Below are 144,179 nucleotides of genomic sequence, written 5' to 3' on the forward strand. Positions count from 1 at the left end.
GCAAGCAAACATTGGTTCAAGCGGCGTTCACTATTGTACTAGTTTTTGAGTCGGCGACCGAGAAAAGAGTAACTAAAAAAAGGAATATCGGAAGTACCTCCAGCGGGAGTCTCTGAAGCAAAGGAGTTGTTTGGAGGGGAGAACCTCTGTTGCTCGAAGTGCTCGGCTTGGCGGCACTTCAGAGTGAGTTTCTTGCTCGAGATTTTGGGGCAGAAAGCGGTGCGTTTAGTAGAGGGTGGCAAGGATGAGAACGAGGGTTTAAGGTGGAGTTTAGGGCTTTCGTTAGTAGTGAGTGGGGAAGATAGGGACTGTCGTCGCAGCATTCTGGCTCTTCTGCTGCTGCACTCTCTTCCCGGTTATGCTTTCTTTTTCAATTTTGCTTGTAAAAGTAAAACAACAGTTATATTGTGCAAGTTCAATCACTTTACTCTCTTGAAGGGAATATTCCTGAATTAATATTATTTTTAAATTTTATTAAAAAATAAAAAAATAAAAATTTAATGATTGATTGATAATTTGAATTTTTTTTTATAACATTGATAACTTGATATTAATACGATGCTATAAGAGTAGGATATTAACGAAATGAAATCTAATATTTTTTTTATTTAAATATCACGTAAAAGTAACAAATTATCATAAACGATTCTAATTCTTGACCTTTTTAGTGCTTTGTTTAGAATTCACAATTAGTATTTTTGAGTCGTGTTTATATTGTGTCAAGTCATGAATATTTGATTATACGAGTCAATTTAAACTCGATCCATTAAACTAAACGTGTCAAACTTTTATATCATAAACCAACTCATTTAAATAATGCATTGTGTCATATTACCCGATTCGATCCATTTAATAATTATTAAAAATTGTTCAACACGATTTAATTTATTTAAACCCGTTTCATGTAAATGAGTTGAATTAACACCTGTTCATTTGATTTAATTAACATAATTTTACATTAAAGTTAAAATCTATATTTATTAGTAGTTACAATATCTTCAAAAAATAAGACTACATATTAACAAAAAATGTCAATGTTTTTTTAATTTTAACATATAATAAAATCAATATTACAAACCCTACAATAACAAATATAAACATAGGTCCATAATTACAATACCAACAATTAAAACATAAGTATAGTATGAAATACCACAATTATAACTCAACAATAATAAAATTATAATTTTAAAATAAAATTAAAATAGGTCAAAACAAATTCATTTCGAGTTAAGCAGGTTGACCTATTATTAATTCATTTATAAATTGTGAGTAACAGGTCAACCCATTTTGATCAGAATCAGATAATATTAAATCAAAACTTGCTAATTTTGTATGCGTGTTGGATTCACGTGCGAGGACCCAAGTTTGTCTTGTGTGTGTTTTTGTTTAGTGGGGTTGGAACCCAAATCGTGATAAGTGGGTTCTTTTATTTTATATGTTGTTGGGTTGACTTTTAGTGTGATTTGGGTGCAAAGGAGGGCCCATTGTGTGTGCGTGAAAGCCCAACCCCTCCCTCAATTGAAACAGCGTTATTTTAAGGCATAAGCTGAATTCAGTCTTCTTCCCCTTAAATGACGCATGTTGATGTCATATTTTGTACGCTATTGGGCCGGACCTTCGGCAACTCGATTCTAACAACTTGGGCCTACAAACATAAAAGTAACTCCAGAGTCCAACGTCCGAGGAAACCTCCGATCTCTAAGTTAGTAGAGTTTGAGACAAAGGGTTCAAGGGAAATTGTAGTAAACAGAGTCTAAGGAGCCCAACCCCTATTTTGGTGTCTTGGAGTTGCTTTTATACTACATTCGGGGTCAAAGGCCCATGACCTGCAGCTGGGTGGAGGAGTGTCCCCCTGGAATCCCTTCTGCCAAGTCTCATTTAATGCGGTGCAGCCTTCTGAGTGAGGTAATTAATGCAGCGTAATCCTCTGGTGTTTCCTTAGAGTTCAGTCCCATCGAGATGGCGTGTTCCTCCCATTTTTCATCAGAGTAGTCTCCAGTGCCCCGGGGTAACATCCCACGACCCAAAACCTCGTGCCCCTCTTATATGGGTCGAGAGCCCCTGATCGGCTCACCTAGCAGCTTGGTAGGTATAGGCCTTTGGGTACTAGGCCCTCTAGGGTTTGGTAAAAATCCCTTCCAATGCCTGGTCTAGGCCTGTGCTCTTGGTCCTCCTGAGGCCCTAGGGAAAAATCTCCCTAACAGTTACCCCGCAAATTCCTATTGAACCAGTTTAGTGGAAATTTCTTCAGACTTTCATTCTCTCTCTCTTTCACTTGATCAACTGCTATCACTCTTATCCTTTAGCATTTCTAGTATACCTATTCAATGGTTCCCTTGTGTGTCTTGTTGCAATTGGTTTTTGTTTATTGTTGATGCGGCACGATAATTCCCACTCTTGTTGTAATGACATGTTATGACGGTTTTCCTCAAGTACTTAATGGCGCACGTTTTATCCTATCTGTATTGATGGTCTCAGGTGGCTCCTATCACGTCCTCTCCTTATGCTCCAGATTCGCCATTTTAATGCGGCATGAGGGCTCCTACAATCCCAGAATTTGAATCGTTTCTCCTGGTGCATATATAATCCCTAGGGGTAGACCATTTTGTGCTACCTTCCTATATTCTACTATGCCTTGTAGAAGCCTTTTCGTTTCGTGCACTCATTTTCTTCCTTCTTTCCCTTTAATGGCACCCAAGAACCCCTCCCCTTACTTGGTTAACCACCACTTGGGAGTCAACCCAAACCTCCACCTCTTTAGCACCTAAAGACCTTGTGATTGTCATGCCGAAAAAAAAAACATCTTGTACGTTGCCTCGTTGTTTATAGTTTTGAACATCAAATTGATGGCATAATTGTGACGCCCCTAAATTTCGTTTGGGATCGGACGGACATTTGAAGCGTCGAGACATGCAACAAAAGGTTACCTGCCCCCGTTCATGACATATAAGATGGAATATTCCTAACATGCATCTAACAATATGCAATATTCGCAGCGGATAAATTTTTTCTTTAGCAATACTATGCACCAAATTGAAAATATCTCAAATGCTTAAAACATATTTCATACATAAAAATCCATTGAACAACTAAGATCACAACACTAGTCCAAAATGGTTATGATCCAAAAAGTACTAGAAATGCAACTCAATCGTACAAGTAGTAATTTACGTTAATTACTATATTAACATTTATGTCGCACCGTCGCTTAGTCAACTGTGTCTAGTTGATCAGCTCCTGATTCTCCTTCAGGTCCTGTAACAAGATCTACCATTCGGGGGGAATGGTAGTTGGGACTACCAAAGTGAGATTTGATTACAAATCTCAGTAAGTTAACAAAAAAAAACTTCCACACAAACTAATAATGCATGGATGACAGTAAAAGCATAAATGCATAATCAAATTCATAAGTAATTAAAGCATAACTTGGCGTACAACATAACATAATTGACATAACTTAAATTGAAATATGAACTGAACTTGACTTGACATGAACTTGATCTGAAACTTGACTTAACATGAACTTGTTTTGAAACTTGAATTAACATGAAAAATACATACTCCACGGTTGTTGTGGCTCCATGTATTCTACGTGTAAATGCATACTCCACAGTTGTTGTGGCCCCATGTATTCTACACAAACTTGACTTAACATGAAAAATATATACTCCACAGTTGTTGTGGCCCCATGTATTCTACGGAAACTTATTCTTTAACTGCTTAAATACATACTCCACAGTTGTTGTGGCCCCATGTATTCTATGTGTCACAATTGTTGTGTCTCACGTAGTGTATGCGCCACAATTACTGTGACCCCATACATAAGTAATCAAGATGAAACGTGACTGGAATACGAAATGACTGAAGCCCTGACGTAACATAACGTGACTTGAACATAAATTGAAATACATGACCAACTTGAGATAGAAACATTTCGTAACATGGCCTAACATATAATAGACAACATATTTAACATGACATACTTGCAACAGTGAATATTACATGACTTGACATACATGTAATAAATGGCATACTTAGCATGACGTACTTGTAAGGTACAGTAATACATGACAGAATATATTATGTAACAGATAAAAAATTGATGACAGAATAAATTCTGTATAATAGACAATTACGTGATAACTTGGCATGGCATGACATATATGATAACACACATACATACATTGTAGTTCCTTTACTTAGCACACATACACAGTAGACTGCTAGTAAGTTAAAAGCTAACTTACCTCGATCTTCGCATTTCTTATAAAACTTCAAGTGCGATCACGAGGAACTGTAATTAGTGATTCTAAAAGTTAGAACTAAATCACTAATAATTTGAAATATGGAAAATACTAACTTAAAGAGTAAAATTTTCATTTTACTCTCTACATGTGGGAAAATGACCGTTTTACCCATAACTTAAGGATTTTGCATACTAACTCCAAAAGTTTCCAAAATTTACATTCCTCATGTAAATTTTGTCTTAAACTTAAATATCAACTCAGAAAAATTTAAAACAAAACACAACTATGAAGAACACACTATGGTCGAAACATCCATAGGCTATTTCCCTTTATTTGTGTTGCAATTCCTTCCAACTTCAAAACTCATGCTTAAACCAAAATTTTGCAACAAACATCTTCCAATTCTAAGTTCAAAACCATACTTAAAACATTCATTTAGAAAAAGCTAATAATTAACACCAAACTTTTTTGTAAAAAGATCCAAGCACTTGAATCACAAGTTTTGACCTTAAATCAAAACATCTCCAAGAATTTCAAAAATCAAATCTTACTTCTAACATATTCATAATATTATCCTAACATCAACCATGCTTTAAATCATCAAACTAAAGTCACCAAAATCACAAAATAACATTTGGAGTTTTTGGTTTTACACTTAGTCCAAAAACAGAAACTTTTTCCTCAACTAGTTTGATAAATCTCTTGATCTATGACTTATAAATATATGATTTTCAAACCAAACCATCACATGGTTTAAAAAGATGTCCTAAAATATATATAAGCTTCTAATTCAAGATCACATGATTAGAAATTAACCAAAACATAAATTTAGCCAAGAATATCCACACTTTGGCTTATCTGAATATCTCTTTACATAAAATTTCATATCTTTGAAACTAACATCAAATATCTTCAAAATAATAATATAACATGTATATAAGATGCTTAGGATCCTCCAATAAAATTATTAAAGTCATTAGAATAGGTTTAGACCATCAAAGAGTTAAACTTTCTCAAAACAGAAACTGTTTTTCTTCTTCCAGTTTCTAAGTTTCTAAATCTAAGAAAATCTTTCATCAAAACCTTTAATCATGCAAAACTCCTCAACCAATAGTCACATATACATGTTAACAATACTCCATAAAAATTTCGGACCAATATCTATCCATTAGCTTGGTCAAAAACTCCAAACTATAACATATTCTTCAGTTTATCTCCTAGAATGACCTTTCTATAGTTTATATAATATTTGACTAATCAAATTATCTTCAAATGGGGTAAATAATATATCCATGTAAACTAGACTAAAAAAAAAACAACTTATATGAAGGAGACTTTATGATAAAACACTTACAAAAGCTTCGAAATGGGCATGCAAAAGAACTCCTAAAAGCTGTCCGAGAGAAAGTATTTGATATTCTTTTAAAGGAACATGTAAATGAAGATAAGTTTATAGGTGATGGCTGGAGCTACTTATGGATGAGATAAGGAAGATGATAAGGCTGGAGTTGAGAGTTGAGTGTAGTTTTCTCCTACCCAAAATATCTATAAAAGATTATCTCATAATATTCTATCCAATAATATCTACAAAAAATCAACTTAAGATATTTTTATCTAATAATATCTATAAAAATCAACTCAAAATATTTTTACCCAATAATATTCACGAAAATTACCTCAAGATATTTCTTTTTATCCAATAATATATACAGTTTTGAACAGACGTTTTGTCCGAAAATATGAAAAAATGTTATTGCACCATAAGACTTTAAATAACCTTCCGAGTCTAATGGTACAAACCATAATACATTTTGACACTTCTAACTATCTCCAATAATCAAAAACACACTTCTGATACCATAGTAAATAATAACACTAACTATATAGTTAGACAAAAACCTATACGATTAATGGATTCGTGAAAACTTATGGGGTTTTCACGAGATTCCTAAAGTTAATAGAAATTTCACAATTGAATTTCTAGTGGGCTGTTACAATAATCATGCTCTTCACCTTTATCTGTGATGATATGCACTTCCACTCCTCCTCCAGCCCCTACAAGACAAGCCATCGACAAAGACTTGTCAAAGCTTCATGAGTTGTGCATATTCAATTTCTTCAGGAAAACTTGTGAACTCCGCAATGAAATCCACTAGTATCTGCCCTTTCATGAAGGTGCAAGGATAGGGTAGAAGTTTTCGAGTGGTTACTACCAAGGCAAATGCAAGTTGTTCGATGCAGGGGTATCCAACTTCAGCCCCTATAAGCTCGACTAACATAGTATACTGGTCATTGAACCCCACCATTGTCTCGTACTAGGGCTAAAGAGGCCGCCTACAAGGAGACAAACAGGTACAAAATCAGGACCTCTCTGGGTTGGCTAAGCAGCAATGGGCTAGTTAGATATTTCTTGTGTGGTGAATGCTTCGTCACACTCTACATCCCAATCCTGGGCCTTTCGTAGCACTTTGAAGAAAGGAAGACACTTGTCAGTTTATCGTCACACAAAGCGGTTGAGGGCTGCCACTTGACTATCGAGTTGCTACACGTCGTTAATGCTTTGTGAGGGAGGCATGTCGAGGATAGCCTCCACTTTCTCAGGGTTGGCTTTGATTCCCCATTCTAACACCATGAATCCTAGGAATTTCCCCCAACACGCACTTTGCCAGAATCAGCTTCATCTTAAACCGTCTTAACACCGCAAAAGCTTCTCGAAGGTCATCCATATGTTGCGTGGGGTCTCCACTCTTGACTAGCAAGTCGTCCAAGTAAACTTCTATAATTCTCCTGATTTGATCATTGAATATACTATTGACCAACTACTGGTATGTGGCCCCTACGTTCTTCAATCCAAACGGTATAGCTAAGTAACAGTAAAGTCCCTGGTTCATGATGAAGGATGTTTTCTTCGCATCGTCTAGGTTCATATAGATTTGATTGTACCCAGAGTAAACATCCATGAAGTTTAGCATGCGGTGACCTGTCGTCGAGTCCACAATGAGGTAGATGTGAAGAAGCGAGAAGCTGTCCTTAAGGTAAACCTTGTTCAGGTCAGTGAAATCCACACACATTCTTTACTTGTTGTTCAATTTCTTTACAAGCACCACATTGGACAGCCAGTCCGGGTAGTGTGCTTCTTGTATGAATCCTACCACAAGTAATCAATCGACCTCGACAACAATGGTGGTAGGGGTGTCAAATCGTGTTAACAGGTCGTGTTCATGTCATGATAAGACATGTATATTATACCATATGAGTAAACCAGAACCCGACTCGTTAAATTTATCTTGTCAAAATATCAAATCTTAACATAACTTATTAACATAACGAGTCGTGTTGTGTCAACCCGTTTATGTAAATGGATTGAATAGATCCGAAATTAACTGGTTTGACCTGGTTAAATTTAATATAATTTTATATAAATGTTAAAATCACAATATTTATAAAAAATTATAAAACTAACTACAAGTCTAAAATTACAAAATTAAACAATAAAAATATCCAAATTAAAATTCTAAAAATGTTACTTTTAGGTAAATTGGCATAGTTGAAACGTTAAGTTTCTTAACTAGTTATAACGGGTCAAAACAAATTGACCCGTTATCAACCCGTTAAACAATTATGTTTTAACATGTCAACCCATTTTGACATGAACCCGTTAAGATTAAACCCAAACCGTTATTATCATGTTGGGTTAACGGGTCGTGTCACATATTGCTACCCTTAGATGGTTGTGTTCTTCTCTGCACTGAAGCTCCATCATCTTTGCCTTACTCATTTGGCCTTAGGGTCCACGCTCAAGTGATGTTGCATGATTGTTGGGTCGATCCTTGGCATGTCTTTGTGGCTCCAAGCGAAGATGTCGCGATGCTCCACAAGGAGATGTTGTAGGGTGTCCCTCATTTCGATGGTCATTCCAGTGTCGATCTTGGCAGTGGCTTCTGGTTGGTTTGGGTCCAACAGGATGAGCTCCAGCAACTCATTTGTCTTTGCTTTCTTAAGAGCATACTCATCCCTTGTTTCGTCTTCTACTGGGTGCACTTCGGGGCAGGTGGGAGGATGGTTGGCATCTCCTCCTCTACTTGAGTGGTGTGGGCTCCCTCTCTAGTGCACTTTAATTTATCGATCGTGTCATCATGCATCTCTCCTATCTTCTTTTTTGGTTGTGTCGCTTCCATGGTCGCTATCTCCATATTTGTCTATACTACCATTTTGTCGCACTCCCAAGCTGTCCGAGAGCGGGTTCTCGCGAGTGTATTAAGAACACATGAAATGTTTTCAACATCCTATAGATGACGCCATTGTTGATGTTGTGTTTCGTATGCTGTTAGGTCGGGCTCTCGGCAACTCGGGTCTTCCAGCTTGGGCTTGTAAATACAAAGGTAGCTTTGGAGTTTGGCGGTTGGGGTAGCAGTCGTGAGGAGCCTTCGATGCCTAGGTTAGTAGAGTTTAAGATAAAGGATTCAAGGGCAGTTGTAGTAAGTAGAGTCTAGAGAGTCTAATCCCCGTTTTGGTATTTGGGAGTTGCTTTTATACCTGCATTCGAGGTTAGAGGCTCATACCCTGCGGTTGGGTGGAGGGGTGTCCTCTTGGAGCCCCTTCCGCCATGCCTCATTTAATGTAGTGCGACCCTCTGAGTGAGGTAATTAATATGATGTGATCCTCTGGTGAGTGCATTTAATGCGACGTGATCATTTTGTGTTGCCTTAGAGTTCAGTTTCATCGAGATGGCGTGTTCCTCCCCTCTTTTGTCGGAGTAGCCTCTCGTATCCCAGGATGGCGACCCATCCCCTTACTTGAAACCTTGTGCCCCACTTATAAGGGTCGAGAGCCCCCAATTGGGTCGCCTAGCAGCTTGACGGGTACAGGCCTTCAGGTATTGGGCCCTTTGGGGTTTGGGAAAAATTCCGAGAAAAAATCCCCCTAACAACACCATTTTAATCAATGGATAAAAACCCTAAGACCTTTTCTCCTTTGTGCCGCACTCCCCTCTCTTCCTTTTTTTTTTTTTTTTACTTTTCCCTTTTCTTCTTCCCTCCTCTTCCCTTAACTCGTGACCTGTAACACCTCCTCTCGTTGCCAGGCAGCAACCCCTCTCTTCCATCTGCCTCCACTGCGTGCCTTGCCCAATCCGCACACCTCCTCATCTATCAACCCATGAAGCCTCAACCATGGCAACTACTCATCGCCGCTGCCCACCACTTGTTGCATAAAACATGTGCGACGCTCGTGAAGCCCCCATCATCCCTAACCATCGATCGCAACCACGGCTGCGAACTCTGACCCCTAACCTTTTATAGGCTGAGGCTCTCTATCCCCAAATCATCCCTCAAACATCATTTCCTCCTCCCATGCATAGTCCCATCAGCTTCCTCACCTTCAGATCTATCTTCCCGTAGCTTGTTTAGTTTGAATAGTGAGTTGGGTTGAGATAAGCTGAGATAAAAGTTGAATAAAATATTATTAGAATATTATTTTTTAATATTATTATTATTTTAAAATTTTAAAAAGTTGAATTGTTTATTATATTTTGTGTTGGAAGTTGAAAAATTTGTAATGATTAGATGAGATGAATTGAGATTGGTTGATAAACCAAACGCAACTAGGATTAATATTAGTTTTAATATTATTATTATTTTAAAATTTAAAAAAGTTGAATTGTTTATTATATTTTGTGTTGGAAGTTGAAAAATTTGTAATGATTAGATGAGATGAATTGAGATTGGTTGATAAATCAAACGCAACTAGGATGATTTTTTCCCTAGTGTTGCTACACGTCGCTACTAGCCACTGCTTCTAGCCGTGTCCTAGCAACCGTTTGACCACTCGTGGCCTTCCCATCTCATTCCCGTCTTCTTTGTCCCTTGATATCACTAGCTAAGGCTCACTTTTGCCACTACTCCACTGTGCTCTACATACTTTGTTGCGAAAATCCCCTCCTCCACCCACTATCACGATAGATCTGTCTCTCTTTAATTTTTTTCTAGTTGTTGATCTCCCCGTTTTGACTAGATCCACCACTACCTCTATCGTGTTGCCACCTTTCGACACTCATGCATGCACACTCATGAGATCTCTTAGACAACACGCAATATCATTTAGAATTTTCATTCTGTGTTGTAAGTAAAACCCTAGACTAACCCTTGGAATAATAATTCTGAAAAATTGTGTTTTTGTTGCAATTTTGTTCTCATTGGAATTGTTGGATGAGGGCTAGGTGAAACTTTGGGAATAGCGTGTAGTTTAAAAATTATGAAATTATTAGAATTGTGACAACTGTGATGTTTGTATGATGAACTGTATGTTGTTTGGTTGTACCATGTCGTGCCATCTAATAATTGCCCGTCATGCATCTTCATTTTTATTGTTATTGAATGTCATGCTTTTAATTATTGTGCTATGCCCTGTGGTTATGCTATGAAATCGGAAAAACTGTATTTTGACATCAAAAGGTTAAAAAACATATATTTGTGGGTGTGTGCGTATCACGACCCAAGTCGAGATGGAGTATTATCTTAGTGAAATTCCTCTGGTCACTTGGGAGCATGTAAAATTGAGTGACATTAGCTCAGGCTTGGCCAAGACTGTAACGCTCTTAGTATGACTCCATGGCCCCTCTACTGTTGGGGCTAGAGGATGTCTGATTACCTATGTGCCTGGCATGAAGCTGGACATTGCTCGTTATGAAGTCACACATACGATCGTTATCAATGGTATGACGAAGGGAGCCAGAGTGTGCATATGATCCCTAGGGGAGACCATTGTGCACATTGTAATAAATGAATGTCACTTGTGTGTAAATGTGATTTTTGGTGTAAGTGGCTTTAATTGAAGAAATTTTTGGGTAAATGTTACAAAAAAAGGTATTTTGGATAATATCTTATTATTGTTGTTCATGTTTGTTGTATGCATCCATGTTTGAAATTCTTGGTTGTTGATCTGTGGTTTTACTTAAAAAGATTGCGAAATCTCATTGTGGTGTTCCCATTATGGAACCGTAGACTTTGATGCAGAAGACGGGTTTGAGCATGAGGGACTGACTCCACCTGAGGAGTGATGACTTGGGGATCTATTTCCATTCGGGGTGAAAACCAACCCCTTGGTATGGTTTTTAGGCAAAATCGATGCTGACTGATGCAAGAAAATGGGGAGGAGCAACCGATCGTATTAGTCAATGGGGAGGAGAAACACCGGCCATATTGACTCCAGCAGTTCAAGGTCCCCCTAGCAGCGATGGTTGTTTGAGAGATTAGAGAGAGAGTGTGTGTGTGTGTAAGGATGCGAGAAACTGAGAAATGAATTGGGAAAGAAGAAGGGAAGGAAGAAAACGATCTAATTTCGAAACAACGCGTTTGGTTTCTACTTTTTTTTTTTCCAATGCATTATGAATAAAATGATGAGACGTCATTTCATTTGTGTTTAAAAAACAACTATAGGCATAAAACGACGTCGTTCTAGTGGAAGGGCGTCATTTTGAGTACAGTATATGTAAAAATATTTTCTTTAATTGACCGGTTCTACAGTTTGAATTAGGTTCAAATCGGAACCGAAGCAGCCGATATCGATTTTCTCTAACTGGTTCTCCATTAGTTTTTGCCAGTTCCTGACTCTAGCGGCCAGTCTCCGTCTGCGTAGGTCAGTCGACCGGTTCCTATACAACCCTAATTTTCGTTGTAGTTAATGGAATTTTATTTTATTTTATTGTTAAGTAATTGGATGACTATAATAACCTTACAGAGGATTTCTTTGTTGGATTGTATTTAATTTTTCTGGTACTTAGTTTTAGATTGCCTTATTATTTTTTTGCTATATTTATAAAATGTACATATATTGCATGTTCGCACATAATTGCACTTGAAAATGGGATGTGTGACCCAAGTGGCTATCATCTCAGTATCGTGACTCCTACCAAATCACAATTCCCAGCAATAGCGCCAAAAACTTGTTGTACCTAAATTTTGACTCAAACTAGTGAACCACAAATTTAGAACAGTTTTATCTGCAAGTATACATATATTGTAATACCTAATAGTGTCGAATTAATAGGGATTAACTTATATGATAAGAAAAATAAACTCAAACAATGAAAAGAAATTAATAAAAGGAACATACAATCAAATAGAAGAGAAAATTACTGAAATGAAGATTTTTAAAGTAACAGAACAAAACGAAAATAATACAATAAATCAATATGGAAAACAACTAAGATTTCGAGAATCTGTCTAATAATTTAGAATATTATATTCGATCAATTTACTTCACTTATACTAGAATAATGATTCTAGTTTAATTGAAAAATTTAACATTTAAAATCAAGAAGACTAATCACTAATCATTAAGTATGAATAATTCATAGTTAAAACATTTACAAACTCGTTTGAATATCACATAGATTTTTCAAGTATCCAATATATTCGAAAATCACAATGAATTAAGATAAATATATAGATAATCAAAATATCCAACAATAAAATCATTCAATCGATCAAATTCACAATATAAACTCTAATGTTGATTTGAAAACAAAGTCTAAATCATTAGACTTCACCTCTAACCTTAGTATGAAAATTTAGCCAACCATATTATTACAAGAGCTATGAAAATCATATAACATTCTCTATGATAATACTAAAATAAAGAATTTTGCTACATACAAACAAAGTAACGTATTAATTTGAGTACTAATACTGATTCCTTCATACTTAAAATTTCAATTAGCACTGTTTTCTATAAAATTTACTTTTTGACCAATCACAATATATTAGTATTGTTGAACCCAAGATTTCAAATTTTGTGTAATTATATATTTACACATAGATTTTGATGATAACAAATGAATTCAAAGAATAAAGAAGTCTCAAGCTCAAGTTGTCTACACAATGGAGTCAAGCACACCAAGAAAACAAGCATGAGCAAGAAGAGAACAAGTTCACATTAAAATTATAGAGTAATATTGTAAATCTCTTCAAAATTTGAAATTAGGATTAATGTTCAAAATTAATATTTTATCATAAAACATTAAAATACATTTTTCACATGTGTATGAATATTTTTGAAAATTAAATTTGAAAATTTTGAAAGATGATTGATTGTCATTTTTTACATGTGCATGCCTTGATTAAAGGGTTGAACTTTGAAAATATTAAAGATGATTGATTGTCATCTTTCACATGTGCATGTTTTATTTGAATATTTTTAAAAATGATTGATATTTTTTTAGACTTATACAAAAGGTAGATGATTTTGTTTGAAAAATTTGCAAAGTAAAGTGTGCTCATTTTGTCATGTGCAAAAAGTAAAAGATTAGGTTTGAATTTTTTGAAAAGGAAAGTGTGCTCATTTTGTCATATGCCAAAAGTAAAAAATTAGGTTTGATTTTTTTAAAAAGTGAATGATGTTGTCTTTGACAATTGAAAAAGAAGAACCTTTTATTTGAATTTTTTGAAAAAGTGAATGATGTTGTCTTTGACATGTGAATCTTTTTAAATTTGAATATGAAGTCTCATATGCATATAAATAGATCATTTGAGAGTTTCACATTTACAACACCAAGAGCATACAACATTCATTCAAAACTTTCATTATCTTTTCTCTAAGTATTGAGCCTTAATCCTTATTCATTTTGAGAGATATAGTTTGCGCTGTATTGTTCTTATTTCACTCATTGAGGAGTGTTTTCTGATAACCTACCCACTATCAGCTTTTGTATCAGAAAAAGGGTGTGTATAACCCTTGTGCGTGTAGAAAGTATTATACATGGAGAATAGTTGAATCACCACGTGTAAGGTGATTGCAAGTGTAAAGGGTGTTCTACACGGATCCTTTATAGCGGTGTTGTTCAAGGTGTAATAGGTTTTTATCTCCACTTGAATGAGGTTGAATAGTGAATTTGGGAATCCTCAAGGGGTAGCTTGAGGCGAGGACGTAGGCAGTGGGGCCGAACCTTGTTAACATACTGAGTTTGCTTCTCTCTTACCCTTACTCTTTATATTTATTGTTATTTCATATTTTGTTTATATTTTATATTATATATTTGATTTATAATTGTTATTTTTTTTAATACAACTCAATTCACCCCCCCTCTTATGTTAGTCATCTGGGCAACAATTGGTATCAGAGCTAATAGCTCTATTATAAGATTAACTATCTTTTGAGTTAAGATCTTATGGCTAACATTGCAGCTTCATTTGGTGAAGGTCAATCTAGCAGTCGGCCTCCACTCTTTTGTGGAGATAATTACTCATTCTGGAAAGTTAGAATGAGAATATTTCTTCAAACTCAAGGTAGAGAAATCTGGAAATGTTTTGTAAATGGACCTTATATTCCAACAAAAGTGGTTGATGGAGTAAAGGTCAAAAAGGAAGAAGAATAGTTTGATCGTGAAGACGATAGACTTTATACTTTAAATTTAACTGCTATGAATTTATTATATAATACTCTTAATGGAAATGAATTTAATAGAATAATGAATTGCGTTACGGCAAAAGAAATTTGGGATAACTTGGAAGTTACTTATGAAAGAACTTCGCAAGTCAAGGAATCAAAAATTTATATTCTTACTCATGAATATGAAATGTTTAAGATGAATGATGATGAATCTATTTCTAGTATGCACACTCGTTTTACTAACATCATAAACAGGTTGACAGCTTTTGGCAAAATTTATTCCAAGGTGGAGATAGTAAGAAAAATTCTCAACTCTTTACCAAAACGTTGGGAATCAAAAGTTACAGCGATTTTTGAAGTTAGAGACCTCAAGAAGCTCGAAGTCAATGAACTCATCGGGTCACTTATCACCCATGAGTACACATTGAAAAGAGGAGAAGAAGAAGAAAAGCCAAAGAAGAGCTTAGCACTTAAAGCTGTTCTTCATGAAAGTGAAAGTGATGAAGATGAGGAAAATGACGATAAAGATGAAGAAGTTGCGATGATAACAAGAAGAATTCAGAAGTTCTTGAAGAAAAATAGAACTCATCCGAGGAAATCTTTCAAAAAATTTTCCAAAAAAAATTCAGGTAAAAATGACACTTTAATTTGTTATAAATGCAATAAACCTGGTCATATCAAGTCAGATTGTCCTCTGCTAAAGAAAGATCGAAACAAGGGCAAGAAAGCAATGAAAGCTACATGGGATGATGATTCAAGTAGCTCAGATAGTGAAGCAAGCAATGAAGAATCAGCAAATCTTTGTCTTATGGCTAAAGATGACATTGAGGTAACAAATCTTGATAGTATTGAAAATCCTTCATATGAAGAATTGCAAAATATTTTAGAAGAGATTTATGAGAAATTTGAAAAATTGGGTATCAAATATACTGCTTTGAAAAAGAAAAATTTTTCTTTAACAAATGAAATTGAAATTTTAAGAAAAGAAAGTATCATTTTGAAAGATGAAAATCTTGAATTGAATAAGAAGAAAACCGATTTAGAAAATATTGTTGAAAACTTTACAAATGGAAAAAGAAATTTTGAAAAATTTCTTGGTAGTCAAAGATGTGTTTTTGACAAGGCAGGTTTGGGATATATGCCAAAACAAAAATACAAACCTTATAAAAATTTCTTTGATAATCATTTTACATCAAAGACTAATATTCAAAATTCTTTTCATAAAAATAATTTTATCAAAAAATGATATTATTATAATCATTCAAGTTTTTCATATATGTCACATGCTATTTACAATTTTTGTAATAGAAATGGTTATAATTATCATACTTGTCCTATTAGAAGAAATCATATAATGACTATTAGGGCCATATGGGTACCTAAAAATCTTGTTTCTTCTAATACTAATAAATAAAGGATCCAAAGAACTTGGGTACCAAGAAAAATCATTTTAATTGTTTTTATAAGTATGCATGAAGTCTTCCACAAGTAAAAACAAATGGTTTTTAGATAGTAGATGTTCAAGACACAAGACGGGAGACAAAATTAAGTTCTTTGATCTTAGATCTAAAGAAAAAGGACACGTGACATTTGGAGACAACTCGAAAGGAAAGATCGTGGGAATAGGTAAAATTGGTAATGAATATTCTCTCATAATTGAAGATGTTCTACTTGTTGAAGGTCTAAAACATAATCTTTTAAGCATAAGTCAATTATGTGATAAAAGATTTACAGTTACTTTCAAAATGGATAAATGCATTATTTTGAATGATCATGATTGTAATATTTGTTTTATTGCTTTTAGAAGTAATAATGTTTATACAATCGATTTTGAAGAAATTACCCCACAAGATGCAATTTGCTTTTTAGCTCAAAATGAAACTAGTTGGTTATGGCATAGAAGACTAGGTCATGCCAATATGGAACTTATTTCCAAACTTTCAAAAAATGATCTTGTGAGAGGTTTACCAAAAACATATTTTCTTAAAGACAAAATTTGTAATGCATGTCAATTTGGTAAACAAACAAAAAACTTCTTTTAAAACTAAGAAACATATTTCCACTACTAGATCATTGCAACTGATACACATGGATATTTTTGGACCAAATAGAGTTGCAAGTCTAGGAGGAAAATATTATGCATTTGTTATTGTTGATGATTTCTCTAGATATACTTGGGTAATCTTTCTTACTCATAAAGATGAGGCACATAATGCTTTTACCAAGTTATGCAAGAGAATTCAAAATGAAAAGGGCTATACTATTTCAAGTATCCGAAGTGATAGGGGAAAAGAGTTTGTTAATAAAAATATTGAAACATTTTGTGATGAAAACGGTTTTGTGCATAATTTTTCTGCTCCTCGAACTCCTCAACAAAATGGGGTAGTAGAGAAGAAAAATAGATCTCTTCAAAAGATGGCAAGAACAATGCTCAATGAGAACAACTTGCCTAGTTATTTTTGGGCAGAAGCGGTAAGTACTGCATGTTATGTTATAAATAGAGTTATGCTAAGGTCTAAGTTAGATAAAACCCCCTATGAGCTTTGGAATGAGTAAAAGCCCAACATTGGTTACTTTCATATATTTGGATGCAAATGTTTTATTTTGAATGATAGGGATAATTTAGGCAAATTTGATGCAAAATCTGATGAAAGTATCTTTCTTGGGTATTCTACTAATAGTAAAACTTATAGAGTATTCAATAAAAAGACTTTGACTGTACAAGAATCTATACATGTAGTATTTGATGAATCTAATTCTTCACTCTCCAAGAAATCTATTGATGAAGAAACAGGAGGTATAAATAATACGGGAAGTCTCAATCTCAACAAAGAGAAAACAATAGAGGAAGTTCAACATAGAGCCATCAGGAAAGATCATCAAAATTTAATACAAGATGCAACCAAACAGTGAAAATTTGTGAAAGATCATCCAGTGGAACAAATTTTGGGAGAACCTTCACAAGGTGTAAGTACTCGATCATCTCTTAGAAATATTTGCAATCATACTACTTTTTTATCTCAAATTGAATCCAAAAATATTGATGACGCACTTCTTGATGAATCTTGGATTCTAGCTATGCAAGAAGAGTTGAATCAATTTAAAAGAAATGATGTTTGGACACTTGTTCCTAGACCCAAAAATCATACTATTATTGGAACAAAATGGGTTTTTAGAAACAAGAAAGATAAGTCCAGAGTCATTACTAGAAATAAGGCTGGACTTGTAGGCCAAGGTTTTAATCAAGAAGAAGGAATCGATTATGATGAGACATATGCACCTGTCGCAAGATTAGAAGCTATTCGAATGCTACTTGCATATGCTTGTTATAAAGATTTCAAACTTTTTCAAATGGATGTTAAAAGTGCTTTCTTAAATGGTTTTATAAATGAAGAGGTATATGTTAAGCAACATCTAGGTTTTGAAAATTATATTTCCCCAAATCATATTTTCAAACTCACAAAAGCACTATATGGACTTAAACAAGCTCCTAGAGCTTGGTACGAAAGACTTAGTGGTTTCTTGGTTGAAAAAGGTTTTTCAAGAGGAAAAATCGACACAACTCTTTTCATTAAATATGAAAATGATAATATTCTTTTGATTTAGATTTATGTTGATGATATAATATTCGGTGCTACTAATGAAAATATGTGTCAAGTTTTTACTAAGACTATGCAGGAAGAATTTGAGATGAGCATGATGGGAGAACTTACATTCTTTCTCGGATTGCAAATTAAGCAAGCAAAAAGTGGGACATTCATCAATCAATCAAGATATATTAAGGAATTACTGAAGAAGTTTGGGATGGAAAATGCTAAGGAAATTGGAATACCAATGAGCCCATTAACTAAACTTGATAAAGATGAATCCGGTAAGCCAGTTGACTCAAAAATATATCGAGGTATGATTGGTAGCTTATTATATTTAACAGCCAGTAGACCAGATATTATGTTTAGTGTGTGCTTATGTGCACGCTTTCAATCATCTCCAAAAGAATCACATTTAATTGCAGTTAAACGTATTCTTAGATATCTTAGTGGTACAATTAACCTAGGGTTATGGTACCCTAAGCACACATCTTTCGATCTAATCAGCTACACAGATGCAGATTATGCTGGCTGTAAAATAGATCGAAAAAGCACTAGCGGAGCATGCCATTTCTTAGGTCATGCACTAGTTTCCTGATTTAGTAAAAAATAAAATTCTGTTGCACTATCTACTGCTGAGGCAGAATATGTTGCTGCAGGTAGTTGTTATGCTCAAGTTCTCTACATGAAGTAACAACTTGAAGATTTTAAACTCATGTATAATCACATTCCAATCAAATGTGATAATACAAGTGCTATAAATCTTTCAAAGAACCCAATACAACATTCTAGAACTAAGCATATTGAAATAAGATATCATTTTCTTCGATATCATGTGCAGAAAGGCGATATAGTACTAGAATTCACAAACACACACGATCAATTAGCAGATATTTTCACAAAACCTTTACTAGAAGATAGATTATGTATGATCAGAAGAGAAATAGATATGATGCATGCTATGAATATCTCTTAAAAGATAGACTAGAGTCAATAAAATAGAGATAGATTTTTTAAATACTTTTACATAAACTTGAGATTCTTAGCCTCATGTTTGAGACGCTCATTCTCTTCATACAATATCATGTCATTCTTATCCATGGGAACCGGCAAGCGGAATGAAGAATCTAATAAAGATTTCAACTGTTTATTCTTCTGCCGAATGATTCCTTCCCTTGTGTGAGACTCTTGAACAATTCGTTGAGGTACAACAATTTGTTCTTTGAGCTTTTCAACTTCATGATTTTTGGCTTGTAGCCACTGAGAAAAAGCAACAATAGAGGAAGAGTAGCGAGTCCCAAGACTCACCAAGTCATAAATAGCATCAGAATCTGACTTATTAGTCAGATTATTATTTTCCTGCTGCAACATGGCACCAATGGCAGCTGCAGAAAGGACAGGAGGTTGAGATGCAGAATGCCTCATGGATGGATCTAGAGAAATGTTAGAAGAATGAGCCATTGAGAAAAGAATAGAAGGCTTAAAACGAGAATGTTGAAGGAATGCAGATGGGTTATAGAGATGAGAAGAAAACTTGATGCGGATTGGATGAACTTCAGGACTGATTTTATAAAGATAGCATAAAGAACAAGACAAGCTATCATCCAAGTCAAAGAGCAATGTATTTTTTCCCGATCGGTGAAAATGACATTTTTTTAGAAATTCGGAGCCTTCAATCTCGTTTGTCAACAATATCAGGCGATTTTTTCAAATCTCCAGCTGCACTTGTCAGGTCACGGATGGATGAAATTTATTTATTTTTTTAACTATCTACAGTGTCTACTAACGCACTGTTTTCTTCAGATCCATTTACTTGTTGTGGATCATTTTTAATGATACCAAAAGGGGGAGAAGTATTAGACTAGAACATTAACATTGTTTGAATTGCTAAACTTATTATATATGCTTGGAATTATATTTATACTTTTATTTGAAAAACTAACGCACATTCTCAGGGGGAGCTTAAGTATTAATACAGCTTTCAGGTTCTATCAAGTATTTGTCATCATCAAAAAGGGGGAGATTGTTGAATCCAATATTTCAAGTTTTGTGTAATTATATATTTACACATGAATTTTGATGATAACAAATAAATTCAAAGAATAAAGAAGTCTCAAACTCAAGTTATCTACACAATGGAGTCAAGCACATCAAGGAAACAAGCATGAGCAAGAAAGGAACAAATTCATATTAAAATTATAGAGTAATGTTGTAAATCTCTTCAAAATTCGAAATTAGGATTAATGCTCAAAATTAATATTTTATTATAAAGCATTAAAATACATTTTTCACATGTGCATGAATATTTTTGAAAATTAAATTTAAAAATTTTGAAAGATGATTAATTGTCATTTTTTACATGTGCATGCCTTCATTAAAGGGTTGAACTTTGAAAATATTAAAGATGATTGATTGTCATCTTTCACATGTGCATGTTTTATTTGAATATTTTTAAAAGTGATTGATACTTTTTTGGACTTACACAAAAGGTAGATGATTTTGTTTGAAAAATTTGAAAAGTAAAGTGTGCTCATTTTGTCATATGCAAAAAGTAAAAGATTATGTTTGAATTTTTTGAAAAGGAAAGTGTGCTCATTTTGTCATATGCTAAAAATAAAAGATTAGGTTTGATTTTTTTAAAAAGTGAATGATGTTGTCTTTGACAATTGAAAAAGAAGAACATTTTATTTGAATTTTTTGAAAAAGTGAATAATATTGTCTTTGACATGTGAATCTTTTTAAATTTGAATATGAAGTCTCATATGCATATAAATAGATCATTTGAGAGCTTCACATTTACAACACCAAGAGCATACAACATTCATTCAAAACTTTTATTCTCTTTTCTCTAAGCATTGAGCCTTAATCCTTATTCATTTTGAGAGATATAGTTTGCGCTGTATTGTTCTTATTTCACTCATTGAGGAGTGTTTTCTGATAACCTACCCACTATCAGCTTTTGTATAAGAAAAATGGTGTGTATAACCCTTGTGCGTGTATAAAGTATTCTACATAGGGAATAGTTGAATCACCACGTGTAAGGTGATTGCAAGTGTAGAGGGTGTTCTACACGGATCCTTTGTAACGGTGTTGTTCAAAGGTGTAATAGGTTTCTATCTCCACCTGAAGGAGGTTGAATAGTGAATTTGAGAATCTTCAAGGGGTAGCTTGAGGCAAGAACGTAGGCAGTGGGGCCGAATCTCGTTAATATACTGAGTTTGCTTCTCTCTTACCTTTACTCTTTATATTTATTGTTATTTCATATTTTGTTTATATTTTATATTATATATTTGATTTATAATTATTATTTTTTTTAATACAACTCAATTCACCCCCCTCTTGTGTTAGTCATCTGGGCAACAAGTACACATATTAGTGTACAATTATACTTACAACTAAATTTTTTCAAAATAAAACACTAAACTCAATATTAGATAAACAATCCTCAAAAGAGAGCAAAAATAGAAAAAAGATATAGCTCAAAAGAACTCCCTCCGTGTTGCCGTGCTGCTCTTTTTCTGTAAAATTCCAGAAGGGTCCACTTCTCCCCTTTTAGCGTTTGAGTTCCTCACCAAAAAGGAAAATTCTAGTTACAAGTACACTTATACACTAATATGTTCACTAATTTATTATGATTGATCAAAAAATAGATTTTATTGAAAACGATGCTACTTTAACTTTTAAGTATAAAATAATCAATATTGGTATATAAATTAGTATACGATTTTGCTTGTATGTAGTAAAACTCCACTAAAAAAATAAAATGAAGCTCCCCTCTAGTCCAGCCTGAAAACGAGAAGGATCGCACTCCGTTTGTTCCAAGCTGTCTAGCCTCCTTTCCACAGAGCTCTTCACCCAAAAAAGGTCCAAAAATAAATTGCCTCCGTCTGTTCCTCCGTCCGTAAGTCAGGCCCTCGGAAGCCAAGCTTTCCCCTGCTAAAGTGTCACCTCCTTCGGTCTCTCACTCTCTCCCAACCTTCCGTTTCGCCTGCTCTTTAGGGAAAAAAAAGAAAATAGAGCTTCCAATAAAAAGTGCCTAGCCTCCACTCAAAAAAAAGTCTGAGCTCCCCAATGACCATCCAGAAGCAAGACCAAAAATAAGGCCTCGCATGCATGTTTTTTTTTTTTTAGCCCCCAGAGCCCCTTGTTCCGTCCTCCACGAAAAATAATCTCCAAACTGCCCCAAAACCAGGCCCTCCTTCTCCTCACTTTTCCAGCCTCCAGTGGCCTCCCTCCGTCCTGCACCAAAAAAGGAAACAACCCTGCTTTTTGTTCCAGCCTTCAGTTTCTCCAAAAGCAAACCCCCGTCCAAAGCTTTCCAAAACCAGACGAAAAACTCCTCTCGCTCCCCACCGACACAAAAAAATAAAAATAAAATAAAACTCTCTCTCTCCGTCTACCTCCCATGCGTCTTGTCCAAACCCCCAGAAAATGGCCCCCCCCCCCGTATGATCTTTTTTTTTTTTTTTTTTTTTTTAATCCCTTGTGTATGGAAAGTCTCGCTGCAGTTTGCCCCTTTTGGTTCAGCATCTATCAAGCTCCTGCCGCTTGAGTGCAGAGTCCAAAACTGAATAGAGCTCCTTTTTATTTTTTCAAAACCCAGAGAGACCCAAACAAGCTTCTCGCGTGATGCCTTCCAAAATAAAAGAATGAAATGTGCTGGAGAAGAAAGCAGCACCTGTGTCTTGCCGTAAAAAAGGAGTAACTCCGTTCCCTCCAACCGAGTGTGCTGCTAATTTAAATAAAAAATTAAAAATAAATTAAAATGACAAATTGAATATTAAAAATATATTATAAATGTGAAGGAAAATTTTACTAATTAAATTATAAATTATAATATTAAATATAAATGATGATATTAATAAATTTAAATTATAATTTAAATTTATTTTTATTAATTATTATTTTTATTTAAAATCAAACATAATATCATAAAATAATTAAAATATATTAATTTTAAATTTATAAAATATGTAATATTTCAATTTAATCACGTCGCATCACAAGTCCTATCAGTGTTACCACTCTTAATTTTGTTCGGACCCAAAAAACCCGAGAACGTTTCATGCGCGGACATGGACTCGGCCACCACGCAGTACTCAGTAGCATGAAATAAGCCACTCGGCTGAGCATTTTCTCCGGGCCGGGTCGGTTCCACAAAAAATTAATATAATGACGTCGGTTGCAACTTTGGCCAAACGCTGTCGTTTCCGTAGTTGGATAATAGGTATGAGCGTCACCAACTAAACCAGCGTAAACGGTCTCTCGAATACGGTAACAACACATCTACAATTTATCAACCACTTGTAAAATATAATTTTTTCATATTTTATATACATCAAATCAAAATTAAAATTTTAAAAAATATTATTTTATTTAATAATAGTTTAAGAATAGTAAATTAGTTGTTAGTTTATCATTTCGGACATTTCCCCTCTCGGAAACCCTAACCTCCGTAGTCCGTACTCTCTCTCTCTCTCTCTCTCTCTCTCTCTCTCTCGTAAGGGCTTCGGGCTCATTTAGCTCAGCCATGGCTATGCAAGCGGGCATGGGATTATCCCGTATCCTGATATTAGTCGGAGCAGGTAACGTTTCTTTTCCTCATCCAAATCCAATCACATATCTCAACACACAGTATCAGTTGTGAGCTTTTGTGATTTGAGAGTGTTCTTCGTGTAGGATACACTGGCACGATCATGCTGAATAACGGTAAATTGTCGGACTTGCTTGGAGAACTTCAGGTACTCTTTTTTTGTTTTTTGGTCAAAAACTCTGCTAACTCGGCTGCTTGTTCAAATCTAGCTCCTGTGATTTTTTTTTTTCCTAAGCTGGCTCCTGTGATTTACTTGTACACGGAACCTTGTTTTCAATTTATATATCAATTGGGTATTATTAGTGTTTTATTTTGTGAAATGCTTCGATCTTTCTTTTCTCATTTTGTTTTGTTTTGTTTTTGGTTTTTTTTTTTTTTTGTTTTTTTTTTTTGTAAAATTGAACAGATTTTTGCTATCATGTCCATTTTTGGATCCTTTTTGTCAAACTTTTAAAATTGTAAGATTGAACAGATTTTTGCGATCATGTCTATTTTTGGATCCTTTTTGTCAAACTTTTAAAATTGTAAGATTGAACAGATTTTTGCGATAATCTAGTTTTGGATTGTTTTTTCCAAACTAACGAAAGCTAAACAGTGAAGCCATGTTGGGAAAGAAATGAAAATTTCCACAGACGAATAATCTTCAATTTGCATATTACGTTTGAAAATTGTTTATTTTCATTATCTTATTGGATTACCCCGCTGGATTGACAGTCATTAGTAAAGGGAACGGAAAAATCTGGGGACCACTCGGGTGGTGATGCTGAATATTCTGATGCCATTGCGACCCAGGTAATATGAACTAACAGTGAGGCAAATTTGTTTCTTAACGTTCTAATGTAAATATTTGAACTAAGATATACATTGTACTCAATTGCTACTTGAATATTTGGTAGGTGCGCCGATTGGCAATGGATGTTCGACAACTAGCCTCCGCACGGCAGGTTACTATTCTGAATGGGAATAGTGGTCAAATTGGTATCCTCCATCATTTACACTAGCAATTGCTATTTACTTATCAAACAATACATTAACAAATTCTATTTATGGTACACAGTTATTACTTTTTTATGACTTCAGTTTTTCATATATATCCACATGTTTCTCAATGCATTATGGCTTTCCTTTTTGTTCAAGTTTGCTAAAACTGATATTTCTTAATGAGCTATGGTCATTCCAATTCATATTGATTGTATTCTTGTTGGTCTTTGTTGTTCAATTGTGCCTCCTCTTTTTGTCTTGCAGGTAACTTAACATCTCTTGTAGTTCCAGCTGCTACCTTAGGGGCGTTGGGTTATGGCTACATGTGGTGGAAGGTATGTGCTCGTTAATGCTGTAGTTATTCACCTTTTTAAGTGTACAGTTTTGTCAAATTAATTTATTTTTCCTTGATATTCTTTTGGTGAATTTCTATGATCTGCATGCTGTTATAATAGGGATACTAATTTTTCCTTTTACCCCTTTCTGTTTATGAATAGGGCCTTAAATTCTCAGATCTTATGTATGTGACAAAGCGTAATATGGCCAATGCTGTTTCAAACTTGACAAAGCATTTGGAGCATGTTTCAGAGGCTCTTGCTGTAAGTTCCTGTTTTCTGATTGCAACTTCTTTGACTGATATGGTCTGAACACAAATTCTCTGGGTATAGATATGCTTTTGAAAAGAGCCTGGTAACTTAGGTAATTTGAAAAAAATTAGCATTGATTAGGCATCGTTATGCATATTTTATTTGCAATTGAGTTTATAGGTCTGAAGTTTTGGTCGGTATTTGGAAGGAAGATTTATCTGTTTGTGATCTTCCAAGGCTTTGAAGTATACTCTGTCTCAGATATTGCGTAAACCTCTTTTATTGTTCAATTATGAGCACATTGGATGCAGCAATGTTAGTGAGAGCAACAAGCTTGTGCATGCCCTTGCACAATATCTTGAATGTTTTTGAAATTTTCTACCTTGTTTTGCTTCAATACCATGTAAAAGCATATCTCTTCAAGTAACCATTTATGTTCTGGGTGAATTTCTTTCATTCTCTGATAAGTTTTTTTTTTTTTTTTTTTTTTTTTTTTTTTCGAGTTTCCTCCCCCCCTTCTCTCTCCCCTCTTCCCCCAAGTGAGCGAGAGTTTTTATATTTGTTCAGTCTCTTATTTAGATATGGTGAGGGTTTCTCCCAGCGCATGTGCATTTCTCTTCCTGTGTGTAATTTTGGGTAATCTTAAAAGAATGAGAAGTTGTGGTAATTGACTTCACCTCCAATCTTGTCAGTCAAGGTGCAAGTGCATCCTTGCTCAGAGAAAAAGGTTGAATCATTATTAGTGTAATTTAAGTTCAATGAGGGAATGTTATCTTGAGAGAATTTGCTTTGTGAATTAATTTAATTTATTTGATGATTGTCTATAAATGATGATTGTGTTTACAATTATTCTGTTGAACAGGCAACAAAGAGGCACTTGACTCAACGCATAGCAAACTTGGATGATAAAATGGAAAAGCAGAATGAGATGTCAAAGTTAATTAAGAATGATGTATGTGCTTTAAGGTTTATGAGTTTGTTATTATTCATTTCTATAGCAAAGAATACTGTCCAAGTAAAATATTAGACAATTCTTGTGTACTTGGGCTACACCTATTCTATTGGAGCTGATTATGATGATACAATATATATATATAAACAATACTGCAAGCTGATTCTGATGATACATTCAAGAATATGGGGATTAGTTTTGCCTGCTTTCTAACCTCCAAGGGTTCGCTCAAGTGGTAAAGGCCTTGGGCTTGGGGGTATGTTTTCCCTAGGTCTAAGGTTCAAGGCCCTTTGGGTGCAAACAATCTCTAGGCACCATCGGATTTGGAGATTTCTCCTTGAATTACCTGAGGTGCACTTGCAGAAAGGTCCTTGTTGAGGACCTATGCACCTTTGGGATTAGTTGGGACACTGTTGCTAGACACCTGGTGCCAACAAAAACAAAAGTTTTGCTTGCTTTCTTGTAATTTGATAATTAATCTCAATACGAGTACTAGTTAATTCTCAAACGACTTGTTAACAGGTTTCTGAAGTTCAAAAGTCACTTTCTGACATTGGCTATGACTTGAATGAGCTACAGAGATTGGTGGAAGGTTTGGTGAGTTTCTTGAAATAGTATACTTCTATTATTTTGGCAGTGTCTTGCATGGTTGAGTTTGCAGCAGCGATCTTTATGACATTTTTATTCCCCCTTTGTACCAAAGCTCACACTGTGAAGTAACTGAAATTTGTGTCTAAGAATTCTTTTTTTTTTTTTGCTGTTTGTTTCCAAGAACGAAAAAGGAGATAGTTTTCTTATAACTTTCATTTCTCATAAATTGGGGAAGAGGGAGTCACCTATATATACATATCATGCATGCCCGGTGCTTGCTTTTTTTAATTGATTCTAATTTTAATTTTTGTTTCAGGATGGCAAGATAGGTACATTGGAAGATAAGCAGGTAAGACCTTCATAATGTCTGTATGAAAAGCCTTGTCTTAACTCAAATTCTACTGCATGCTATAACATCGCCTGAAATTTTCTGTTTGCAACTCTTATGTTAGCCTGGAAAAAGTAAAAACCCCAAGTTGAAAAAGGAAAAAATGGAAAATTAGTAATGATGTTTTTTGAAAAGTTGTATGTACTGTTGGAAAGAAGATATCTGCCATAGTGGTAATCCAGTTAAAAGACATTTTTTACTGTTCCAGCTGGAAGTGTATTTCATAGTTTCTTGAGATGCAAATAATTGTGACTTTGTGCTTGCTTGTGAAGATGAATCACCACCCATATAAGAGTTGCATTGGCATTGGCTGGTAATGATTGTATATGTATCTGCTCGAGGGGATGCTGACATTATTTTATGGTGTCAGGATATTGCAAATCTAGGTGTTCTGTATCTGTGCAACTTTGTTGATGGAAAGAAAGGAGTAATGCCTGAAGTTTTCAAGGTTTGAACCAGTAGTTGTTTAAATATTATTTGTAGTTAACTATTAAGCCCAAATCGTGTTTTTTTTTTTTTTTTTTTTTTTTTTTTTTTTTTTTTTTCTGCTTCCCAAATAGCTGATTATTTGCAATATATCCATCCCGGTAATTGATCATGTTGTATTCAGAGTTAACTATCATCCTGCCCTTGTTCATTTCATGAAACTCTTTAAAGCAGCAATAATGGCATCTGATGTCATCTTGTGATCGTTTCAAGGAACATATTCTGTGCTTTGTGGTTATGGATAAACTTTTGACAGGCAAAATAACCTATGTTGAATGGGATACAGAATTTATAATACTTTGTCTTTAACATTTTCCTTTTTACAGAGTTGTTAGTGTCATCTCGAGGGGTTTTATCACATGATTACTAATCTAACTATTGTTCAACATCTTGTAGGAGCAACTTAAACTTACTGGAAAATCTCGTAGTTTACTCACATATACAGAAACTCCAAGTATGAAGGTTTGTTCCTCTGTACCCTTTTTCTTCTGTTTGCTTAATTATCAAAATGGAGATGCAATGCTCAAATCCATTACTAAGAATCCTGTTGATTATCATGTATTTCCTAGTCCGGAAATTCTGAATGGGGCAATATTACCTGGTGATCTATAACTTTCTTAAAGTTAATATTTTGCAGTTCGGCATGTGTTTTTCAATTATATGTAGTCAATGTACCTGATAATTGTCTTGATGTGGTTCTCAAGCCCACTACCTAAACCAGTTATTCTGGTTGTAATGCAAAAAGAACCCATTCTCTTTCTGGTATAACTGCAACAAATGTTCTCTCTCTTTCTCTCTCTCCCCCTCTCTCTCTCACACACACACACACGCCTGCTTTGCACTCGTGCTATATCTTCAGGTGTGAGAAGTCCTGTAAACTTTATACTGCCTAATGTTTGGCATGGGGATTCTTCTCCTTAAGTTATTGGTCATATGTATCTTTGGTAAGAGGCCAATGCTCTCTTTTTGAACCTTTTGTCACTTAATTTGTTTGCAGGCCTAAATAGGTGTAATCACATGTATTTGGCTATGCCTATCTCTATATCAATAAAATATCTTCTTTACTTATCAAACCAAAAATTTGCTTGCAGGGTCTTAAGGAGATTGCAGACAGTTTGTCTGGAGGTATGGATAGGTCAGCGTCGGATGCAATTGTGCAAGATGGTGTTGATAGGTTGGAAGAACAGCCAAGAACCCTGCTGAGGTTTTAATTTTGCATTTCATCTGCATAGATTTTTCTAGAGGAAAGTGTGCTTTCAGATGTGCATGATTGTTTGCTAGTCAATTGATACGTACTTTCTGCATATTTTTTTTTAAAAGTGTGTTTTAGTATCCTACCAGTGCATTTTAGAATAAGGATCCTATCTGTACGAGTGTGTTTTAGTATTCATAATCCCTGTACAGCATTATTCAACATAATTAAATTATTGAACTTTTAACCTCAACTTTTGTTGCTTATATTCGGTAGGTTATTTTTTAAGATCAGCATTTACATACTATTGCTGCATTCACTCCCACAGATCCCACTCCTCATCACAATGGGTCTCGTTGAAAGTCTCAAGCTTTTGGGAAGAGTCTATTGCATTTGGGTGGCGATAAATGTCTTAAGTGTTCTTAGTCTGATATAGTCATGCCGTTTCTGAAGCCCCATATTATGCTTCGTTGGCAACATCTGTGTCATTAGCCGCATTTATATTTTGAGGTTTCTCAGAGAGTTAGTTGCCAACTGCCAAGCACCAACCTTCATGTATGTATTTGTTTCTTGAGCTTAGGCGGTTGCCGCTCATAAAAGATTTATGTTTGAAACACTGGTTCATCACTGAGAAGTTACCAATAACTCTATGGCTCGAGCCTTCCTGGATTGTGAATTAACTCATTCTCCACTTCAATAAATGACAAAATTATTTAGTCATAATTCAGCATCAAGGACCAATTTCTTGTGCCAGTGTTCTACTTGATAGTTTGGACTTTGGAATCAGAAAGGCAATGAAATACGTTGGTGGATGCCCATCAGGGTGCTGCCTAGTGGCCAAACATCCTCGGCTCATTTTTCACGAGTTCCCTAGAATACCTTATAAAAGGTTCTTTTGGGTGGGTTTGTGTATACGGGGTTTACTCCTTGGGGACAGGTCTGAAGGTCCCTGCCTTAAGAGGTTCCACATAATTAAAAAATATATTTGTGGATTACTTTTCTCTGTCATGTTTGAAATAGAGATGATGTTGGTTGATTGGATGTGTCTCATGCCATAAAACATCCATGCATGTATCCCATATGGTTCTGGTTCTTTGCTTGCTCTGTCTCCTCCCTCCGGAAAATTTGACATATTTATTCTGCAACTTTTTATTAAATTGTGCTTATAACTTTGCAGGGCGTTTTCTACCAGTACCAGGTGTTGAATACAAACTTCTAGTCGAGACGGTAACTAGCCATCAGTGTGGTTCTTCGTCGATGTATTTGTGCAGCATTTAATTTGGTTTGATTTTTCGACTTTGCTGTACGCACCACCGGTCGTTACTGGGAATTTTTCTTGTATTAATTTCTACACGCATAGATAGATCCATTTTTTTGGTCCCTTTGAATGTGGCAAGAATAAGTTCTAATAGGGGATGTAAAGCTTGTTTCAATACAACGATGAACTGAATAAAGCACCCATCAGGTTGTCTAATTATCTCAGGCGAGGCCAACTCTGTGTCGACCTATATGCAAGAGATTTGACCTGTATTCTTTTGAACTTGTTAAGAAAGATGTTTCTCCATGGTTTGAATTTATATTTTTAGTGGGGCATTATTCATGTAGAAATTTGGCACAGGGAGGCCACTGTCCACCTCTTTAAAAGCTAAGCCTAGATTCTGTCATTTTAAATTTTTTTAAAAAAAGGAGCAGATTAATCGCTTTATTTTAAGAGAAAGTGTTGATAGAACCGGTTACACTTAATTTCCCAACGCACCCACAAGTCGCTTTATTCAACGAGAGGTAATCTAGGGTGCACAACCAGAAAGCACTACACATAGGCGTAGCGGTTTTTAGTGAGGGATATGATGCTAAAGGTACCATTCCCGAAGTACTGACAAAAATGCAAAATGCAACTTGCATCTGGAGACTCCAAACCACGCCAACCCATGGCCTTCAGCACAACACATTGAAGTAAGTGATTACCAGCTTCATTGCCAGAAGTTCCCCCCAACCTCATTGTCAATTCCTGTATACACAGGCAATTTTGTCCCATTCGCTTCTGTTTCTTTTTCAGTGGCATTCAAATTCCTCTCCATGAGCTCTTTAAATAGGGAAGATTTTAGGAGAAGGCCAAGTGCAGTTGGGGAAGATGAAGAGGGGCAAGAACTAATGGGATTCTCACTTTGGAAAACGTCCTGTTTTCTAGTGGTGTCCAATCCATCTCTGGTTAAGGTATTGGAGTGCTCGGATGGTCCCTTGCTTGGAGTGGGGTTATAGAAAACTCCCATAGGCTGAGACTCTATGCTTAACTTTTCTTCCTGGGAAGCAAGAGAATCGGGACTTGGTCTCAGCCATCTGATGTATGTGCTCGGGTCGAAGTTGGTTACCGCATGAATCCCTCTGTATTCTATTGCTGCTATGTCATAAGCATGAGCAGCCTCCTCTTGAGTACCTACAAAAATTATGACATCAGATATCCAATACCAGTTGCACCTCATTGTTCTGCAACTATGGAGCCATTAATTGGCTGTTTGAAATTCATGCAGCCCCATCCACAAGAAAACAAGAGATTCAGAGGGTTTCACTCACTGTAAGTGCCAAGGTAGAGAGATATTTGTTTCCAAACACCCTTCCTATCCTTGCTTCCCATCTCCCATTATGATGGTGCCTGCAGTTTGCCAGAAAAGTTCATGAATTGGCTCTTTGTTAGCCGGGTATAGTGTGTATATAAGGATCAAATGATAAACTCATAATTCTGCAAAGTTAGTTTACCTTGCAACTCCTCTGTACTTGGATACACCTCTTGAAAAACCGCTGCTTTTCCTATACACGAATATAAAGCCAATTACACTCTAGATATTATTGGAAAGTTTGTTGAGGGAAGTAGTTTTTAAAAGGAGATGAGGTACCTTCTTAAAGTGGCTAAGTATTCTTCTTTTGTTACAGTCCTCATTATCTCGATTTCCTTCTCATAATCAGATACCTGCAAAAATATCATACCAGACCACCTGAGTTGAGAAAAGAATACAAAATGGGTCCCTAATTGTTTTATTTTTAACAAAAAGAAAGAAAGGTTTTCGAAATTCACGTTGATAATTGTTACCGGGAAATTGGTAGAAGTGGATGTTCCCCAATACTTGAGGGCAGCCAAATCATATGCTCTTGCAGCACATTCTTCTTCATTATAAGCTCCTGATGAATTATCAATGCCACAAAGGTCAATGCCTAAAAATCTAGTCTCTCTAATGGGCGAAGTAATTTAAATTAGCAATAAAGCTGTGCTCACCTAGGTACACTGCTCCATGCCGGCAATTCCAATATGCAAACAGTAGAGGAAAGAGAGCGTCAGTAATCAAGACGGACATATATATGTAACATCAGAATTTATTAAAAGAAGAAGATGACAAGAAGTGATTTACCTTGCTTTCCCTTCTTCCTCTGGGTTGGATTCCAGGACCCCTTATCCCATAAATGAGCTTCAAAACGTCCAGTCCATCTAGCCTGGTGTTGCACGCAGCCATGTATTAGCTTCTATTACACACACACACATGTATGTATCTTAAGAAATAGATTTTTATATCGAACCTGCTGACTCCACGAAATCTTGAACTTCTTTTCACGACAGTACTGGTAGTAGTAGTGGATTGTTCAGCCTGTGCTTGCTTCTGTGGTTGGTCCCCTTGATTATTATTATTATTAATGCAGCTTATTGTAGCTGTTGCAGAGGGACCATCTGATCTTCGCCTCCTCTTGACGCACTTATTAGCCAAATCATGATGATCACCTTCAATCATGCACACGCAACTACGGCTTCCTAATTGGCTCATAGCTGATTTCACTGCGATCATCTCCATTTCAGATTTCTTCTCAGTTCTCTCAGCTCAGTACTTCACAAACAATGGCAGACAACCGATCTTCTGCCAAATTTGATGTTGAGGAGCTAGCTGATCAGTGAAGTCTATATATTGTCCACCCTAAGTTGTCTTCTGCTAAATTTGTTTTACTTCAAGTGAGAAAGACAGAGGCTTTCGATGATATCATTCCATTGGAGACAAAGTTGAAATGTCTGTACTCTACTAGACGGCAAAGCAGTCACTTTTGACAGTTTAAACTTTGCGATAAGGAATAACCAAAATTATCCGGTTTTGCGCCATGTCACTGTAAACAAGTTAAATGTCGGTAAAACCAAAGTTCAAAAAGTTAGTTTTTTTTCTCTTTGATTCACAATTCCATTAATCAAGATATAGACCAGATCATTAACAATGTTGGGTTAGCCGCCAAAACTGCAAGATTAATAATGTGGGTTGAGATCAGTATAATCGAAAACATAAGTTTATGGGAATTAGTAGAGAATTTAAGCATCTGTTATAAACTATATAATTTTCAAAGCATAAAAATTATATGAATGACCACAAATCATCAGTTAAAAGAATTTGAAATCTTAAAAGTATTTATATATATATATATATTAATCTTTGATAAATGCCAGTACATTTAACAAACTCCAAATTATCAAGTTATAAAGAAAATTATAAATTCATTGTGATACTCTATACATGTATGGGATCCCACATTGTTCGGGAATGAGAAGTTCTTATTTTTTATAATTAAGATTTTATTGAAATTCTAATTATATCATTGACTAATTCTTCTGGATTATAGGCCACGTGGTTAATTTAGACATTTCATTGAAACGTTACAAATGGTCTCAAAGCTCCCAACCTACGGCATAATAATTTTCCATTGCAATATTGCACATATGGTGCAGTACGACTAGTTTAATTAATTTCCACAACTTGCTATTAACATGTATATAAGAGATATGCACCGAGTGGAGGTGACGTTTTGAGTAAGATCGTACAACTCTCCAATATTAATATTCTTCGGCAGAAAACAAACAAATTAAAATAAATGAAATGACACTGTAATTTCTTTGGATTACAATTTTTGACAAATTATGATAACATGAGACAACTCAGGTTTGGCTTGTTCTAGTTCATGAATCCCAAAATTATCGTTTTCTGGGAAAAAAAAACGCAAAGCATAATTCTCGCTTGTGCAGTACTCAGGCGACAACATAATTCTTCATTATCTAATTTTGCTCTTGAATATATCGTACGTCCAATTGATCAAGCTAGCTTATATATATATATATATATATATGTGAGTGAGTTTGGCAACGCGTTATTTAGCAATAGATGCGTCGTCTTGTCCTGTACGTGTAGGCAAAATGGAGTTGATTGGTTTCCACTTCGATCTATCGGTATATCCTAAGAATTATCCACAATTAGTTGTGTTTATTCTACGTACAATTCTTATAGGATACAATGAATTACTGAAATTCTTTTTTAAAGTTATACTAAATTAAATTACTGAAATTCTTGATAGAAATTTGTGGTGCGTCTTTTAATTAGTATACATTTTTTATGATACATTTTTCAATTTAAGTAATATAATGGTTATAACATGCAGAGCTTTAGAATTAATATTTTTAAACAAAAGTTTAAATATCGTGCTGTTTAAATATTGATGAAACTAATTATGAGGGGATATATATCGCGCTGCATGATGATCATGTGGACCATGCATGCGTGGTTGATCAATAAGAATATATATAATATATATATATATATATATATATATATCTACGTACGTACAGCTGATACTCGTTGACAACTTTTTTCTCGTCTAAAATGCATTTTTGAGACGATTTTAAGACTTTTTCCGGCCAGTCTCGTTAGAAAAAATTCATTTTTCTTCTTGTGAGTGCAATTTAATTAACACATACAGATTATACGTACACAATATGTTTGCAAACGTAGAATATTCTTATGGCTTTTGATAGCAAAGTAGAATCGGTGCAGAAACCTTTTGATCGATCTTCTTAATTTCTTTCGTTCTCCATGCTAGATCTCTCATATATATATATATATATATATACCCTACAACAACATGACTTTGCTTTGGTAATTTCTCTGATTTTCTTCCCCTTGACTAGGGGTGAAAGCCGGTCAGTCCGGACCGGTAAAACCGACCGGACCGAGTGTTTCGGTCCGGACCGGACCGAACCGGCCTTAGAGCCGGTCGGTCTCGGTCCATGAAAGTTAAGATTTTCGGTTTCGGTCCCGGTCCCGGTCCATGACTTTTTTGGACCGGACCGGACCGGACCGACCGAATAGAAAAATGTGATTTTAAAATATATTATATATATTATTTTATATAATAATTGTATAATTAATTATGCAATTTTCATCTAAAATATTACCATTAAGTTTAACAATATAAAACTTTAAATTTAAATTAATGTTCTAGTAATTAACTAATGTCAATTAGTTATTAATACTTATTATCAATTGATTAAATTCACCATTAACTAATTAGTAGGTGAATTAACTAATTACTAATATAACTATTATCTATGATCTGATTAAAGTTATTAGATAAACAAGTTATACTTAAGTTGTAACTTGTAACTTTGTAAATATAAATCAATGATAAATTTTAATTAACTAATATATAATATCAATTAAGTAACCTATCACCAATTCACCATTAACTATGTTACTATTAATTATTAACATATACAAGTAACAAGACTACACTACATCTATGATCTAATTAAAGTTAGTAGATAAATTTTTTGTAAAATACCTAAGTTGTAACTTATAACTAAATATAAAGCAATTAATGTAAATTTTAATGAACTAATATATGATATCAATTAAGTTATTAACTAACCTATCACCAATTCACCATTAACTAATTATAGTTTATTAACATCTACATCTATGAATCATGATTCATGATCATATAAAAAAATTTGCATCTATAAGTTTAATATAGCTCACTAATTCATTGACATACTATAACTATAAGTCTATATCTCTAAGTTAGTAATAAAATAGTAATTAATATATTAATATAAGTTTAATTAATTATTTTTTGAGTTAATGAAATAATCCACATTATTACATCAATTAGTTTACTTAACTTTAATTATATTAATTTAAATATTTTTGCATTTAAATAACAAGAAGATAAAAGAATTTAAAAGAAAAGATTGGACGTTTAGGTCCAGTGGAGACCAAGGATTAAAACCGGGTTGCATGAAACGGCGCCGTTTCATGCAACTCAGTTTTAAAATTTAAACCCAGCCGTTTCATGCAAGTTCTAATAATGGTGCAGTTTCTTATTTGAAGAAAAAAACCAAGTATAGGAAGGATACTATTTTGGAACATGAATTTTTGCATGTTCGATGCTGTGCCCACATCTTAAACTTAATAGTTCGTGAGGGGTTGAGAGAATTTGATGAGTCTATTGCAAAGGTGAGAGGTGTTGTAAAATATGTGAAGTCATCACCTCAAAGGTGGAGTATGTTTAATAAATGTATACAGTTGGAAGAAATTACGTGTAAAAGTGGCATTTGCTTAGATGTACCAACTAGGTGGAACTCCACCTATCTTATGTTAGAGAGAGCAATAAAATTTCGAAGAGCGTTTGAACGGTTGGAAGAAGAGGATTCGGCTTTCCTTACTAGTATTGGAGATGATGATGACGATGATGAGGAAGATGTAGAGCAAGTTGTGAATAGGAGAACGTCAAAAAAGTTGGGGCCTCCCAATAATATTGATTGGGAGAAGGCAAGGTTGTTTGTAAAGTTTCTTAAACTATTTCATGATGCAACTTTACGCTTTTCGGGGGGTCTATATGCAACTTGCAACTCTTTTTTTCCGGAGTTAGCTACAATATCCGGTGCAATTGATTTGGAGTGTCAAAATCAAAACCTTGTGGTGGGATCAATGGCCACAAATATGAAGAAAAAATTTAACAAATATTGGGGCAACTTGGATAATATGAATATGTTGTTGTTTGTTGGAATTCTTCTTGATCCTCGGTACAAGATGCGATATCTTGACTTTGAGTTGGAAGTGATGTATGCCCATGATCCCACAAAAGCAGTTGATTTGAGTTGTTCAGTGAAGAATACTTTAACCCGCATGTATGAGTCATACCTTGCAAATGATGAGTATAGCAACTCTTTACAACAACAGCAGCAGTCTAGAAGTTTATCACGTGAAGATGTAAATCTTACTGATGAAGATGGCGCAAGTACAGACGTGGATGTTCGTGCACAGAGAATGGCCATATTTAAGCAACGGTTGCAGTCGGAGGACTCTCTTGAAAGTAAGTCAGAGGTTGATAGATATCTAGATGAAAAGTGTGAGACAGACAATGAAAGTTTTGACATTCTAGTTTGGTGGAAGGTTAACTCATTTAGATATCGTGTGCTTTCAAAAATTGCATGCGATGTACTTGCAATACCAGTCTCTACAGTTGCCTCTGAATCTTGCTTTAGCACAGCGGGTCGTGTTCTTGATCCTTTCCGAAGTAGTTTATCTCCAATGATGGTTGAGGGCCTCATTTGTACACAAAATTGGCTTCGTTCTCATCTACTCCAATCAGCCTTAGGACTATAATGGATGATGTGGAAGATTTTGAGAGGCAGTTGGATATGGGTATGTTTATTATTTACTTCATTTTATAACTTTTATGATTTATATATGTAGTGAAAATTTATATAAATTGTTTTTTTTTTCCTTTATTGTATAGCACTTGCTCAGGAGGGTGAAAATTCTATGGAGGCGTCAAATACAATGTCTACATCTAATGCAAATTCATGAGGTGAGAACTTAAATTGTTTTCTTTAAAATTTCAGATTATTTTCTTCAATTGTGACTTGTCCAATTTAGTTTTACTTTTGTATTGTCTCTCATTGAATTTTTGTGTCCTATTTGGCAGCATTTCGTTTGGTGGTGAAAGCTTTGACGGGATCAAGTGTTTGCCGTTTAGAGATCATATCTTAGTTATTTGTTATTTGTATTAGTTATTATTTAGTCACTTGTAATTCGTAATATCACTTTATTAGTTATTATGGCTAGAAGCCTAGATGCATGGATTGTAAATTGTAATATTTTTTATGTCCTTTGCTTAACTTTTTTTGGTTTCTTATTTTTTTTCCCTTTTATTTGGACTTTTGGATGTTTAGTTGGCATGTTTAGTTGGATGTTTAGTTGGATGTTTAGTTAAGACCTATCAAAAAAAAAAAAATGTTTAGTTAAGAATTAGATGTACTTTTTAACTTTTTTCCTTTTCTTTTGAAATATGGATGTTTAGTTGGCATAGAATTAGATGTATTAAATTTCATTTGATATAAAATATTGCTTGTATGTGAGGATTTGACATGAATTGTTGGATTTTTTATTTTTGGATGTAAAAGTGGTGCTCTTTAAGTTTTAATGAAATCATAGGTCCTTTGCAAATCATTAATTTAGACATTAAGTCATGGATTTTTTTGTAATTTATGGGTTTTTTTCAATTTTCTTTATTTTTTTTTCCTTGTAAAATCTTTTATTCAAATTTATTGTATATAGATAATTTTCTTTTTATGCTCAATTTTATTTTGCATTCAAATCTTTTATTTTTAGGTATTTTTTGACATAAAATTAGATAAAAAATTAATGTGATTTCACTGTTAGGCCGATTGGGCCCATGGGCCACATGGTCCATATTTGGACCGACGGACCGACCGGACCGGACCCCCCCCGAAAGGGACCGACCGGACCGGTCCTTAGTGCATTTCGGTCCGGTCCAGGGTGGGAAAACCCTAGACCGAATTGGTCCGGTCCGGTCCACAAATCCTCCTGCGGACCGACCGGACCGGACCGAAGTCACCCCTACCCTTGACAACCGGCCCAATTAACGTAAATATAGAAATAAAGATATGTGACTTACAAAACAAGTAGTAGTACCATAATAATCACGGGTATGTAGGCTCTATTAATACTGCATGAAAAAAATTGCATGGAAGGGCCCTAACATGGCTAATTAACAAGGTTTTCCTGGTTGGCAGTTAAGCGAACCGGAGTGGCGTGTGAGTCTCCTCACATATGTCCCTGGTTTCGATTTGATCATATCCAGCCTGGAGAATGACTTCTTTTTCAGTTTTTTCCCTGATTGAACGAAGAATGCTCCATTCATCATCAGATCTCCCTCGGATCTCCATGTCCATGAACTACACTCGCTCCCAGTTGTATATTCCCTCTTGGTCACCTTGATCATCAACATTGAAGAAAATGAACAATTTGTGAGAACTTAATTATTAGCGACTGTCAAGGATTATGATTCATGAGGCCTTAAATTACTACAAGTACAAGTTATGCCAAGTTTATTATATTGAAGCAATATTGTTAAATACTTTATTTGCATGTACATATTAGTTAAGAATTGCGAGAGTAATTCGACTGACAGTTGGAATCTGGATAAAGCCAATTAAAAGGCAAGATATATACATATATATATATATATATATATATATATATTTTTGTGTAGCTTTCTTGGAACTTTTGTAGAAGGCTTTGTAAATATACGTACCTCTTTAGCAGCCAAGTCTGGAGGAGCAATGAATCGATTACCCTGACTGATAATAGTAGGATGGCTGCTACCGCCAATGGCATACATGAGCCAGTGCGTATAGTCATTATTAACCACATGAATGAATCCCCATCGGCACCTCGGCATCCTCTGCACCAATCCCCTACCGAAGTGGTTGAAGGCGACTGTGATTTGCATTATCTCGTCTCCGGAGTAGCTGTCGCTTGCTCCGAACAACATCACCTGAATGAATCAACCCCATCAAATTATCAATCATGCACTCCATCTTTCACTTAAAGTTAGATCAACATCTTGTGATCTATATCAGATCGTTTTTCATTTATTGCATACTAATGTTGCAGAGTACTTTTATATATAGGTTAGGAATTATATTACATAGTGATAGGGTAGTACGAGTTATAGATGGTGTTTTCTTAATTTTGCTATCTAAAAGCCAAGAGTAAAGATTGAGAAAGTTACCTCATTGTGATTGGTGAAATGGCTGTTGGAGATGGTAATACCAGTTGATCCCATGATGGCATCGATGAGGCCATCTTTGCACTGGGACATGGAAACATGGTCAATCCAGACGTTGGATGAGCCAAAGATGGAGATACCATCACCATCACTAGGAGTCCTAATACCGAAATGGTCAACAGAGTCTACGATGAGTCCGCCACTACCGGCGTAAATATTATGGATATGGAGGTTATGGATGATCACATTCTTGATAAATTGTATGGTGATTCCAGCGCCATGAGCGATGCGCACATTGGCTCCTCTTGCATCAATGGTTTTGTCACTGGTCATGATCAACTCTTCATGGAGCCTAATAACCATGCTGCTTGCAAAGATGATCCAGAGGGGCCCTTTTTGGATAACGGCATGGCGGAGGGTTCCGGGTTTGGGATTCACCAGGTCATCATCTGAGGAATCAGTCACAACATAATAAGGACCATATTTTCCACCAAAGGTGTTACGGCCAAAGCCAAGGACGCAGTCAGCTAGCTTCTTTCGGTTTTTGGCCCAGTCGGGGTCACACCTCCAGCATCGGTCAATGGGGTTGGTGGCTGTGCATGGGCCTGTGTTCTTCTTCAAGTTTCTTCTTGTGCTATTGCTCCCTGTCAAAACCCTACATGCCAAATTTCGAAAGAATGACGTACAATTATTACTACGCGATTCATTACATGCATGCATGAAGGGTCAGAATTAATCTATAAAAGATTAAAAACATTTGATTTGGGTATGTAGTGATTAGAAACCCTACTTGTTGACTCGAAAGTTCAAGTCCTCGGTGATTTTCTCAGGATGTGGATCATAAGCTGCGAGGTTAGCCTTTAGGGCCTCGTCAGCACGGTGCTTCCAATAACCATCCCATTGACTGATGTTGGTGGCATGAAGGCTTGGAACAACAATAGCGAATGACACAAAAAACAAGATCTGAAAAACATTTTTGTTAGCTTCTGTCATTGCTTGATCTGCATGTAAACCTAGCAAGCAGTAGAAGTTCTAGATCTTTTGCACTCTTAATTCCCTCGAAACTACGGGACGGTGATCAAAGTCGTAGTACGTACGTACTGGAAGCTGGTCTAGGTCTCCCGATCAACAATTAATGATCCTTATATGTGCCTAGGAGGACCAAGACCTAGCTACCCAGCCAACGGATTGAGCCCACAAGCGAGCTGAGGGTTCGATTGATCAACTTGCTTAGGAAGAAACCCATATTTAAGGCAGGGGTTGTTTAATTAAATTCCACAGCTAAGAGTCTTGCGACAATTGATGAAGTGGGAGCAGCATAAGGCGGGAAGAGTGGAGAACCGCTTCCTAGTTTACGGTTTGCACGTACTGGGCGCGCATTAATATCATTTAGGCTGGCTATATATGTATTTTTAGCAACAGAGAGTAATTAACATTTGCTTTGCTGCCTTCTTGAAATATGTAATCAAATAGTCATTATAGCTAACAATTAGGAAATGGTTGAGATATCATCATGCGTAGGTGTTGGATATTTTCGATCGATGAGTACAAGAAATTCGATATTTTGAGACTATTCATCATATAATAATATTATTTTATGATGGTTTTATCAAACTACACTAAATTAATTTGGATATTATCACAACAACGTGCACACGTATATATATATATATATATATAGAAATCAGGATTTGTGTCGAGGGCCAGGCATAGGATATATAAAAGTAGTTTGCATATAACAAAAATTAAAACATTTAATTTTAAAATAAAAATAAAAACATTTAACATGTCAATTGATGATCTCAATGTTATTTTAAAAATAAAAATCATTAATTATCACATTCCTTCTCAATATAGACTAGAAAATAATTTTAAAAAATACGTCTTTTATTAATTTGTTTCGAAGCCATATGATCGATCTCAAGTACAATTTATTTTTATTTTGAAACCTAGTCATAACATTAATGTTTATGATTTAAAGTTTTTGACTTGCATGTCCATATTGTTCAACTTAAATTTCTAAAATAAAAGGCAAAGAAAATGACCCATAAAAATTTATATTATAATATTCAAAACTAATTTAAACGTACATACGGATAACATAATAAATCAAATTATAAAAGTTAGTCATACATGATGAATCAATAAACACATATGATTTATGGAGTTTTCACCATATAGCTCTATGCTATGGACTAGCTGCTCTCTTCCTTTGTTAAGAAAGAAAACCATGGCTCAAGCATCTCCAGTACGCATACAAGAAAAGACCTGTTGTCCGCTGCATAATGCTCTGCTTTGTACTCACCAGCTGGAAGAATATTCAAGAAGGAAAATACACCTCCAACAGAATAATGACGTGGCTGAATCTTATTGTAACACTTGGCTGAAATTACTCTATAAATACTTGTACACACTGTAGTGAAATATAATCAATAAAAAAAATAAAATAAAATAAAAAGGAAAGATGAGGTTTTACAAGGAAATACAAAACTGTTCTCTCTACTAGACTTTTTATCAAACACTTGTTGTGGTCACTAGAATCATTTTCAAAATCCTTTATTACAAACAATGCTGGTTATGTCTGGGTTAGGAAAATGTTTAGAATGTTTGAGAATTTTTTACAAAAGTTTTTAATGCAGTTTTTATTGAAATTTGTGAAAGTTTTTGAATAAAAATTTGTTAAGATGTAATTTGTATATATTCGGGCTATATATAAAAAGTAAATAGTTAAATTTGAAAAGTTGTTTGAATAAATTTTATTATTTTTTACTTTTATAAAAAATTGTTTTGCATTGTATTTTTTTTAATTTTCACTTAAATCATTTGAATGAAAAGTTTATGGAGAAATATGTCTTTTTTGAATCTTAAAATGTTTGGATTAATCATTTAAGTTGACATTTTTGAAAAAAAAAATATTGAAACTTTTTTACTACACAAGTCCTTTTATAAAGTCTTCCTTCTTTTTTAGGACCGTTCACCTGACCCAAATGACCAATATTCCGACCCGACCTGGCCATGTGTACAAACAAACAGTGCAGTCTCCCGAACCATTTGCTATTACCCGACCCCATTTTATTTTTTTATTAGTATTTATTTATTTATTTTATTTTTTTTCAGGTTTTCCTTATTTATTTATTTAAATAATTATGCTATAAAGGTTGTTTTGCATTAAGTTTTTTTCAGCTGGTTTGACAAATTATTATTATTTTCTTATGATAGAATTAGAGTACCATGTGTAATGGATCCCACTATAAAGACTGCATATCTTTTGGATGCAGTGTTCAAAAACAGAATTACATGAACAATTGAGTTAATTGCTGGTCTGTCACCATTCATAGTGCATAGAGATCACACTGTTATAATTAGCTAAGTAGATGTATATAATAGCTCTTAAAACCACCACAAAATGCCTAAACCTTTGCTGCAGAAAACCCCCTCTTAGGAAATCAATAAATCTATCAGAGAGCTCTAAATGCCTTCATTGACAGCTGAAGCTAAGAGCTATTACGGCCACAAGAAATTAGAACTTTTGAGCCAATGACCTGCTTCAGCAATAGACAGCCTACATAAAAAGAGAGAGAGAGACAAGCACCCGTAGGTTTAGCTCAAAGCCTACATGAAATGGTATGTTTATGTTTCTCACTCTATTATTATTTTCTTATTTTCCTGCATATCCTTTCCAAACATCTCCACGCCTGTTTTGTCTGAGAAGGCAATCATTTAAAAGCTCCTAAAAGGACCTCAAAAATCTCATCCTGGTGGCACTCTATAATGGAAAGGCAAGTTGGGGTTTCACCCAATTCATCATCAAGGAAGCAGCATGCAGGGGCCAAATCCTTCACTATGCAGCCTATGCTAACCTTCCTCAGCCCCACATCCCACCCTGCATCAGCATCAAGTGCAACAGATCCCAAACAGCATCCCAACCGTGCATTACAAGAAATAAGGGTTTTACCCAAAAAGGATTATGGTGGCTAAATGTATGGTATCCATGGGAAATACTTTGTTCCCACGAACTCGTGTCGTGGAACGTTCATGGAATAAAATTGGTGGGATAAGTTTTTTTCCCCACGACAATTTAAACTTGTGGGTAAAAGTAAGCTTTTACCACAAGAACTTTCGCGGGCAAATGTTTGGTACTCATGGCAAATAATCTTACATCTTTGTACACACTTGTAGGATTTAATACTATTTGCCATGAAATCGATTTGTGGGTGCTAGAATTTCCATGAAGATCGTTGGTGGAAATTTCCAGCAACTTATATTTCCATAAGTCCATCTCATGGGTAAAAGATGTTTCTCACAAAAGCTGTCCTCAGATAAAGGCTTTGAACAATACATATTTCCCCACGAATTAATACCATCACTATTTGAGGCATCTCATTTTTTCTCCATCCACCAATGAACATCCCATTGAGATTTTATAAATAACTTCAAATAATGCAAATCATACATATAACAAAATCCATATAACATAATGGACCATTAATTACTATGAAATTTCCAACTCTTTAACTTCATTCCAATATGTTCCAAGTCAACCATATACAAGGAAATACATCATGATAGAAATGGGAAGTACAATAGGGAATGTTACATGCATACTCATGTATTTTTCATAATATATGTTATGAAATATATACTGCAATTCTCTACAACATATTTTACCAGTAACTACTTGTATACAAAGATACAACACTAGACACAATTTTGAAGAAATCCAGCATGTTGAGACAAGGTCCAATTCATCTCCTCAAAGTTTGAAACCACATAGCCTCTTCATTCACATATATCTGGAAAAACAAAATTCATACATTAATCTTGTAGGTTTGACCAGTTTGTATAGTACTAGGACACACACACAATTCATTTAATAATAAAGATTCCCATATTAAGTCTGCCCAAAACACATGATGCTAGAATGAACAAAATGTTTGGCTGTAATGAAAACGTCCCACCGATGACTAATATTTAAGTCTCACATTTATTGCACATGCTAACTTACTTTATAAATACAGTTCTTCTAAGTACAGGCAGTGTTGCGGACCCATTGTGCACCGAAAGATGACATGGCAGGGCAATTGTGTAATTGTCAAAAAAGAAAAGAAACAAAATACGAAGAAGAAAGAATTACACTACTCTACTGCATCCTGAATAACATAAAATGAACATCTAAGTTATGAAGCCGATAGGTATAATTATCAGTAACACAAACTAAAGATTTTCTCTCAGCCCTGTGCAAGAAAAGCCAGTTCATCTGGACATTGATTGTGTGATTCTTCATTGCCATCAAAACATACACGACACCATCGAAAAATGCAGGGAAAAAAAAGCCACTTCCTCCAAAAAAGAATCAAATAGTTCCAAGAACCATGCTATTAACTTCAATAAAAATAAAAAATAAAAAAAAGCCCTTAATTTCTTTTCTTTTAAGATTTAACCAATTTAAACAATCTAAAACAGGGCAAGCAATTTGTATGATCAAAGCCGTAATGGAGGAGGAGAATCAAAATTAATTTGTTATAATTTAATGGAGCTTGATGAACTTAAGTAAATGCCTTATCACTAAAAGGGATTGACATAAAACTGACGCAAATTCCAGATCAATCAGAAAGTAGCTCATGGGCTTCAAAATATCTCATCGTACTTCAAGCTAATTAAATGTCGAACCACCAAATAGAATCCCAATATTAACTCAAACTCATCAACTGCAAGTTTGCAACATCCATCCTATTTTAATTACACATATTTTATACAAACTCATCATCACAAAATTACACAGAGTTTACACAAACTCATCAACACAAAATTACACAGATTTTACACAACTATATCATCACAATATTACACAAATTTTATACAATCATATCATCACAACATTACACAGATTTTACACAACCATATCATCACAATATTACACAGATTTTACACAACCATATCATCACAACATTACACAGATTTTACACAACCATATCATCACAAAATCAAACAAATTTTATACAAGATATCATCGCAAAATTACACAGATTCACATTTTAAACAAAGAGATCAGACGAAGGGAGAAGAGAGAGAGAGAGAGGCTTACCGTGTTGATCACGGCCTGTGAGGGTGGTTACTGGGTCAGCGTGAGGTCGTGTGGCGACTCGGCGAGAGAGAGACGAGAGTCGGGGGGACTAGATTAGGGTCAAGGGAACTGGGTCAAGCCGCTAGGGTGAGATAGGGGGGACTGTCGCAGGGTGAGATTGAGACTCGTAGGGAGGGAGAGAGAACAGAGTGACTGGGTGAGGGCCTGAGGTGGCGTGTTGTAGGGGTGCTACCCGCACCATACGTTGCGGGGTAGCCCCCCCCCCGGGCATGAGGCGAATGGGGAAAATCCCCTCCGTCCCCCACCCCCGGTGTGCGGGGGCGGGGTACCCATCCCGCATGACGGGGTACGGGGTGAGGGGGCAATCCGTCCGGCCCCCCGTACACGTCTTGTGGGATCTCGAATCTCGGCGGCCCACTCCTCGAAACTTCTTGCAATTCGACGGAGCCACCTTCAGTGGCCTCCGGCTGGCCGGACTCGATGTTGATCTCCTCGACTGCTGCCGCTGCGGCTGTTTCCCTCTGGTTGATGCCCACCGAGAGAGCAATCGGCATACAGAAGACCCACAATAAATAGCCCTTTTTTTAGGGTTAAAAATGACAAATTAAAAAGCAGAAATGGTTGGAACTTGGAACGGAACAGAGAGCCCAGGAGTTTAAAGTCGATCTTGGTGGAATCCCAGGTACCGCTTCACACGTTGCCGGACTCGATGTTGATCTCCTCGACGTACCGCTTCACACGTTGCCGGCCCAAGAAATCATCGTCCTCATCGCTGGACGAGTCCGTGGCATCAGCGTCAGGGTGAATCATGGGGATCGGAGTACGAAGCAGAGGGAACTCAGGGAAGGTAGGAGAGAGGGGCGGGGCGGGGGAAAAACGAACCGGGGGGGTCCGTCCCCGTCCCCCGCCTCCGCTGGGGAAAAACCATACGGGCCGGGGGGCCCCGCCCCGGCCCTGACGGTGCGGATGCCCCTCCCCGCCCTATGCGGGGGCGGGGCGAACGGGGCGGGGCAGCGGGTAACGGGGCCCCGCTGCTCACCCCTAGCGTGTTGGGGGGTGGGGGAGAGAAAGAACAGAGGAAATAAGGGTAAGGCCGTGGGTAGGGGCGGAGAAGACAGAAGAGAGGAAATAAGGGGAAGGCTGCATCGCCGGGGGGAGGGGGGAAGAGAGAGGAGAAGTAAAAGGGAAAATTAGGGTTTTATTTGATCCTATGTCCATTGTTATTCTAATCTAAGGGTGGAGATTAAAAATAAGTCATTGCGTCGAATATTTATTTGCTGCGACAGCAAATCACCGCAAAAGTTAGTAAATCTTGGCTTAATATTGCAAACTCATTTGCGGCGATACAAACTCACCGCAAATAGTCAATTTTACTGACAAAATCGCATCGTTAAACGTATTTCCGTGCAAAAAATTTCTTGCTTATTTGTGGCGCCATTGTTTAGCCGCAAAAGGTGGTTTTATCCACGATTTTAAAATCGTGGAATGTGAAGTGGTGACAGAAGAAAATATTTTTTTCCCATAAACAAGATTTGTAACAATAGGAAGTATTTTCCATAAGCTTATATAGTGGAAAAAGAACTCGTGGGAAAAGGACAATTAAGTGTACACTTAATTAGCAGCAAGACTAGAAGAGAACATCAACGACAAGGCTAGTTGGAAGACAGTACTGTTTCTCTCTTATGCAGGGAGATAGTACCGTTTGATTCAAAGCATAGTGACAAAATCTTAACATAATTAGATTGGAACCAGAGGAGAATTGGGTCGCGTAATGGAATCTTTGGTTAATATTTTAGTGTTGCCTTTTTGCAAATTCATGCATGCACATGAAGAAGTCCACTCCACCAGTATGAGACCTCACATGGTTAGGCACTAATTCTAGCTGCATAAAACTACAAAAAACAAGGCTGACATTTATCCAACTATATCAGAAAGCAAGCCATTTCAGACCCGAAAAACGTCTCAAATCTCAAAAGTGCTTTAAAATGATACGGACTAATAAGCTAAGACTCCTAGCCTGACATCTAAGAAGTAAGAATGATGCGAGTTTCCTACAACATATAGGAAACATCCTGCTTTAAGCATTTTTTTTTTCTAATGTATTGGACTCATTTGTTTCTTGTTTATATACAATATATTCATTTCCAAGCTGTTATACCCCCAGAAACTTTTTTTTTGCCTTTTATATGAGAGACGAGATTATTTCAATCAATGCAATGTTCCTCTATTTTCACTTGGAACTCTGACTTCTTCAGTATCAGTTTTGTTTGTCTCCCATACGAAATCGATTTCCACCAGAAAGATGAAACATGCTTTTAAAATTTAAATCTCCGACCTTAATTACTCTAAAATTATCCAGTACACAAAAAAAGTAAAAGCCTTAAGAGCAACGGAATTCACAGCAACCGAACCACGCCCAGAAAATATCAAGAAATGTCCCAATGACAACACCAACCAAAAATCGAAAACACCCACAAATTATAAACCAAAAATCACAACAAAAATACAAAATCAAAATAGGGATAGAATCCATAAAACACCAAATCCAAACACCAACTTACAAACCTTAAACCCTAGCACCTCATAAAATCAGCCCGCCAAAGATAATTGGTAACAGCAGGGGTGGAACTAGGATTTTGTGTTTGGGGAGCGATTGACAAAGTGTGGTACGTGTGAGTATAAGTAATATGTGTTTTATGCATGAAGCTATATGAAAAATAATAATCATACATCATAAAATTTTAAATAAAAAATATGTCTATAAATTATTTTATAAAATAATTTTTCTTAAGATTTCTGTAGTTTGCTAGAGACCATTACAAAAAGAAAATAAACTAAAATATCAACTTAAGATTTTCCCTTCAAATTAAGCTCGACGATAATTTTCCATGAAATAAAATTCATCTATTATCATTTCTAAAGTAAAATTCTTGATAATTTTTTTTTCTCAATATAAACTAGAAAATGATATACAAGCAATTTATCTTCCATTCGAATACATAATCTAATTTTTATAAATAAATCTAATGTTATTGATGGTGATTGTTTCAAGAGAAAATCAACCGAAAAATATGGTCCGTGCAGCTATGCTTTGGCTCTGGCCGCTGGCGTGAGTGTTGCAAACTGAAGTCTTGCAGGGAATGAAAAGAAAGCTAGACACCAAGACACGAGTTGTGTAGTAGAGAAATCTGACAAATAAATGTGATAATATAGTAATATGTGTTTTATAATCTAAAATAAAATAGGATATTAGGTATTAAGAGTGTAAGATGTCAGATAGTGATTATATTATATTAATTTAAGAAAAAAAAAACATTTTGTGGACTACGTGAGTCTTGGGGGGGGGGGGGGGGCAAAAATTTTGGACGTGAAGGCTACTGAGTAATTTGGAGGGACAATTTCAATTATATTGAAAAAAATTATAATTATTTATACAGTGCGAGGGGGAGCATAGGAAGAGAAAGTACTTGGCTATGGAGAAGATCTGTGTCGCAGTCTATGGAGAAGATCTGTTTGGGTGTTGAATCTCAACACTTCTCAACATACTCCACTACTATTTATTATTTTATTATTATTTTTTACCTACTTTTTACTACTATTCATTACTTTTTATTAATATTCAGTATTCTATTATTACTTTTCACCTATTTTTTCACTACTATTCACAACATATCTCAACACTTCTCAGCACCCAAACTCAACCTAAGCGAGACCTCCCTTATCCTCAAAACCCTCTAATGGAACATATTGGAAGGTTGAAGACAATCGCATTTCTATTCATAAGGTTCATGACACCCCTATCTCTACTCTCTCTTACGCCTTCAATACTTGTTCATCTCTCTCTCTCTCTCTCTCTCTCTCTCTCTCTCAAATATGCAAGCTCATTTGTTTGGTGTTTCTTTGGGATCTTGCAAGTTTATTTTGGGATCTTGGTGTTTCATTTTGTTTCAAATCACGTATTCAACGAAAGCAGCCTGAATGCTAGGGTTTATGAGCAAGAGGGAGAGAGCGAAAAAAATAAACAAAAATGGATATCGGGTAATTTCCGATTAAATAAGAAACGGTACGACCGTTTTAATTTCCGAAGAATACTAAAACATTTTGGGTATTTTGATCAGGCCGAGCCTAGTAAACAACTTATTCGTACACCCATTCCTTTTGCTGAGCCTAGTAAACAACTTATTCGTACACCCATTCCTTTTGCTTGCTTCAAGTAGTTTACTAGAATGTATGTCATGGCATGCCCATCGTCTCTTGTACAAGACATTATCTAAGGTGACTGGTTACGGCTTATATATCTTCATTCCATGGATGATAATACAAACATATCATACTCATTAATTATAGTGCACATCCCTTTAATGTTTAGATGAAAACTTTGCTCACACACATCTCATACAAGAAAGGTCATCAAACAATGAAAAGTTAAATATGGGAATGGTATAGATAACTTGGGCCTCACTAAATAGAAAAAATAAAAAATACCAAATTTAACAAGAGTCAGTTTAGAGAGAGAGGCTCTCACTTCTCTCTAGAACCCAAAACAGAAAAGCTAACTCGAGGGAGGTGGGAGCCTCGGCTCCTCCCTCCCTCCCACCTTCCCTGTTTTTCCTTGCTCTTTACCGGTTTTTTCTCCAGTTTTTATTTTGTTTTTGCTTTGCTTAGGTGCTTGAGAATAAGGGCTTCGGTGGTTGCAGTTATGGAGGCTTAAGGGACCTGTTTGCCTGGCTGTTGCACTGTGGCTCGTCGTCCACTTCCCCAAAGGCTTCATTTTAAAGATAACTCTACTGCTGTGCCGCCGAAATGGTGGCTGGGTGGCAGCGTTGATGGAGCTGGAGGTCCTCGAAATGAGTGGCGTGGTCCATCGATGGTGCTCTGCTTCCGCTTAGGAAAACAGAGTTTGCTGGGCTGCAGCCGAGGGTGAAGTTTACGGTTGAAAACGCTTCTCGCTGTCGGGGGTGGCAGCACTTTAGAGATAGAGGTTCTCGGCCACAGTCGAGGGTGATGGTTTACGGTTGAAAACGCTTCCTGCTGTCGGTGGTGGCAGCTTTTCAGAACTAGAGGTTCTCGGCGTGCAGGGGCTTGCGACTAAACCTAAGGTGGTGGATGCAGTTCGCTCGTGGTGGGCGCCGACAGTAGCAAACGGAAGAAACGAGATGGAGCTCAGGCGTAGACAGCAGCAAACGGAAGAAAAAAAAGGGAAAAAGAGGAAAGGGGCGGCGAGATTGATAGAGATGAAACCCTAAGAGGCCGGGCCTTCCCACTTGCAAATAGCTGAACCTTTGTCTGGGCCGGGCCCAAACAAATTTGTTTAATCAAGTCTGTTTTAGGTAGTCTGTTTTATCAAGCCCATTTTCAGTGTTTTAAGTTTTGTTTTTAATCTGTATTAGGTTTTTTAATAATAAATAGGCTGGTGTCCCACTCCATTTTGGAGGAATGTGAGTGTTTTGTCCTACTCCTCTTTTGGAGGAATGTAGGTGTTGGTACTCTTCCTCCTTGGAAGGAGAGAGTGTGGATGTACTCCTCCTCCTTGGGAGGATGAAGCGAGGGTGTACTTTTCTTCTTTGGAAGAAAGGTTGTTTTAGCTCTGTTTTGACAGAGTGCTTTCTCTTTTGACTGTTGTCAGGAGAGAAGGTGTAGAAGTTTAGACAATGTCCGTCACAAAGAAATTTGTTGACGGGGAAGCTCTTGAGCAGTTGCGTTAGTTGACTTATAGTCTGATTTTCCTATATTGATAAGTCACAGTTGTAACTTCGTTTATAAATGAATGCTATGAAGCATATTTCCATCAAAAAAAAAAAAAAAACTTGGGCCTCATTTGTTTATCCAATTCATCTCATCTCATCTCATCTTATCATTACAATTTTTCCGAATTCTCACACAAAATAAAATTAACAATTCTATTTTTTCAAATTTCAAAACAAAAAAAACAAAAATAATATTAAAAGAATATATTCTAATAATATTTTATTTAACTTTTAATTTTAATCTCAACTCAACTCATCTTATATGTGAAAACAAATGAGGCATAAACGTGATCATCTCATATCATGCATAGTTTTCTTACAGAATTATTTTTTTTGATCAAGTAGTTTTCTTACAGAATTATTATAATGATATGCATTCTTAGACATGTTTATTTAGAAAATGTTCCACGAGGCATTACAATGCAATTACGTGTAAGATGGTACCTCTATCCCACACCTAATAACATGATACCACTTCCACACTAGCTTTTTAATTTAATTGCCGTGATAGTATACTCCCCATTCAGCCCTAGGATTCAAGCTCCTCTTAATCCTCTTTAAGTCAGGAAAATCATGGTATGGTACAAGCAACTTCAATGGAGGTTTGCAACCAGACGGCCATCACAAACAAAGTGTATCATTCTTTACCTTGCTGATCTTCCAGTAACTGACTTCATACACCAAATGATCCAATCAAAATCATTGGGATGTTTCCCAGACCTTATAATCTTTTCCCTCAACAGCTAAAGACCATCTCTGGGACCCACTTGGGGGTTCATAATGTCCAGGTCCTATCTTCACTGCAACTTTTTCGTCAACAATGGCTGCATACACATCCCTTTCTGCCTTGGTAATTTGAACCTAGATTATACAGTATCACAAATGAAGTCAATAATTTTTTGTTCAATCTCTATCAACAGACAAGGCTTTTTAACTTGCCAATTTAACAACAGCAGAAATTCCTAATCTCATCAATAGAATCATAAAAAGTAATTGGCATTTGGCGGTGAGAAAAAGGAGGAAAATTCTGAGTTCAAATCAAACGTTTTTAGCTCCAAAATGTAACAGATGTTCTCAGCCAACAATGACAATGACAGTTTCATTAGAGACCCATTTAGGGTTTTCTACTTAAATTATAAGTTCAATTTCTGTTTCCCATAACAGCCCAAGATAGTTTGTTTCGAAAGAACAATCTGATTTTGACTGCTTTATTCTTCTTAGTGTGTAACAAGAAAATTAGAACAACTGTTTATTTCAAGGGAAGTTTTCTACGCACTTGCATCATGATGCCCAACATTGAAGCCTAGAATTGATACTTACTGTACTCCGACAATGGATTTCGTTCCGGTTCCTAAGAGAGATCAGAGCTGCAATCTCAGATCGATAGTGAGAAAAAATGTGGTCGTAGAACACTGTGGGTGTTCCTGGATGGGTCAGAATGTAAGCATAACCTTGCATTTCCTTTCCACCTGGGAATCTCCAATGACCCTGCAGGAAGAAAGAATATAAAAGCTTATATATGCGAGTAAAAATAACACATACCATTCCAATTCAAGACAACTGCATGGACAAAACTATCAGTGTCTTGTACTTTCCTAATGCCAGTGGGAGAAAGTTGAAAGCTATCTAAGATAAGTTTTAACGCTTCCACTAATTTACAGAGAGATGCCTACTTGTTACAAGGACATTATTTTGTAGAATTCATATAATTTCATACTAACCTGACCTGAAAACGAAGAGGACCACTTCCTTTGGAAGAACAAGTCATTGTAGAGAAAGCATATCTTCATTCTCACTCAAGTCCTATTATGCATATTGCATGGTGTGGATTTATTTCATACTTGGCTCTAGTTCAAGCTATATTATTTCTATTGTTTAATTAAAACCATTTATCAGAAGATAAATTTGGCAGATAAATTATTTTTGCTCAGTAAATTCTCTCTTTTCATAAAATTTGGTAGATAAAATGGACAGTCCAAAATGAAACGAGTTTGAACCTGAGTAGAACCAGTGTCATGATTCTCTATAAAGGGGCATTAGGAGAAAGTTGAAAGCTATCTAAGATAAGTTTTAACGCTTCCACTAATTTACAGAGAGATGCCTACTTGTTACAAGGACATTATTTTGTAGAATTCATATAATTTCATACTAACCTGACCTGAAAACGAAGAGGACCACTTCCTTTGGAAGAACAAGTCATTGTAGAGAAAGCATATCTTCATTCTCACTCAAGTCCTATTATGCATATTGCATGGTGTGGATTTATTTCATACTTGGCTCTAGTTCAAGCTATATTATTTCTATTGTTTAATTAAAACCATTTATCAGAAGATAAATTTGGCAGATAAATTATTTTTGCTCAGTAAATTCTCTCTTTTCATAAAATTTGGTAGATAAAATGGACAGTCCAAAATGAAACGAGTTTGAACCTGAGTAGAACCAGTGTCATGATTCTCTATAAAGGTAACAGCCCGCGATGGCCACCATCCGACAACCCCAGGAGGTTTTCCCTTGTGATCAGATAGTCGCCAATATTCACATCTTTCCAGTGCCTGCATAAAATAAATGTACCACGTAAAATATACCATCCACCTCATAAGAAAGTCTGTTACCAGTACTAGTCCACAAAACTGGAGTACCGGTTACAGATCCGAGCTAGGTTCTCAGATTAAGTGAAGGGTGGAGGAATGCCATCAGAAGTTCTGGCAAGCTGGTAATTTTGTTTGATAATATAAATTTGTACATATTGCGGGTCATAAGTGATACAGCTTCCATAGGAATAACCATGAAGAATTGTGGCATAACCGCAAGCTACAAAGTCTATCATATGGGAATATATCACTCAATTCATGGATTCCAAATCATTTTATGGGGGAATCAATCATTAAAAACAAAGTCGACGTTCAATTTTTAAAACCACATAAAACCATGGAACTGATACAACATCCTCTATATTCCAGACACCCCATCAAAAAATTGTCTAGTTGAATGCTTACTGAATGAAGAATTCCTTTGGTTGTGACATCAAATGCACCAGCTGTTCCATTAGTTGCATTGATCCAGTCAATAATTCTTTGCCTATGTCCGTCTTGATTGTGATCCATTTCGCCATATGTATAATTGAGGGAATCCCAATACTCGCCAACAGCAAAGAAAGGCTCACTTGCCTCCAGATAGTCCTTGACATAACCACCCCAAAATCCTCTGACAAAATCAAGCCTCCATCCATCATACCCAATTTCTTTCCTGCAGATCACATTTGAAAAGCAAAACTATTTAACCAAAGTAAATATGATCGATCTCATTTATAGAAACATAGCTTAAATATGGAGTAGGGAGAAATGGCATATCAACAGGATAAGAAGTGAAACTCCTATAAGATTCTAGATTTAATACACACCTTCAAGCCATACATTTGTGCAGCATTGTTCAGCTCATTTTAAGGTTAAGGCAGAAATCATTTTCAATACAATTATATTGAAAAAAACAGTTTGATTACTTCAAGGGACATTTATGGACAAGGCAATACTACATAGAGCACGTCTGAACTCCATAAGCAACCTTGAGTCCTCTAATGCATTCATCATCTTTGAAGAGAACATGTGCTCACACTATGAAGCTGTTACAATTAAAAATAATGTGTTGGCAAATTAGCGTCAAAACTTGGGTAAAAATAATGTCTTCAGAATCTTGCTAGACTCCGACTTGGGTAAGATTTATATTTTTTCCTTACCTATATATTCACAACTTTTAGATCCAGAGAGGCCATAATTCAGGATTTTTTTATATTTTAAAGAGAGATGAAAAAAATAACTCGAGCTTTCTTGTGCTTTAAGGCCCTATTATTTTCTTCTCCTTATACACAAATCATTCTTATGATTCCATTGCTCATTTACCAAATGGGAGATTGATGGTGAGTTTACTGTGGCTTCCGAACTTCCAATATTGATGGGAAAGTTTGTTCGGGAGGTGATAATATATATATATATATATATATATAGAAGAGAACAGAATTCTGGAATTGATGTGTTTGATGCACAACTCAAGTTTGTCACTCTTGAGGTTACATGCCATATTTAATTTTACAAAGGTTTTGTTAAGTCTCTGAATTAGATGTAACAACTTTATTCAATGGTGGATTTTTAGGTGACGGCTGAGCATCCGTAGTATTTTTTTTTCTTTTGAAGAGTTTTACAAAATTCTTCTACTTCCTCAACAATATCTGTCTGTTATTTATTTATTGTGTATTTTGATTTTGTTGATTATGGTTGCTTGGAAAAATTGTCCCTCTAGTTTTAGTTAAATCTGCTCTACATACTGCAGTACATACTGCACTCTGGGACTGTTCTGATGCTGAACTTTCCATCAGGAAATTTCAGAGATAAAATCTAATCCCTTTTCTTGGAACTTCATAAGTAGGGCTATGAGACAGGTTTCATAATTTCTCTCTCTCGGCCTCATGTCTTTTCATCTTCCATTCCCGGTGCTTCTTGCTGGGAATGATCCTCAATTCACAATCCTTTCAGTTTCTCCCTAGTTAGTTTAGTTAGAAGATGGATAGCTGTTTTCGTATAGAAAAAAAGTTGTTTCTGTTTAGAAGAAAAGTTGGCAATGTATCTCTGAGAAGAGTAGGAAGATCATGAAGTCTCTTTATCTTTCTGGAGAGATGGTTGTTGGATGGCTAAGGTGGTGGAGGATTGTCTGAAGAAAACTGGAGAAGCTAATTCTTACCAGACTAGAAGGGAGGGAGACAAGGTCTTCATAGTTCAAGGAGGCCAGAATTCGTTTGGTAGGTATGTGAAGTTGATTGAATATGGTACTGGGTTGGGAAAAGGAATTTTAGTGATTCGCGAAGGGTGGAGAGGAAGTGGAAGGGTAGAGAGGAAGCGGATGGGCTGGTGTTGTGAGAAATATGAGAAATATGGTACGTTCATCTTCCCCTGTTTTGGCTAAAGATAACAGATTTGTTTCCAGCAATGGTGAGGATTCTAAAAATTCCAGTGGTAAAGAGGTGCTTAACGCAACCCATCACGGCGGAGTTAATTCTTCTGGAGAAGCTTCTTATTTGTTGGCTTTGTTGAAGCCAGTTTCTGGGGACTCTGTGTCACTTCAGAAGAATGGCCAGGGTCATCATAGAAAGGTGAATATTGTGCCAGAAAGAAGGTTGACGAAGGGTGCTTCAATGGTAGAGTCCCGGTGGAATAATAATGATAGTGGAGTTGTTGGCTGGTCTTCTGAGGTGTTGCAGTCTCTTGGAGAAGCAGAAGGGGCGTTATGGCATATACGGTCAGAGTTAATTTCATGGAAGGAAAATTGTGATTCTCTGCTGAAGAAGGTCGATGGAGGTCTGGGCCTGCTTATGGGATTGGGACATGTTTCAGTGGATCCTAAAGTTTATAAGAAGGAATTGGGGAGGCAGTCTGGGCCGAAGGATGAGGGGAATAAAAAAGGGCTGGTCAGGGGCCCAGTATCTAGGTCTGTTCACGAAGGCCCAAGGTTTCTCGTGGGCAGTCGAGTTCTACTGGCCCGTTTGGTGTGGTGGAGGCTCAGCCCAAGCGTACGGGGGCTCTGTCGAGCCCATCATCTTCACATAATAGGTCAATGGAGGCCGGCAAGTTATATGGGGATATCCTGGCGATGGATTTCACGGCGACGACAGTCGTCGACAAAAATCTAAGAGCCCGTCATGCATAGAGCAGCAGAACAATACAAAATCGACTCAAGAGGAGGGGACTAACAGTTAGAAAGGGTCAATGGAGGGAGAAGAAGGTTCTAGGGACTCTCCGACGACAAGCCCATCTCCGACGAAAGGGAAAAAGTCTGTTTCTTCAGTTTCAGGGGTTGTGCAGGTTGCTCATTTCATAGAGAAGGATAGTTACGATTTATTGAAGCATTTTTCTTCTGTCTAGTATGATAAAGGAGGCAATGAGCAAGTGATTGGGGATGAGATGGTGGAGCAGGTAGAGGGGGGTGAGGGGATTTGGGTAAATGATCAAGGGATTGTCAGGATTTTTGAATATGGGATACCTTGCACTCAGTTTAATAATATGGATATGCATTTGGCTCTGTGTGGATGTGAAGATTCGGAGGAAAGTGATTTTGGGGAGAGGTCTGAATCTAAAGAGGATTCTGTTCTTGATCTTCTGTGTTCCTTCCCTCCAGGGATTGATTGGAACATCAAATCTTCTGATTGGGCGTTGAGGAAGGTGGATGAAATCAAGGATTTTCTTGTGATGGCTTTGAGGAACAATTTAGAGCCCTCTGGATTGCTATTGAGGTTGGTGAACCTTCTTTGGTCAGATCCACTTTAAAAAGGAGGGAATTGAAGAGATTAAGGCACACTGTTAATTTCATGGAAAGTTAGGGGGCTCAATGATTTCAGAAAACGCCTCCGGGTGAAGAAGTTGTTGCGTAAGTGGAGGGTTGATGTTATTTGTCTACAAGAAACCAAATTGAAGATTGTTAATCAATCTATTGTTAATAGTTTGTGGACTTGTAATTGTGTAGGATGGGTGGAGGTAGTTTCAAAAGGGGCATCAGGGGGGTATTATTATTATGTGGGATAAAAGGGTGGTGGACTGATTAATCAGTATGTGGGGAAATATTTGGTGGCGTGTCATTTTAAGAGTATTGATGATGGTTTTGAATGGACCTTTGCTGGTGTTTATGGTCTGAATTTGGACTGTAGTAGAAACATTTTATGGGATGAAAGGCAGGTCTTTGTTGTTGGTGGGATCTCCCTTGGTGTTTTGGAGGGGATTTTAATATTACTCGATTGCCTAGCGAACGAGTGGGGGATTCTCATTTTTTCCATGCAGTGACAGCTCTAAGATCTGATTTTTGACTTAGATTTGATTGATTTACCAATGGTGGGAGGGGTCTATACATGGTCCAATGGTAGGGGGCCAAGGCATGGTCAAGGTTGGACAGATTTTTGGTTTTGGCCTCTTGGGAAGCTCCTTTTTCAGATTTGTGTCAAAAAAGACTTCCGAGAATTGGTTCTGATCACTATCCCATTATGCTGGATTGTGGGGGTATTGTTGGAGGGCATAGGTACTTCAAATTTTAAAATATGTGGCTGGAGGATGAGGGCTTTGTGGAAAGGGTGAGGAGGCGGTGGTCTTCATACACTTTTTTGGGTACTTCGAGTTTTGTATTGGCTGGTAAACTTAAAGCGCTTAAAAAAGATTTGAATATATGGAATAAAGAGAAGTTTGGGAATATGGATAGTAAGAGGAAGATTCTACTGGATCAGTTGAGGTGTTTGGAGGATAAGAAGCTGTCGGGGGTTTTATCCAGGGAGGATTTGGAGAGAAAAAAAATGGGTTGTTTAATGGAGGAAATATCATGGAGTCAAAAATCTCAAGTGTTGTGGCTGAAAAAAGGTGACAAGTGCACAAAATGTTTTCACCAAATGGTGAACTCTCATCGAAGAAATAATTCTATAGAGGTCCTTCATGAAGGTGATAACATTCTTTCGGATCAAGAGGCTATCAAGGAACATATTGTGAATTTTTGTGAAAAGTTATTTAGCGAAGATTTCTCTTGGAGACCTAAGTTAGATAGGCTGTTTTTTTACTCCATTGACCAGGTTAGCGCAGATTGAATGGAGAGAATGTTTGAAGAAGAAGTCCTTGATGTGGTTATAGGTATGGCTAGGGACAAAGCTCCGGGTCTGGATGGTTATTCTATGGCATTCTTTCAAGCTTGTTGAGACATAGTGCGAGAAGATTTTATGAATGTTTTTCTTGAATTTCATACTTTTATGAAATTCGAGAGAAGTATCAATGCAACTTTTATTGCACTTATTCCTAAAAAGGTGGGGGCTGTGGAGATGAGAGACTTTTGGTCTATTACTTTGGCAAATGGGGTATATGAGATTATTTCTAAGGTGCTAGCCAATCGTACAAGTGTGGTCATGGAGAGGATTATTTTGAAATCTCAAAATGCATTTGTGAGGGGGAGACAAATTCTTGATTCAGTTTTAATTGCTAATGAATGTTTGGAGAGTAGAATCAAATTGGGTGAATCTGGAATTTTAGTTAAATTAGACATGGAAAAGGCTTATGACCATGTTAGTTGGGAATTTCTCTTGTATTTACTTGGGGATATGGTTTTGGTGAGAAATGGTGTTCATGGATTAGACATTGCATTTCGACATCGAGATTCTCCATTTTGGTGAACGGTTCTCCAGTTGGATTCTTTAATAGCTCTCGTGGCTTGAGACAAGGAGATCCTCTATCTCCTTTTCTTTTTGTTGCTTTGAGTGGAATGATTGAAGAGGCGGTGGAAGGAAGATTTTTGTCGGCTTTTGTGGGTGATGAGACTCAGAGATGCTTAAAAGTCTCCCATCGGCTTTCGCAGATGATACGCTGATGTTTAATGAGCCTAATCAAGATCATCTTCGAGCTATGAGAAGACTGTTGTTATGTTTTGAAGCTGTTTTGGGGCTTAGAGTCAACTTATCTAAATCTGAGATTGTTCCAGTGGGTACCATTTCCAAAATTTCAGATCTGGCCAATATTATGGGATGCAAGGTAGCTTTGTTGCCCATGAGATATCTTGGTCATCCTTTGGGGGCTTCTCATAAATCTGTCACTATTTGGGATGGGGTGATTGAGAAGATTGAAAGGAGATTAGCTGGATGGAAGAAGCATATTTGTCTAAAGGGGGAATGAGAGGAGTTTCCAAAACTTTTTGTGGGGAGGTATAGGAGAGGAAAAAAAATTCCACTTGGTTAGTTGGAATAAGGTTTGTCAACAGGTCTCTTGTGGAGGTTTGGGGGTCCGAGACTTGAGGCTTTTTAACAAAGCACTGCTTGGGAAATGACTTTGGAGATGTCACATGGAGAGAGATGCTTTATGGAAAAATGTTGTTGAAGCCAAATATGGGAGTACATTCGGAAGGGTTGGGGGGGTTTTTCTAAACACATTAAATTTAAGGTGGGGGATGGGAAAATGATTTTGTTTTGGCATGATATTTGGTGTGGGGATTCGGGCCTCAAAATCGATTTTCCTTCTTTGTTTAGGATTGCTAGGGATCAAGATGTTGTGGTTCCTGATTCTTTTTCTTGTTTGTATAATAACATTCAATGGAATGTTGATTTTGTGAGAGATGTTAACGATTGGGAGGTGAATGTAATTTCCAAGTTTTTGGAAAGACTTTATAATTCAAAGGCTGTACAGGGAAGGGAAGATAGTTTATTGTGGGTGCAGGCAGGAAATTCCAGGTTTTCAGTTGGTTCATATTATAAAGTGTTAAACTGTCATAGAGGTTTGGAATTTCCTTGGAAAAGCATATGAAGAGTAAAGGTACCTACGAAGGTGGCGTTCTTCGGTTGGTTGGTATCTCTTGGGAAAATTCTGACCATGGATAATCTAAGAAAGCGTGGCATGTGTATGGTTGATTGGTGCTTCATGTGCAAGAAAGATGGTGAATCTATAAATCATCTCTTTATTCATTGTGAGGTGTCAAAGTCTCTGTGGAATGAGATTTTTGGCTGGACAGGTATTGTTTGGGTGATGCCAAAGGAAGTGGTTGATCTTCTCGCATTTTGGAATGGTTTTGAGGGGAGAATTAGTGTGGCTGCCATATGGAAGATGATTTCTTTGTGCTTGATGTGGTGTCTTTGGTTGAGAAGGAATGGGAAATGCTTCAAAGACAAAGAATGCTCTTTGACAGACCTTAGGGAGTTTTTCTTTCGTACTTTGGGTTCGTGGGCCAAGGCTTTTGTACTGAATGACGATAATTTTCAGGATTTGCTTTAGGTTCTTTTTTGTTCTTAGTGTGATGTAAGTATTTCCTTTGTATACTTCCTGTGTACTTGGGCTTTGCCTAATCATGATAATAAAATTTTCTTATTATCAAAAAAAAAAAAAAAAAATTGTCCCTCTAGAATTTTTAAATTGAATGTAGTTAGTATAGAATACCTATTCACCCCCTTAGGTGCATTTGTTGGGTCTAATATGGGATTTTTTTTTTTACTTAACTGATCTAATCTAAGATTTTCAGAAACAAAATCAGGAAATTGGCTCAAAGGCAATCTTCAGAAATAGGTTGGGATGACCTTGTTGGTGCCACGATCAAGACTGAACTCCAGTTTTCATTGTTGAGTCACTCTAGCTTTACGAGAGATTTAACTTTTGACCTACTGAGGAATTATTTAGACACATCTTTCTCTTAAATGTGGTTTTGGACCTTATGTATACAAAACGATACTCTTCCTTGAAAAAGTTCCTCAAAAATTCAAGAAAAATACCAGTCCAGATGGCTCACCTCAGCCAACGCAACCATTCTCTGAGATCCTTCCTCACAAAATCTTGGGAATGATCAATATTTGGAGCAGCGTGGAAATTATCTCCACTACTTTTGTTTCCCCTGCCCTGCATGAAAAAAACAAGGTACTTCATATATATCTGAGAACAAACGGTTGCCATTGTGACTGGTACATATAGCATAGGCATGTCTCATAGGATAAATTGTGCATGTGTGATTCAGAAATAGGTTGGCAATCCTAAAAGATACAAGTTCACTCACTTCTTTTCCACGTTTGCAATTTTCATTGTTCCTTAGGTCTAAACTTCTAAAATCATACAAACAGCAGAACGTGTCACACATGCAAGATTTTTCGTCTTTTTTCATTATAGAAAGAAACAAGATCTACTCACTACACTAAAGCTTCTGTTGCAGAATTGACAAAGTTGTGAGTCCAGCATTAAAAGCATACACCAAAGGCTAGAGACAGATATTGTAGCATTCCTAGGTTTACACTTCGGCTTCTACCACGTAGAGCAGACATGAAGGCTATTCCAGAGAGTCAAGTCAACTTATTTTATTCATTCTAAGAAATTGCTATTGCTAGTATTACTACTATCAATGAATTAAAACTGCCATAACTGCTATTACTACTTTAGCTGCTAGCACTAGAGCTGCGATATTATAGCAATAAGAGATGTAATCAAGGAATATCTAGTCAAGCAATTTGGACCTCTACTTCTTCTGAAAACAAACTTTCTTTTGCACGTGCACAACAAATGATCATGGAGAAAGAAATTTCTTGCAATGTGTTATTCCCAAAGTGCCTTTGCTAGGCCAATGAACCCATGGGTTCCACATTTTTTTCTATCCCAAAAAGACGACACCATTAAAGTTAGGCTGTAATTCACATTTGGGCCCACATGTATGTATCTCTTCTTGCAATCTTTTATTCTCTTATAGCAAGACGAATGAAACTTTTGAGATTATTGCCCTTAATTTGCAATCGATTTGTTTTTTGAAGGGAAGTGATCTATTCTCTAATTATGTTACTGAAAGCTGGAGCAAACCAAACTAGATTGGTTAATAAGTAAAGAGATGGGCCCTGTACAAAAAGTGGGCCAGGATCTGAAGAGCATAGGTCTCAGAGGCGTAAGGCCTCATCCATGTGGCTATGAGCCTGTGGGGCGTCTGGGACTTGGGCAGAACGTTAAGGGCCCGAGCTTTGTTGATCTAGCCCAGCCCATAAAAACTAAGCTTCAGTCTCTCAGGCACAATGTGTGGAGAGCCTGAAAGGAGGGGGGGCACAGGGTCTAGCGGTGGCCCAGCAGTGAAGCAGGTGCCGGAGAACTCATCAGAAGCACCGTGTCTAGCGGCAAGTCCTGTGCCAGTGGTCTAGATAACGTTGGTGATGGTGGTAGAGCAGGTGCTACCATTGCGCGAAGGGGAGAAAGCTGTTTTTCTGCTTTCCGAAAGGTTTTTCCCTGATGTTGGTGCACAGAACACGCCAATAGGCCCCTTACAGGTTCCTCTTCCTCAGGTGGAGGCCTCAAGTGTTTCAATTGATCATATTGAAATGGTATCGGAAGATGGGATTGAGAGGGGGGTGGTCTGCGTGGAGAATAGTTTCGTGGGGCTACCTCCAAGGCTCTTAAGAGGCTGTAGAGCTGGTTCCTGACACCCAAGTGACCCCTCTCGACAACATGGGTATGGTGGTAGAATGGATGGGAGATAATCTGTCAGGGGGGAAGAGGTTTCAAGTGATGGGAATCCATTCCCATTAAACTGCATGTTGCCAAACGAGTTTGAGGTCTCTGACTAGGTGTTTCAAAAGGTAAAGAATATCCAACATGTTGTGGGTATGAAGTGTGTGGGCTATGAGACGCAGTTTATGGTTCTTCTCACGACCATTGAGGTGGGTCATTCTCAATCCAAGAAAGCTGGAGCAGAGAAGCAAAGGGCGCTCAAGAGACTTAAATAGTCTTTGAATGAGGGGAGTGCAAGCTACGAAAGGTCCAAAGGGAAGGGGATTTTATTTCCTTTATGAAGCCAAAAATCGTATCTTGGAATGTTTGCAGGTTGAATGAGGTTAATAAGCGTCTTCGGATAAAAAATTTCTTCGGGATTGGAGGGCGGACATCATTTGTCTACAAGAAACAAAGTTGAAGTTGGCATCCAGAAATCTAGTAAGTGTGTGGAGTTGCCCCTATGTAGATTGGGTTTATTTGGCTTCAAATGGGGCATCGGGTGGTATTCTTGTAATGTGGGACAAAAGGTTGGTGGAGAAGATGGAGGACTTTGTAGGGGAATACTCAGTGGCCTGTTCTTTTAAGATGGTGGAGGATAATTTTATGTGGGCTTTTGTAGGCATTTATGGTTTGAATGTGGACAGCAGCAGAAGATTATTGTGGAATGAACTTGCTGGTGTTCATAGCTAGTGGGACCTTTCATGGTTCATAGGTTGTGACTTTAATGTCACAAGGTTCCCGAGCAAAAGATCTGGAGACAGTTGTCTATGCCCAGCCATGATAGATTTTTCATATTGTATTTTTAACTTGAACTTGATGGATCTCCCGCTCATAGGTGGGCCTTTCAGGGTCTAACAGTCAAACATGGTCTAGACTGGATAGATTCCTAATCTCGTCGGATTGGGAAACTCATTATCCGGAGGTGTGTCAGAAGAGGTTGCCGCGTCTTTGCTCAAATCATTTTCCCATTATGTTGGATGGAGGTAGTATACAAGGAGGGCGCTGCTACTTTAAGTTTTAAAATATGTGGCTTAAAATCAAAGGTTTCGTGGACAGGGTAAGACAATGGTGGTCATCTTATCAGTTTCATGGAACCCCCTCACACACTTGCAGGCAAACTAAAAGCTTTAAAAAATGATTTAAAGCTTTAGAATTTCTAATCTTTTAGAGATAGAGGGGTGCAAAGAAAACCATTATGGAGGAATTACAGGATCTTGAGAGGATTGTTGAGGATAGAGTCCTCACTTTAGATGAAGTCTCACGTAAGGCAAAATTGGGTTCAAAGTTGGAAAGAATAATTTCTTTGGAGGAGATCTCTTGGAGACAGAAGTCGAGCACTTTGGTTGAAAGAATGGGATTAAAGTACAAAATTTTTCCATAGAGTGGCCAATTCTCATAGGAGAAATAATACCTTGAGATGTTGAACGTCAATGGTATAGACTGCATGGAGGCCCCCGTGATCCGGGACCATGTGGTGAATTTCTTTGAGCAGCTTTTTGCAAAACAAGAGGGGTGGAGGCCACATATAGATGGACTCGGCTTTGATACTACTTAGTCCCAAACAGCGTGTTGGTTGGAAAGAGCTTTTGAGGAAGAAGAGGTTTATGGGGTGGTAAGAAGAATGGTGAAAGACAAAGCAACAGGCCCAAATAGTTTTTCTATGGGGGTTTTTTCAAACATGTTGGGAGGTAGTGAAAGAGGACATAATGAATGTGTTCCAAGAATTGTTCTTAGCTGGGAAGTTTAAGAAAAGCTTGAATACTACTTTTATTGCTTTGATCCCAAAGAAAATCGGTGCATCGGAAGTGAAGGATTTTAAACCCATTAACCTCAAAAATGGGGTGTACAAAATCATTTCCAAGGTTCTTGCTAACAAGCTAGGGGAGGCCATGGGGAAGATAATTTCAAAACCACAAAACGCCTTTGTAAGGGGTCGTCAAATCCTAGATTCTGTTCTTATAGCTAATAAGTGCCTTGATAGTAGATTAAAGTCTACTGTTGCAGGGATTATCTGTAAGCTAGATATGGAGAAGGCTTATGATCATGTTAACTGGGACTTTCTTCTCTACTTATTGAAGAGATGTGATTTTGAGGAAAAATAATGTTCATAGATCAGATGGTGCATCTCAACGGCAAGATTCTCTGTTTTGATAAATGGCTGCCCAAAGGGTTCCTTCAGCAGCTCTCGTGAGCCAAGATAGGGAGATCCCCTATCCCCACTTCTCTTTGTTATTATCATGGAGGCCTTGAGTAGGATGATATCGGCGGTGGATAGAAATGGTTTTATGGCTGGATTTTCAGTAGGTGATTCAAGTAGGGGTCTTATCTCGACCTCTCACTTATTATTTGCAGATGACACACTAATTCTCTAATGAGGCAGAGCAAAAGCAGATTAAGGCACTGAAAGCGCTCCTACTATGCTTTGAAGCAACGTCAAGGATGAAAGTGAACTTTAATAAGTCAAAGCTAGTACCAGTTGGGAACATCAGTATCACTCGGCACTTGGCCAACACACTTGGGTGTAAGGTTGCTTCTCTCCCTATGACATATTTAGGATTGCCGTTGGGGGCTGCCTCTCGGGCCTTAACTATTTAGGACACAGTTATCAAAAAGATAAAACGAAGATTGGCAGGATGGAAAAGAGTGTACTTGTCAAAAGGAGGCCGGGTGACTCTAATCAAGAGTACTCTTTCTAACTTATCTACTTCTTTTCTGTCTTTATTTCCAATTCCAACTAGTGTGGCGGCACAGATTGAAAAACTCTATCGTGACTTCTTATGGAGTGGGATGGGGGATGAATTCAAGTTTCATTTAGTCAGCTAGAATAAGGTGTGCAGGCCAATTCCCTCTGGGGGTTTGGGGATTAAAAATCTAAAGATGTTTAATCGGGCTCTTCTTGGGAAATGGCTTTGGAGATATAATATGGAACCGGAAGCTCTTTGGAAAATGGTGGTCAATTGCAAACATGATAGTGTATGGGGGGGTTGGTGTACTAAAAAGGGGAATGGGACCTATGGAGTGGGGGTTGGAAGCATATAAGATGAGGTTGGGGGGTATTCTCTCGCCATACTAAACTTGTGGTGGGGGAGGGCACTCGTATAAATTTTGGAGGGAAATTTGGTGTGGGGAAGAGGCCCTAATTGACCTTTTTCCATCAGTTTTCTGAGTGGCATGTGACCAAGAAGCTTTAGTGGCAGATCTCATGGTTCGTTCAAGGGACCAAGTCCAATAGAATGTCACTTTTAATAGAGCAACCCAAGATTAGGAACTAGATAGCCTTGAGACTTTCTTCAGCCTTGTGTCTTCCGTAAAACTGAATGGACTGCAAGCTAACAAGTTGTGGTGGACACCTACGGGTAAGGGTATTTTCTTGGTTCGTTCCTTCTATAAGGCCATTACTTGTCTTCCAAATACGCAGTTTCCTTGGAGAAGATTGTGGAGGAATAAGGCACCTCACAAAGCTCTTTTCTTCACTTGGACAGCGGCCTTGGGTAAGATCTTGACAACTGATAATCTACGAAGCGCCAAGTAATTATTTCAAACTGGTGTTATATGTGCAAAAATGTAGGCGAGACAGTGGATCATCTCTTGCTACATTGTGAGACAGCTAGAGCCATGTGGAGTGAAGTGTTCAATCAATTAGAGTTAAGCTGGGTGATGTTGGCTACAATGGTAGAGTTATCGGCTAGCTGGACAATTCCGGGTGGTGCTCCACAAATCAAAACTGTGTGGAAGATGGTCCCTAGATGCATTATGTGGTGTATATGAAATGAACGTAATGAGAGGACATTTGAAGATAAGGAGTAATCACTAGAAGAGCTTACATCTTTATTTTTCCGTACCTTATTTCTTTGGGCCATAGCTGTAGATTTAATGGCCTAAATTTTCATGATTTTCTTGTTTCCACTATTACAACCTAGATAGGTCTTATCCTTTGTATACAATCTTGTGTACTTAGGCTATGCCTATCCTTATTAATCCTACCGTTTACTTATAAAAAAAATTATGTTCCTGAAGAAAAAAAATACAGGAGAGGATAAATATCCAAAAATCTACAAGATGAAGCAGAGTCCACATATAAAGAACATCAGTATCCATTGGAATTGGAGACTGAAATTTTTTGAAATCACATTTAAGAGTTCTGGTCAAAGGTAATGCGTTTGTACTTACAAAAATTCAATTGCATTGATCAAATTTTCAGCGACAGAAAATCTGTGGGAATCCTGGAAATGAAGTTCAGGTTGCCCGCATGCAAATTTGGTCATAAACTATATCATCACATGTTCAAGTGGTACATGAAGATTAACTAAAATATCAAGTTTTTCTGTATGTTTTATTCTTTATCAGACATTTATTTGCATGATCCTGCCACCAAACAGATAACTCCTTATAAACTCCTCAAGCTGTAGCACCCTAGGCACCATATTAGTCAAATTACGTAACCTCTTTAGCTATGGAGTATTCATTAAGATGTTCTCCATTGTGAATTGAATTTTAGAGTGCATTAAAAAGAAAATGAAAATATGGGTCCACTATGGAGATGAGATACAACTATATCGTCAAAGACAGGTAATATAGAGAAAAAATTGGGAATAAAAAATACCTGAAAATGTGGATCATCTGCAACAACTGCACGATCATCCCAATTTAAAAGGCCGCCATATATATTCCAAATGCCATTATGATTCTGATAGTGTGCACAACGATGATTCAGGACAGTATCTCCAAGAGTTTTGATACCAACTTCATGAAATATCTTCACAATCTCTTTCAGCTCATCAACATTTCCATACCTGATTTGTATCCACAACAACAACAAATATTACCCACACAATTCTCTTTCGTTCTGAACACCAACACATTTCACTTATAATCAACAAATAGTTCTAGAGCAAGTTGAGAATTATTTGCTTTTTCTTTTATAGGTAAAGTTGAGAATTATTGGCATAAAGACCACAAAATAGATTCTGAAAGAGGTGGTAACACAGATGTATCTATAGCCATAACTATAGTACCTGGAATTTAGATTATATAAATCCCTTGGCATGTATCCTTCAGGTGATATAGATTCTGTAGGTGGTGGTAGCCATATCACAGTGAAACCAATCGAAGCTAATTCTGAAGCTCTTTTTTTCAGCTCCAAGTACCATTTTCCAGATTTATGAGATTCCCAGTTAAAACCTTGGCATAATATTTCAAACCCTGTGCCTGTCCCTGAGCTAATTTTGACTGGAGATTTTGGTTTCTTCTCAAATTCAACAACAGCTTCCTCTGTGAAAGTCGGAATCGAGCTTCTGAAGATACGATAGGCCTCAGCAGCAAGCTTCTCAATTTCTTGGAGAATACTTTCTTGTGCTTCTTTAGATTTATTCTTCCGAGTCTTCTCAGAGGAAATGTCAGTTACCAAGCTCCTTATATCATTAATTATTCCATTAGTAAATGCACTAAGAGATGCTTCTTCATTTGCTTTTGCATTCTTTTCAGGTATCTGTGCACTTTCAGGGTCTTTTGCTTTTGCATTCTTTTCAGGTATCTGTGCACTTTCAGGGTCTTTTGCTTTTGCATTCTTTTCAGGTATCTGTGCACTTTCAGGTAGATCCTGTCTGGACTTAGCAAGCAAGCTGCTAGACCTTGAGAGAGGAATGTAGAAGTCATTTTCCATACATTTCAACCAAGTGCCTTTATCTAGCTTGAGCACAAAAAGAAAACCCTGAAGTCCTTCTTCTATGGTAAACAATCCCGAGCATCCATCTCCTTTCTCTTTTGGCTGCAGAATGTGTTACCCATGCAGTTTAAGTAAGAATACCAAGACAACAGCTTCAGACCAAAATCCTAAATGCATTGAGACATCCCAGTTCAAAGTTTCCATACAAGAATAGCGAAGGGGTTAATGCAAGTAAAATTCATATCTCAGATCTCTAGTCGCACTTGCAAGTATAACAATGTGTTCACATAAATCCTTATATTGGTTCCTGTCAGCATGATCAATTTACACATGTATCATAAGCATGTGAATAAAATTTTACAACATATCCTCCGATATTCTAGTCAAACGTATGCTTGCAATATGAGAGAGAGAGAGAGAGAGAGAGAGAGAGAGAGAGAGAGAGAGAGAGAGAGAGAGAAGACCTGAACATCATATTGGAGGAAAAGTTTTAACAATATGATGATGGCCTGGTGGTTATTTAAATTCACAGTATTTATTTACATAAATGCATGCCTGTCTGTTTGTGAATTAAAAAATATTTCTACAAAGAAATATGGAACGGCCTCAAGCATACAGAAGTTCTGCCCAAAATTAAACTCCAAGACTCAAAGAATCAAGGAAGTCCAGATATTGGGTGGAAAGCTACCTAAAGCAGTCAACCATTCATACAAGGAGCCTAAGGATAAAGGTAATGGATTACAGTGGAAAGATCCACGGTTAGAAGTCCAAATGTTCCTCTTGCAATGAATAATCCACAATGTTAAGCTGGAAAGAATTCAAAATCAAGCTGCTTTTACGGTGGCACATGCATACACGGGTGTGTGCACACCATTATTACACAACCGAATAGGCTCATTTCCCATGGGCACCGGGTGGGTTGCTTTTTGTTCTAATTCATTGATTTGATCTGATAAAATACTGATTTCATAAATGAACATTTTTCATAGGTAATTTTGTACATGTAATAGATTGAGTGAGCATATTATTAGCAAGAATAACACCACTAAAGATCCCAAACAAAAATGCATTTGCCAATATCTCTGTGAGGGAATATATTTCAATGTTGTACCTGTAATCGAGTCTGCAAAGCCTTGTCCCTAAAAGATACTGTTTCTGGTGGATGTGGCGCATCTGGAATTTCCCAAGTTTTGGCGTCATCTCTGCAAACTCCCCAGTGAATGAAAACATCTCCAGGTAAATCGGTTTCAACATACAGAAGATTTTTAGCTGTCTCTGGACACTTTCTGACAGAGACTGTGACTGAATTGTCAAAAGCCACTTGTTTTGCAATAGGCTGCTCTTCATAGAACCCTTCTAGGCTTCTACTTTTTTGTTCAGCCTCTCTGGATTCATTGCTGCTCTCTGAACCATTAGCACGCGACACTTCTGCCTTGATGAGCAAGTTAGATAGCGGCCCCAAAGCCCCTAGGGTTCAAGAAGAGCCAAGAAACAGCCTATCAGATCATGAATGAATGTGGAATGGAAGAAGGAGACAATTACTGGGACAACAAGTGATGATATAAACCACCCATCATGATGCTATTCATGCCAAGCCCATAATGATAGGCACAAATGATGACGTCTGCAGCTTAGCTGCAATATGTCCACTTGGCTCAAATTTCCAAGCTAGTTAATTTTGAATTATTCACTAAATTATTAAATTCACCATTTCCCATCAGTTTTAGCTTTTGTGATAAATAGTGATTTAATGGTTCTTGTATGAAATGTGTACAAAAAGAGGTATTCTGATTCATGAAACAAAACAGATTTCTATCTTCAACAGGTCAATGTAAATATAATTCTAATCCGCACAAGCTCAACTAAAAAAGATGCAAAGGAAAAAGAGAGAAAACGTGCAATGGATGCCATCTAATTCCCACTTCAATAGCACACTGCATCTAAGATCACAAGGAAGCGACAAATCAGGAACAATGATTTTATTCATTCCATTCCTCTATGATCTTTTTTATATAAGTAACAAAAATTCATTAAAAACACAAAAACAACCCACGTACACCAGATGAATACAAGAGGGGAAAAGGATCTTACTAAGAAACTACACCCATTTGACATAACTTCATGGTTTCAGATCTAAAAGAGGAGTAATTACAATTGAAAATAGTTTATGCATGCAATGGATAGACAAATTAACATAAATAAACTGAGTGAACCATAATAGTATATAATAGCTCCTAAAACCTGGCCAGACACGGAAGCTTCTTTTTGCTGCTACTAAATTGCCATCATCCAGAAGATAGTCTGCTACAGGCACCTTGAAATCTCTCCCTCTGTGCTGATACCAAGCTCCAGTTTCTTCATCCTGCACCACCAAAACCTCCCAACAGATGACGCAAAAATATCTATGAACAATAAATAGCCAGCAAATTTAACACAATGAACTGCTATTCTCAACTGCAAACTGTTCAAAATAGGACCTTCAGAACAAAATTTATAGCAGCAATTGCACTCTTTGGGATAAGATTGATCTTCACTTCATGTAAAGCATCTCCTTCTGATGACAAGGATTTCTTTAAAGGTGTCTCTATGGCATAGTCCTGAAAATGTTTTTGTTTTGTATACTCTTAGTTGCACTGCAAAAGCGGCTCTGTACACGACCTTAAGAAACCAATACATACCTTGATGGGAATTGAACCCCCGGGTCTCATTTCGTCAGGAGGTTGATCCCATTCACTGTAAGAATTTTACAGACAGGTCTTATTTGATGACATGTGACTATATACATACTTGAATTCTAGGTACGCTTCCACTGAACGCACTCCAATACCTGATCAAAGCATCTAGCATTAAAACAATGCGTACCTGCCACCATCTTCTGCACGAGAAATTCCCCAGTGAAGAATCCATTTCCCGGGAAGATTACAACCTACAGTTAGCTGCCAATTCCCATTATTCTGCCCTTGATCTAATCTGATGAAGATCTTTCCCTCCACCTACCATCCAAGTGAACCCTTTTAATTTTTTTTTTATAAGTGATCACAGGAACCCTTTTAATCAGATTCAAACCCTATAATTCTGTCAAGCTTCTGAGAAAATAGTGCAAATTTTTAAAAATAGACAATTGAGCATTTTTTTTTTTCCACACTTCTCTCTGAAAAAAGTGAAGCACTGGAAGTCTAGCAATCCAGAAAAATTTCCATTGCTTTAAATTGACATCTAACGTTCTGTTTGATTGCTGAGAAAACAGAGGAAAGAGAAAAAAAAAATCTGGGAAAATCCACCCGTGTGTGGAAGGAAGTCTCAATCAACTCTTGTACTGCAATTTCTGATTATAGAAGAAGATTTTCATTTTCTTAGAAACTATAAATATGTAGACCCAACTTTCATTTCCTCCACAACCAAAGAGGTCCGTTCCCTTTTTCCAACACTATAACGGAAACCGAACAGAAACCACACTCGCACAAAACGAAACGAAACGGAAATATTAGGGTATAAAATTCGAACCGTTTCCTTTCGTTTGAGCGGGAAAGTCTCCTTGAAGAAGACATCGGTGGATTCCAAGGTCTCGAAGATATCCGTATCGGTAGTAGTGCTAGCTCTGAGAGCGTGAACATTGGAAGACCTGAAGTTGCAGAAGCTCCGGGCATGGAAGACCAGCTTATGATTCGTGGAGCAACTCCAGGAGGAGGGCTTAAAAGTCCTGGATATGGGAGCATACCTAACGCTCTCACGAACAGAGCGGTAGAGCAGAGGCTCCATGCTAACGGTCGACATGATTCGAATCCCTGACGAAAGAACATGACACCAAGAACTTCACAATTATAGACTCTGAGAGAGAGAGAGATAGATGAAGACAAATTTTTTATTTCTTTTTCTTCCCCTTTTTTTTTTTAATTTTAAAAAAATTTTATTTCTTTTAAAATTTATTAGAAGAAAAAAAAAAAAAACCAAGAAAAGAAGGTAGGATTACTAACCTAGCCATACTTCCTGAACATGATTATAGGAACCGTTTTATACTGGAATGTTTCGTTTAAACTATAGCAGCTACTGTCCCGAAAACAAACTCGGCACCTTATAGCACTTTCAATGGATTTTTTATCTTATTTTTTAAAATATATCATTAAATTTCATTTTTTTTATTTTATATACTGATTTTTACAATATATCATACATCAACTTATCTATTTTTTCTTCATATTATTTTAATATTATACTTTTTAATATTTTATAAGAGAAAAAATATAATAAAAGAAATCAATTTTAATGAAAAAGTACAAGAAAAGATAGAAAATAATTAAAATATGTTTACATTTGTGTACAGTTACTTCTACATCTAGAGGCAACACTGTACATAAATGTAAAATAGAAAAAAAATAACGCATCCGTTTGATGCATGTTTTAGACCATTTTTCTTTATATTTTACATAAAAATGAGTTTTACAAAACTCATTATGAGTACTCTTAGGACTTTCAAAATATATAATTGGTTCAAAGCCCATCTCACGTCTTAAAGGTCAAATTTTACCATTATAAATAATTTTAACTTACGTTCTAACTTAAATTCTTAACTTTAAAATTATAGAATATAAAAATATAAAAAAAAATCGACAAACCAGTAAATCAAATCGGACCGAACTAAATCGGTGGAATCGGTCCAGTCTTGAGTTTAGTTTAGTTTAGTTCAGTCTGGTATCAATTTTATTTTATTTTTAAATCGGTCCGGTTCCAATTTTTTTTTTCTAAAACTGGATTGGACCGATTTATATATATTTTAATTTTTTATATTATATATAATATTTATATATAATATATAACAATATATAAAATAGTTTTGTATTATATGATAAATTACTAATTAATATAATATTAAATTTTAAAATCTTATATTATTTTGTTTATTGTATTAATAGTTATACTAATATTATATAGTGCATATTAATAATTATAATAATACTATATCACTATATATTATAATATACTATAATATATTATCACTATATTATATAGATATATATATATATATATATAATATAGTACATTAAAACCTGTAAAATCGGACCAAACCGGATATGAAATCGGTAAAACTAAAATACCGATTTAAGAAGATAACGGGTGCGTAATCGGTTTTGAAAATTATGAAACCGGTACATACCGATTTGGTCTTAAATTTTATCCAAAACCAAACCAGGCCGGTTATACTCTTAATAGAATATAAGTCAATACCAACTAAACTACTACCTTAGTAATTTTTTCTTCCTTTGTTGATTTTATTTATTTTTATATTTTTTTCAGCTTCCTTTGTTGATTTCGAATAAGTTCTTTCTTCAAACGATAACAATATCTAAAGATTTTTCTCGAAATCAGATCGTTACATAATTTATTAACTCTTTTTGTTTTTGGAATAATCAACATCAAAACATTTCATTCATTGAATAATTTATCAACTCTATATAAATTGATTTTAAACTTTTTTGTTTTAAATATTGCTTAATAAAATACTACAAAAAATTTATTTTTTTATTCAAATGTGCAAGTAGAGATGTTATTGAATTTCTATCTAGGTAAATAGTAAATATCTAAATTTGCTTCGATTTTGAACGCCTCATTTAGATATTAAAATTAGATAAAATATGAAAATTTTATAAATAATAAGAAAATTATTTCAATTAAGGTATTTTATAAAATTTTGAAAAATAAAAGTGAAAAGATTGAATAAAAATATTATAAATTTAAAATATTGTTATAATATTATTTTAAAATTAAAAAAAGTTAAATTATTTTTATGTTTTGTTTAAAATTTTTTAAAAAATAATAATTAATAATGATTAGATAAAAAATTTAAAATTAAATAATATTTATATTTAAATAACATTAAAATATTAAAATAATATAAAATTCTCATGAACAGTCCAAACAAATATATAAATGAAACATATTTTATGATAATTACTAATTAGGTAAGATGATTGCATTTGGATAATGAGATGTTCTCATATTTTATGAATAATAATAATAAAATATAAAATAATAAAAAATAGATAATAAAATAATAAATAATAATAAAACATTTATACAACACTCGACTTTTGAAATTAGGAAAGTATTTCTGTACGCAGCTGGAGCCGTCTCTTTTGACTTTCGCCTTTTTTAAGCCCACTTTTCTTTTCCAGAAAGAAACTACAAAAACAAGTTCACCGACTTTTTAACTTTTCCCGTCATCAAACTTTATCCATTTGGACGGCGGAGAAATGGAGTTGTATTTTTTTCTTGAGTCGGCGGAGAATGGAATTGTATTTTTTTTTATTGAGTAATGATATATACAATATACTTTTATAATAACAAATTGTTGTAAATGAGATTAAATAATTTCATTATTATAAGATATTTTATCAAAATATCCTTCATTTAACACATTGTTATAAAATATATTATAAAAAATATTGTGTGTAAATTATTTTTTTTTTTTTCTTTTTCAAGTAAATTGGTGTTGTCTTTATGTGAGCCCAAAGGGTCAAACATTTAAATCATTTTTGCAACTCTCATCCCCCTCCCGAAAAGCTTCTCCCTAAACCATACCCATCTCCAAAGATCCTCTCATCTCAGTCCACATGCAGCGAGCTTCGGCTCCACCTTTCCTGTTACTCTCAAAGTCTCTTTAGAGCTGTTCAGTAGATATTTTTCTCCAATTCTCTATTCATTAGATATTTTTCTCCAATTCTCTTTAGAGCTATTCAGCAGATATTTTTTTACTTCTTTTTCTTTTGTCTTCTGACTATGGTACGGAGATGGTCAAGCTTATTGTATTTTGGCCATCTATGACAACCACGCGTAGCGTATGATCTCCCCGCGCTTTCATGACCATTGATGATTGTACGCCGGCGTATTAAACCAATTATCGCTTGCTATTTTTCTATATTTTTATTTTTTTATCCAAAAATTACAAGAAAGATGAAGTGAAAGTTTTCTTCAACTAAACTAAACTAACAAAATGCAGTACAAGACAATCTATTATTGCTTTTGGTCCAACAAATCCACTTCAAGCTTCTCCTTATGGAAAATAGATAGGAGTGAAGTCATTGGCTTCAAATCTCTCTTCTTTTTCTTTTTGTTTTTATTTTTATTTTTTTTTTCTGGTGTTGTGTTTTGAAATGATTATTGAAGTCTCATATCCTTTTGAATATTATATCTTATAACTGTATAAATTAAACATTTTTCTTTGAAATTATTTAAAGGGTATTGTCGCGTTTAGTAACTATTAAGCACCAATAAGTTAAAAGCTCATTTGAGCTTTCAATTTGTACAGATATCTCTCATTATCATTCTTAGCATGCAGAATGATATAATAATTAGTTGATTTGAGTGAGATGAATAGTTGAGATAATTAACTTTGAAGTTATTTTTAAATTAAAAGAAAAAAAATTAATAATGACCTTTTTGTTTTTGACGAAAGACTTTGTTGATATTATTATTATGATCCTTTAAAGTGCTTTTGGATGGTAAATTGAGATGAAATGAAATGAAATGAGTTGAGATAAAAGTTGAAAGTTAAATAAAATATTATTAGAATATTATTTTTTAATATTATTATTGTTTTGAGATTTGAAAAAGTTGAATTGTTTATTATATTTTATACGAAAATTTGTAATGATGAGATGAGATAAGGTATTTTTACGATCCAAAATAGGCCTAAATGTTTTCAAGTTTAGTGGGATGTGTTTCTTATACCGTATCAAACTTTTTATATGTTGTCGTTTATCTACCATCCATTACTTTTTGAAAAATGATATTTTTAATTTTAGAATGTGTAAGTCTCGTACACTCCCTTTACACGATTTAAAATTGTATCAAACATTATTTTATGCCGACATAAGGGGCTTACATGCTGCTCAACCACCAATCTTCACGTTACTATTAGAATCACTACATATGACGAGCACAATAGGCTCACTATTTTTACAACAAACTTACATTGAATTTAAAAAGAGAATAAAAGAAGGGGGGGGGGGCTGACAAAGACTCCTTTGCAGAAATTATAGTGCATTCAATAAAAAATAAAAATAAATGGGCAATAGGACCAATAAGTTAGACCTAAGCCATTGTTTCTTAGCTTAAGATTGTTCATTTGGCCCAAATTTTTATCCGATCCGATCTTGGACCCAAATATGGGTTTTGGCCCGGACATAATTTGGGCCGAAAATCGCATCACCCTAACTAGCCCAACCCTAGCCAGTTATGGATATTATATCTTGGTACCGGATTTTAAACTGGTATCCAGATTTTGTAAAAAAAAAAAAGAAGGTAAAGATCTCTAATCGTAGTCCCCCCAATCCGTGTAATTTCTCCTCTCTAATCTCTCTCTCTCCCCCCAACGAATGTAACCCTAGCCTTCGCCTTTAAGTTTTGCCGTCGTCTGTCTCTCTCTCTCTCGTCGCCGCTACCAAACTTTTGATCAGTAGTCTCTCTCTCTCCCTCTTTCTCTTCGGTAAGTCTCTCTTCTCTCTCTCACTTCGGTAATTCTCTCTCTCTCTCTCTCTCTAGATTGATCTACCTAACAAAGAAGGTGGATCCAAATTCCAACAGTTCACACTACTTTTACATCTTAATAGACTCTTCTTCTAGTCACATCTGGTGGGTCGTAGTGTTGGTTTGAGGTCTTCCAGAGTCAACATTAATCTTCATGAATAATTGCAAGGAAACATATAAACATTAATTTCGGGCCTTCTAGATGGTATGGATTTCACATATATGAGTTATTTTGCTAGATCTGCTACTTTTTGTTAAACATGGTTTTTTTTTTTTTTTAAAAGTTTTGTAGGGTTTACGTTTTGGTTCTTCTGTTTCTCTTTTTTGTATTCTTTTATTTTATTTTCTTTTGGATCAATGGAGTGAGTGGCTATATATTTTTTTGGGATGCCCTATATATTTTTGTTTCTATCCTCTCTTCTATTTTTTGCTTTGTTTTTATTTAGTGTGTTGTGGGTTTGTTTGTGTGTTGCTCAAAGAACAGAACAAAGGAGGGGAAAAATAAAAGATTAGAAAAACAATTAATAAATTAACGGATTGAAAAATAGTTTTCTTAGTTTTTTCTATACTGATTGGCTCTATATTTTTAGGGGTGCCCTAACGTTTTCGATCGTCCTTATCCTCGACTTATGTTTCTTGCTGTGTTTGATCTGTAATGCTTGTTGTGGGTTTCTTGGTGGTTATGGTCTGCCTGTGGGTTTTATATTGTATTGCCCATATGCTAAGCAACTAGCTGCTAGGAAAATAAAAAGGGTGCATGAGAGAGGGGGGAGGGGGAGTACTCTAGAAAATAAAACAGGGTTCTCTTCTTGGTAGAGAAGAAAAAGCATAATGTGAGTACCAAAATGTTTTGTTCCTTAAGTCTTAATGATATATCTCTCTAACAATGGTGCATACAAAGCTCATAGCTGTGTTCTTATTTTTAGCCATGGAATTGGTTGCGATTCACTATCTTAACAAGGGTGCATGCTAGTGAATAGAGTGGAGGGACCAATAAAATCATGGTCTATCCAGTTTCTTCACTTTTAGTATGTACAGTTTTGAGAAGTTTTGTGCATTCTACTATATTGATTATGGTTTGGTGCCATAAAAATAATTTTCTTAGATGCAATTGATTATAACAATGTGGATAATAAAGGTATTGATCAATCAATTATTCTAAGCAAACTAGGGTTATAACAATTCATGTCCTCACCATTTCATCTTTACCAGGATGCAATCAACAAGAAAAATAGCTTGCATGGAAATTTTTCCATACCTCTCAAGCTGTGGATGGATGCATTGATTGGAAGAAGCAGACTCATTCTAAGAGTTTAAAGACGGAGTAATAGTATAAATGTTGTTAGTTTTTGTTGAACCAAGAAGAAAGTGGAAATGCATACTCTATCGGCAACTTGATCATATGCTAGCCAGCTAGCTAGTAACCAATTCTTTAACATTTATATCATGGAGTTTGTACTCATAACTTATTCAAGTCGAATGACTGCTGGTTTTTGGCTGTGAAAGTAGTTCCTTTGGTGTCAATGTAAAAATGTAACTTTACTTCTACACAATTGTTCAAGGTATCATAACTATAACTTTAAGATTTTTATTTGTCGTCATTTATCTACCATCCATTACTTTTTGAGAAACGGTATTTGTAATTTTAAAATGTGCAAGTCTTACGTACTCCCTTTACAAGCTCTAAAATTATATCAAATATTATTATATGACCAACATAAGGGGCTCACATGTTGCTCAACCACCAATCTTCATGTTACTATTAGAATCACTGCATATGATGAGCACAAGAGGCTCACTCTTTTTTCAACAAGCTTGCATTGAATTAAAAAAGAGCATAAAAGAGGAGAGAGAAGGGGGGCCTAAAAATTTATAAAATAAAAATTTAATGGGACTGTTCATCCGGGCCAAGTTTTTTCTTGGCCTGGTCCGGAACTCAGATAATCAGATTCTGATTCTAGTTCCAGCCCAGATCAAATCCGAGCCGAAACCTGGACCTATCCAGTCTGGGTCTAGTTATGAAACCCAGGTTCCAAGTTTAAAACCCGGTAACCAGGTTATATATATTAAAAAAAACCCTAGCTATTTCTCAGTCTCTCTTCCTCGTAACTTCCTAAGCCTTCACTCTCTCTCTTCTCTGTCTAACTTCTTTCTTTCTTCCTAAGCCCTAGCCAGAGCAGCACTGTTGACTCTCCTTCCACACAGCCCCCGCCACTTGATCTCACTCTAGCAGGCTCTGCTAGGGGTGTAAATTTAAACAGGGAAACCAAAAAACCATGACCAGTTCTTGTAGTGTCCAAACAGGCCAGAATCAGTCCGGTTTTAGTTTTCCAATTTCCGAGACTGAACAAGACCAAACCACCCAGGTTGATAAAAAATATATATAATTTAATATTTTATATAAATGTTTTATACAAAATTAATTTTATACAAAATATTATATATATATATAAGTTTTATATATAATTATATGTGAAATTTTTATATATAATTATATATCATATGAAATAATATGAAATAATTTCATATTATGATTTATAAATTATAACATAAAATGTTAATCTTAAATATGAATATTTATAATTTGTTTGATCATATGTTAATAATATAATTATATATAAGATAATGTTATTATAATTTATAAAATAAAAGTTTAATGTTAAGAATAAAAATTTAATTGATCATATGCTTTAAACATAATATATATATATATTAAATTATATTATATATAGTCTAATATATTATATAGCTATACTAATGTATAGTTTATAACTAATACTAATACTATTATATAGTCTAATATATTATATATCTATACTAATATATAAGTTTATAACTAATACTAATATATAACTATACTAATAATCTAATATTAATACTATTATATAGTCTAATATATTATATATCTATACTTGAGGGTGTAAAAAAAAAAACCGGTGAACCAGACCGGACTGACCAAACTGGTGGGATCAGTTCGGTCCCGAATTTGATTCGGTCTGATACCGGTTTTATTTTTTTTAAAACCGATCAAAATCGGTCTGGTTTTTTGTTCTGATTTTTCTTTTTCTAAAATCAAACCGAATCGATTTATATATAATTTAACTTCTTCTATCGTATATAATTTTTATATATAATATATAATTATATATAAAATAATTTTATATTATATAATAAATTACTATTTAATATAATATTAAATTTAAAAATCTTAAGTCATTTTGTTTATTGTATTAATAGTTATACTAATACTATATCACTATATATTATAATATACTATAATATATCACTATATAATATATTTATAGTGATATATTATATTATATAATATATAATATAGTACATTAAAATGGAAAAACTAGACTGAATCAAACCGGAAACCGGAGTATCGGTTTAGGAGGGTAACCGATGCGTAATTGGTTTTGAAAAATGCAAAACCGGTGCATATCAGTTCGATCCTAAGTTTTGTCCAAAACCGGATTGGACCGGACCGGTTACACCCATATCTATACTAATATATAAGTTTATAACTAATACTAAAAGTCTAATATAGACTATAGTTATACTTATAATTAATATAGTTATACTAAATCACTATAAGTTTATAACTAATACTAATACATAACTATACTAATAATCTAATATTAATACTATTGTTGCCCAGATGATTAACACAATAGGATGGGTGAATTGAGTTGTATTAAAAAAAATAACAATTATAAATCAAATAAAAAAATACGAAATAGTAACAAATATAAAGAGTAAGGGTAAGAGAGAAGCAAACTCAGTATGTTAACGAGGTTCAGCCCCACTGCCTACGTCCTCGCCTTAAGCTACCCCTTGAGGATTCCCAAATTCACTATTCAACTTCATTCAGGTGGACATAGAAACCTATTACACTTTGAACAATACCGCTACAAAGGATCTGTGTAGAACATCCTCTACACTTGCAATCACCTTATACGTGGTGATTCAACTATTTCCTGTGTAGAACACTTTCTACACGCACAAGGGTTATACACACCTTTTTACTGATACAAGAGCTGATAGTGGGTAAGTTATCAGAAAACACTCCTCAATGGGTGAAATAAGAACAATACAACACAAATTATATCTCTCAAAAGGAACAAAGATTAAGGCTCAATGCTTAGAGAAGAGAGAATGAAAGCTTTGAATGAATGTTGTATGCTCTTGGTGTTGTAAATGTGAAGCTCTCAAATGATCTATTTATAGGCATATGAGACTTCATATTCAAATTTAAAAAGATTCACATGTCAAAGACAACATCATTCACTTTTTTAAAAAATTCAAATAAAAGGTTCTTCTTTTTCAATTGTCAAAGACAATATCATTCATTTTTCAAAAACTTCAAACCTAATCTTTTACTTTTGACATATGACAAAAGGAGCATACTTTACTTTTCAAATATTTCAAACCTAATTTTTTTACTTTTTGCATATGACAAAAGGAGCACACTTTACTTTTCAAAATTTTCAAACAAAATCATCTACTTTTTGCATAAGTAAAAAAAAGCATCAATCACTTTTGAAAATATTCAATAAAACATGCACATGTGAAAGATGACAATCAATTATCTTTAATATTTTCAAAGTTCAACTCTTTAATCAAGGTATACACGTGAAATATGACAATCAATTATCTTTCAAAAATTTCAAAATATTCATGCACATGTGGAAAATGTACTTTAATGCTTTATGATAAAATATTAATTTTGAGCCTTAATCCTAATTTCAAATTTTTAAGAGATTTACAATATTACTCTATGACTTTAATGTGAACTTGTTCCCTTCTTGCTTATACTTGTTTCCTTGATATGTTTGACTCCATTGTGTAGACAACTTGAACTTGAGACTCCTTTCTTCTTTGAATTCATTTGTTATCATCAAAATCCATGTGCAGATATATAATTACACAAAACTTGAAACCTTGGGTTCAACAATCTCCCCCTTTTTGATGATGACAAATACTTGATAGAACCTGAAGCTTGTATTAATACTTAAGCTCCCCCTGAGAATGTGCATTAGTTTTTTAAGTAAAAGTATGAATATAATTCCAAGCATATATAACAAGTTTAGCAATTCAAACAATGTTAACGTTCTAGTCTAACACTTCTCCCCCTTTTGGCATCATTAAAAAGGATCCGCAACAAATAAATGGACTGAAGAAAATGGTGCGTTAGTAGACACTGTAGATAGTTGGAAAAATGGATCCATTCGTGACTCGACAAGTATGGCTGGAGATTTGAAAAAATCGTCTGATATCATTGATAAACGAGATTAAAGGCTTCGAGTGTAAAAAACAAAATGTCATTTTCAACAATCGGTAAAAAAAAATCACATTGCTCCTTGACTTGGATGATAGCTTGTCTTATTCTTTATGCTATCTCTATAAAATCAATCTTAAAGTTCATCCAATCCATATTAAATTTTTTTCTCATCTCTATAACTCATCTGCATTCCTTCAACTTCTCGCTTTAAACCTTCAATTATTTTCTCAATTGCTCATTCTTCTAACATTTCTCTGAATCCATCCATGAGGTATTCTGCACCTCAACCTCCTGTCCTTTCTGCAGCTGCCATTGGTGCCATGTTGTAGCAAGAAAATAATAATTTGACTAATAAGTCAGATTCCGATGCTATCTGCGACTTGGTGAGTCTTGGGACTCGCTACTCCTCCTCTATTGTTGTTTTTTTTCAGCGGCTACAAGTCAGAAATCATGAAGTTGAAAATCTTAAAGAACAAATTTTTTTACTTCAACAAATTGTTCAAGAGTCTCACACAAGGGAATGAATCATTCGGAAGAAGAATAAACAGTTGAAATCTTTATTAGATTCTTCATTCTGCTTGCCAGTTCCCATGGATAAGAATGATATGATATTGTATGAAAAGAATAAGTGTCTCAAACATGAAATTAAGAATCTCAAGTTTATATAAAAGTATTTAAAAAATCTCTCTTTATTTTTATTGACTCTGGTCTATTTTTTAAGAGATATTCATAGCATGTATCATACCTATTTCTTTTCTGATCATACATAATCTATCTTCTGGTAAAGGTTTTGTGAAAATATCTATTAACTGATCGTGTGTGTTTGTGAACTCTAGTACTATATCGCCTTTCTGCACATGATCTCGAAGAAAATGATATCTTATTTCAATATGCTTAGTTATAGAATATTGTATTGGGTTTTTTGAAAGATTTATAGCACTTGTATTATCACATTTGATTGGAATGTGATTATAGATGAGTTTAAAATTTTCAAGTTGTTGCTTTATGTAGAGAACTTGAGCACAACAACTACCTGCAACAACATATTCTGCCTCAGCAGTAGATAGTGCAACATAATTTTATTTTTTACTAAACCAGGAAACTAGTGCATGACCTAAGAAATGACATGCTCCACTAGTGCTTTTTCGATCTATTTTACAGCCAGCATAATCTGCATTTATGTATTTGATTAGATCGAAAGATGTGTGCTTAGGATACCATAACCCTAGGTTAATTGTACCACTAAAATATATAAAAATGCGCTTAACTGCAATTAAATGTTCCTTTTGGAGATGATTGAAAGCGTGCACATAAGCACACACTAAACATAATATCTAGTCTATTGGTTGTCAAATATAATAAGTTACCAATCATACCTCGATATATCTTCTAGTCAACTGGCTTACCGGATTCATTTTCCTCATCTTTATCACTTTCACTTTCATAAGGAATAGATTTAAGTGCCAAGCTCTTCTTTGGTTTTCCTTTTTCTTCTCTTCTTTTCAATGTGTACTCATGGGTGATAAGTGACTTGATGATCAGTTCATTCACTTCGAGCTTCTTGAGGTCTCTAGCTTCAAGAATCGTTGTCACTTTTGAATCGCTGTCACTTTTGATTCTCAACGTTTTGGTAGAGAGTTGAGAAATTTTCTTACTATCTCCACTTTGGAATAAACTTTGCCAATAGCTGTCAAGCTGTTTATTATGTTAGTAAAACGAGTGTGCATACTAGAAATAGATTCATCATCATTCATCTTAAACATTTCATATTCATGAGTAAGAATATAAAATTTTGATTTCTTGACTTGCGAAATTCCTTCATAAGTAACTTCCAAGTTATCCCAAATTTATTTTGCCGTAGTGCAAGTCATTATTCTATTAAACTCATTTCCATTGAGAGCATTAAATAATAAATTCATAACAGTTAAATTCAAAGTATAAAGTCTATCGTCTTCACGATCAAACTCTTCTTCTTCCTTTTTGACCTTTACTCCATCAACCACTTTTGTTGGAATATAAGGTCCATTTACAATGCATTTCTAGATTTCTCGATCTTGAGTTTGAAGGAATATTTTCATTCTAACTTTCCAGAATGAGTAATTGTCTCCACAAAAGAATGGAGGCCGACTGCTAGATTGACCTTCACCAAATGAAGCTGCAATGTTAGCCATAAGATCTTAACTCAAAATATAGCTAATCTTATAATAGAGCTCTTAGTTCTGATACCAATTGTTGCCCAGATGACTAACACAAGAGGGGGTGAATTGAGTTGTATTAAAAAAAATAATAATTATAAATCAAATATACAATATAAAATATAAACAAAATACGAAATAGCAATAAACATAAAGAGTAAGGGTAAGAGAGAAGTAAACTCAGTATATTAACGAGGTTCGGCCCCACTGTCTACGTCCTCGCCTCAAGCTATCCCTTGAAGATTTCCAAATTCACTATTCAACCTCCTTCAGGTGGAAATAGAAACCTATCACACATTTGAACAACACCGCTACAAAGGATTCGTGTAGGACACCCTCGACACTTGCAATCACCTTATACATGGTGATTCAACTATTTCTTGTGTAGAACACTTTCTACACGTACAAGGGTTATACACACTCTTTTACTGATATAAGAGCTGCTAGTGGGTAGGTTATCAAAAAACATTCCTCAATAAGTGAAATAAGAACAATACAGCACAAACTATATCTCTCAAAATGAACAATGATTAAAGCTCAATGTTTAGAGAAGAGAGAATGAAAGTTTTGAATGAATGTTGTATGCTTTTGGTGTTATAAATGTGAAACTCTAAAATGATCTATTTATAAGCATATGAGACTTCATATTCAAATTTAAAAAGATTCACATGTCAAAGATAACATCATTCACTTTTTCAAAAAATTCAAATAAAATGTTCTTCTTTTTTAATTGTCAAAGACAACATCATTCATTTTTCAAAAATTTCAAACCTAATCTTTTACTTTTGACATATGACAAAAGGAGCATACTTTACTTTTCAAATATTTCAAACCTAATCTTTTTACTTTTTACATATGACAAAAGGAGCACACTTTACTGTTCAAATTTTTCAAACAAAATCATCTACCTTTTGCATAAGTCAAAAAAAGCATCAATCATTTTTGAAAATATTCAAATAAAACATGCATATGTGAAAGATGACAATCAATTATCTTTAATATTTTCAAAATTGAACCCTTTAATCAAGGTATGCACATGTGAAATATGACAATCAATCATTTTTCAAAATTTTCAAATTTAATTTTCAAAATATTCATACACATGTGGAAAATGTATTTTAATACTTTATGATAAAATATTAATTTGGAACCTTAATCCTAATTTCGAATTTTTAAGAGATTTACAACAATACTCTAGGACTTTAATGTGAATTTGTTCCCTTCTTGCTTATGCTTGTTTCCTTGATGTGCTTGACTCCATTGTGTAGACAATTTGAGCTTGAGACTCCTTTATTCTTTGAATTCATTTGCTATCATCAAAATCCATGTATAGATGTGATATCTCGTTTTTACGTGTATTTTCACTGAAGGAGTATTTTAATTTAATTAAAATATTAGTTCTTTTATTTTAATTTATTATATTTTAATTGAATTTATTTTAGTTTGATGTGGTGTTTAAATTATTTTAGTCGTTTTATAGTTTTTATATTTGTTTTCGTCGGATCCGTTTTTGGACTCCGGAGGTGAAGATTAGACCTCATTTCTTTTTCTTTTCTCTTTTTCTTTTTCTCTTTTCCTTTTTTTTTTCCTTTCCTTCTTTTCTTTTTCTTTCTTCTTCCCCGTTCTTCTCTCGCGCACTGCACGTTCTCTCTCTCTCTCTCTCTCTCTCTCTCTCTCTCTCTCTCTCTCTCTCTCTCTCTCTCTCTCTCTCTCTCTCGCCGGTTGCTTCTTCAGCCCAGACCACCGCTGTCTGGCCACTGTGGCCTATACCACCCACCAAGAAACTTTCCCCTTTCGGCTGGTGAACCACCCCATCAAGTTTCACCTCCATCCGAGCTGCCGTTTGCCGCCAATAGCCCCTCTAAGCTGCACGGTTTTTGTGCATTTTTGCCGCCGTCGTTCCACCTCCGGCCACCATCTCTTTACCACTTCATCACCTACCTCTTGCCGTCCTAAACCACCCATTTCCGGCCTCGATCCGTTGCCGGAGCAGCTCCCACGAGCTCAACTCTGTTTTGCCCTTTTTTCTCTTCCACCGTCACCCACGGCCAAAACTCACTTCCATTAGCTTCATAAACATCTCTAGGCCATTCCCTATCAATTTCAAGTCTTGGCTTGTCCCCATTCGAAAGTGGGTATTTTACAACCCACAGCCAGAGTGTATTTTACACTGTTACGTTGCTTTTTCTTTGGAGCTCCTTGATCCTTCGGAAAATATCTTATAGTGCTGTAAGTATTTTCCAAACTCTATTTTAGATTTAAATATATTATTTCTTTTACAATAAATTCATTGACTGGTTGGTTAATTCCGGACTGAGTCCGAGGAGTTGGGGGTCGGATAGATTGAGGACGGAGTTGTTTCTATTGTTGATTTTGTTATTTATTGGATGAATTGTGTCTTGAGGTATGCATTGCATGGTGCATTCATGTGCATGTATTAATTTGAGACAAACTAGTTTTTATCTATGTAAATGGATTTTCGGGTGTGTGTGTATCACGACCCCAAGCCGAGATGAGGTATTATCTCGGTGGAACTCCTCTGGTCACTCGGGAGCGTAATATACTAAGTGACGTCCCCTAAGTTGTCGTTGGGCGACAACGGGAGTGGGCGGGTTGGTAACGCTCTCGTACCGACTCCGTGGCCCTTTGTTGGCGAGGGCTAGAGGATGCTTGGCTACGTATGAGCGGGGCGCGGAACTGGGCATCGCTCGTTACGAAGTCACACGCATGGTCGTTACCTGTGGTGTGACGATGGGAGCCAGGGTGTGCGGATGACTCCTAGGGGAGGTCATGGTACATTCGGATTAATTGGATATTGAATTGAGTTGGATTTAGGCTAAATGAGACTTTTGGCGTGTGTTGGAAAGTAATATGTTTTTGGGGCCAAATGAGATTTTTGGCGTGCGTGGGAAAAATGTAGATTTATAGAATATGTGCATCTGGCATTATTTCATGCCTCGAGGAGGAGGAGGAGGCTGAGCCCGAGGAGGCGGCTCTGCCGGAGTATTGATTTGGAGTTTTATGCCTTATAGTTTGGTTTGAAACGATACTTGAGGCTTGTAATATTTTATTATGTATGTTTTAATCGGGTTTGTATTAAACAAAAATTCTAGTACTTGGCGATAGGGTGGTAATCCGCTATGTGTTTTTATTTGCACACTTGTTGCATGTATACACACTTGGCACTTGACAATAGGGTGGTGACTCATGTTGTTACCATCCTGACGTCTCGATTTTCACATGTCCGTACATGGGATTTGGGGGCGTCACAGGTGGTGTCAGAGCGGTTTGGCTCTGGGTAAAACCACATGTCCCGTAGGTTTAGTACCAGAAAGTTTTTTTCTTTTTTTTTTTTTAAAAAAAAAGTTGTGATTTGAAGTTTATTTTAATTAAAGTTTGCCATTTGATTTGTTTTATTTGAGTTAGCTTGTTTGTATTTATTTATTTAGTTATGTTATTGTATGCTAGTATATTTTATTTTCTTGTTATGTGGTTTTGGTTTTGGTTTTATGTTACTTGTTTTATTCGTTTTATTTAAAAGGGGTCAAAGGTTGTGTTGTGGCAGGAAGATGGTAAGGCCAAGAAAGTCTATTCAAGAGTCTCGGGACGATACACCGAGAGACGATGCCATAGCCAAGCGCTAAGGCAAATGATTGAGTTCATGCAGCAAAATTTTAGGCCACAACAAGGAGAGCCTAGTAGAGTGGTGCAAGCTGGATGCACCTATGAGCGCTTTTTAGCGCATAGAACTCCATCCTTCACGGGAGAAGAGGATCCACTTCGGGCTGGAAAGTGGATTAGAGACTTAGAAAGAACATTTGAAATTTGTGGTTGCATTGAGGCACAACAAGTACTTTATACCAGTTATTTGTTGCAAGGCACTGCTTCTGAATGGTGGGATACAAAAAGAGTAATGTTGGAGTCAGAATTGAGGTTTTTTGCCACTGTGTCCTGGCAGCGCTTTAAGAAAGAATTTAATGATTGATTCTTTCCCGCTTCTGTGAGGCGGCAAAAAGCAAGAGAGTTCACAAGCTTGGTCCAAGGAAGTATGACCGTGGAACAGTACGCCCGAAGATTTATAGAGCTTGGGCGATTTGCTACCCACCTCATCGCCACAGAGGAGATGCAGGCTGAGCGTTTCTAGGATGGTCTGCGACTTGATATACGCAGAATGGTGGTCTGCCATCGGATTTTCACTTTTTAGGATTTAGTTGACTTGGCCACTCTTGCAGAGCGAGAAATTAATTTGAGTATGGGCTCCCCTCCAGGACAAAAGAGGCGGAGTTTTACTGGCGAAGAAAGTAGTTCTGGTTCGCCTCAAAAGTTTATTCAGCGAACCAGGACTCGACCACAAGCAGCCTCAGGTGTACATATGGGAGGACGGGTGCCAGTTTGTGGAAGGTGTAATAGAGCCCATGAGGGTGAGTGTCGGCTAAGTGGTGGAACCCATTGTTACCATTGTGGCCAAGAGGGACATTTTGCTCGTGAGTGCCCTGTTAGAGTTCAAGGAAGCCGTGGAGGTTGACGTGGTGGAAGAACAAATCAGAAGCAAACAGTGCAAGCTCGGGTATATGCTGTTACACCCGGAGATGTTGATGATGAGGCACCAGCGACCCATGATGCTGGAGTGATTACAGGTATGGATCTAATTTAATTTTGGATTTGATTTTAGTGTGATTTGGTTTCTGCTTTGTGTTTGGATTTCATTGGTTAATGTGTTTGGTTCAGGGAGAGTCTGTTGACTCACTAAAAAATGAGTAGCACTAATGCTATCCCAAGTGCAGGAGGATGTCGTGTAATAATTAGGAATAAATTCCTAGATCGTCTCCTCAGGGAAAGTTGCTTAAAATTAAACTCGTTGAAAAAATGTGAAAAACTTCACAAAGAGAAAATAAAATGATGGTATATGCAATTGATGGAAAAAGGTACTAGTCATGGACTAGATTCATGTCTTTTGAATTTTTTTTGTTTGTTGGATTGGAATGTAAAGGACTAATAAATTAAACTCAGAAATTAATAAAACTAAATTAAGCATTAAACTAAATTAGAAAGTAATTGACAAAACATGAACGGAAAATTTAAAATGCCCAAAACCAAGATTCTAGTATTCATCTTTGTAATTAAATCACGAATTCTCAAAATAACACATAACAGTTGTAATCACTTATTAAATGAAAACTTAAAGAAGTAAGAAAAATAAATAACACAAAATAGGTAAACAGAAACTCAAAAGTATTCTATAAACTTTAAAATAAAATAGGGAACGAAAAGTCTAAACGAAAACTTCCTTTCATTATTCAATTGAAATTCAAAACAAAAAGGAAACAACTTCTCATATATGATGTTTCAGAAAAATTAAAAACAAAAACAAAAGCTTAAAACCAAACCTTTCTTGTAATAAATTAAGGTTACACAATTAATGAGAACTTCTAAAGCAATTCTTTTTGTTGCATGAAACAAAATAGCAATTTGATTTAAACTTCTAAAACAATTTCTTTTTGGTTGCATGAAACAAACTAGCACACTTGATTAAAATTAAGGTATTACACTTAATGAAATAAAATTCTAGAACACATCTTAATACACTTAATAAAAATGCCAAAACAGCAAAGCTTTGAAACTAAAAGGAGAAACAAAATTTCTGAAAACAAAAAGGAGCTAATTCTTTCAAGTACATAGCAGAAAATTGTGTGTGTTTGTCTAAGTTTGAGTTGTCCTAGATGTGCCCTCTAAAGCTTCGGTGTGCACCTCATTTTATAGCCAAACATCTTGGCTACTTCATCTCTCATTCAATTGATTTCACCCAATTTGCATTCACACCTCAATTTGTTTCACACTTCATTCTTGCATTTCACACCTCAATTTCGGCCACTTGCATTCCTCTTTAATTATTTTGTGTCTTGCATTGCATTCCTCTTCAATTGCCGTGTATTCCTCTTCAATTATTTTATTCAATTGGTTTATTAATTCAAACCAAACAACCAAGTCCAACATGCCTAACTTCTTGCCTAACTTCTTGCCTAACTCTTACCTAACTCATACACGGTTTCTTCATTGCCTCTCCAGCCGACTTCTTCAATTTGTTTCTTCAATTTGTTATTTCAATTTCAGCACACAACAATTCATTCACCTACTGCTTTGACCGGTCCAAACTAATTCAATTCATTCCCCCAACTACAATTCACTCTAGCCGACTTCTCTTCAAGATTCAAGCATGGCATCTCTTCAATTTGTCACATGTTTTCTTTCTTTCTTCCTTCATTTCGGTTCTTGTTTAATTCAATGGAAAGGAAGCAGCCTTTTATGACTTTTTCAATGTTAAATTTGGTGGAGAGCAGCAGCCTTTTTCTTCATATAGTTTCGGTGGAGACAGCAGTAGTTGATGGATTTCCTCTATGTTAATTTCATCACATGTTCCTCATTTCGGTGGGCAGCAGCAGTTGGTGGACAGTAGCTGCCTTTTTCTTCCTTCATTTCATCACATGTTCCTCACCTTAATTTAGTTTGTTGGATCTGATGAATGAATAAGGGTCTCGGATTCACTTGAGCTACTCCTTGTTGGATTTGATTAAACTGGTCTCTTGAAGCTCTAAGCCTATATTCATCACCATATATGCTTGGATCCATGATATCTTCATTAGCAATAATTTGGCTTTCGAGCATGCTTAACACTACAGACATGGTGAGTCTACTGGTCATGGATTAGCACAAAGTGGAGCAACTTTGATCATTGTAATTATTGCCTCCTCCTTGTTGAACTCGGAGCCCAACTTTGGATCCACCTGCTTCATTAAATCACCTTTTTGTTGTAGAACAAAGGCCTGGAATAGGCATTGCATGAACAAATGGAAATGAAAAGTAGAGAATCAATAGAAGAGAAAGACATAACCAAACATGCAAGATAAACAAAATATACATATATTTGAAGTATGTGAACTCATAACTCATGCACAAAGAGCAAAAATATGTGTCCAATGAACTGTGATCACGAAAATGAAAACATGTGAAGCCATTCCAATATCGACCTAGTTCAGTTTATTTTGTTTCTCAATTCTAGAGGAACAGATCAGAATGCACAGTAATCAATAGTTGGTAGAATTCAAGCAGAAATTCATGCTTTTAATCAATTAAAATCACAACTTTGATTTATTCATTTTAACCATTTTTCTATTTAAACCAATAATAATGTCATGATGAATTTAAAATACATTGGTTTTAAATAGCTAAAATGTGCAATATTTCAGCTCAATCATCTGTTTATATGAATTTTATGCTTGCACTTTGTTTGATTCGGGTGCATCTCGATCGTTTTATCTTCCACTTTCACTCGGATATGCAATTTGGTTACGGGACCTTTGCCAAAGTCATTGGTAGTGGCTCTACCAAATGGTGAAGTGGTGTGGTGTTCCAAAGTTGCATTGGGTTGTCCTTTGAATTTTGGTGGAAGGTTTCTGGATGCAGATTTGATTGTATTTAAGCTGCTGGGATTTGATATTATCCTTGGGATGGATTGGCTATATCGATATTCTGAGAGTATTAATTGTAGAAGTTGAGTAATTAGCTTTCAGCTCCCAGATGGTGATTATTTGGAATTTGCGGGAAGTAAACTAAAAGAAAAGCCGGTAGTTATATCGGCAATTTAAGCGAGAAGAGAGATTGCTTGTGGAGCGGATGCCTTCTTAGTCCAAATGATGTCCACGCCGTTTGAGAAGAAGTCATTGGTAGATATCCCAGTTGTCGAAGAATTTCCTGACGTGTTTGTGGATGACTTGCCTGGGCTACCTCCTGTTCATGAATTGGAGTTTGTTATTGATTTGGAACCTGGAGCGACCCCTGTACATAAAGCCCCTTACCATATGGCACCAGTTGAATTAAAAGAGTTGAAGGTTCAGTTGCAAAAATTGGTAGATAAGGGGTTTATTCAGCCAAGTACTTCACCATGGGGTGCGCTAGTGCTGTTTGTTAAAAAGAAAGATGGTACTCTCAGAATGTGAATTGATTATCGAGAACTAAATAAGGTGACCATCAAGAATATGTATCCTCTTCAATGGATCGACGATTTGTTTGATCAGCTTCAAGGAGCAGCTGTGTTCTCGAAGATTGATTTGAGATTAGGATACTACCAGTTGAGGATAAGAGATAAGGATATACCCAAAACTGCTTTTAGATCGAGATATGAGCATTATGAATTTAAGGTGATGCCTTTTGGGTTAGCCAATGCCCCTGTAGTTTTTATGGATTTAATGAATCGGGTATTTCGACCTTATTTGGATTCCTTTGTGGTAGTTTTCATTGATGATATTTTAATTTATTTTCGAGATTTTGAAGAGCATGTTTATCATCTTCGTCTAGTTCTTGGGAAATTAAGAGAACACCAGTTGTACGCAAAGCTTAGCAAATATGAATTTTTGTGACGCCCCCAAATCCCCACGCACGGACATGGGGAAATCGAGACATCCAGATGGTGACAACCCGGGTCACCATCCTAACGACGGGTGCCAAGTGTGTGCAAAGGCAACATAGGTGCACGAAGAAACACGCAGCGGATAACGAAAGTCATATAACTAAATACCAGAATTTTCTCTTAACGTAATACAAGCTGTTTAAAACATACATAAAATATTACAAAACACTAACATAGTTTTAAAACCAAATATAAAGCATAACATCAGCAACCCGGCGGAGCCGCATCCTCGGGCTCAGCCTCCTCCTCCTCATCCTCAAAACCTGCACCAAAAGCTACGGAACCAAAAATGGTACCGCAGATAAGTAAAACCCAAACACCACCAGATAAAAACACATAGAACTCAAACAAAATGCATGAAGTATGCCCAATGCACAAAACCCATAAAAACATATTTTTCCACGCACGCCAAAAAATCCCATTTGGCCCAAAAATACATATTTTCCAAAAACCACGCCAAAAGTCACATTTGGCCTCTATAACCGTCTCAAACCAAAAACCATTTTTACCCGTATGCACCATGACCTCCCCTAGGGGTCATCCGCACACCCTGGCTCCAGTGCCACACCGCAGAGTACCACCACGCATGTGACACCTAACGAGCGATGCCCAGTTCCACGCCCCGCGTGTTCGTAGCCAAGCATCCTCTAGCCCTCACCAACGAAGGGCCATGGAGTCGGTGCGTAGGGCGATGCCCGGTTCCGCGCCCGGCGCGTTCGTAGCCAAGCAACCCCTAGCCCCCGCTCTCGTTGTCGCCCAGCGACAACCCAGAGGACATCACTCAGTTTATTCCGCTCCCGAGTGACCAGAGGAGCTCTACCGAGATAATACACCATCCCGGCTTGGGGTCGTGATACACACGCACCCGAAAGTCCACTTACGCCAAAACACAGGCTTTTCACACTTAAACAAAAACACACGTGCATGCACCATGTAATGCCATATCAATGCACCAAAAATAATCAACCAACATAATTCAATAAAACAAGCAACTCCGTCCTCCATCCATCCGACCCCCGAACTCCTCGGACTCAGTCCGGAATCAACCAACCAGCAGCAATAAATAATTGAAAGAGCAATATATATTTTAAATCTGAAAATAGGGTTTGGAAAATACTTACAGCGCTATACGGTAATTTCAGAAAACACTCGGCGTTGCAAACGGCGGAGGAAAAGCAACGTTATAGTGAAAATTCACTGTGGCCGTGGGTTGTAAAATACCCACTTTTGAACGGGAACAAACCAGGGCTTGGGATTGATAGGGAATGGTCTAGAGATGATTATGAAGCTATTGGAAGTGGTGGTTGGCCGTGGGTGGCGGCAGAAATGGCGGAGAGAGGCCGGATTTTCCAAAAAGGAAAGCTAGCTCATGGGAGCTGTTCCGGTGGTCGTTGGAGGCCGAAAATAGGTGAGTTAGGATGGCAAGGGACCGGTGATGAAGTGGTGAAGAAATGGTGGCCGGAGGTGGAACGACGGCGGCAGATCGAGGCAAAAACCGTGTAGGCTTTAAGGGGGTTTTCCGGCCAAACGGCCGGCCGGATGGGGCAAGGAATTGGTGGTGAGGTGCGCCAGAGGGAGAGGTGTCGACCGGTATGGGCGGTGTGCCGCACGGCAGCTGGATGGCGGCGGGTCGAGGGCAGGAAGGAGCTCCGGCGTGAGAGAGGAGGAGAGAGAGAGGGACGGGGTCGACGCGGGAGGAAGGAGAAGAAAAAAGAAAAGAAAGAAAAAAGAGAAAAAGAAAGAAAAAGAAAGAAGAAAAAGAAAAAAGAAAAAAGAAGAAAAAGAGAAAAAGGAAAAAGAAAAAGGAAAAAGGGAAAAGAGGTGTAGGAAAAGAAGATGAGGTCTAATCCTCATTCCGGGAAAACAAAACTAAACCGCCGAAACGAGATTACAAACCGTAAACGACTAAAAGAAATAAAACACAACATCAATTAAATAAAAACCAATTTTAAAACGAAAAAAATTAAAATAAATAAACTAATATTAATTAAAATAAAAACAACCATTTAGTGAAAATACACGCGAAAGTGGGTCATCACAATTTTGGTTAGAGGAATAAATTTCTTGGACATGTGATTTCCCGAGACGGGGTGGCTGTTGATCCTAGCAAGGTGGAAGCTATTTTGTCATGGCAGTGTCCAACGACCGTGCGTGAGATTCGGAGTTTCTTGGGACTTGCCGGATATTATCGAAGATTTTGTGGAGGGATTTTCTCGCTTATCCGGACCTCTCACTGCTTTGGCTAGAAAGAATGCAGAATTTATTTGGTCAGACAAGTGTGAGAGAAGTTTCCAAGAATTGAAGAAAAGATTAACAACTGCACCAGTATTGGCACTTCCAGAACCGCACAAGCCATTTGTAATTTTCAGCGATGTGTCTAAATTTAGATTGGGATGTGTTCTTATGCAGGAGGGACGAGTTGTTGCTTATGCATCTCGTTAGCTGAAAGATCATGAGAAGAACTATTCGACGCATGATTTAGAATTGGCTGTGATTGTGTTTGCTCTTAAGATCTGGCGACACTTTTTGTATGGAGAAGTTTGCGAAGTATACACGGATCATAAGAGTTTGAAGCACTTGTTTTCTCAAAAGAATCTGAACATGAGGCAGAGGCGATGGCTAGAGTTAATCAGTGATTACCAGTGCGAGATCAAGTATCATCCAGGGAAGGCAAATATAGTTGCAGATGCTTTGAGTCGAAAGTGGCACTTGGAAGATGAAGCTGAATCGTCAGGATTGGATTCTTTACTTTGCGGGATGAGAAGACTTCTTATTGAAAGTTCACAGCAAGAGGAAGTATTATCTTCAATTCTTGATATTCGAGTAGTTGATTTTGAGGAATTGAAGATTCTTCAAAAGAAGGACCCGAAACTATTAGATATCAGAAAAAGAGCCAGAAAATCTAGAGGGCCATTGCATTATAGTATGGATAAGGATGGAATTCTTCGGTTTTGAGATCGTAGAGTAGTTCCCAAAGATTCAGAATTCAATGAGCGAATTATGGCAGAAACTCATGCGGCCCCTTATTTAGTTCATCCTGGCAGTACGAAGATGTATCGAGACTTGAAGAAAAATTATTGGTGGGAAGGAATGAAGAAGGATATTGCCTTGTATATTGAGAGATGTCACACATGCTGTTAAGTCAAGGCCGAACATCAACGACCCGCTGGTATGCTCCAACCCCTCCCTATTCTTGAGTGGAAGTGGGACGACATTATGATGGATTTTGTAGTGGGCTTACTGAGGACTACTAGTGGAAAGAACTCAGTTTGGGTGATTGTTGACTGGTTAACTAAGAGTGCTCATTTCTTGTCTGTTAATAACATTGATTCCTTGGGTAAGTTGACTCGCTTGTACGTAAAAGAGATAGTGCGGTTACACGGTATACCGAAGAGTATTGTATCGGATCGGGACCCAAGGTTCACATCTCAGTTTTGGAAAAGTTTGCAGGCAGCATTGGGTACTAAGTTGAAGTTCAGTACTGCATATCACCTTTAGACGGATGGCCAATCAGAGCGCACTATTCAGACCCTTGAAGATATGTTGGGAGCATGTGTTATGGAATTTCAAGGAAGTTGGAAAAATCACTTGCCGCTCATAGAATTTGCTTATAATAATAGCTTTCATGCGTCCATCCAGGTGGCTCCTTATGAAGCTCTTTATGGGAGGAAGTGCAGATCGCCATTGTGTTGGGATGAAGTCGGGGAGAATAAAATAATTGGGCTCGAAATAATTCAAGAGATGCAAAGTCAAGTTCGGATTATACAGGATAAAGTGGCGGCAGCTCAAAGTCGTCAGAAAAGCTATGCAGAAACAAGGAGGAGAGAGTTATCTTTTGAAGAAGGTGATTGGGTTTATCTCAAAGTCTCTCCCATGAAAGGAGTTAAGCATTTTGGTAAAAGTAGGAAACTAGATCCGAGATATGTTGGCCCTTTTCAGATTTTGGAGAAGGTAGGGTTCGTCGCTTATAGAATTGCATTGCCATAATATTTTGGAGAAATTCATGATGTTTTTCATGTATCATCCTTGAAGAAGAGTTTTGGACAACAAGAGCCACGCTTTGTCGACTCAGAGTGTATTCAGTTACAACCGGACCTTACTTATGAGGTTGTTCCTTCACAAATTATGGATTGAAAAGAGCAACAGTTGAGATCCAAGATGATACCTTTGGTAAAGGTGGCATGGGGAGATCCGTTAGCTCAAGATTTCTCTTGGGAGAGAGAAGCAGACATGAGGGAGCAGTATCCCTATTTGTTTGAGTAAATGACGGTACGTTTCTTAAACTTGGTCTCAGTGGAATCATGTGGCTTGTTTCAAGTTAGTGTTTGATCTTGCAAATTTCAAGGATGAAATTTGTTTTAAGAGGGGGACGATGTGATACCCCGTTTTTACATGTATTTTCACTGAATGAGTATTTTAATTTAATTAAAATATTAGTTCTTTCATTTTAATTTATTGTATTTTAATTAGATTTATTTTAGTTTGATGTGGTGTTTAAATTATTTTAGTCGTTTTATAGTTTTTATATTTATTTTCGTCGGATCAGTTTTTGGACTCCAGAGGTGAGGATTGGACCTCATTTCTTTTCCTCACCTTTTCTTTTTCTTTTTCTCTTTTTCGTTTCTTTTTCTTCTTTTTCTTTCTTCTTCCCCGTTCTTCTCCCGCGCGCTGCACGTTCTCTCTCACTCCTCTGTCGCCGGTTGCTTCTTCAGCCCAGACCACCGCCGTCCGGCCACCGTGGCCTACACCACTCACCCAAAAACTTTCCCCTCCGGCCAGTGAACCACCCCACCAAGTTTCACCTCCATCCGAGCCGCCGTTTGCCGTCGAGAGCCCCTCCAAGCCGCACGGTTTTTGTGCATTTCCGCCGCCGTTGTTCCACCTCCAGCCACCATCTCTTCACCACTTCATCACCTACCTCTTGCCGTCTCAAACCACCCATTTCTGGCCCTGATCCGTTGTCGGAGCAGCTCCCACGAGCTCAACTCCGTTTTGCCCTTTTTTTACTTCCACTGCCATTTCCACCACCACCTATGGCCAAAATTCACTTCCATTAGCTTCATAAACATCTCTAGGCCATTCCCTATCAATTTCAAGTCTTGGTTTGTCCCCGTTCAAAAGTGAGTATTTTACAACCCACGACCACAGTAAATTTTACACTGTTACGTTGCTTTTTCTCTGCCGTTTGCAGCTCCTTGATCATTCGAAAAATATCTTATAGCACTATAAGTATTTTCCAAACTCTATTTTAGATTTAAATATATTATTGCTTTTACAATAAATTCATTGACTGGTTGGTTAATTTCCGAACTGAGTCCGAGGAGTCGGGGGTCGGATGGATTGAAGACGGAGTTGTTTGTTATTGTTGATTTTGTTATTTATTGGATGACTTGTGTCTTGAGGTGTGCATTGCATGGTGCATTCATGTGCATGTATTAATTTGAGACAAACTAGTTTTATCTGTGTAAATGGATTTTCGGGTGCGTGTGTATCACGACCCCAAGCCGAGATGAGTTATTTTCTCGGTGGAGCTCCTCTGGTGACTTGGGAGCGTAATATACTGAGTGACGTCCTCTGAGTTGTCGCTGGGCGACAACGGGAGCGAGTGGGATGGTAACGCTCTGGTACCGACTCCGTGGCCCTTTGCTAGCGAGGGCTAGAGGATGCTTGGTTACGTACAAGCGGGGTGCGGAACTGGGTATCGCTCGTTACGAGGTCACACGCATGGCCATTACCCGTGGTGTGACGATGAGAGCCAAGGTGTGCGGATGACCCTTAGGGGAGGTCATGGTTGATTGAGCTGAAATATTGCATGTTTTAGTTGTTTAAAACCAATGTATTTTAAATTCTTCGTGACACTATTATTGGTTTTAGATGGAAAAATAGTTAATAAGCATAAATACGAGTTGTGATTTTTAATTGATTGATATCATGTTTATGCTTAATTTTATAACTATGATTTAATGAGACAATATTTTCTCACATATATAGTCTATTTTTGATAATCTATTTTTCTTTTAATTTATTTTTTAGTGTTATTTCTTTCTTCTTATTTTCAGCTTAAATAAAATTCAAATGGGATCCGGTTGGAAATTCACCAAGAGTGCATATTAATTTAGAGGAATGAAGAGAAGGAAGTAGTGTACTTGGCAACTGAAAAAAAAAAAAGACACAAAATGAAGATGACTTTTCGGTGATGACTTTCTTATCTTGATTGTTCACAAACACATGCGATGAAGAAAATAGTTTGCGGTGGACAAATATATGCAAAGTCAAAGTCTAAAAAGGGGGCTGAAACCAAGTAGAGGCATGTTGAAAAGAAAAAAAGAAATAAGTAAAGGACATGGAGGTGGGTGATATGGATGTATACGGCAAAAGTGAAACGAGAAAAAAAAGAAATAAGTTGGGATTGAATTTTCGGTGGAGTGTGAACATAAGGCTTGAGGTAGCTTCTTGTTGTTTGGCTTGACTTTTATGTGAAGATCAAATATTTGATGTCAGCTAAAGTGGACTTGATTGGAAGTATTTAATCCTCCGGTGCTGAAAATGTCTTGACTGATTGGTGGGAAATTGAAGATGAAGAAATGAATTAATTTTGCTGATAAGAGATGTAAGTTTAAGGGAGAGGTGCCGTGATTAACGGGGATTAAGGAGAGAAATCGGTGGGAGTTCAAGAAAGATAGTCGGTGGAAGTCTATAAAAAGGGACATGAGAAACATGTGATAGTAGAGGAAGTGAAAGGAGCCATGCTTGACTTGGAATGAATTGGGATTGGAGGAAGGAGTTTGGCACCGACTTGAGGCAGCTATATATATATATATATATATATATTGCTGGACGGAAGGGAGGAGAAAAGCATTAGAGTTGGGATAGGATTAATTTTCTGAGACATGAAGTGGTAGTTAAGGGAGAGAGAGTCGGTCAGTGCTTAGAATTGAGAGAGGTGTCGATGGGTGCTTGAGTTTATTTTTCTTGGAGAAAGTCAGTTGGAGTGGGGGGATTTGCAGGAGAGTTGAGACGTGTAGGGAGTAATGATTGATTAAAAGAGAGATTCGGTTGGAGTTTTAATTTGGAGTACAGAGGGTGAGTGAATGGGTGAGTAGAGAGGGAGACGTGTAGGGAGTGTGCTTGATTGATTAAAAGAGGGAGTCGGTGCATGATTTTTCTGGGGTGAAGGGAATCAGCTGGATTAATTTAATTGGCTGGTTCTACTCTTTTATGTTGGAAAGGGGACGTGTGGTAGTTGAGGAAGTCGGTGCTTGAGTTAAGGGGGTAAAAAAAAAAAAAAAGAAAGGCAGAGGTACGTGGACAGACGAGAGGGAGAGGTTTTTACATAAAGAAAAGAATGGAGGTTTAAAGAAGGGACTCTACGTTTGGGGTTCTACATTTTCCGTGAGGGGAGTTCTTTTTGGCTCAATTTTCTCTCCACTTTTATTTTATGATCTAAGTTGTTTTAATTGTTAGCTTGTGTTTTATTTTAGTTTTATCATGGAGAATGTTTATTTAATTTCTATAGCACTTGTAATAAATATGATTGGCTAAATTTTCATACTAAGGTTAGAGGTGAAGTTTAATGATTTAAATATTATTTTCGGATCCGCGTAAAATTTATTTTGTGAGCTTGATCGACTGAAGGATTGTATTATTGCATATTTTGATTATCTATATATTTATCTTGATTCATTGTGATTTTCGAATACAGTGAATGCTTGAGAAATCTCTGTGATATTCGAATAGATTTGTAAATATTTTAATCATTAATCGTTCACGCTCACTCATAAGCGACTATTTTTCTTGATCTTAAATGCTAAATCTTCCAATTAAACAGAATCATTATTCTAGTTTAATTGAAGTAAATCGATCGGAAACAATATCATAAATTATTAGATAGATCATCGAAACCTTATTCTTTCTCTATATTAATTCATTTTATCATTTTAGTTTGATTCATTTATTTTATAAATCTTCATCTTTATATTCAATTGTACGTTTCTTTTAGTAATCTCGTTTCATTGTTTGAATTTATTTTCTTTATTACAAAAGTCAATCACTGTGGATTCGATCCTGTAAGATACTACAACACCTGTATACTTGCAGGTAAAACTGCACTAAATTTTTGATTCATTAATTTGAGTCAAAGTTTAGGCGCAACAAGTTTTTGGCGCCGTTGCCGGGGATTGCAACGTGTGATAATTTTAAAAAAAAAAAAACAAGAAAAAAAAATATTTTAGAAATCTTTTGCTAATTGTTTTTCATATTCTTTTTGCAGGTAAGATTTTTACGGAAAAGAAAGTATGTAACATTGCTTCCATATTCATATCATTTAGTAATCTTGTTAAAAAAAAATTTTATTTTACTTTTTTGCTTGTTTTGCATTTTGTTTTTACTTTTTGAATGTGTTCGATCCTCTATGATGAATGATCTCATGGCAACGTGATCAAACTGGTAGATTGAGAAGAGAGGAAATTGTTTTAAGTGAATTGGTTGATAAGTTGTCTGGTGATTCCAAAAATTCTTATTCTAATACCATGGATGACAATTATAGTATTCATGACGAACAAGAAAATGAGGAGGCACAAAATAATCCACCAATGAGAACTTTGCGCGAGTATTTGTAGCCAACAAGAACAAGTACTCCATCTTGCATGATTTTTCCTACGAATATGGGAAATTTTGATTTAAAACCAGGAGTAATCCAATTACTTCCCAAGTTTCATGGCTTAGACTCAGAAAGTCCTTATTTGCATCTGAAAGAATTTGAAGAAGTTTGTACAACTTTACAAACCCAAACTATTAATGATGATATTGTTAGATTAAAGTTGTTTACATTCTCTTTGAAAGAAAAAGCTAAAAATTGGTTGAATTCCTTGAGACCAAGATCTATTGGCACATGACAAGAAATGCAAAGAGAATTTCTGAAAAAGTTTTTTCCTACTTATAGGACCAACACTCTTCGCATAAACATTATGAATTTTTCTCAAAAAGAAAATGAAACATTCTTTCAGTGTTGGGAACATTTTAAAGAATTATTGCTAACTTGCCCACATCATGGCTATGAGACTTGGTGCACCATTAGTTTTTTGTATGAAGGTTTAACATCTCAAATGCGTCAGTTTGTAGAAATGATGTGTAACGGTGAATTTTTAAATAAAGATCCTGATGATATTTGGGATTATTTTGACCAATTAGCTGAAAATGCCCAATCTTGGGATAACACAGATTGTTCTGATCGGTCAAATAAGTCCAACTTAGTGCCATGTCTCAAGAAGGTATGTATGTTCTTAAAGGAAATGATGATGTGAATGCTAGGATAGCAAGTTTGACAAGAAAAGTCGAAGCCATGGAACTTAGGAAGGTAAATTCGGCTAAGGCCATTGAAAAAGAAGAAGAGAATTGTGGCATATGTGAGATTAGTGGACACCTAACTGAGGATTGTCCAACAATCCCCGCTTTTAAGGAGGTGTTGCATGAACAAGTAAATGTCATGAATTCTTATAGGAGACCATTTTCTTCCCCTTATTCGGAAACATATAATCCTGGATGGAGAAATCACCCCAACTTTAGTTGGAGGAATGAGTCCAATTCAAATCAAAATCCTCAAGAGCCATCTTCTTCTACTCCTTATGTGCCTCCACATAAGAAAACCCTTGAGGAGACATTACAAACTTTTATGTAGGGACAGGCCAATATCAACACTCAGACAATGCAAGCCATTACTGAGATGAGAAGTTCTATTAGAGACTTGACCTCTGCATTGCATGCTCAAGAAAAGGGTAAGTTTCCTGCTCAACCTCAGCCGAATCCCATAGGTAAATTTGAGGTAAGAAATTCAAATCCTTCTGATTCAAAATTTGAACATGCCAAGTCCATCACCACTCTACGCAGTGGAAAAATAATTGATAAAAGTATTTCAACAACGAAAGTTAATGAGATCAACAATTCTTTAAATTCCAAGAATGATGGTGAATTTGAGAAGGTTGAATTAGATATGCCTGTGAAAGTCCCAATACCTGCCCCATTTCCCCAAAGGTTGCAACATTCTCATAAGTTGGTTCAAAATGCTGATATTCTTGAAATTTTCAAACAAGTAAAAATCAACATTCCTTTGTTGGATGCAATCAAACAAATTCCATCGTATGCTAAATTTTTGAAAGATTTGTGCATAGTGAAGCATACGATGAAGGTGCAGAAGAAGGCTTTCTTTACTGAGCAGGTAAGCGCCATCCTCCAGAGCAATTCTCCTCCAAAATACAAAGATCTGGGTTGTCCAACAATTTCCTGCGTGATTGGAAATTTTAAAATTGAAAAAGCTTTACTTGACCTCGGAGCTAGTGTTAACCTCCTACCCTACCCGGTATATGAGCAGTTGGGTCTTGGTGAACTTAAACCCACCAAGGTAACACTCCAACTTGCTGACTGATCAATTAAAATACCGAGAGGGATAGTTGAGGATGTGTTAGTTCAAGTAGGAAAATTTTATTTTCCAGTGGATTTCATTGTTTTGGACACAGAACCTGTCTTTGATGTTTGCACTCAAATTCCTATAATTTTGGGTAGGCCATTCCTTGCGACTTCAAATGTTTTAATAAATTGTAGGAGTGGTGTGATGATAATTTATTTTGGCAACATGACTTTGGAGTTGAATATTTTCAATATTTGTAAACAATCTGGCGATGATGATGATGTGCATGAAGTAAATCTGATCCAAACTCTTGTTCAAAATAAATTTGATTTTTTAAGTTTTTCTAACCCTCTTGAGGTTTGTTTGGTTCATGGTACAAATTTTGATGATGATTCTGTGCTTGCATCTATGAATTTTTTGCTAGAATTTACTCCTATAATGGACACTGATAAATGGAGAACACGTTTTGAGGAATTACCACCTCATGATGTCGTGTCTCTCCCCTCAAGTGTGCAAACACCAAAACTCGACTTGAAACCTCTACCTGCTGATCTCAAATATGTATTTTTAGGCCAAACAGAGACATTACCAGTGGTTATTTCATTAAAACTGGATGAAATTCAGGAGAGAAAATTGATTGGTGTTCTCATTGAACACAAAGAGGCAATAGGATGGACCATAGCTGATATCAAAGGCATCAGTCCTTTAATTTGTACCCACAGGATTTATCTAGAGGACAATTCTAAACCCTCTAGAGAGATGCAGCGTAGACTAAACCCCAACATGAAAGAGGTTGTTAGAGTAGAAGTGTTAAAACTTCTGGATGTAGGGATCATTTATCCTATTTCTGACAGTAAATGGGTTAATCCCACGCAGGTGGTACCCAAGAAATCTGGTGTGACTGTAGTTAAGAATGCTGATAATGAATTGATTCCAACTAGAGTTACTACTGGTTGGCGTATGTGCATTGACTACAGAAAACTAAATTTTGTCACCAGAAAGGATAATTTTCCCCTACCATTCATGGATCAAATCATTGAACGTGTAGCGGGCCATAAGTTCTATTGCTTCCTAGATGGTTATTCTGGATATAACCAAATTGAGATTGCTCCTGAAGATCAAGAAAAGACCACTTTTACATGTCCATTTGGTACCTTTGCATATCGAAGGATGCCATTTGGACTTTGTAATGATCCTGTTACATTTCAATGAGGCATGATGAGCATATTTAGTGACATGGTAGAGTGTTTCGTTGAAATATTCATGGATGATTTTTCTATTTTTGGTGATTCATTTGATGAATGTTTGACTCATTTGGAAAGAGTGCTGATTAGATGCAAAGAAAAGAATTTGATTTTAAACTGGGAGAAGTGTCATTTTATGGTCACTTAAGGGATTGTTCTTGGTCACATTGTTTCTTCTCAAGGTTTTGAAGTGGACAAGGCCAAAATTGAATTAATTTCTAAATTGCCCATCCCATAGAACATCAGGGATATCAGATCTTTTCTAGGTCATGCAGGTTTTTATAGGAGGCTCATTAAAGATTTCAGCACAATTTCTAGACCTTTGTGCAATTTATTGTCAAATGAGAATTCTTTTGTGTGGACTGATGACTGTGAGTTAGCTTTTACAAAGCTAAAAGGTATGTTGATTTTAGCCCCAATTATGCGATCACCTAATTGGAATTTACCATTTGAGATTATGTGTGATGCTAGTGATTATGCCATTGGAGTTGTATTGGGCTAACGTAAGGACAAAAAGCCTTGTGTTATTTATTATGCAAGTAGAACTTTAAATAGTGCTCAAATGAATTATTCAACAACTGAAAAAGAGCTACTTGCAGTAATATTTGCACTTGACAAATTTCGCTCTTATTTTATTGGATCTCAAATTGTCATCTTTACTGATCATGCTGCGTTAAAGTACATTTTAGTGAAAAAAGATGCAAAGTCCAGGTTGCTTAGATGGATCCTTTTGCTGAAAGAATTTGATTTGATAATCAAAGATAAAAAAGAAGTTGAGGATATTGTTGCTGATCATCTGTTTAGACTTGTTCTTTCAGATTCCATAGAGACAGTTCCTATTAAAGACACATTTCCAAATGAGCAACTTTTTGGTATATCTCAAGTGCCATGGTACGTTGACATTGCTAATTTTCTTGCTACAGGTGAAATTGCTCACATTTGGACTCAACAAGATAAGAGGAAATTTTTTGTGGAGGTAAGAAAATTCTTTTGGGATGATCCATATCTATTTAAATATTGCCCAGATCAGATAATTAGACGATGTGTTCCCAATAACGAATTTCAAAGTGTGATATCTGTTTGTCACTCTGAGGCATGTGGTGGCCATTTTTCTGGAAAGAAAACTGCTTTTAAAATTTTGCAATGTGGTTTCTATTGGCCTACCATTTTCAAGGACACCCATGAATTTTGTAAAACTTGTGAGCGCTGTCAAAAATTAGGAGGGATTACCCGCCGGAGTATGATGCCATTAAATCCAATCTTGGTTGTTCAAATATTTGATTGTTGGGCATCGACTTCATGGGACCCTTCCCAGTTTCTTTTGGCAATCTCTACATTTTGGTAGCTGTGGATTATGTGTCCAAATGGATTGAGGCTGTTCCATGCAAAAACAATGACCATAGAGTGGTACTGAAATTTCTGAAAGAAGATATTTTATCAAGGTTTGGAACACCTCGAGCCATTATCAGTGATGGGGGTAAACATTTCTACAATAAGCCTTTCAAGGCCTTAATGCGAAAATATGGTATTACTCATAAGGTTGCTACCCCTTATCATCCACAAACAAGTGGCCAAGTTGAGGTATCTAATCGGGAGATCAAAATTTTTTTAGAAAAGATGGTTAACCCAAGTCACAAAGATTGGTCTTTACGACTAACCAACGCACTTTGGGCATACCGTATTGCTTTTAAAACCCCGATTGGTATGTCCCCGTATCGACTCATTTTTGGAAAGGCATGTCACTTACCTGTGGAATTAGAGCACAAAGCTTATTGGCAATCAAGCAATTTAATTTTGATGTGGATAAAGCTTGCTCTCTTCGTAAGTTTCAGCTTAATGAGTTAGAGGAAATCAGGAATGAAGCTTACAAAAACTCTCGTATTGCCAAGGAGAGAATGAAAATTTTTCATGACAAAAATATTTTTCAAAAATCTTTTGAGCCTTCTCAAAAAGTTTTGTTGTATAATTCAAGGCTCCATTTATTTCTTGACAAGCTTCGATCCCGATGGATCAGCCCCTTTATTGTAAAAAGTGTTTATCCTTTTGGGGCCACTGAGATAGAAAATCCAGAGAATGGTAATGTTTTTAAAGTTAATGGACAAAGGTTGAAACCATTTTTGGATGATTTTACTCCAGAGGTTGACTCCACTACTTTGGAGGATCCTGCTTGTCAGAATTAATTTCTGATTCCTCATTATATATACCGTATTTGTTTTTCTTTCTTTTGTTTTTTTTTTGTGTTTTTAACTTTGACAGAAATCTACTCCTTGTGTGCACTCGAGTATCTCAGGTGACTTCTTTCCTTTATGTTTAATCATTTTCGTCTCAATATATGTTCTGCAGTGTTTATCTTGCTCCAATTCATGCATGTATAGCATACATCATCAAACATTCAATTGCTGATCATTGAGGACAATGTCACATTTAGTTGGGGGGAGGGTTTTCTGTTGAAAATTTATTAGTACCTAAAAAAAAAAACAATAATTAAAAAAAAATAAAAATTAAAAAAAAAATTTGTGAGGTGCATTGAAACATAAATGATTAACACATATTCCTGGCATTTTTGTGAGATTTGAGTATCTTGGTGAAGTAGTTGAGCGGAATTATTTTGTGAAGATTTATTTTCAACCTTAAGTATAGAACATAACTTATGATACATCATATTTTGTTGAGGAGTGACTTGAAACACCGAGATGCGATATTTACAAAAATGAGAATTAGTATGATTTATATAGAATGAAAGGCAAGTTTTGAAAGAACATTTTGCACATGCTTATACTTGTAGTGTTCCTCATTAATATTCATTGATTTAAAACGGGAGAAGTAAACTGCAGGACTACCGAGCCCTATATAAAAAAAAAAAAATTGAAATCGTGTAAGTTTTCTTGAATAAAGGGCTAGAAACATTTACCCAAAACTTTGGGGGTTGAGTGTTCAACCTTTAAACAGAGTTGGCGTGAAAACTGCTAGTCCCTTAGGTTTTAAGGTAGTTAGAATCAATAATGATTAATCTTAAGGTTGAAAAATCCTATGATAAATCATGTTTATTAGTGAGGAACACACATAGGTTTAGCCACACACACATATCCAAGTTCTAATACATTTGCCCCAATTCTATGTGAACAGTTATTGAGACTTTCCTTGTGGATACAACTCCTGGTATTGAGTAGTTAGGAATCGATTTTTTGTGAGAATTCAGAATTATGTTTGATTGTTTTTGTTTGAATTTCAAGCTTTATGCAATGTTCATCTCAATTAATTTTCACTATTTTGCTCAAGGATTAGCAATAGTTGGGGGGGTGTGATTGAGCTAAAATATTGCATGTTTTAGCTATTTAAAACCAATATATTTTAAATTCTTCGTGACACTATTATTGGTTTTAGATGGAAAAATAGTTAATAAGCATAAATACGAGTTGTGATTTTTAATTGATTAATATCATGTTTATGCTTAATTTTATAATTATGATTTAATGAGACAATATTTCCTCACATATATAGTCTATTTTTGATAATCTATTTTTTTTTATTTATTTTTGAGTGTTATTTCTTTCTTCTTATTTTCAGCTTAATAAAATTCAAATGAGATCCGGTTGGAACTTGACCAAATTAAAAGTGCATATTAATTGAGAGGAATGAAGAGAAGGAAGTAGTGTACTTGGCAACTGAAAAAAAAAAAAGACACAAAATGAAGATGACTTTTCGGTGATGACTTTCTTATCTTGATTGTTCATAAACACATGCGATGAAGAAAATGGTTTGCGGTAGACAAATATATGCAAAGTCAAAGTCTAAAAAGAGGGCTAAAACCAAGTAGAGACATGTTGAAAAGAAAAAAAGAAATAAGTAAAGGACATGGAGGTGGGTGATATGGATGTATACGGCAAAAGTGAAAAGAGAAAAAAAAAGAAATAAGTTGGGATTGAATTTTCGGTGCAGTGTGAACATAAGGCTTGAGGTAGCTTCTTGTTGTTTGGCTTGACTTTTATATCAAATATTTGATGTCGGCTAAAGTGGACTTGATTGGAAGTATTTAATCCTCCGGTGCTGAAAACGTCTTGACTTGGATTGGTGGGAAATTGAAGATGAAGAAATGAATTAATTTTGCTGATAAGAGATGTAAGTTTAAGGGAGAGGTGCCATGATTAACGGGGATTAAGGAGAGAAATCGGTGGGAATTCAAGAAAGATAGTCGGTGGAAGTCTATAAAAAGGGATGTGAGAAACATGTGATAGTAGAGGAAGTGAAAGGAGCCGTGCTTGACTTGGAATGAATTGGGATTGGAGGAAGGAGTTTGGCACCGACTTGAGGCAGCTATATATATATATATTGCTGGATGGAAGGGAGGAGAAAAGCATTAGAGTTGGGATAGGATTAATTTTCTGAGACGTGAAGTGGTAGTTAAGGGAGAGAGAGTCGGTCAGTGCTTGGAATTGAGAGAGGTGTCGGTGGGTGCTTGAGTTTATTTTTCTTGGAGAAAGTTGGTTGGAGTGGGGGGATTTGCAGGAGAGTTGAGACGTGTAGGGAGTAATGATTGATTAAAAGAGAGATTCGGTTGAAGTTTTAATTTGGAGTAGAGAGGTTGAGTGAACGGGTGAGTAGAGAGGGAGACGTGTAGGGAGTGTGCTTGATTGATTAAAAGAGGGAGTCGGTGCATGATTTTTCTGGGGTTGAAGGGAATCAGCTGGATTAATTTAATTGGCTGGTTCTACTCTTTTACGTTGGAAAGGGGACGTGTGGTAGTTGAGGAAGTCGGTGCTTGAGTTAAGGGGGTAAAAAAGAAAAAAGAAAGGCAGAGGTACGTGGACGGACGAGAGGGAGAGGTTTTTACGTAAAGAAAAGAACGGAGGTTTACAGAAGGGACTCTACATTTGGGGTTCTACATTTTCTGTGAGGGGAGTTCTTTTCGGCTCAATTTTCTCTCCACTTTTATTTTATGATCTAAGTTGTTTTCATTGTTAGCTTGTGTTTTATTTTAGTTTTATCATGGAGAATGTTTATTTAATTTCTATAACACTTGTAATAATATATGATTGGCTAAATTTTCATACTAAGGTTAAAGGTGAAGTTTAATAATTTAAATATTGTTTTCGGATCCGCGTAAAATTTATTCTGTGAGCTTGATCGACTGAAGGATTGTATTATTGCATATTTTGATTATCTATATATTTATCTTGATTCATTGTGATTTCTAAATACAGTGAATGCTTGAGAAATCCCTGTGATATTCAAATAGATTTGTAAATGTTTTAATCATCAATCGTTCACGCTTAATCATAAGCGACTATTTTTCTTGATCTTAAATGCTAAATATTCCAATTAAACTGAATCATTATTCTAGTTTAATTGAAGTAAATCGATCGGAAACAATATAATAAATTATTAGATAGATCCTCGAAACCTTAGTTTTTCTCTATATCGATTCATTTTATCATTTTATTTTGATTCATTTATTTTATAAATCTTCATCTTTATATTCAATTGTACGTTTCTTTTAGTAATCTCTTTTTATTGTCTGAATTTATTTTCTTTATCACAAAAGTCAATCCCTGTGGATTCGATCTTGTAAGATATTATAACACCTATATACTTGCAGGTAAAATTGCACTAAATTTTTGGTTCATTAATTTGAGTGAAAGTTTAGGCGCAACAATGGTGTATTCGGATTAATTGGATATTAAATTGAGTTGGATTTGGGCCAAATGAGACTTTTGGCGTGTGTTGGAAAGTAATATGTTTTTGAGGCCAAATGGGATTTTTGGCGTGCGTGGAAAAAATTTGGATTTATAAAATATGTGCATTTCGCATTATTTCATGCATATTGTTGAGTATAATATGTTTTTATCTTGTGGCGTTTGGATCTTTACTCACCTGCGGCACCATTTTGGTATCGTAGATTTTGATGCAGAGGTCGAGAAGGAGGAGGAGGTTGAGCCCGAGGAGGCAGCCCCGCCGGAGTATTGATTTGGAGTTTTATGCCTTGTAGTTTGGTTTGGAACGATACTTGAGGCTTGTAATATTTTATTATGTATGTTTTAATAGGGTTTGTATTAAACAAAAATTCTGGTACTTAGTTATAAGACTTTTATTATCTGTTGCGTGTTTTTATTTGCACACTTGTTGCATGTACACACACTTGACACTTGGCGATAGGGTGGTGACCCATGTTGTCACTATCCCGACGTCTCGATTTTCACATGTTCGTACGTGAGATTTGGGGGCATTACAGTAGATATATAGTTACACAAAACTTGAAACCTTGAGTTCAACAACTATTATATAATCTAACATATTATATATCTATACTAATATATAAGTTTATAACTAGTACTAATATATAACTTTACTAATAGTCTAATATTAATACTATTATATAGTCTAATATAGACTATATTTATACTTATACTAATATAGTTATACTAAATCACTATAACTTAATCACTATAGTCTATTAAATGTATTACAAATATATATAAATTATGATTATCAATTTCCCAAACCATAAAAAAAATTTAATTATAATTTAAAAAAAACACATTGAAAATATGAAATCAAATTAATCAATAGGAAACTAAACCGTAAAGCATTTCAACTCTCATCTTTGACTCTCTCGTATCTCTTTCTCGTCTCCAGGAAATGGCACCTCAGTGCCTCACTCTCATCTCTCTGCCTCGGCTCTCACTCTCTCATCTCTTTGCCTCACTTACTCACTCTCTTGTCTGTCACTTTCTTGTCTCTTTTTCATTTCTCACTCTCTCGTCAGTTGTCCCGCACTCTCTGCCTCGTCCTCACTTTGTCTCTCATGGTAATTTTTTTTTTTGAAATTAATTACCAATTTTTTAATCCAAAATTTACTTTGATTGGGTTTTGTGGTATTAGAGTTTTTGAATCATAAATTTAGGATTTTTATTATTATGTTTGTTGAATCCGAAATTTACTTTGATTGGATTTTGTGATTGAGTTTTATAATATTAGGGTTTTTGAATCCAAAATTTATTATTTTTGTGATTGTGTTTGTGTTATTAGAGCTTTGTGATTGGGTTTGTGAAACTACTTTGAAATTATGATAGATGATATTTGTGATATTAGGGTTTTGGATCCGAAATTTACTTTGATTGGGTTTTGTGATTGAGTTTGTGAAATTGTGTTTTGTGATTAGTTTTGTGAAATTTACTTTGATTGGATTTTGTGATTGGGTTTGTGAAATTTACTTTGATTGTATTTATTTGTATTAATTATAACAACTTTTATTGATTTTATTTTTGTTACTACAAAATCACAGATGGATCCTTCAAATGAAACAAAAACATCGGGCGATAGTCAACCTTCAATGGAAATGAGTCAAAGGACTACAGAATCAACAGTGACTAATGATCCGCTTTCTCCTAAATCTAATGTAAGCAAGTCATCTGCTGGTAGGAAAAGATTTGTAGTTTGAGATTATTTTACAAAGATTTCTACTGAGGATAAGTTGAAACTAGGGTTTCATGTAACCTTTTGTGGGATGACTTAGGCTTGTGATCCTAATATAAATGGTACAAAATCAATGTTGAAGCACTTATAAAAAACATGTAAGAAGTCTCCACTTAGGAAAGTGGATAAAAACCAATCTGTATTGGGTTTCTAGTCTGGATCAAGCAGTGGGGGACTTGTACCTATTGCTTTTAGTGTTGAGTTTTGTAGAGAAGCCTTAGCTGAAATGTTGGTTGTTGATGAGCTTCCTTTTAAACATGTGGAAGGGGAGGGGTTTAAGAAATTTATGCTTGTTGTGCAACCTAGATGAAATGGGATTCCATCACATGTAACGGTTGTAAAAGATATTTTTAAACTTTATTTGAGAGAGAAATACATGTTGAAAAATGCTATTAAGGGCAGGGCATTTGTCTAACCATGGATACATAGGCATCCGTGCAAAATTTTAACTAAATTGTATTCATCGCACATTTTATTGATGAAGATTGGAAAATGCACAAGATAATTATCAATTTTTTTCAGGTGGAAAACCATAAGGGTGAAACACTAGGTAAAAAAATCTAAATGTGTTTGCTTGAATGGGGGACGCCAAAAATATTTACAATGACACTTGATAATGTAAGTTTAAAGAATTGGGCAGTTTCATATATCAACAAAAAGACAAGGAGTAGAAAGGATACGATTTTGGAACATGAGTTCTTGCATATGAGATGTTGTGCTCATATCTTGAACTTGATTGTTCAGGATGAGTTGAAAGAATATAATCAATCAATTGCACAAATTAGAGAGGCTGTGAAGTATGTGAAATCATCTCCACAAAGGTGGAACACATTTAATCAATGGTGTGATAGTGAGGATATTACTTGTAAAAGTAGTGTATGCTTAGATGTAACAAGTCGTTAGAACTCCACTTATATAATGTTGGATAGGATTGAAAGGTTTCAAAAGTATTTCAATGGATAGAGGATGAAGATCTGGGATATGTTAAGAGCATTTGAGAGGATGATAGTGATGATGATGATGATGGTTGACTCACTCAAAAATGAGTAGCACTAATGTTATCCCAAGTGCAGGAGGATGTCGTGTAATAATTAGGAATAAATTCCTAGATCGTCTCCTCAGGGAAAGTTGCTTAAATTTAAACTCGTTGAAAAAATTGTGAAAAACTTCACAAAGAGAAAATAAAATAATGGTATGTGCAATGGATGGAAAAAGGTACTAGTCATGGACTAGATTCATGTCTTTTGATTTTGATTTGTTTGTTGGATTGGAATGTAAAGGACTAATAAATTAAACTCAGAAATTAATAAAACTAAATTAAGCATGAAACTAAATTAGAAAGTAATTGACAAAACATGAACGGAAAATTTAAAATGCCCAAAACCAAGATTCTAGAATTCATCTTTGTAATTAAATCACGAATTCTCAAAATAACACATAACAGTTGTAATCACTATTAAATGAAAACTTAAAGAAGTAAGAAAAATAAATAACACGAAATAAGTAAACAGAAACTCAAAAGTATTCTATAAACTTTAAACTGAAGTTAAATAAAATAGGGAACGAAAAGTCTAAACGAAAACGTCCTTTCACGATTCAATTGAAATTTGAAACGAAAAGGAACAATTTCTCATATATGATGTTTCAGAAAAATTAAAAACAAAAACAAAAGCTTAAAACCAAACCTTTCTTGCAATAAATTAAGGTTACACAATTAATGAGAACTTCTAAAACAATTCTTTATGAAACAAAATAGCACACTTGATTAAAAACTTCTAAAACAATTTCTCTTATTGTATGAAACAAACTAGTAATGAAACAAACTAATAACTTAATGGAAATTAAGGTATTACACTTAATGAAATACAATTCTAGAACAAATATTAATACACTAAAAAAAATGCTAAAACAACAAAGCTTTGAAACTAAAAGGAGAAACAAAATTTCTTAAAACAAAAAGGAGCTAATTCTTTCAAATACATAGCAGAAAATTGTGTGTGTTGACAAGTATTTTTTTAAGATTGAGTTGTCCTCAATTGTACTCCATTCCTTCTCTAAAATGTTTTTTTTTAAAGCTTCGGTGCGCACCTCATTTATAGCCAAACATCTTGGCTACTTCATCTCTCATTCAATTAGTTTTGCATTCACACCCAACAACCAAATCTTCAATCTTGCTTTCACACTCATTTTCGGCCTTGCATTCCTCTTTCTTTATTTTGTGTCTTGCATTGCATTCCTCTTTCTTTTGCCGTGTCTTCCATTGTTTTCCTCTTCAATTATTTTATTCAATTGGTTTAGTAATTCAAACCAAACAACAAAGTCCAACATGCCTAACTTCTTATTCAACTCTTGCCTAACTCTTGCCTAACTCTTGCCTAACTCCTTGTTCGGTTTCTTCATTGCCGACTTCCTCAATTTGTTTCTTCAATTTGTTATTCAATTTCAGCACATGTTCCTTCATTCACCTACTGCTTTGACCGGTCCAAATTCCCTCACAATTCATTCCAGCACATGTTCCTTCACTCACCCACACGGCTCCTTCCTTTGATTGCAAACTCAAGCACGGCTTCTTCCTTTGATTGCAAACTCAAGCAGCCGACTTCTTCCCTTTACAATCAACCAAAACAAATCCTATCCAATTAAATTATTCCAGCTTTCAACCCCAGAAAAATCAGCACATGTTTCTCTATTTTTTTCTTCTCATTTCGGTGAACAAAGCTGAATTTTTCTTCCTTCATTTCGGTTGGTTACAACAGCTCTTTTTATTGCACCAATTCATCACATGTTCCTCATTTCGGTGGAGACCAATTGGTGGACAGCAGCTGCCTTCTTCTTCATATAGTTTCGGTGGACACAAAAACTTCTTGTTGGATTTGATTAAACTTGGTCTCTTGAAGCTCTAAGCCTATATTCATCACCATATATGCTTGGATCCATGATATCTTCATTAAATCACCTTTTTTTTGTTGTAGAACAAAGGTCTGGAATAGGCATTGCATGAACAAATGGAAATGAAAAGTAGAGAATTAATAGAAGAGAAAGACATAACCAAACATGCAAGATAAACAAAATAGACATATATTTGAAGTATGTGAACTCATAACTCATGCACAAAGAGCAAAAATATGTGTCCAATGAACTGTGATCACGAAAATGAAGACATGTGAAGCCATTCCAATATCGACCTAGTTCAGTTTATTTTATTTCTCAATTCTAGAGGAAAAGATCAGAATGCACAGTAATCAATAGTTGGTAGCATTCAAGCATAAATTCATGCTTTTAATCAATTAAAATCACAACTTTGATTTATTCATTTTAACCATTTTTTCATTTAAAACCAATAATAATGTCATGATGAATTTAAAATACATTGGTTTTAGATAGCTAAAATGTGCAATATTTCAGCTCAATCAATGGTGTTAGTGAGTTAGGTAAAGGAGTGGCATCCAAATTAAGGCCTCCAACCATAGATGATTGGGATAAGAGTAGGTTATTTGTAAAATTTCTAAAACTTTTTTATGATGCAACCTTGCATTTCTCGGGGACCAATTATGTCACTTGCAACTATTTTGTTTGAGCTAGTGACAATTCAAGCTGCAATTAATTTGGAGTGTGTGGAAGGGCCTCAAAATTTGAGGACAATGGCATTTAGTATGAAATCTAAATGTAAGAAGTATTGAGAAAATCTTGAGAAAATGAATCTTTTGTTGTATGTTGGGTTGTTCTTGATCCTCAATATAAAATACATTGTTTAGCATTTATTTTTGAAAGAATATTGGAGGATGATAGTTTGAAAATTCTTATGTTGGTGGATCGAGTTAAAGATGTCGTGACTCGTTTATACGATAATTATTGTGAAAATGGCGGAAGTGATGTTGGGCCACAAGATAAAACTATGAGCCAATCAAGTAAGGGAGGGGCTAGTACTACAAGTTTTACTGTTGGGGTAGGTCAAGTTGATTTCGGATCATTTATCTGTGCACAAATTAAGCAGCATTTGAAGTCAGAGAACTATTTGGAGAGTAAATCTAAACTGGAGAGGTATTTATCTGAAAAATATAAAGAAGATGATGCGACATTCGACTTGTTGACTTGGTGGAAGGTAAACTCCATTAGATACCGCGTGCTTTCAAGAGTTGCGTGGGATGTTCTTGCAATTTCGATGTTTACAGTGGCCTCTAAGTCAACTTTTTGCACAACAAGTCGAGTATTTGATCCTTTTTGCAGTAGCCTATCTCCACTTATGGGAAGCCCTTATTTGTACACAAAATTGGCTCTGTTCTTCTACCCCGATTAACATTCGCACTTTAATGGATGATGTCGAGAAGTTTGAGAAATTTGATATAGGTATGTAGCATCATTCACCTTTTCTTTAACTATCTCTAAAATATATATCATATTAGTAATTTGTTTTAAGTATTATGTTTATTATTTTTTTTCCCTTTTGTATAGAGCTCATATATAGAAGACTTAGGAAGTTTGTCAAGACCAACTTCTTTGGTTGGAGATGATTAAATTTAAGGTAGGTCAACTTGTATAACATCTTCCCTTAGGTTTTTTATTTTTTTATTTTTTTCATTTAATGTAATTACTAACTTTTTATTGGAATTAATTACTTGATTTATTTTCATACAATTGCAAGGTTTGTTGAATGGACTATTGGAGTTGGTGGCTTGGTGCATACCTATTGGTTCTAGTTGTAAAGTTTTTTATTAGATGTTCTTGTAATTTAAACTTCTAATTTGGATTTGTAATTTGGACTTGTGAATTTGTAATTTGTTGGACTTTTAGACTTTTGGTGTTTGGACTTATAATTTGGACTTTTGGAATTTGGACATGTAATTTGTTGGACTTTTGAACTTCTAGTTTAGATTTTTGGTCCTTTGGACTTATTTTATTCTATAGCAGATTTTTCTTTTCGTTGCAGATTTTTTTCCCTAGTTTTTGTAAATGTTATATTTATAGGCTTGTAGCAGATTTTTGAAAAGCAGTTTTTAGTAAAGCAGATTTTAGTAAATCAGATCCCTTTTAGTAAAGCAGATTTTTTAGTAAACCAGTTTTTAGTAAAGCAGATTTTTTAGTAAAACAGTTTTTAGTAAAGCAGATTTTAGTGGAGCAGATTTTTTTTAATAAAAGTATAAAGTAGATTTTTGTTTTTTTTTTTAATGACAAACTTACATTTAAAAAAAAAAAAACCGGAAAACTGGACCGGACCAGACTGGAAACTGGCAAAACCAAAAGTACTAGTTGTGACGCCCCCAAATCCCCATGCACGGACACGGGGAAATCGAGACGTCCGGATCTCGCGCACTGTAGTCGGGCGCTGCCATGACAAAATGGCTTCCACCTTACTAGGATCAACAGCCACTCCGTCTCGAGAAATCACATGCCCAAGAAATTTAACTTCTTCCAACCAGAATTCACACTTGCTGAGCTTGGCATACAATTGGTGTTCTCTCAATTTCCCAAGTACCAGACGAAGATGATACACATGCTCTTCAACATCTCGGGAATAAATCAGAATATCATTGATGAATACTACCACAAATGAATCCAGATAAGGTCGAAATACTCGATTCATTAAATCCATGAAAGCAGCAGGGGCATTAGCTAACCCAAACGGCATCACCTTAAATTCATAATGCCCATACCTCGACCTAAAGGCAGTTTTAGGCACATCCTTGTCTCTGATCCTCAGCTGGTAGTATCCCGACCTCAGATCAATTTTAGAGAACATGACTGCTCCTTGAAGCTGATCAAATAAATCATCTATCCGCGGGAGAGGATATTTATTTTTGATGTTCACCTTATTCAATTCCCGATAATCTATGCACATACGAAGGGTTCCATCTTTCTTTTTAACAAACAAAACTGGTGCACCCCCACGGTGAAGTACTGGGCTGAATAAATCCCTTCTCTACCAGTTCTTGCAACTGAGTCTTCAACTCTTTTAATTCAGCCGGTGCCATGCGATAAGGAGCTTTATGCACAGGAGCCGCTCCAGGTTCCAAGTCTATAACAAATTCCATTTCCCGCACAGGGGGTAGTCCGGGCAAGTCATCCACAAACACATCGGGGAATTCTTCCACAACTGGAATGTCAGCCAAAGACTTCTCCTCGGACGGCGTGGACACCATCTGAACCAAGAATGCATCCGCTCCCCATGCAATCTCTCTTCTTGCTTGAATTGCCGATAGAATTACCGGCTTTTCTTTTAACTTACTCCCCGTAAATTCCAGACAAACACCATCTGGAAGTTGAAAGCTAATTATCCGACTTCTGCAATTAATACTCGCAGAATATCGGTATAGCCAATCCATCCCGAGGATGATATCAAAACCCAACAGCTTAAACACCACCAAATCAGCATCCAAAAACCTTCCCTCAAAATTTAACGGGCATCCCAAAGCAACCTTGGAACACCACACCATTTCACCATCGGGTAGAGCCACTACCATAGACTTCGACAACGGTTCCGTGACCAAATTACACACCCGCGCAAATGTCGAAGATACAAATGACTACGATGCACCGGAATCAAACAAAGTACAAGCATAAAACTCATACAAACGGACTCTTCCTGAACCAACACATCAACCCATGAAATCCAAAAAACAAAGAAGAAACCAAATACACCAAAAATTAAATCCAATTTAAAAATAAAATTAGTCCATACCTGTAATTACTCCAGCATCATGGGTCGCTGGCGCCTCATCATCCACCTCTCCGGGTGTGACAGCATAAACCCGGGCTTGCACTGCTTGTCTCGGGTTGGTTCTTCCACCGTGTCTACCTCCACGGCTTCCTTGAACTCTGACGGGGCAATCCCGAGCAATATGCCCCACTTGGCCGCACCGGTAACACTGAGGTCCACTACTCGCCCGACACTCGCCCTCATGAGCTCTATTGCATGCCCCACAAATTGGCACCCGTCATCCCATACGAACACCTGAGGACGTTTGAGGTCGAGTTCCGGTCCGCTGAACAAATTTCTGGGGCAAACCCGAGCTGCTTCCTTCACCAGAAAAACTCCGTCTCTTATGCCCTGGAGGGGAGCCCATACTCAGATTATTTTCTCGCTCCACAAGGGTGGCCATATCCACTAATTCCTGAAAAGTGGATATCCGATGGCTGACCACCATACGGCGTATGTCATGGCGTAGTCCCTCCTGAAAACGATCAGCTCGCATCTCCTCGGTGGCGATAAGGTGAGGAGCAAATCGCCCAAGTTCTATGAATCTCCGGGCGTACTGTTCCACTGTCGCGCCCCCTTGGACCAGATTTGAGAACTCTCTTGCCTTTTGCTTCCTTACCGCTGCGGGAAAGAAGCGGTCATTAAATTCCTTCTTGAAGCGCTGCCAGGTCACAGCAGCGAAAGACCCCAATTCTGATTCCAGCATCACCCTCTTGGTATCCCACCAATCAGACGCAGTGCCTTGCAAGAGATAGCTGGCGTAGAGTACCTGTTGCGCCTCGGTGCAACCACACACCTCAAATGTTCTTTCCAGATCTTTGATCCATTTTTCAGCTTGAAGTGGATCATCTTCTCCAGTGAAGTGTGGGGTTCTATGCGCCAGGAAGCGCTCATAGGTGCATCCGGCTTGCACCATGCTACTGGACCCTCCCGGGTACATCCAAGGCCCTCCCTGATGTGGCCAAGGACCTCCCGATTGTGGCCAAAACCCTCCTTGCTGTGGACAAGTCCCTCCTTGTTGTGGCCAGGGACCCCCTTGTGGTGGCCAAGGTCCTCCTTGTGGCCAAGGCCCTGTCTGTTGTGGCCTAACATTCTGCTGCATAAACTCCGTCGTCTGCCGTATTGCTTCGGCTATGGAGTCATCCCTTGAGGTATTGTCCCGTGGCTCCTGAGTAGATTTCCTTGGTCTCCCCATTTTTTTTTCCTGTCACCACAACATTTGACCCCCTTTCAGAAAACAAAAACAAATAAAACCAACAACAAACAAAAACAGAACCACAGACCAACACCACATCACCGAAAACAAAAGAAACCAACTTGTAAAAACATAACCAAATAAATAAAAACAAACAAACAAGCTCAAACAAATAAATCAAATCAAATAACTTTACTTAACATAATTTTTAAAACACAACTTAAAAAAAAAAACATTCTGGTACTACCTACGGGACATGTGGTTTTACCCAGAGCCAAACCGCTCTGATACCACCTGTGACGCCCCCAAATCCCCATGCACGGACACGTGAAAATCGAGACGTCCGGATCTCGCGCGCTGTAGTCGGGCGCTGCCATGACAAAATGGCTTCCACCTTACTAGGATCAACAACCACTCCGTCTCGGGAAATCACATGCCCAAGAAATTTAACTTCTTCCAACCAGAATTCACACTTGCTGAGCTTGGCGTACAATTGGTGTTCTCTCAATTTCCCAAGTACCAGATGAAGATGATACACGTGCTCTTCAACATCTCGGGAATAAATCAGAATATCATCGATGAATACTACCACAAATGAATCCAGATAAGGTCGAAATACTCGATTCATTAAATCCATGAAAGCAGCAGGGGCATTAGCTAACCCAAACGGCATCACCTTAAATTCATAATGCCCATACCTCGACCTAAAGGCAGTTTTAGGCACATCCTTGTCTCTGATCCTCAGCTGATAGTATCCCGACCTCAGATCAGTTTTAGAGAACACGGCTGCTCCTTGAAGCTGATCAAATAAATCATCTATCCGCGGGAGATGATATTTATTTTTTATGGTCACCTTATTCAATTCCCGATAATCTATGCACATACGGAGGGTTCCATCTTCCTTTTTAACAAACAAAACTGGTGCACCCCACGGTGAAGTACTAGGCTGAATAAATCCCTTCTCTACCAGTTCTTGCAACTGAGTCTTCAACTCTTTTAATTCAGCCGGTGCCATGCGATAAGGAGTTTTATGCACAGGAGCCGCTCCAGGTTCCAAGTCTACAACAAATTCCATTTCCCGCACAGGGGGTAGTCCGGGCAAGTCATCCACAAACACATCGGGGAATTCTTCCACAACTGGAATGTCAGCCAAAGACTTCTCCTCGGACGGCGTGGACACCATCTGAACCAAGAATGCATCCGCTCCCCATGCAATCTCTCTTCTTGCTTGAATTGCCGATAGAATTACCGGCTTTTCTTTTAACTTACTCCCCGTAAATTCCAGACAAACACCATCTGGAAGTTGAAAGCTAGTTATCCGACTTCTGCAATTAATACTCGCAGAATATCGGTATAGCCAATCCATCCCGAGGATGATATCAAAACCCAACAGCTTAAACACCACCAAATCAGCATCCAAAAACCTTCCCTCAAAATTTAACGGGCATCCCAAAGCAACCTTGGAACACCACACCATTTCACCATCGGGTAGAGCCACTACCATAGACTTCGACAACGGTTCCGTGACCAAATTACACACCCGCGCAAATGTCGAAGATACAAATGACTACGATGCACCGGAATCAAACAAAGTACAAGCATAAAACTCATACAAACGGACTCTTCCTGAACCAACACATCAACCCATGAAATCCAAAAAACAAAGAAGAAACCAAATACACCAAAAATTAAATCCAATTTAAAAATAAAATTAGTCCATACCTGTAATTACTCCAGCATCATGGGTCGCTGGCGCCTCATCATCCACCTCTCCGGGTGTGACAGCATAAACCCGGGCTTGCACTGCTTGTCTCGGGTTGGTTCTTCCACCGTGTCTACCTCCACGGCTTCCTTGAACTCTGACGAGGCAATCCCGAGCAATATGCCCCACTTGGCCGCACCGGTAACACTGAGGTCCACTACTCGCCCGACACTCGCCCTTATGAGCTCTATTGCATGCCCCACAAATTGGCACCCGTCATCCCATACAAACACCTGAGGACGTTTGAGGTCGAGTTCCGGTCCGCTGAACAAATTTCTGGGGCAAACCCGAGCTGCTTCCTTCACCAGAAAAACTCCGTCTCTTATGCCCTGGAGGGGAGCCCATACTCAGATTATTTTCTCGCTCCACAAGGGTGGCCATATCCACTAATTCCTGAAAAGTGGATATCCGATGGCTGACCACCATACGGCGTATGTCATGGCGTAGTCCCTCCTGAAAACGATCAGCTCGCATCTCCTCGGTGGCGATAAGGTGAGGAGCAAATCGCCCAAGTTCTATGAATCTCCGGGCGTACTGTTCCACTGTCGCGCCCCCTTGGACCAGATTTGAGAACTCTCTTGCCTTTTGCTTCCTTACCGCTGCGGGAAAGAAGCGGTCATTAAATTCCTTCTTGAAGCGCTGCCAGGTCACAGCAGCGAAAGACCCCAATTCTGATTCCAGCATCACCCTCTTGGTATCCCACCAATCAGACGCAGTGCCTTGCAAGAGATAGCTGGCGTAGAGTACCTGTTGCGCCTCGGTGCAACCACACACCTCAAATGTTCTTTCCAGATCTTTGATCCATTTTTCAGCTTGAAGTGGATCATCTTCTCCAGTGAAGTGTGGGGTTCTATGCGCCAGGAAGCGCTCATAGGTGCATCCGGCTTGCACCATGCTACTGGACCCTCCCGGGTACATCCAAGGCCCTCCCTGATGTGGCCAAGGACCTCCCGATTGTGGCCAAAACCCTCCTTGCTGTGGACAAGTCCCTCCTTGTTGTGGCCAGGGACCCCCTTGTGGTGGCCAAGGTCCTCCTTGTGGCCAAGGCCCTGTCTGTTGTGGCCTAACATTCTGCTGCATAAACTCCGTCGTCTGCCGTATTGCTTCGGCTATGGAGTCATCCCTTGAGGTATTGTCCCGTGGCTCCTGAGTAGATTTCCTTGGTCTCCCCATTTTTTTTTCCTGTCACCACAACATTTGACCCCCTTTTAGAAAACAAAAACAAATAAAACCAACAACAAACAAAAACAGAACCACAGACCAACACCACATCACCGAAAACAAAAGAAACCAACTTGTAAAAACATAACCAAATAAATAAAAACAAACAAACAAGCTCAAACAAATAAATCAAATCAAATAACTTTACTTAACATAATTTTTAAAACACAACTTAAAAAAAAAAACATTCTGGTACTACCTACGGGACATGTGGTTTTACCCAGAGCCAAACCGCTCTGATACCACCTGTGACGCCCCCAAATCCCCATGCACGGACACGTGAAAATCGAGACGTCCGGATCTCGCGCGCTGTAGTCGGGCGCTGCCATGACAAAATGGCTTCCACCTTACTAGGATCAACAACCACTCCGTCTCGGGAAATCACATGCCCAAGAAATTTAACTTCTTCCAACCAGAATTCACACTTGCTGAGCTTGGCGTACAATTGGTGTTCTCTCAATTTCCCAAGTACCAGACGAAGATGATACACATGCTCTTCAACATCTCGGGAATAAATCAGAATATCATCGATGAATACTACCACAAATGAATCCAGATAAGGTCGAAATACTCGATTCATTAAATCCATGAAAGCAGCAGGGGCATTAGCTAACCCAAACGGCATCACCTTAAATTCATAATGCCCATACCTCGACCTAAAGGCAGTTTTAGGCACATCCTTGTCTCTGATCCTCAGCTGATAGTATCCCGACCTCAGATCAGTTTTAGAGAACACGGCTGCTCCTTGAAGCTGATCAAATAAATCATCTATCCGCGGGAGATGATATTTATTTTTTATGGTCACCTTATTCAATTCCCGATAATCTATGCACATACGGAGGGTTCCATCTTCCTTTTTAACAAACAAAACTGGTGCACCCCACGGTGAAGTACTAGGCTGAATAAATCCCTTCTCTACCAGTTCTTGCAACTGAGTCTTCAACTCTTTTAATTCAGCCGGTGCCATGCGATAAGGAGTTTTATGCACAGGAGCCGCTCCAGGTTCCAAGTCTATAACAAATTCCATTTCCCGCACAGGGGGTAGTCCGGGCAAGTCATCCACAAACACATCGGGGAATTCTTCCACAACTGGAATGTCAGCCAAAGACTTCTCCTCGGACGGCGTGGACACCATCTGAACCAAGAATGCATCCGCTCCCCATGCAATCTCTCTTCTTGCTTGAATTGCCGATAGAATTACCGGCTTTTCTTTTAACTTACTCCCCGTAAATTCCAGACAAACACCATCTGGAAGTTGAAAGCTAGTTATCCGACTTCTGCAATTAATACTCGCAGAATATCGGTATAGCCAATCCATCCCGAGGATGATATCAAAACCCAACAGCTTAAACACCACCAAATCAGCATCCAAAAACCTTCCCTCAAAATTTAACGGGCATCCCAAAGCAACCTTGGAACACCACACCATTTCACCATCGGGTAGAGCCACTACCATAGACTTCGACAACGGTTCCGTGACCAAATTACACACCCGCGCAAATGTCGAAGATACAAATGACTACGATGCACCGGAATCAAACAAAGTACAAGCATAAAACTCATACAAACGGACTCTTCCTGAACCAACACATCAACCCATGAAATCCAAAAAACAAAGAAGAAACCAAATACACCAAAAATTAAATCCAATTTAAAAATAAAATTAGTCCATACCTGTAATTACTCCAGCATCATGGGTCGCTGGCGCCTCATCATCCACCTCTCCGGGTGTGACAGCATAAACCCGGGCTTGCACTGCTTGTCTCGGGTTGGTTCTTCCACCGTGTCTACCTCCACGGCTTCCTTGAACTCTGACGAGGCAATCCCGAGCAATATGCCCCACTTGGCCGCACCGGTAACACTGAGGTCCACTACTCGCCCGACACTCGCCCTTATGAGCTCTATTGCATGCCCCACAAATTGGCACCCGTCATCCCATACGAACACCTGAGGACGTTTGAGGTCGAGTTCCGGTCCGCTGAACAAATTTCTGGGGCAAACCCGAGCTGCTTCCTTCACCAGAAAAACTCCGTCTCTTATGCCCTGGAGGGGAGCCCATACTCAGATTATTTTCTCGCTCCACAAGGGTGGCCATATCCACTAATTCCTGAAAAGTGGATATCCGATGGCTGACCACCATACGGCGTATGTCATGGCGTAGTCCCTCCTGAAAACGATCAGCTCGCATCTCCTCGGTGGCGATAAGGTGAGGAGCAAATCGCCCAAGTTCTATGAATCTCCGGGCGTACTGTTCCACTGTCGCGCCCCCTTGGACCAGATTTGAGAACTCTCTTGCCTTTTGCTTCCTTACCGCTGCGGGAAAGAAGCGGTCATTAAATTCCTTCTTGAAGCGCTGCCAGGTCACAGCAGCGAAAGACCCCAATTCTGATTCCAGCATCACCCTCTTGGTATCCCACCAATCAGACGCAGTGCCTTGCAAGAGATAGCTGGCGTAGAGTACCTGTTGCGCCTCGGTGCAACCACACACCTCAAATGTTCTTTCCAGATCTTTGATCCATTTTTCAGCTTGAAGTGGATCATCTTCTCCAGTGAAGTGTGGGGTTCTATGCGCCAGGAAGCGCTCATAGGTGCATCCGGCTTGCACCATGCTACTGGACCCTCCCGGGTACATCCAAGGCCCTCCCTGATGTGGCCAAGGACCTCCCGATTGTGGCCAAAACCCTCCTTGCTGTGGACAAGTCCCTCCTTGTTGTGGCCAGGGACCCCCTTGTGGTGGCCAAGGTCCTCCTTGTGGCCAAGGCCCTGTCTGTTGTGGCCTAACATTCTGCTGCATAAACTCCGTCGTCTGCCGTATTGCTTCGGCTATGGAGTCATCCCTTGAGGTATTGTCCCGTGGCTCCTGAGTAGATTTCCTTGGTCTCCCCATTTTTTTTTCCTGTCACCACAACATTTGACCCCCTTTCAGAAAACAAAAACAAATAAAACCAACAACAAACAAAAACAGAACCACAGACCAACACCACATCACCGAAAACAAAAGAAACCAACTTGTAAAAACATAACCAAATAAATAAAAACAAACAAACAAGCTCAAACAAATAAATCAAATCAAATAACTTTACTTAACATAATTTTTAAAACACAACTTAAAAAAAAAAACATTCTGGTACTACCTACGGGACATGTGGTTTTACCCAGAGCCAAACCGCTCTGATACCACCTGTGACGCCCCCAAATCCCCATGCACGGACACGTGAAAATCGAGACGTCCGGATCTCGCGCGCTGTAGTCGGGCGCTGCCATGACAAAATGGCTTCCACCTTACTAGGATCAACAACCACTCCGTCTCGGGAAATCACATGCCCAAGAAATTTAACTTCTTCCAACCAGAATTCACACTTGCTGAGCTTGGCGTACAATTGGTGTTCTCTCAATTTCCCAAGTACCAGACGAAGATGATACACATGCTCTTCAACATCTCGGGAATAAATCAGAATATCATCGATGAATACTACCACAAATGAATCCAGATAAGGTCGAAATACTCGATTCATTAAATCCATGAAAGCAGCAGGGGCATTAGCTAACCCAAACGGCATCACCTTAAATTCATAATGCCCATACCTCGACCTAAAGGCAGTTTTAGGCACATCCTTGTCTCTGATCCTCAGCTGATAGTATCCCGACCTCAGATCAGTTTTAGAGAACACGGCTGCTCCTTGAAGCTGATCAAATAAATCATCTATCCGCGGGAGATGATATTTATTTTTTATGGTCACCTTATTCAATTCCCGATAATCTATGCACATACGGAGGGTTCCATCTTCCTTTTTAACAAACAAAACAGGTGCACCCCACGGTGAAGTACTAGGCTGAATAAATCCCTTCTCTACCAGTTCTTGCAACTGAGTCTTCAACTCTTTTAATTCAGCCGGTGCCATGCGATAAGGAGTTTTATGCACAGGAGCCGCTCCAGGTTCCAAGTCTATAACAAATTCCATTTCCCGCACAGGGGGTAGTCCGGGCAAGTCATCCACAAACACATCGGGGAATTCTTCCACAACTGGAATGTCAGCCAAAGACTTCTCCTCGGACGGCGTGGACACCATCTGAACCAAGAATGCATCCGCTCCCCATGCAATCTCTCTTCTTGCTTGAATTGCCGATAGAATTACCGGCTTTTCTTTTAACTTACTCCCCGTAAATTCCAGACAAACACCATCTGGAAGTTGAAAGCTAGTTATCCGACTTCTGCAATTAATACTCGCAGAATATCGGTATAGCCAATCCATCCCGAGGATGATATCAAAACCCAACAGCTTAAACACCACCAAATCAGCATCCAAAAACCTTCCCTCAAAATTTAACGGGCATCCCAAAGCAACCTTGGAACACCACACCATTTCACCATCGGGTAGAGCCACTACCATAGACTTCGACAACGGTTCCGTGACCAAATTACACACCCGCGCAAATGTCGAAGATACAAATGACTACGATGCACCGGAATCAAACAAAGTACAAGCATAAAACTCATACAAACGGACTCTTCCTGAACCAACACATCAACCCATGAAATCCAAAAAACAAAGAAGAAACCAAATACACCAAAAATTAAATCCAATTTAAAAATTAAATTAGTCCATACCTGTAATTACTCCAGCATCATGGGTCGCTGGCGCCTCATCATCCACCTCTCCGGGTGTGACAGCATAAACCCGGGCTTGCACTGCTTGTCTCGGGTTGGTTCTTCCACCGTGTCTACCTCCACGGCTTCCTTGAACTCTGACGGGGCAATCCCGAGCAATATGCCCCACTTGGCCGCACCGGTAACACTGAGGTCCACTACTCGCCCGACACTCGCCCTCATGAGCTCTATTGCATGCCCCACAAATTGGCACCCGTCATCCCATACGAACACCTGAGGACGTTTGAGGTCGAGTTCCGGTCCGCTGAACAAATTTCTGGGGCAAACCCGAGCTGCTTCCTTCACCAGAAAAACTCCGTCTCTTATGCCCTGGAGGGGAGCCCATACTCAGATTATTTTCTCGCTCCACAAGGGTGGCCATATCCACTAATTCCTGAAAAGTGGATATCCGATGGCTGACCACCATACGGCGTATGTCATGGCGTAGTCCCTCCTGAAAACGATCAGCTCGCATCTCCTCGGTGGCGATAAGGTGAGGAGCAAATCGCCCAAGTTCTATGAATCTCCGGGCGTACTGTTCCACTGTCGCGCCCCCTTGGACCAGATTTGAGAACTCTCTTGCCTTTTGCTTCCTTACCGCTGCGGGAAAGAAGCGGTCATTAAATTCCTTCTTGAAGCGCTGCCAGGTCACAGCAGCGAAAGACCCCAATTCTGATTCCAGCATCACCCTCTTGGTATCCCACCAATCAGACGCAGTGCCTTGCAAGAGATAGCTGGCGTAGAGTACCTGTTGCGCCTCGGTGCAACCACACACCTCAAATGTTCTTTCCAGATCTTTGATCCATTTTTCAGCTTGAAGTGGATCATCTTCTCCAGTGAAGTGTGGGGTTCTATGCGCCAGGAAGCGCTCATAGGTGCATCCGGCTTGCACCATGCTACTGGACCCTCCCGGGTACATCCAAGGCCCTCCCTGATGTGGCCAAGGACCTCCCGATTGTGGCCAAAACCCTCCTTGCTGTGGACAAGTCCCTCCTTGTTGTGGCCAGGGACCCCCTTGTGGTGGCCAAGGTCCTCCTTGTGGCCAAGGCCCTGTCTGTTGTGGCCTAACATTCTGCTGCATAAACTCCGTCGTCTGCCGTATTGCTTCGGCTATGGAGTCATCCCTTGAGGTATTGTCCCGTGGCTCCTGAGTAGATTTCCTTGGTCTCCCCATTTTTTTTTCCTGTCACCACAACATTTGACCCCTTTTCAGAAAACAAAAACAAATAAAACCAACAACAAACAAAAACAGAACCACAGACCAACACCACATCACCGAAAACAAAAGAAACCAACTTGTAAAAACATAACCAAATAAATAAAAACAAACAAACAAGCTCAAACAAATAAATCAAATCAAATAACTTTACTTAACATAATTTTTAAAACACAACTTAAAAAAAAAAACATTCTGGTACTACCTACGGGACATGTGGTTTTACCCAGAGCCAAACCGCTCTGATACCACCTGTGACGCCCCCAAATCCCCATGCACGGACACGTGAAAATCGAGACGTCCGGATCTCGCGCGCTGTAGTCGGGCGCTGCCATGACAAAATGGCTTCCACCTTACTAGGATCAACAACCACTCCGTCTCGGGAAATCACATGCCCAAGAAATTTAACTTCTTCCAACCAGAATTCACACTTGCTGAGCTTGGCGTACAATTGGTGTTCTCTCAATTTCCCAAGTACCAGACGAAGATGATACACATGCTCTTCAACATCTCGGGAATAAATCAGAATATCATCGATGAATACTACCACAAATGAATCCAGATAAGGTCGAAATACTCGATTCATTAAATCCATGAAAGCAGCAGGGGCATTAGCTAACCCAAACGGCATCACCTTAAATTCATAATGCCCATACCTCGACCTAAAGGCAGTTTTAGGCACATCCTTGTCTCTGATCCTCAGCTGATAGTATCCCGACCTCAGATCAGTTTTAGAGAACACGGCTGCTCCTTGAAGCTGATCAAATAAATCATCTATCCGCGGGAGATGATATTTATTTTTTATGGTCACCTTATTCAATTCCCGATAATCTATGCACATACGGAGGGTTCCATCTTCCTTTTTAACAAACAAAACTGGTGCACCCCACGGTGAAGTACTAGGCTGAATAAATCCCTTCTCTACCAGTTCTTGCAACTGAGTCTTCAACTCTTTTAATTCAGCCGGTGCCATGCGATAAGGAGTTTTATGCACAGGAGCCGCTCCAGGTTCCAAGTCTATAACAAATTCCATTTCCCGCACAGGGGGTAGTCCGGGCAAGTCATCCACAAACACATCGGGGAATTCTTCCACAACTGGAATGTCAGCCAAAGACTTCTCCTCGGACGGCGTGGACACCATCTGAACCAAGAATGCATCCGCTCCCCATGCAATCTCTCTTCTTGCTTGAATTGCCGATAGAATTACCGGCTTTTCTTTTAACTTACTCCCCGTAAATTCCAGACAAACACCATCTGGAAGTTGAAAGCTAGTTATCCGACTTCTGCAATTAATACTCGCAGAATATCGGTATAGCCAATCCATCCCGAGGATGATATCAAAACCCAACAGCTTAAACACCACCAAATCAGCATCCAAAAACCTTCCCTCAAAATTTAACGGGCATCCCAAAGCAACCTTGGAACACCACACCATTTCACCATCGGGTAGAGCCACTACCATAGACTTCGACAACGGTTCCGTGACCAAATTACACACCCGCGCAAATGTCGAAGATACAAATGACTACGACGCACCGGAATCAAACAAAGTACAAGCATAAAACTCATACAAACGGACTCTTCCTGAACCAACACATCAACCCATGAAATCCAAAAAACAAAGAAGAAACCAAATACACCAAAAATTAAATCCAATTTAAAAATTAAATTAGTCCATACCTGTAATTACTCCAGCATCATGGGTCGCTGGCGCCTCATCATCCACCTCTCCGGGTGTGATAGCATAAACTCGGGCTTGCACTGCTTGTCTCGGGTTGGTTCCTCCACCGTGTCTACCTCCACGGCTTCCTTGAACTCTGACGGGGCAATCCCGAGCAATATGCCCCACTTGGCCGCACCGGTAACACTGAGGTTCACTACTCACCTGACACTCGCCCTCATGAGCTATATTGCATGCCCCACAAATTGGCACCCGTCATCCCATACGAACACCTGAGGACGTTTGAGGTCGAGTTCCGGTCCGCTGAACAAATTTCTGGGGCAAACCCGAGCTGCTTCCTTCACCAGAAAAACTCCGTCTCTTATGCCCTGGAGAGGAGCCCATACTCAGATTATTTTCTCGCTCCACAAGGGTGGCCACATCCACTAATTCTTGAAAAGTGGATATCCGATGGCTGACCCCCATACGGCGTATGTCATGGCGTAGTCCCTCCTGAAAACGATCAGCTCGCATCTCCTCGGTGGCGATAAGGTGAGGAGCAAATCGCCCAAGTTCTATGAATCTCCGGGCGTACTGTTCCACTGTCGCGCCCCCTTGGACCAGATTTGAGAACTCTCTTGCCTTTTGATTCCTTACCGCTGCGGGAAAGAAGCGGTCATTAAATTCCTTCTTAAAGCGCTGCCAGGTCGCAGCAGCGAAAGACCCCAATTCTGATTCCAGCATCACCCTCTCGGTATCCCACCAATCAGACGCAGTGCCTTGCAAGAGATAGCTGGCGTAGAGTACCTGTTGCGCCTCAGTGCAACCACACACCTCAAATGTTCTCTCCAGATCTTTGATCCATTTTTCAGCTTGAAGTGGATCCTCTTCTCCAGTGAAGTGTGGGGTTCTATGCGCCAGGAAGCGCTCATAGGTGCATCCGGCTTGCACCATGCTACTGGACCCTCCCGGGTACATCCAAGGCCCTCCCTGATGTGGCCAAGGACCTCCCGGTTGTGGCCAAAACCCTCATTGCTGTGGACAAGGCCCTCCTTGTTGTGGCCAGGGACCCCCTTGTGGTGGCCAAGGTCCTCCTTGTGGCCAAGGCCCTGTCTGTTGTGGCCTAACATTCTGTTGCATAAACTCCGTCATCTACCGTATTGCTTCGGCTATGGAGTCATCCCTTGAGGTATTGTCCCGTGGCTCCTGAGTAGATTTCCTTGGTCTCTCCATTTTTTTTCCTGTCACCACAACCTTTGACCCCCTTTCAGAAAACAAAAACAAATAAAACCAACAACGAACAAAAACAGAACCACAGACCAACACCACATCACAGAAAACAAAAGAAACCAACTTGTAAAAACATAACTAAATAAATAGAAACAAACAAACAAGCTCAAACAAATAAAACAAATAAAACAAATCAAATAACTTTACTTAACATAATTTTTAAAACACAACTTAAAAAAAAAACATTCTGGTACTACCTACGGGACATGTGGTTTTACCCAGAGCCAAACCGCTCTGATACCACCTGTGACGCCCCCAAATCCCCATGCACGGACACGGAGAAATCGAGACGTTCGGATTTCCCGCACTGTAGTCGGGCGCTGCCATGACAAAATGGCTTCCACCTTACTAGGATCAACAGCCACTCCGTCTTGGGAAATCACATGCCCAAGAAATTTAACTTCTTCCAACCAGAATTCACACTTGCTGAGCTTGGCGTACAATTGGTGTTCTCTCAATTTCCCAAGTACCAGACGAAGATGATACACATGCTCTTCAACATCTCGGGAATAAATCAGAATATCATCGATGAATACTACCACAAATGAATCCAGATAAGGTCGAAATACTCGATTCATTAAATCCATGAAAGCAGCAGGGGCATTAGCTAACCCAAATGGCATCACCTTAAATTCATAATGCCCATACCTCGACCTAAAGACAGTTTTAGGCACATCCTTGTCTCTGATCCTCAGCTGGTAGTATCCCGACCTCAGATCAATTTTAGAGAACACGGCTGCTCCTTGAAGCTGATCAAATAAATCATCTATCCGCGGGAGAGGATATTTATTTTTGATGGTCACCTTATTCAATTCCCGATAATCTATGCACATACGGAGGGTTCCATCTTTCTTTTTAACAAACAAAACTGGTGCACCCCACGGTGAAGTACTGGGCTGAATAAATCCCTTCTCTACCAGTTCTTGCAACTGAGTCTTCAACTCTTTTAATTCAGCCGGTGCCATGCGATAAGGAGCTTTACGCACAGTAGCCGCTCCAGGTTCCAAGTCTATAACAAATTTCATTTCCCGCACAGGGGGTAGTCCGGGCAAGTCATCCACAAACACATCGGGGAATTCTTCCACAACTAGAATGTCAGCCAAAGACTTCTCCTCGGACGGCGTGGACACCATCTGAACCAAGAATGCATCCGCTCCCCATGCAATCTCTCTTCTTGCTTGAATTGCCGATATAATTACCGGCTTTTCTTTTAACTTACTCCCCGTAAATTCCAGACAATCACCATCTGGAAGTTGAAAGCTAATTATCCGACTTCTGCAATTAATACTCGCAGAATATCGGTATAGCCAATCCATCCCGAGGATGATATCAAAACCCAACAGCTTAAACACCACAAAATCTCACCCCCATCCGGCCAGCCGTTTGGCCGGAAAACACCCTTGAAGCACCCACGGACTTTGCTCCGATCCGCCGCCGTCGCTCCACCTCCGGCCACCATTTCTTCACCACTTCATCACCGGTCCCTTGCCGTCCTAACCCACCTATTTTCGGCCTCCAATGGTCACCGGAACAGCTCCCACGAGCTAGCTTTCCTTTTTGGGAAATTCGGCCTCTCTCTGGCGTTTCTGCCGCCACCCACGGCCAACCACCACTTTCAATAGCTTCATAATCATCCCTAGGCCATTCCCTATCAATCCCAAGCCCTGGTTTGTCCCCGTTCAAAAGTGGGTATTTTACAACCCACGGCCACAGTGAATTTTCACTGTAACGTTGCTTTTTCTCCGCCGTTTGCAACGCCGAGTGTTTTCTAAAATTACCGTATAGCGCTGTAAGTATTTTTCAAACCCTATTTTCATATTTAAATATATATTACTCTTTCAATTATTTTTATCTGCTGGTTGGTTGATTCCGGATTGAGTCCGAGGAGTTCGGGGGTGGATGGATGGAGGACGGAGTTGTTTGTTTTATTGAATTATGTTGGTTGATTATTTTTTGTGCATTGATATAGCATTTACATGGTGCATGCACGTGTGCTTTTGTGTATTTGTGAAAAGCCTGTTTATTGGCGTAAGTGGACTTTCGGGTGCGTGTGTATCACGACCCCAAGCCGGGATGGGGTATTATCTCGGTGGAGCTCCTCTGGTCACTCAGGAGCGGAATAAACTGACTGATGTCCCCTGGGTTGTCGCTGGGCGACAACGGGAGCAGGGGCTAGGGGTTGCTTGGCTACTAACACGCCGGGCGCAGAACCGGGCATCGCCCTACGCACAGACTCCGTGGCCCTTTGCTGGTGAGGGCTAGAGGATGCTTGGCTACAAACACGCGGGGCATGGAACTGGGCATCGCTCGTTAGGTGTCACATGCGTAGTGGTACTCTGCGGTGTGGCACTGGAGCCAGGGTGTGCGGATGACCCCTAGGGGAGGTCATGGTGCATACGGGTTAAAAATGGATTTTGGTTTGAGACAGTTATAGAGGCCAAATGTGACTTTTGGCGTGGTTTTTGGAAAAGATGTGTTTTTTGGCCAAATGAGATTTTTTTTGGCGTGTGTGGAAAATTATGTTTTATGGGTTTTGTGTATTGGGCATGCTTCATGCATATTGTTTGAGTTCTATGTGTTTTTATCTGGTGGTGTTTGGGTTTTACTTACCTGCGGTACCATTTTTGATTTCGTAGCTTTTGGTGCAGGTTTTGAGGATGAGGAGGAGGAGGCTGAGCCTGAGGATGCGGCTCCGCCGGGTTGCTGATGTTATGCTTTATATTTGGTTTTAAAACTATGTTAGTGTTTTGTAATATTTTATGTATGTTTTAAACAGCTTGTATTACGTTAAGAAAAAATTCTGGTACTTAGTTATATGACTTTCGTTATCCACTGCGTGTTTCTTCGTGCACATATGTTGCTTTTGCACACACTTGGCACTCGTCGATAGGGTGGTGACCCGGGTTGTCATCATCCGGACGTCTCGATTTTCCCGTGTCCGTGCATGGGGATTTGGGGGCGTCACACTAGTTTAGGAGGATAAACGGTGCATAATCAGTTTTGAAAAATGTAAAATCGGTACATACCGGTTTGATTCTAAATTTTGTCTAAAACCGGTCCGGACCGGACCGATTACACCCCTAAGCTCTACTTAGTACCCAATTGGCATTAATAGCCTCAATAGTAACTTCAAACTGACCCCTTCAATGTTTTAGTACAATATTTCCTCTCTCTCTCTCTCTCTCTCTCTCTCTCTCTCTCTCTCTCTCTCTCTCTCTCTCTCTCTCTCTCTCTCTCTCTCTCTCTCTCTGTTTTGAACATTTAGATCTCTTCTCTATGAGGGAGGTTTCTTTCGTATCAAGAGTGTTTTGGAGAAGCCAAAACCCTAGCCATTATAGCCGATGACTAGCAGAGGTTGCCATTTGGCTAGATCTACTCTTTTCTTTTTGGGTTTTATTCCGTCGCCCAAATCTATAACCTGTTATGTTGTGGTAGTGTGTGAGTAGTGTTTTGGTTCATTGGTTGGCCTGATCTACCAAGGTTGTTTTGTACTTTGTAGGATCTGTATGACCTTCGATTATGGGCAAGTTTATTTATGGGTTCTTTGAGTTTTCGCTGAGTGTTGGAGAAAGTTACACTGTTTCTCTGAGTGGTGGGTAGGTTTGCATCGAAGGGGCAAAAGGGTGTTAAAAAGTCTCGGTATTTGAAAGATTCTGATGGGCTTTGTTTCATTTTTTGAATTTTTTTTCTTCAAGGTGTTTGTAGCATCCCATTTCAATTTGTGTTCTGTGACTTTTGGTGTATTAGATTGTTGTTATTGTTGTGGTTAGGTTTTTTTTTTTTTTTCTTGTCTAATTGAAATTTGTGTTTTGTGTTTGATAGAAAACTCGTTTCTTTATTTACAAGTGATGAGGAAGTTGCAGAATTTGTGTTAGATTTATCTATTCTACTTGGTATATTTGTGATACCCTGTTTTTACATGTATTTTCACTGAAGGAGTATTTTAATTTAATTAAAATATTAGTTCTTTTATTTTAAATTATTGTATTTTAATTGGATTTATTTATTTGTAATATTTGTTTTGTGGAGCTTTCTTAATATTAATTATAGTTTTGAGTTTTAAATTGCTGTGTAATTTATTTTAGTTTGTTTTTTGATTTAAAATTTAGTTGTTAGTTTTTACTAATTATTTATTATATTTTAGCTTGATGTGGTGTTTAAATTATTTTAGTCGTTTTATAGCTTTTAAAATTGTTTTCGTCGGATCAGTTTCTAGACTCCAGATGTGAGGATTGGACCTCATTTCTGTTCCCTATCTTTTCTTTTTCTTTTTCTTTTCTTTCTTTTCTTTTTTCTTTCTTTTTCTTCTTCTCTTTCGTTCTCCTTCCGCTCGACGTACTCTCTCTCTCTCCTCACTATCGGCGTTTTCCTTCTACCGCCCAGACCGCCGCCGTCCGGCCTCCGTGGCCTACACCACCCACCTAGAAAACTTCCCTTCCGTTCGGTGCACCTCCCCACCAAGTTTTACCTCCATCCGAGCCACTGTTAGCCGCCATGAGCTCCTCCAAGCCACACGATTTTTCCTCCATTTCGCTGATGTCGTTCTACCTCCAGCCACCATTTTTTCACCACATCATCACCTACCTCTTACCGTCCTAAACCACTTATTTTCAGCTCCGATCTGTTGCCGGAGCAGCTCCCACGAGCTCATCTTTGTTTTGCCATTTTTTCACTTCCATCACCATTTCCTCCCCCACCCACGGCCCATTCTCAGTTCTACTAGCTTCATAAACACCTCTAGACCATTCCCTATTAATCCCAAGTCTTGGTTTGTCCCTGTTCGAAAGTGGGTATTTTACAACCCACGACTACAGTATATTTTACACTGTTACTTTGCTTTTTCTCCACTGTTTGCAGCTCCTTGATCCTTCAAAAATTATTATATAGCGCTGTAAGTATTTTCCAAACTTTCTTTTAGATTAAAATATACCTTTACTTTAACGATAAATTGTGACTGATTGGTTATTCCGGACTGAGTCCGAAGAGTCGGGGGTCGGATGGATTTGAGGATGGAATTACTTATGTTTGGTTGATGTTGATATTTGTTGGAGATTTTGTGCCTTGATGTTTGCATTGCATAGTGCATGCATGTTTATGTTTAAAAAAAAAGGAAAACTGAGTTTTTGTGTAAACGCATGTATGTACATGTGTTTGTAAAATAAAAACTGGGCTTTTAAGCGAGAAATGATTTTTGGTATATGTGAACGATTGAATTGACTGGTTTGAGTCAGAGGCACGTGTAGGGATGGTGGTAGAGTCCCACCTGTGATTCCCGCCTACGGTGCACGCGGCGTAGGGATGGTGGTAAGCAGGGACGGTAGTAGAATCCCGCCTGTGATTCCCACCTACGGTGCACGCGTAGGGATGGTGGTGAGCAGGGATGGTGGTAGAGTCCCGCCTGTGATTCCCGCCTACAGTGCTCTGATGGTTTAGTTTTTGGGCCATTATTTGGGATAATGGCGAGGTTATGTTTAAAGGAAATGTTTTGGGCTAAAATGAGATTTTTTGGCGTGCGTGGAAAAATGTGAATTTTTGGGATATAGGCATATGGCATCATGTTCATGCATATTGTTGTGGCATGGATATATTTTTATCTTGTAGTTTGTTTGGATTATTACTTACCTGTGGCACCATTGTGGTACCGTAGATTTTGATGCAGATGTCGAGGAGGAGGAGGAGGCTGAGCCCGAGGAGGCGGCTTTGCCAGAATTTTGATTTTGGAGTTTTTATGTCTTGTATTATGGTTTCAAAACTATATTTGAGACTTGTAATATTTTATTATGTGTGGTTTAAACGGGATTGTATTAAACAAAAATTCTGGTACTTAGTTATAAGACTTTTATTATCTGCTGTGTGATTTTATTGTATACTTGTTGCATGTACACACACTTGGCACTTGGCGATAGGATGTGTGACCCGTGTTGTCATCATCCCGACGTCTCAATTTTCACATGTCAGTACGTGGGAGTTGGGGGCGTCACAATATTTATGTTATTTATCTACCCTGCTTGGTCTGGTTGCATATATTAACATTGGTAGCTATTTTCTGATTGGGGTGCCAGTAGGAGTTCTTCTTGCATATGTAGCTGATCTAGAAATACAAGTAAGAAGTTTTATTTTCTTTTTTTTTTCTTCACCATTTAGTGTTTGATCTAGACATTATAATGAGTAACTAATTGAGCAAAAATTTCCTTGAGATGTTTTTTCTTGTTGAAAAGTAAGCTGGCTTTATCGAATGGGACTTTGCCAATACTGACATCTTAGCTGTGACATGATTATGTTTTAGAAGTTTGGATTATGCCACAACTCTTCCATGAGAAGATATATAGATGCCATGTGTGTGGACATTGAACCCAAAACTAGAAAGGAATCCATTCAAATGCTAATGCAATATTGTCAGTTAAAACATACCCATGTCCTTAGTTTTCCTTATAAACTTTTCAGGTCTTTTGATTTCTTAAGTTACCTCTTAGATGTTATGTTCTAAATGGTTTTTGAATCTCCGTTCACAGCAATGCTTCTTGCACTACAAACTGTCTAGCTCCTTTTTGTGAAGGTCATGGATGAAGAATTTGGTAAGGGTTCATAAAATTCCATTGCATGAGTATATTAATTTACATATGGACAATCTTTTTTAGAACTCTTTTCACATTTATCTTTTAAATGGAAGACATTTATGTAAACTTTGAAATCCAAATAAAATTTGTTAAGTATTTTTTGATGAGGTGGCATCATTATATTGGTTGGTTACAAAATGGGTTATAAAATATAGGGGTGGGCAGCGGGCCCGCTGCACCCCGCTGCACCGCCCTGTTCACCCTACCCTTGCCCATGGGGGCCTAGCCTGCACCAGAGGCCTCTTGTAGAGGCGGGGGAAGGAAAAGGGTAAGCCCCTCTCCGTATTTTACCCTCCCCACATGCTATAATATATCATATATATATTATTTATATATATATAAATAAAAACCCTTCATAAGTGAAACTATGTCGTTTTATCCATAACAAAACCACGACATTTCATTATATGTTAAGTCCCCCCCCCCAACGAGAGACCCTCCCTTTAGCCTTCTCAAACTCTCTCTGTCTCTCAGATTCTCTTGCGCTCTCTCTGTCTCTGTCTCTTGATCTCTCTCTCTCTCTCTCTCTCTCTCTCTCTCTCTCTCTCTCTCTCTCTCTCTCTCTCCATCTACCCTTTCTCACTGTAGCCTGGTACTACATCTGTTACGCCAAAGGTAAGACTTCGTTGCTTGATTTCTCCATTTATTTATTTATTTACTTTTTGAGTTTTGGATTGGAGATTAGAGGAAGGATGAGTTGAATCAGAGATGGATGATGGGAATGATTGTGAATTTGTGTGATTGTGCAAGTGTTTGAACCTAGATTGTCCGTTGATTGTGATTGTGTGCACTGCATCTGATTGTTTGAATTTTATTTTTATTTTTATTTTTATTGTAGTTTGTAGTTTTTCGAATTTGGAATCCTAAATTGATTTACGGGTTTCGGATTTGCAAAATTTGATTATGCCTAAAGAATAATGCAGTAGTTGCAGCGTAGTTTTGGAGTGTCGATTCCACAGAAAGACAATTTAAAAAAATAGCAGAATGAACAAAGAAATTAAAGGAAAAATATTAAATAAGTTATGGAGAACAAAGATTAATTTTAACTGCAAATAATAGTGAAGCAAAGTGATTGACGGAAAAAGTACTCAAATTTGACGAACAGTAGAGTGTCGGGAATCCCTTGCACAAATCTAGTATTTTAATTATTCTTAATTAATTGGATAACTCAATTACCCTTGCACAAATCTGATATTTTAATTATTCTTAATTATTTGGATAACTCAACTAGAAACTCAATTTATGAAATTTCCAATTAGAAGGTATAGATGTATAAACCAAAATTAAATCAAATGTAACTCTTTGAAAAATCATTCACCATTTTCAAAATACGTAAATTACTATCCCTATTGAGAAAATACGATGACGAGAGTATATTCAGGGAGCGATATTACAACAAAAAACTCAATCAATATAGATAAATAATTGATCCAAACATAATCAATGAACTAATTCATTCAATAGAAAATGTATGACTGAATCCATAACCAGAATAAATCTATGATTATTCGGAAAAGAAAACATCAACGATGAATTGAGAATGATAAAACAAAAGAGTTTTAGCAATTGAAAATCAAATATATGAATTAAAAATAAATTAGAAATACCATCTAATGTGTAAGTTCATCCCTAACCCTACTTGAGAATTTAGTTACCCATAAACATAATGGACGACAAAAATTTTCAGAGAAAACTAAAGTGAATGGCGGCCACGGAAGTGATTTTCTCCTCTCTTTAGATTTGCCTCTTGTGCCTCCTCACCCCCTCTATTTCATGCTAATAATATGCTTATACAGGGTAGGAAAGAAACCCTAATGTCCTTTTAATTTCCTCATAAAAAAATACCTAAATTTTAGGACTTATCTTGGCAGCCATGTATGTCATTCAGGAGTTAGAATTTGGAAATCCTTATTAAAGATAAAGTTATAGCCCTTTAAGATAGCTTTCTAATGCATCAAGAATTCCATCAATATGATATGTGAATAAAAATATACAGTCAAAAGACTAAAGTATGTCCAGATTGTCTCCTAGCGAATTTTCAGACTTGGACTTCTTGTGGTTTCATTTTGTGATTTTTTTTCTTTCTCTTTTCTTCCAAATTGCTCTCAAACCCCATGAATTTCCTCCTTTGAATTTGACTGGGCTTGACTTACTCTTTTATAAACTCTGAAATTAAACATAAAAAACTGCTTAGAGTATCCCAATTTAAATAGAAACTCTTTTTAAGAATACACATTAATCCTATGATTTCTATTCATATTTTGGAATTTTAGTCCAATAATAGGGTATTTAGAGTGCACGTTCATACACTCATCACACCCCCCAACTTACTCATTACTAGTCCCTAGGAATTTTCATCTCAAAACAATGAAAGAGACCAAAGAAAATCACACATAAAGGCCATCAAATCACACTTTCCAAATTTACATATCAAAACAATCTAAGGAATCCAATAACCCATCAAGATCAATCCACCTATAGCAATCCACAGAGTGTGTGTGTGTTCTCCAAGACATAATCATCTTACCACTAACCTTGACACATGCAACATCAAGAACGTCTCAAGCAAAAGGTTCAACTCCATAACTGTGACGCCCCCAAATCCCCACGCACGAACACGGAGAAATCGAGACGTCTGGATGATGACATCACGGGTCATCATCCTATCGTCGTGTGCCAAGTGTGTGAAAAAAAAAACGACGAAAGTGCACGAGAATTACGCAGCGAAAAGCAAGTCAATAACTAAGTACCAGAATTTTTCTTGTTTAATACAAAACTATTCAAAACATACATAAATAAATATTACAAGACACTAATATAATTTTAAACTAAATACAAAACATAACATCAGCAACCCGGTGGAGCCGCATCCTCGGGCTCAGCCTCCTCCTCCTCCTCATCCTCAATCTCTGCACCAAAATCTACGGTACCAAAAATGGTGCCGCAGGTAAGTAAACTCAAAACACCACTAAATAAAAACATATAAAACTCAACAATTTGCATGAAATAAAAACCAATGCACATGCGCCATAAAACATGATTTTCATTACACGCACGCCAAAAACCCATTTGGCCCACAAAAACATATCCTTAAAACCAAGCCTCGCCATTATCCCAGATAATGGCCCAAACCACAATTTTCTCAGAAAATGGCCCACATCCAAAAACCATAAAAACAAACCGGTTATGTATGCACCATGATCTCCCCTATGAATCACCCGCACACCCTGGCTCTGTGCCACACCGCAGGTAACGACTACGCATGTGACACCTAAACGAGCGATGCCCAGACTCGCGCCTCGCGCGTACCTGGCCAGGCCATCCTCTAGTCCCCGCCACTCTAGGGACCACGGAGTCGACACGACAGCATTACCGTATCGTGCGATCCGGTCATCGCCCTGCAACAACCCAGGGGATGTCACTCAGTTTTATCCACTCCCGAGTGACCAGAGGAGCTCCACCGAGATAATAACTCATCCCGGCTTGGGCTCGTGAGACACACGCACCCAAAAACTATTTACGAAAATAAAACGGGATTTTTCCGATTAAAAACAATATGCACATAAACCCAATATGCAATTTACGCCTCATAGCACAAATAATCAAGCAAACTCAAACAAACAAAACCAAGCACTCCGTCCTCAATCCATCAGACCCCCGAACTCCTCGGACTCAGTCCGGAATCAGCCAACCAACAACAATTAATTATTGAGAGAGCAAAATATATTTAAATCTAAAAGTAGGGTTTGGAAAATACTTACAGCGCTATACGGTATTTTTAGAAAGCTTGCGGCGTTGCAAACGGCGGAAGGAAAGCAATGTAACAGTGAAAATTCACTGTGGCCGTGGGTTCTAAAATACCCACTTTTGAACGGGGACAAACCAAGACTTGGGATTGATAGGGAATGGTCTAAGGATGATTATGAAGCTAGTGGAAGTGAAGTTTGGCCGTGGGTGGCGGCGAAAATGGTGGTTGATGGCCAAATTTTCCAAAATGGAAAGCTAGCTCGTGGGAGCTGTTCCGGTGGCTATTAGAGGCCGGAAATGGGTGGGTTAGGACGGCAAGGAACCGGTGATGAAGTGGTGAAGAGGTGGTGGCCGGAGGTGGAGCGACGGCGGCGGATCGGGGCAAAAACCGTGGGGCTTCTTGGGCGTTTTCCGACCAAACGACTGGCCGGATGGGGCTGGGGTTCGGTGGGGTGGTGCGCTGACAGGAGGGGGTTCGACCGGCGGGGTGGTGTCGACCACGGTGGCCGGACGGCGGTGGGTCGGGGCTGGGGCTGAATCCGGCGTGGGAGAGGAGAGAGAGAGAGAGAGAGAGAGAGAGAGAGAGAGAGAGAGAGAGAGAGAGAGAGAGAGAGAGAGAGAGAGAGAGAGAGTCGACGCACGGGAGAGAGAAAAGGAAAAAGAAGAAGAAAAAAGAAAAGGAAAAAGAAAAAGGAAAGAAAAGAAAAAAAGAAAAGAGAAAAAGGAAGAAGGGAAAAGAAAAGATATAGGAAATAAATGAGGTCCAATCCTCACTCCGGAAAGTAAAACAAATCCGCTGAAAACGAGATTAAAAACCGTAAAACGACTAATTAAATAAAACACAACATCCAACAAATAAAAACCAATTTTAAAATGCAATAATTACTCAATAAATAAACCAAGATATTAATTAAATTAAAAACAACCCTTCAGTGAAAATACACGCAAAAGTGGGTCATCACAATAACTAACGGATATAATAGTGTTTCGTGTAAGGGCTCTCTCTATGGAGTTGACAATGGGTGTACACACACTCATGAAAAATTAGGTAATTATGTACAAGCAACAAGCAAACATTGATTTTATGATAGGAACACTAACAAATGAGACTTCCACCAGTCTTTCCAGCAGCTTACTTAGGATCAAAATGGTTAACACAGAA

At 37.4% G+C, this 144,179-nt stretch overlaps 4 protein-coding genes and 1 pseudogene across 7 annotated transcripts in view; 1 reads left to right on the forward strand and 4 right to left on the reverse strand.

The window, feature by feature from the left end:
• LOC122311429 (single-stranded DNA-binding protein WHY1, chloroplastic-like) overlaps positions 1-389 on the reverse strand; it is a 6,015-nt gene extending 5,626 nt beyond the window's left edge. The window contains exon 1 of the mRNA XM_043125982.1: positions 98-389. Coding sequence (XP_042981916.1) covers positions 98-323 — 226 coding nt within the window. The 5' untranslated portion in view covers positions 324-389. The remainder of the gene's footprint in view (positions 1-97) is intronic.
• Positions 390-23,630: 23,241 nt separating this feature from the next.
• On the forward strand, positions 23,631-30,570 carry LOC122310952. Of its 3 annotated transcripts, none has more exons than XM_043125237.1 (14): positions 23,631-23,808; positions 23,903-23,964; positions 24,531-24,608; positions 24,713-24,794; positions 25,062-25,132; positions 25,295-25,396; positions 25,888-25,968; positions 26,247-26,336; positions 26,859-26,933; positions 27,244-27,276; positions 27,686-27,763; positions 28,198-28,263; positions 28,893-28,975; positions 30,171-30,570. In XM_043125237.1, exons 1-14 carry the CDS (start codon positions 23,754-23,756, stop codon positions 30,196-30,198), a joined length of 984 nt encoding a protein of 327 aa, XP_042981171.1. In that variant the 5' UTR covers positions 23,631-23,753; the 3' UTR covers positions 30,199-30,570. The 3 variants fall into 3 exon arrangements, with proteins under 3 accessions (XP_042981171.1, XP_042981170.1, XP_042981172.1); XM_043125236.1 differs by having other exon boundaries at positions 23,632-23,808; positions 28,893-29,005; XM_043125238.1 differs by lacking the exon at positions 25,888-25,968 and having other exon boundaries at positions 23,634-23,808; positions 28,893-29,005.
• Positions 30,571-30,963: 393 nt separating this feature from the next.
• LOC122310137 lies at positions 30,964-32,829 on the reverse strand (annotated as a pseudogene).
• A 5,934-nt stretch (positions 32,830-38,763) lies between these two features.
• On the reverse strand, positions 38,764-41,115 carry LOC122311529 (pectate lyase-like). The gene is made up of 4 exons (XM_043126118.1): positions 40,674-41,115; positions 39,887-40,538; positions 39,407-39,649; positions 38,764-39,085 (listed from the first exon to the last, which is right to left on the reverse strand). The coding sequence occupies exons 1-4, from the start codon at positions 40,874-40,876 to the stop codon at positions 38,861-38,863; spliced, it is 1,323 nt and encodes a 440-aa protein (XP_042982052.1). The 5' UTR covers positions 40,877-41,115; the 3' UTR covers positions 38,764-38,860.
• A 10,875-nt stretch (positions 41,116-51,990) lies between these two features.
• LOC122309854 (alpha-amylase 3, chloroplastic-like) lies at positions 51,991-73,199 on the reverse strand. 2 transcript variants are annotated; one of them, XM_043123567.1, is made up of 14 exons: positions 72,887-73,199; positions 72,245-72,375; positions 72,061-72,115; positions 71,860-71,979; positions 71,624-71,744; positions 70,494-70,849; positions 69,293-69,484; positions 68,733-69,220; positions 68,321-68,510; positions 61,991-62,097; positions 54,712-54,961; positions 54,145-54,267; positions 53,036-53,203; positions 51,991-52,576 (listed from the first exon to the last, which is right to left on the reverse strand). In XM_043123567.1, exons 1-14 carry the CDS (start codon positions 73,154-73,156, stop codon positions 52,415-52,417), a joined length of 2,733 nt encoding a protein of 910 aa, XP_042979501.1. In that variant the 5' UTR covers positions 73,157-73,199; the 3' UTR covers positions 51,991-52,414. The 2 variants fall into 2 exon arrangements, with proteins under 2 accessions (XP_042979501.1, XP_042979500.1); XM_043123566.1 differs by having other exon boundaries at positions 68,733-69,484; positions 72,887-73,198.
• Positions 73,200-144,179: the final 70,980 nt, after the last annotated feature.

This window comes from Carya illinoinensis, chromosome 5 (genome assembly GCF_018687715.1).
Source record: "Carya illinoinensis cultivar Pawnee chromosome 5, C.illinoinensisPawnee_v1, whole genome shotgun sequence".
Classification (NCBI taxonomy): Eukaryota; Viridiplantae; Streptophyta; class Magnoliopsida; order Fagales; family Juglandaceae; genus Carya; species Carya illinoinensis.

Excerpts from the sequence above, each read along its gene's own strand:
- LOC122310952 (XM_043125236.1), top strand. The coding sequence starts at position 23,754 with ATGGCTATGCAAGCGGGCATGGGATTATCCCGTATCCTGATATTAGTC. Across the intron at positions 27,764-28,197 it reads TAATGCCTGAAGTTTTCAAG|GAGCAACTTAAACTTACTGG; the intron begins GTTTGAACCAGT and ends AACATCTTGTAG. Across the intron at positions 29,006-30,170 it reads CAGCCAAGAACCCTGCTGAG|GGCGTTTTCTACCAGTACCA; the intron begins GTTTTAATTTTG and ends ATAACTTTGCAG.
- LOC122311529 (XM_043126118.1), bottom strand. The coding sequence starts at position 40,876 with ATGACAGAAGCTAACAAAAATGTTTTTCAGATCTTGTTTTTTGTGTCA. Across the intron at positions 39,650-39,886 it reads ATTTCACCAATCACAATGAG|GTGATGTTGTTCGGAGCAAG; the intron begins GTAACTTTCTCA and ends TGATTCATTCAG. Across the intron at positions 39,086-39,406 it reads CAGACTTGGCTGCTAAAGAG|GTGACCAAGAGGGAATATAC; the intron begins GTACGTATATTT and ends TTGATGATCAAG.
- LOC122309854 (XM_043123566.1), bottom strand. The coding sequence starts at position 73,156 with ATGTCGACCGTTAGCATGGAGCCTCTGCTCTACCGCTCTGTTCGTGAG. Across the intron at positions 62,098-68,320 it reads CAGATGATCCACATTTTCAG|GGCAGGGGAAACAAAAGTAG; the intron begins GTATTTTTTATT and ends TTTTTCATGCAG. Across the intron at positions 53,204-54,144 it reads ATGACACTGGTTCTACTCAG|GGTCATTGGAGATTCCCAGG; the intron begins GTTCAAACTCGT and ends TTCTTCCTGCAG.